General features: G+C 53.2%; 5 protein-coding genes and 2 long non-coding RNA genes across 15 annotated transcripts in view; 4 read left to right on the forward strand and 3 right to left on the reverse strand.

The window, feature by feature from the left end:
* The first annotated feature begins 12,077 nt into the window (after window positions 1-12,077).
* MLN (motilin) lies at window positions 12,078-19,226 on the forward strand. Of its 3 annotated transcripts, XM_082414134.1 has the most exons (5): window positions 12,078-12,736; window positions 12,866-12,989; window positions 14,964-15,080; window positions 18,157-18,265; window positions 19,051-19,226. In XM_082414134.1, exons 2-5 carry the CDS (start codon window positions 12,873-12,875, stop codon window positions 19,059-19,061), a joined length of 354 nt encoding a protein of 117 aa, XP_082270260.1. In that variant the 5' UTR covers window positions 12,078-12,736; window positions 12,866-12,872; the 3' UTR covers window positions 19,062-19,226. The 3 variants fall into 3 exon arrangements, with proteins under 3 accessions (XP_082270260.1, XP_082270259.1, XP_082270261.1); XM_082414133.1 differs by having other exon boundaries at window positions 12,078-12,989; XM_082414135.1 differs by having other exon boundaries at window positions 12,078-12,989; window positions 19,054-19,226.
* A 5,385-nt stretch (window positions 19,227-24,611) lies between these two features.
* On the forward strand, window positions 24,612-43,202 carry LEMD2 (LEM domain nuclear envelope protein 2). 5 transcript variants are annotated; one of them, XM_082414130.1, is made up of 11 exons: window positions 24,612-25,636; window positions 25,673-26,213; window positions 27,923-27,963; window positions 31,186-31,261; window positions 34,376-34,452; window positions 35,349-35,428; window positions 37,116-37,261; window positions 38,244-38,345; window positions 38,423-38,525; window positions 41,683-41,785; window positions 43,006-43,202. In XM_082414130.1, the coding sequence occupies exons 1-11, from the start codon at window positions 25,442-25,444 to the stop codon at window positions 43,060-43,062; spliced, it is 1,521 nt and encodes a 506-aa protein (XP_082270256.1). In that variant the 5' UTR covers window positions 24,612-25,441; the 3' UTR covers window positions 43,063-43,202. The 5 variants fall into 5 exon arrangements, with proteins under 5 accessions (XP_082270256.1, XP_082270257.1, XP_082270254.1 ...); XM_082414128.1 differs by having other exon boundaries at window positions 24,615-26,213; XM_082414131.1 differs by lacking the exon at window positions 41,683-41,785 and having other exon boundaries at window positions 24,614-26,213.
* A 14,424-nt stretch (window positions 43,203-57,626) lies between these two features.
* LOC309638758 lies at window positions 57,627-61,928 on the reverse strand. Its single transcript, XR_014251258.1, has 2 exons — window positions 60,000-61,928; window positions 57,627-58,012 (listed from the first exon to the last, which is right to left on the reverse strand). It is a non-coding gene; the product is annotated as an uncharacterized lncRNA (long non-coding RNA).
* A 2,063-nt stretch (window positions 61,929-63,991) lies between these two features.
* Window positions 63,992-87,297, forward strand: IP6K3 (inositol hexakisphosphate kinase 3). The gene is made up of 6 exons (XM_082415068.1): window positions 63,992-64,202; window positions 73,764-74,129; window positions 80,514-80,724; window positions 81,843-82,018; window positions 83,035-83,210; window positions 85,873-87,297. The coding sequence occupies exons 2-6, from the start codon at window positions 73,943-73,945 to the stop codon at window positions 86,290-86,292; spliced, it is 1,170 nt and encodes a 389-aa protein (XP_082271194.1). The 5' UTR covers window positions 63,992-64,202; window positions 73,764-73,942; the 3' UTR covers window positions 86,293-87,297.
* An 8,660-nt stretch (window positions 87,298-95,957) lies between these two features.
* UQCC2 (ubiquinol-cytochrome c reductase complex assembly factor 2) lies at window positions 95,958-117,063 on the forward strand. The gene is made up of 4 exons (XM_082415090.1): window positions 95,958-96,130; window positions 113,093-113,167; window positions 114,010-114,079; window positions 116,883-117,063. Exons 1-4 carry the CDS (start codon window positions 95,993-95,995, stop codon window positions 117,008-117,010), a joined length of 411 nt encoding a protein of 136 aa, XP_082271216.1. The 5' UTR covers window positions 95,958-95,992; the 3' UTR covers window positions 117,011-117,063.
* On the reverse strand, window positions 106,005-113,086 carry LOC309638760. Its single transcript, XR_014251261.1, has 2 exons — window positions 106,835-113,086; window positions 106,005-106,647 (listed from the first exon to the last, which is right to left on the reverse strand). It is a non-coding gene; the product is annotated as an uncharacterized lncRNA (long non-coding RNA).
* A 1,004-nt stretch (window positions 117,064-118,067) lies between the features above and the next one.
* Window positions 118,068-137,773, reverse strand: part of ITPR3 (inositol 1,4,5-trisphosphate receptor type 3) — a 66,215-nt gene continuing 46,509 nt past the window's right edge. For 2 of the 3 annotated variants that reach the window (XM_082415032.1, XM_082415034.1), the window contains 32 exons: window positions 137,766-137,773; window positions 137,254-137,379; window positions 136,353-136,475; window positions 136,070-136,270; window positions 134,768-135,019; window positions 134,392-134,517; window positions 134,156-134,281; window positions 132,427-132,547; window positions 131,693-131,883; window positions 131,002-131,150; window positions 130,741-130,849; window positions 130,520-130,631; window positions 130,243-130,412; window positions 128,857-129,031; window positions 128,507-128,691; window positions 128,058-128,258; window positions 127,802-127,912; window positions 127,238-127,333; window positions 127,014-127,115; window positions 126,838-126,924; window positions 126,187-126,297; window positions 125,903-126,095; window positions 125,534-125,659; window positions 124,969-125,141; window positions 124,120-124,284; window positions 123,259-123,451; window positions 122,689-122,793; window positions 122,474-122,601; window positions 121,530-121,695; window positions 120,727-120,887; window positions 119,445-119,606; window positions 118,068-118,896 (listed from right to left, as the gene is read on the reverse strand). The exon at window positions 137,766-137,773 is cut by the window's right edge and continues 67 nt beyond it. In XM_082415032.1, the coding sequence (XP_082271158.1) occupies window positions 118,828-118,896; window positions 119,445-119,606; window positions 120,727-120,887; window positions 121,530-121,695; window positions 122,474-122,601; window positions 122,689-122,793; window positions 123,259-123,451; window positions 124,120-124,284; window positions 124,969-125,141; window positions 125,534-125,659; window positions 125,903-126,095; window positions 126,187-126,297; window positions 126,838-126,924; window positions 127,014-127,115; window positions 127,238-127,333; window positions 127,802-127,912; window positions 128,058-128,258; window positions 128,507-128,691; window positions 128,857-129,031; window positions 130,243-130,412; window positions 130,520-130,631; window positions 130,741-130,849; window positions 131,002-131,150; window positions 131,693-131,883; window positions 132,427-132,547; window positions 134,156-134,281; window positions 134,392-134,517; window positions 134,768-135,019; window positions 136,070-136,270; window positions 136,353-136,475; window positions 137,254-137,379; window positions 137,766-137,773 (4,523 nt within the window). In that variant the 3' untranslated portion in view covers window positions 118,068-118,827. The remainder of the gene's footprint in view (window positions 118,897-119,444; window positions 119,607-120,726; window positions 120,888-121,529; window positions 121,696-122,473; window positions 122,602-122,688; window positions 122,794-123,258; window positions 123,452-124,119; window positions 124,285-124,968; window positions 125,142-125,533; window positions 125,660-125,902; window positions 126,096-126,186; window positions 126,298-126,837; window positions 126,925-127,013; window positions 127,116-127,237; window positions 127,334-127,801; window positions 127,913-128,057; window positions 128,259-128,506; window positions 128,692-128,856; window positions 129,032-130,242; window positions 130,413-130,519; window positions 130,632-130,740; window positions 130,850-131,001; window positions 131,151-131,692; window positions 131,884-132,426; window positions 132,548-134,155; window positions 134,282-134,391; window positions 134,518-134,767; window positions 135,020-136,069; window positions 136,271-136,352; window positions 136,476-137,253; window positions 137,380-137,765) is intronic. The other variant, XM_082415033.1, reaches the window with a different exon arrangement.

The raw sequence follows: 137,773 nt of genomic DNA on the forward strand, positions 1-137,773 counted from the left end.
GGTGAGGGAGCTAATCCTGTGTCCGGTAGGTGCCCAGGCCCTGCTGCAGTCAGCTGTGGTGAGTGACCCTAATCCAGCCTCTGGGGCAGCACATTTTCTGAGCCGGGGATGTTGTCAGGGCCGCTTAGGGCCTCCCCCCTGGAAGGGAGCACCCTCAGGTGCCAGCCGCACCCTCCTCCAGGCCCAGCATTTTCTCCCAGAGGCAGGGCCCGTCCTCAGTGGGCACAGAAATCCGGTCCCTCTGAGTCCCTTCTCCCCAAACGTGCCTCCTTCCGCCTCCCCCCACCTCTTCACCACCAACAGCTGCAAAATTTCAGCCGAGAGCATAAAAGACAGGTGCTTGTCTTTGGCTTTATGCTTTTAAGAAGAAAAACAATGAAGAGACAAACCCTCGGAAATCAAGTGGGGGGAAAAAACCCAGCCCTGCGTTCCGGGGAAATGTTAAATCAGCGAATTGAAATGCCGGAGATGAAAGTGGGACTGCGGGGTGGAGCCTGTCACACCCGCGCTGACAGTGACAGCGTGGTGATGGTGGGGGACGCAGGCAGTGCCAGGCTGTGAGGCTTGACGTCAGCGCCCCCATTCTGCAGTCTCCTGAGCTCCCTCCCCTGTGGCTCCCCCTCCTCGTCGCGCCCTCCAGCTCATACAGGATGGGTTGGAGGAGCTCTCTTGTCAGCCCCCACCACCACCACACCGTGTTTAAGCCCCCTACACCCCTCGTCATTTAGGAGCGTGCTCCCTAATGGTGGTGTGATATTGATTTATGATAACACGTACTTGGTTCCCCACCCACCCACCATTTCTGGCGCAGATCTCCAAGAACCCTTGAAATGTCTTAAGTGATAAGAGAAAGGAGAGCATCATTTGTTATAATATTTGGCCTTTTGTCGTCTATTCCTAAACAGCCCCCGCCCGAGCCAGAAAGGTGAAGGGAGAGTCTTTTTTTTTTTTTTTTTTTTTCCTGGAGTACAATTGCTTTACAATGTTGTGTTAGTTTCTGCTGTACAATGAAGTGAATCAGCTATATGTATACTTATATCCCCTCCCTCTTGGACCTCCCTCCCCCCCATCCCACTCATCTAGATCGTCACAGAGCACCAAGCTGAGCTTCCTGTGCTTTATAGCATGTTCCCACTAGCTATGTATTTTACACATGGTAGTGTATATATGTCAATCTTGATGTCCCAGTTCGTCCCAGCCTCCCCTTCCCCCCATGTCCACATGTCCGTTCTCTACGTCTACGTCTCTATTCCTGCCCTGCAAATAGGTTCATCTGTACCATGTTATTCCTAACAAGCCACTTTCGACCAACCTGAGTTTACGTTAATGAAGTGACTTTTGGAAAACCCCTAAGCCTGGGGCGGCAGGGGGGGGCTGGTTGCCAGGGGAACCAACCACGTGATTAGAGGGTTGGAAATTTCAGCCCCTCCCTGCCCCCATTCCAGGGAGGAGAGAAGGGCTGGAGATGGAGATCAATTGCCAGTGGCCAATGATATAACCGATCATACCTATGTAATGAAGCCTCCATAAAAAAATCAAAAGGACAGGGCTCGGAGAGCTACTGGGTTGGTGAATGCATTCACACACTGAGAGGGTGGTGCACCCCAGTTCCCTGGGACAGAAGCTCCTGCACTCAGGACCCTCCCAGACTTCGCCCTGTGCATCTCTTCATCTGGCTGTTCATCTGTATCCTTAGACATGGAATTGTTTGCTGGTGTTGGAAAAAATACAGGTGGTGCCAAGGTGGACTCAGCAAAAAATTGTGGCCTCCTTGGCTTTCTAGAAATCACCCCTTTCAGGACCCCCTGGATGGGAAGTGGTCCTCCTGCCCTCCTCTGTCCCAGAGAGTGTTCAGCCCTCAGGAAGTGGACTGCATTCCTGTTTCCAGAGCACTGGATACATAGCCCCCTGGTCATTGACTATGACCGTGGATCTACAGGACACAGGAGGATTCCAAGTGGATTAAGTTCTCAGAGGAAAGAAAAGTAGAGACAGAGATGTGTGACATCTATGGAGAGGGACCCATCAGATGTAGCTACTCACCGCTAGGCTGTGAGACGGGGTGTGAGGGAGGAAACAGAGAATGCTTGGAGAAGAGAGCAGAAACCCAGAGCAGCAGCCAGTGAGGTGGAGCAGTCCCCTCCCTGGGCACCTCCAGGGTGCCCCTCCCTTGAACCCGAGCTGGGCCCAGGTCAGAAGCTGTCCTGCAGGACCTCTGGGCAGCAGCTTGTGAGTCTGAGGAAAGGCCTGCTGCCCACCCCACGCAGTTACCACCACACCCAGAATGTTTAATCCTCTAATGAGCTGTCTCATCCCCACGCAGCATCTGCCCGTGTGGATCCGTGGGAGCCTGGCCTCACCAAGCAGCTGTGAGTCGTTTAGGACAAAGTGGGAGCCTTCTCTTTGGCACAGTGCCGAGCCTGTTGTGATGAGCATTGAGGGAGAATGATGAGGGGACAGATTGGACCCCCCCATATGGGCCTGACCAGGCCAGAGGCTGAGGGAAGGAGCTGGGCATGGCTGCCAGGCTGGCTCTTATTTTCAGGGCTCCTCTGCCTTGGACCCCACGCACAGCAGGAAGGTTGTAGCAGAGCCTGCCCACACTCCTCTCCCCATCCTTCCAAATCTCTTGTTCTCCCAGCTCCCGGCAGGGCCACTCAACCCCACTTTGCTGCTGAGTACCCTTGAATGAGGGGTAATCATTCCAGAGACGCAGCAGGAAATGTTTTTCTGCCCTTAGGGGAAAAGGGAAGTATGTCCAAGTCCATTCGTTTAAATTATTCGGCCCTCCAAGTTCCAAAGCTGCTTGAAGGTGTGCCTGGGCTGGCCAGAGAGCCTGGTTAACTGGGGGCGGCCTGGGCCGTCAGCACCACGGACAGCGCCTCAGTCCCGGGCCACCACCCGGTGCCTGCAGGTTGGAGGATGGGGGAGGGGGGGTGGCGGTGCTAGGCCTAAGAAAACCCCATTCTCAAGGCCCTGAGAGTTCGTCCTTTTCACTGCAGCTTGAAGGGACATCGGATAAGGAATGTCACCGCCAGGCCCAGATGCCTTGTAATCAACCATTCTCGGTGCCCTGCATGGAAAGGCAATTAAAGCAAGAATTAAAAAGCCATAGCATCATTTAAAATCCAATAACACGGCTGGCCTGAAATGTGTCCTCAGTCTCTGGGGAGGGTGGAGGTGGCGTGTGGGGAGGTGCTGAGGACAGAGGAATGCGGCGACGAGGAAAGAGAAAGCGTCGGAAAGGGAGAAAATGGTGGCATGGGAATGGAGGTTTCTGAGTCTCACACGCCTTCCCACCACATAGCCAAAGTCTGCTCACCCCACTCCCATCCCACCCTGCCTTGGAAGCCCTCCCTGATGACTGGCCTTAAGGAAGTCCTCTCCTCTGGAGTCCTCTAGAGCTTACTCCCCTCTCCTAGTATTCAGCATTGATTCCTGGCTATTCGTCTTCCTTCTCAACCAGAGCATGTGCTTCTGTGGATATGAACTGTGATTACTTTATCAGTCCACACCCAGTGTCTTTGGCTGAAGCTTTTAAAATAGTCCCACCCTTGCACCCTATCACCTCCCCACAACCTTAAATTGAGAATAATAAAAACCATGATCCTCACGAGCCTGTGTGTTAAAACACAAAGCAAGTCTGGCCATTTCCCCCGCTTTTGTTGCCAGTATCTAAAAAGGGCTCATGCACATCCCTTCATGTAAAAGCTCTGAATTTGCTTTTCACCCCTAACGGACCCAGAGAATTTCTAATCTACTAAAATGACGTTAGTTAACCCTTTTCACATCAAATAAAGCCCTCCTGCAGGTAATCTTCCTGTCACAAGCTGACTGCCTTGATGTGACTTGGAAGTGAGTGGGGATACTCGGTTCCCTTTCATTTTCCCTTCTCCTCAGTAGAACCCTAAACCGGGAGGATTCAAGTTTGATAGGAGCTGTTCTTGAAATTTATGCCTCCTGTCCCTTGGGAGCTTACTCGCGTCTATTTTAAATAAATTCCCTCTTTTTTCTCTCCTTTTTACAAAGAACAACTGCAAATCTTCTCTGAGGATAGCTTTTCTTTGGGGTGGAATTCAGTTCTGACAGTCAAATATTCATGCTATAGGCCCTGGGTGAATAATGATTAAACGAATTATCTCTGTGATTGGGTCTTGCCTGAGACTCGGGGTGGGGGGCGGTGTTCCCTCAAAGTCCTGCAGTGTTTTGGGCTGCAGTTTCCCAATAACTTGGTTGCTATTTCAAGAAAAATCATATTCTAAGAAGTGGAAAAGGAAACAGACAGATGAGTGCTCCCAGGGGCGGTGAGGGTGAGCTCTAATGCCCCCATCTTCAGGGCTGCTCTGGGCAGCTCTTTCTTGTTTTAGGTCTAGGGGAGAATAGTCAAGGCTTGCCACTATCTAAACTGCTCTCTCCAAATTCATCTTGCTGATGTCCTGGATCCTATGGTGTGAGCACAAGATCATGCCTCTGTCTTGCCTTGCTATCCCAGCTGAGATTTTAGGACCTGCCCATTTGGCACCTCCTTCACTTAGATGTGGTGCACGATAGACCACAATGGTTCAGGATCTGAGGACCATGCTTACTGTGGTGGGAGACCAGGTCTCTTCTCAGCCAGACATTCATGAAGAGGCCGGAGCTGTGAATGGCCCCTTTAGCAGCAAACAATGCCTCCTGAATTCCTGGGTAAATTCACCCTCCTCCATTGCCCACCACGCTTGCCCAGACCCCACCTGGCCACCCAACCCTAGCGCTGGACCACAGAGGAATCAGAACCCTCCCCCTTTCCCTGCCACTCGCCTCCAGAGTTGGCTGGTGTGAAGGAGCCTGCGTGACTGCCACAGCTGTCAACGGCAGAGGACGCATGTGGCCCGCTGCTCCCGTTAGCAGCCGTTGGCAGCCCCCCAGATCCAAAAAGCGTCAGCCCAGCAAATGTGGGGAGGTCAGTGACTGAGGTTCAGTGATGCAATGGAAGAGAAGAAGTTGGGACAGCTAACGCCTTTTACCTGAATCTACCCTGGATTAGGCTGACATTTGAAATGACTTTGGCTCCCATCCACACAGCATAAAACCTCTACCAAGACTTCTCTCCTTCTTAAACATGAAAGCACGAACTTTTCTCAAGCACCAACTTCCCTGATCATTTATGAAAATGTGTCAGCTGTCTCTGCCTCCTTGTTCTAGCACCTCATGCCCTGGGATCAGGGAGCTGGGAGCTGCCTGCCCCAAAGGGGTTGAAGAGAAAGGAGATGCTTCAGCTTATGAGAGGCCAAACTTTCCTTAAAATTAATTCGTCACTTGCAAAGCCATCTGCTTTCTCTTCACACACATCTATCATCTCCATAAAAATAAATACATATAGCTAAAATTCAATGGAAAGGAGAGCCGGTGTCATCAGTTCAATTCACAGAAGGAACAGATCTCACCGAAGTCCGGACCACAGACCCAGCTCTTAGCACCCGCGTCCTGTCCCTGGAAGAAAAGTTATGTGACCTCTTCTTCTTAAAGTTTTATAGCAGCAGCTTTCGCGATAAACCTCCATAAATAGAAAGGGAACCCAGAAGCAAGTTGGTGACTGGGACATTTCTAGGAGTGTATTAACCACCCAGGGATGTATTGACCGGGAAGTCGGCAGGAATGCTATTGTGAAACTCAGCCGAGTCCCCAAGTTCTGTGCACTCTCTCAACAGTCCAGGCGGCTGAACCGAATAGATCTTATCGGATTGTTTCGGGTCCAGGTTGTGGTCGAGTGTGGGATGGACTCTACAGGAAACCGGAGACACAGGAATGTTCATTGAAGTAGCAGATGTAACACACAAACAACAAGCTCAACAAATTGGAAGTTAATTCTGGGTGGACCGTCTGCATGTTTGTGTTCTCCTCTCCACTGGCACTGCTTCTCTACCAGGGGTTCTTGGGCTACAGTGGTGTCTGCTGTGTATCATTTCTCAATGAATCATTTGTGTGTTCTGAAAAAGGACCCTGAGCCATAGAAGGAAAAGAGTAAAAATACCCCACAGGTCACCAAAGCCTGTGTCCCCTGGGCCAGGGCACAGTCATTGCCTAAAATACATCTCTCGGTGCTTTGCCTGTCCTAGTTTTAAATGCCGTCCCCATCGGCTAGGAGTTTTGCCCGTGAGCCCAGTCGCACACCCCCAGCTCTGTGGGGGGCATCAAGGGCTTGGAACCGAAGGGGAAGCAACAGCTATCCCTCCCCCTCCCCCACAGCTCCCGCACTTGAGAAGCGGGTTCTTTGCCTCTCCTTGGCCTTGGCATAAGGTGAGCAGTGCCCATTTAATTCTTCCCAGAGTTCTGGGCAAGCTGACCTTTGGAAACCTTTCATTTTTCATTTTGATGCCGTAAGCTTTGGCACTCCCAGCAATCCCTGGCTATTTTTGCTCATCTGAAATCCGTCATCCTCTAGACGCCCTCTGCCTCTTTGAGGGGAAACAAGACAGTGTTCGAGCCGCCACTCCTCCCCCCAGGAGCCCCCAGTTGCAGCTTTCCTTCTCTGCCGGCCCCTCCCTGTCACCCACATCCTCCGTGCTGTGTCCTCGGGGCCTCGATGACATATGTCCAGCAACTCACCTGCCTGTTTCCAGCTCATAGTTCTAACCTCCTGACGTCTTCTTGCATTACGTCTCTGTCGATCCTGATGTTGGCTACGTCTCCCAATTTAGTCTCAGCTGCAAATGTAATTAACATGCCGTTGCCTCCCTGTTCCAGGCCATTAATGAAGATGTTACCACGGTACCCCGCAAACGATATTTTCAAGGTCATGAGGAGAGGAGAGCTAAGCTGCTAATACCTCTGCCCAACACTGGGGGAAAAGAAGCAATCAAGTGCCCACATGTGGTCTGAGTCATTTCCTCTGGGTTTTGGGAACTTCCTTTCTCTGACTTGGGTTAGGTTTTTATGCCTCCTCTCAGCTTCAGCTGCTGCACATCCGGGGCAATTCCCATTTGGAGAATGAAGAACATCAGATTATGCCTTCGTCTTATTTTTGTCCAGTTTCTAGCAGGAGAAACAGCCACTAATCGAGCATTTGGAGGGAGAGACGGTGTACCTGATAAAGACAAAGTTGTCGTTATCAGGCTTGTTATCCGGCCACCTCTCCATTCCTGAAGCACTAACCGTGACAGTGGAAAATACACATTGAGGCCAAGGCACCTACCTGACAGCTAGGGGAAAACAGGCCTGTTCTCGCTGAGTCGGTTCCTAAAGGGCCGACCCCCAAGATCTGCCGCCAAGAGGGACATGTCCTTATGGCTGGTGCTGCTAACCCTGTTTGTGACCCCATAGCAGACCTTGAGCCCCCCCGCCCGCCCCCTCCCCCATAGTCTACATCCCTCTCTGTATTACGAGGAGTAGCCCTTTATGAACCCCGATTTGCCTTCCTTCCACACCAAACTGCAGATATCATAGCGTAACACTGCAAATTGCTTGGATCAGAAGTACTGAATCACAGAAGCAATTCAGGATAACGCTATTTACGCCCAGAAAATTGATCCCAGGTTATTTACTGTTTCCAGCACTTCCCTTCTCCCCATCCCTCATTGCAGGCCTGTCTCCGGTTTCCAGGCTCCTAATCATTTCTCAGACAGAGTGTCTTGAAGGTGTCTCTGGACCAGAGCCCAGACTGGCCCAGCAGAGTGTGAAGGGGCGGGGGGCGGGAATAGCTTTGCATCTCCCCCGTGCTTGGCGGACAGGCTTGCCGCGCCCCCCCCACCCCCACCCCCAGCTGCAGTCCTTCTTGGGTCCAGATCTGGTCTCTCCAAACCTAAGAACATACGAGAACCATCTATGCGTGTCCCAGTTGGTCAGCTGGGACTGCGTCACGGTCAGATGCCTTGCCAGGCAGATGGCTTAGGGAGAGAGCCGCAGGTTTGGAGAATTTGTACCTGGCCTCTGTTATGGGCCTTCCCCAGCTGTAAACATTCATGTGCTCACTCATCAGATACTGAGAGGCAAAAAAGCACAGTGCATTCTAAAGCCGGACTCCTGAGTTTGAACCCTGGTCCTGCCATTTTAATAGCTGTGTGACGTTAGGCCAGCTGTTTCAGCTCAGTTTTCCCACCTATAAAATGGGATAGTAGCCACACCAGCCTCATAGGGTTGTTGTGAGATTTTTTAAAAACTGATACATGTGATGTCTGGCTGATATTTATTACGTATCAAACAGCTTTCACACTCCAGACACTGTCGAGGTCAGGGGTCAGCAAACTTTTCCTATAAAGTCCAGATAATAAATATTTTTGGCCTTGTGGGCATTAATGTCTCAACTATTCAACCCTGCTGCTATAGCCCCAAAGCAGCCATAGACAATAAGCAAAGAATGAGCATAGCTGTGTTCCAATAAAACTTTATTTATAGATGCGGAAATGTGAATTTCATATCAATTAACCTGTCACTAAATATTATTCTTCTTTTAATTTTTTTAATAATTAAAAATGTAAAAATTACTCTTAGCTCAAAGTCTATATAAAAATAGTGGGCGAGCTGGATTTGACCCATATTGGCCGACCCCTGGTCGAGGCGCTGGAGATGCAGATGATGACATGTCCTGCCGTAGGAGCCCACGAGCTTCCCTGAGGCTGGGAAGGGCTCCTTCACAGCCCTCAGGCTACTATGCCCCCACCAAGCTCTCTGACCTTGTCTTAAAAGTCTCTCTCGAAACGGAGACAGTGAGACTCTGATCAGGCCAAGGTTAAGAAATGGCAATTCAGTTCCAAGCCCTGGCATTTGGAGCTCTAACTCCTCTAAGATAAATTTCAGACTCCAGAGACCCAATGCACAAGTGTGTCACCAATCCAGCACACTGGAAGAGGTCTAACCTTGCATCTGGAATAGAACACAGAGCCCCAGCTGGTGGGAAGCCCTGCTGAGCAGGGAATTTAGAGGTTATCTGGGTTGGGTTTGAAGCACTGCAAACATTGGTTTCTTTCAGAGGGCAAAAGCCAGAGCTGATGGAAGGATGACAGAATAGGCGTTCCTGGATGAGGAGCAGGGGTGCTGAATGTTTGGGGCAGCCTCTCTGGAAGGCACTAATGGCCAACAAGGTTCACCTGGGGAAAGGCCTCTGCCCACCAGACTCTCGGGACTTCACACCAGTCTGCCCAGCCACCTCCCCACTGGTCTCCCAGCCCCGCCTCTCCCTGCTCCAACGCCTACACCCAGACACTGAGTGATCTTCCACCATGACACGTTTGTTGTATCCCCTTCAAGACACCGTGAGGACCCCCGGCTTCCTCCCCCATCAAATCTAAATCCTTCTGCTTGGTTTCTAAGGGTCCCAGACTGACCCTTTTCCAACCACACAGTGGACCTCCCGGGGCACCACCATCCTCTGCACCTGTGTGTGTCCTGCATCCCAGAAGCCCCCACTCCCACCCTCTGCCACACCTGGTCACATCCAGCCTTGACCTTTATATGAAGAGATCTTGCAGTAGGGTCACAGAAGAGGGATTTAATTGTGCTTCAGTTTCCTTATCTGTAAAATGGGGAAAATAAGAGCACCAACCTCATGGGGTTGCTGAGATTTAATTAGAACACGTGTGTCGAGCGTTCCCTGAGTAGTGCCAGAGTCGCCACTGTATTTGGAAACGGCACCAGCCAGCAGCAGCCAGCCCTGTCTGACTGCAGAATACGTTCACCTCTTCCCTCTTTGAATATTTTTAAAGTTACCATTTGAATGACACAATTACCACAAAAGATGTCCAGGGTAGGTGTCCCTTCTCCCCATTTAGACTACAAACCTTTTGTACTGAAAGCATTACGCCTTCCCTGGGCCTCCACGGAGACTCTGGGCCTCCACGGAGACTCTGGGCCTCCACGGCCCTGGGTCTGGACCGTCATTTGCTTTTCCCTAATCTATTGAAATGCTGCCACACACTCTGGTGTCCTGTCTTTCGTGAGGAGCTTCAGGGGAAAGGCTGAAGACAAGTTATCTTCCTAGTACAGCGCTTTGACAGGCCAACAGAGAATCTGATCAATAGAGTGGCCTGGAGACGGTCAACATTATATATGTAAGTAACAAAAACAAAGCGCTTTTGTTAAAATGACCCTCTGAGCGGCAGTCGAGCTCTAAGTGGACAGAAGAGTGCCATCTGGGCGGGGGCTGGCCTCCACCAAACCCTGAGTGTCACTCGAGAAAAGGGCCTTCCAGGAAAGGCCCTGACGTCCACAGCGTGGCAGGCCCTGCCCATCGTTTCCACGAGCTTCAAGAATCCAGGCTCCCCACCCAGAGCCCCCAAAGGTATGGCCAAAGGTTAATGGGCTCCAAAGGGAGGGCAGGAGGTATATAAGGGCCCGTCAGACCAGTCAGACACCAGCGGACAAGCAGAGAGAGGCTCCGCCTGGCCCACTCAGACCACACTCACACTGTGAGTAGCCAGAGAAGGTGGGCGGGGGAGGTGTCAGCAGGAGCCTGAGGATGGGATGTGAGCCGAGCCAGCCCCGTCCAGAGCTCTCTGGGGTGAGCTGACCCGCTCCTGTGGCCCTCTGCCACCTTCAAATACCTACCTGGGCTTCAGACTGAGTGCCCCGAGCTGGTTTCCAGCGTACAGGTTAAAGCTGCACACAGTGGGCAAGCGCAGGGCTGCCCAGAGGCATGCAGGCTGGAGGGAGGAGCAGGGGGTGCAAATCCTGGCAAAAGTGAAGCTTTCTGGGGTTGGTGGTGCCATTGACTGCAGGCCGGGAACCCAAGCCAGAGCCCAGCATGGATGCAGGGCCATCCCACTTGGAATGGAGTCTTGGCTCTGGGAAGTTAAGGGGAAAGGCTGGGTCCCTAGGGAGATGACATGGCTGGGCAAGACTAGTGGGGCCCAGGGTTCCTAAAGGAGAGAGAGAGAAGAGACAGGTGCCCCCTCAGCCAGAGCCGAGCACCTGAAACCTGGAGCCCCACTCCCGGTAACGGAAAAGGAAAATCAGCGGCTCATCATACAGTGAAAAGCCCTCAGAAAAGCTCCCCAGAACGCAAATGAATGTAGGTGACATGCCGGCTGCCAGTTGGAGCACGAAAATGAGCAGCAATTGGATTTTTGCCTTTTTTTAATTTAAAGTTTTTATTGATTCTTATGGAGTGAATTAAATGTGAACACCAGAATGAAAAGGGATCCATAGCGTCTCCGTGAAGGAAATGGGACACCATTAATGTGACACAGCTGTCTCCTCCGTAAGGGAGCTGGGGCCCCAGAGACTTCCACAGGGAAAGGAAAGGAGGAACAGTGATTCAGAGCACCCCACCCTCACCCGTGCTCTGTTACCTCAACAGAGCCCAGGGCCTCAGTTTCTGAGACGTGGTCTTCAGTGGGTGGGTGGTCCTTCCCACCCTCCTGGGAATTTGTATGCAGCCGGCATGGGAGGCTTTGACTGTCTGAACTGTCGTGTTCTTTCTCATGGAGTTTTAGCGACATGGAGAGACCAAGTAGGACAGGGCAGCGGGAGAGCAAGAAGACAGAGGGGCCTTCAGACAACCAAGGAGACGGGTCCTAGCAGAGAGGTAGGACGCAAGCCCACAGCCTTGGAAGATTCTCTCCAAAGGGAGAGTCGAAGTTGGACCTGCAGGGAAGCTTAGAGGCCAGTCTGGGGCAGAACCCGCTCCTCCCAATGGAATCCAGCCCACCCAAGGGCTGTGGGAGCCCTGAGGTGACCCCCAGAAGCTTTTTATCTGAACCCTGTAATCCCCCCACCCCCGCTGCAGCAGAGGCTGTTCCAGTCTCCCTTCCCTGCTCCAGGGGCCTGCCCCCTGTGGTGCCCTTCTCCCCTTTCTGTGGGCAGAGGCCACATGGAGAGGGTATTAGGACGAGCGCTGGGCCTCAGAAGGCCAGGCCTCCAGACCCCACTGCCTTCAAATGGGTCCCTTCACCTCCCCAGGCCTCCTCCACTCCCTAGATCACACCTGCTCCCAGGTGGGCATGAGGAGTGTGTGGGAGAGGGCTTGGAATGGTAAGGAATCAACCAAGGCCAGCGCCCAGCAGGCCACGCACCCCCTCCACAGGACCATCCTGCCCCAGCCCCTTTTTCAAGTCCCTGCACTCCTGAGGTCCTCACGCCCACCTGCTCGCTGGTGTCTTGGCAGCCCTCCTTCCCGCCAGCCATTCCTGACACACCCACTTCCAGGATGTGGGAGGGCCTCACACATGCGCACTCTGGCACCTCGCCAGCACTGGTGGCATTGGTGCAGGTTGTTACAGGGAGGAAGTTGTTTCTGGATGGCGGCCAGCAGGCAGCTGGACTCGCTGGAGCTGGGAAGGGGTTTGTTCCAGAGCCGGTGCTGGCCCAGAGGGGTGGGAACCCTGTTCTGCTCTTAGATGCTGCTCCAAGCTGAAATATTCCATCTGGCTCTGCCTCCGCATGGGCGGAGGGTCTCCGCCCTTCCTCTCTAGACATGGGGTCTTGGCCCAGTGCTCCCAGGCAGAGCTGGAATCAGCTGGGCCTGGGTCCATCCCTTTTATCATCCTAATAGGCTCAGGGAGCAGGCAGGGCTCTCTGGATCTTGGGGCTTGGTTCTGCTGGCAATCTAAGAGTTGTTTTAATCTGCAACATGGGGTCCCTCCTGCTTCATTAGCCCAGCTGACCCCAGGAGACCTCGTCAGTAACAAAGGGAAGAGCCAAGTGGAATGATTCTTCCTCGGTGTGTGCAGGGGGCAGGGCAGCCTCTCCTGGGTGCTTAGGGCAGAGAGGGGGCTCTGAGTTCCTCTGGTACAGCCCCACACCAGACCCAAGTCCAGACAGGGTAAGTGGCTTGCTCAAGATCACACAGCTCCAGGTGGGCCATGGACCAGAGCTGAGGGCTCCTGCCTCCAACGCAGCAGCCTGTCCCTGTACCCTACATTGGTGACAGGAGCTTCCTGTTTTCGTCCAGCTCCAGAATGCTGTCCCGCAAGGCCGTGGCCTTTCTGTTGGTGGTGCATGCAGCCATCATGCTGGCTTCCCAGACGGAAGCCTACATTCCCATCTTCACCTACGGCGAAGTCCAGAGGATGCAGGTAAGATAGTCCCAGGCTGCCCGCCTCCCCAGTGTGGCCAGGTTGACCCACAGCCCTGCTCAGCACTGAAGTGACATGAGTTTCTCTGAGGCATAAGTGTCCCTTCAGTAAACCCACGTTTAATCAGCTATGCCAGGGACACTGAGGCGAATATGCAGAACCAGGACCCCAGATAACCCCAGACCCCAGCCGTCCCCCCGGCCACCTCCACTCTTTCACTAGTGCCGCAAAGGTATCAGTGGCTCCCACGGGCGACATCTTTTCCCACCCCTGCCCATCCTTCAGGGGAAGTTTTCAATTAACAAGCCAATAAATATTTGTGGAGCATCTCTGCAGCACAAAGGGCCACCCCGGGTGAGAGGCCAGACATGCAAGGAAATCTCAGAACCTCCCGTCTTCAGGGAGCTGGCTCGGGAGCCAAGACACAAACATATGAAAGATTCACTAATAACAAAAAACAAAAGGGAGATGTCACAAGGCAGGACGTGATTAATTGTCCAGTAAGTAATGCTGCTGGTATGCACTGAGTTCAGGGCAGGAGAAAACATGGTGGGCTGGTGTGGAAGAGGGGAACCTGAGCTGAGGGCCTCAAGAGATAAGGATGGGGGACAGGTGGGCATAAGTGTCCAAGCGGGAAAGAAGGTGCCTTTCCAGGGAGTGGTGGCCAAAGCCTCCTTCTCTTTAGAGCCCAGAAGAAAACAGGGCAGGTTTAATGGAACTCAGGCAGCGGAGCATAAGGAAAACTGGGCTGCTGGACCTGCCTCCCTGGGCCTTTTACTTTAGACATCAAGGGGTTCTGAGTGTCTTGCCACCTTTGTTTCTCTCTTTTTTTTTTTGGCCGCACTACACGGCTTGTGGGATTTTAGGTCCCCAACCAGGGATTGAACCCGGGCCCTCGGCAGTGAGAGCGCAGAGTCCTAACCACTGGACCACCAGGGAATTCCCTGTTTCTCTTTAAATGGGATGAAGTAATGGACGTTCATGTCCCACGTGTCTGAGACCAAGGCTCCAATAAGGATCCATGAGTGAGTCAGTTCTCTGGGAGGTCACGTGGCCCTGAGGCTCAGCCTCTGTAGCAACGCGCTCTGTCCCGGGGTAGGTTTCCACGCACCCAGTGAACAGCATCCTTTACAGAGGCCAGGCTGGACCCAGCTCCCCTTCTTCAGGGGTGGACATGCAAAGTGATGGAGGAGATACAGCGGATCCCCTAAACCTACCTTCATCCACCACTCGGCTCCCTCTGCAGGAAAGATGACCAACTGTTCCAGAATCACCATGTCCCAGGGCAGGCCCAGAGCTGAACCCCCAGAGTGTCCTCAGAGAAACCAAAGGAATAGGGGTGTATCTGATCTCAGTGCTCAAGGACCTAGCAAGCAGGACGCCCAGCAAGATGTGAGGCTGGACAGAAAGAGTCAAACTCAGTATTACACGAACTGGCAAAATGGCAACCAAAGGACGCTTGGCATTAATCTGCTCTGTGGTTTTCCTCCTCATAATTGCCAGGCACTGGCATTTTTATGAAGAAGCTGCAAACTCCTTCCTCCATAATTCATCTCCCTGTCTTGCCTCATAAATCACCTCCCAGGGGCTCCAGTTTCGGGGCCACCCCACGGCGCCCTCACCATCTTTTTTTATAGGCTCTTTGCTAAGAAAAACACATTTTCTCACTTAATATGCAGGAAGGGCGGCCATTATTTTCAGCATTTTAACTTAATTAACAGTAACAACCTGGGTGTAATGTTTGAACTGCAAAGGAACGGATTCCTCTTCGAGTTGACTTGTTGGTGGGCAAATCGAGGGCCGTTGTCAAGCTGCTGGGTGTCTGAGACACCCTGTGAGAGGTGCCTGGGAAAAGGGGTTCTTTCGGCCTGAGCAGGAGCTCAGGCCACTTAGCACTCTGGGTAGAGACTCCAAGGGGCCATACGGGTGGTTGAGGGAGGGTGAGTTTTGTACAGTTTTGTGCTCGACCCCTAGGAAAAGGAGTGGTATGAAGGGCAAAAGAAATCCCTGAGTGTACAGCAGAGGTCCGAGAAGGTGGGCCCTCTGGACTCCGCAGAGCCTTTGGAGGAAGAAGAAAAGGAAGTTATCAAGGTGAGCAGACAGGGGGGCAATGCAGAGAAACCCAGTAGGGGGATGGTCCCCGGCCACCACAGAATGTTCTGTGAACCAGACACTGAGGCAACAAGCTCCATCCTAGGAGGGAGAAACAGATACCAAAGATGAGACAATAAACCATTTTAGGCACCAAATAAGGAGGTAGAATAGAGAGTGACGGTGGGGCTGGGGGCACTGCTTTGGCCAGGGGAGCGGAGGGAAGGCCTCTCAGAGGAGGTGACGTTTGATTTGAAACCTGAAGGACCAGGAGGAGCCACCCATGCAAAAAGCTAGAGCAAGAACATCCCAGAAGAAGGAACAGGGAGTGCAAAGGCCCGGCTCAGGAAGCCCCTGGTGGGTCGGAGGCCCTCGAGGCCCAGGGGGTGCTGAGAGAGGGCAAGAGGCCAGCAGGGCCTGGTGGGCCAGGCAAGATGCCTGGGAGGCTGTTGGGGGTTCAAAGCAGGGAGGTCATCTGCTCTGACTCAGAAAGAACCGGGGCGGCAGGAGTGGAGGCAGGAGACCAGTCAGAAGGCAGCTGTGGTCCTCAGGGAGAGACGACGGGGGTGCCGTTTCCTGCCCTAGACTGGAGCCGGGACACAGCTACTGCGTCAGGACCCAGGGTCCAGGGCCATGAGCGCCCAGTGAGGATGCACAGATTGTCAGGGCTGGAGAGAGCCTTGAGTTTGTCTAGTAGGGCTCTTTAATTTCACAGGCTCATTTATTCAGACGGAGAACACTTACTAAGCCTCCGCTATGTGCAAGGCACGCTTCTGGGCACTGGGGATAGGATGACAAACAAAACAGACAAATCCTCTGCCCTCAGGGAGTTCATACTCCGGGAGAGAACAGAAACAAGGTACTGGAAGCATCAGCAACAGACCGCAAACAGGGTAAATAAGCAAACTTTACAGTAGGTCACGTGGTGATAGGTGATGTGGAGGAAAATAAAACAGGGAAAGGAGATGGGGTGGGTGATAATTTTAAATAGGGTGATCAGAGCAGGTGTCATGAGTAGATTGTTGTTCCTGCAAAGACCTGAAGAGAGGGAGGGAGTGAACCATAAAGATATCTGGGGAAAGAGCTTTCCAGGCAGAAGAAACAGCCAGTGCAAAGGCCCTGAGGCAGGAGTGGGCCCAGAGGAGAGGGGGAGAGGGAGGGAGGGAGAGGAGAGGGGGAAGGGGAGAGAGAGAGAGAAAGAGAGAGAGCGCTTCAGCCCAAGGTGGTCATGGGGGAGGCAGAGCAAAGTGGTCAGATTCTGGAAATATTTTGGAGGTACAAGCCCACAGGATTTGCTGAAAGAATGGATATAGGATGTGAAGAAAGAGAAAAATAAAAACTGACTTCAAGGTTTTTGGCTGGAACACCTAGAAGGATGGATTTGCCACTCACTGAGCTGGTGAAGCCTGTGGTTGGCTCAGGTTGGCAGGAAGAAGATCAGGAGGTCAGACTGGGCCTGTGAACTGTGAGTTGCCTGTTGGGCACCCAGGTGGAGATGTTGCACGGGCAGGTCAATATGCAAGTCTGGACTTTAGGAAAGGTTGGGGCTGGAGACATAAATGTGGGAGTCATCAGCGATTATATAGAATTTCAAGCCAGGACAAGGCAAGATCCTTTCAGGGGCGGGGAGTCTGTGGGTGGAGAAAGAAGAAGTCCCAGGACTGAGTGTGGAACACTTTCCTGTAAAGGGGTCTGGAAGGGGGTGGGGCAGACTGGCAGACTGATATCTAGAAAGAGTGGGGGCCTTGCCAAGGTCATGCAGTGGTCAAGGCAGAACAGAGCTGGACTCCACACCTCCTGCCTCCCAGTGAACACTGGCCAGTGATCTTTGCACCCCCTTGGGTCCCCACAGCATGCTGTCCACAGACAGTGAGGTCATACATGTGGCACAGAGAGTGACCTCGGTGCTGTCACTGCAGCGGCAGAAGGAGGGGCACTCCTTTCCTTCCCGCATGCTCCCTGGGCTCTAGAGGAGGGAGCCGGGAGTGAGTCCTCCGCCTGGCAAAGGGGGAGCTCGCTCAGAACTGCCCTTGAAATGCACCTGAGACAGAGTTTATGGCACAGACCCTGAGGTTCCCACGGTACAGGTTATATCTGATGTAACATCTCAGGAGGCTTGGGGTGGGTACCTCTTGTCCCCTCTCCCTATCCTTAGAACCATGACATGCAGGCCAGGAGGTCCTTTCTGGGTCATTCAGTCCAGCCTCTTCATTTTAAAGTAAGGAAACCATTCCCACAGCAAGGGAACAGCACAGGCAGGACTGGAACCGCCAGCCTGCAGAGCCGCCCCTAAGGTTGTCCTTCAGGCCTCCTGAGTCCATTTCCCACCCCCAGTGTGTCAGGTGGGAGGTGCGGGAGCGGGCCTGGGACTCCTCCATCACGGCTCTCTGGAGAGTCAGGGGGTCTTGGCTTGTGCAGCAAGACCATTGAACCGGGAGCTCTGGGGGGAGATCAGTTGGTGCCCCTTGCTCTGCCCCAACAACCCCTCTTGGTGGAGAGCCTCCAGACAGCTCCTCCACGGTCTCACATGTGTCCCCAAGGTGCTAGGGAAAGCGTAGCCTGGGGGTCCCGGGCCTGGACCCTGGAGCATGGCCCTCTGCGTGTACTTCTCCCTCGCTATTTAGTACCTGTGTGGCCTTGAGCAAGTTACTTGACCACTTTGTCCTCAGTTTCCTCATCTGCAAAATGGGGACACTAATCCGCATTAGTGTCTCTACATCATAGGGTCATTGAGAGGCTTAACCTACGGAAAGCATTTAGAATGACACCTGGCACCTGGTACACTCCCACGTGTTAGCTATTATCATTCAGGAGAAGGGGAGGGGACTTTCCTCCTCTGATCCCAGCTTCCCCTATGGGGTGAGGCTGGTTGATCCTCCTCCCTCCCTGCTGGTCTCAGCAACCTTACAGGATCCAGCCCCCAGGTGAGAATTGGGGGGAGGGGCTAGAACTCCCAGAGGACCCCAGAGGATCCGGAAGAGTGGCATGGCTCCCCCGCGGTCCTCCAACCACCTGTAGGGCACCCAGGGGTCAACGGCGCGCTCTCCCTTCCTGTTAACTCTGCCTTATTTCACAGCTGACTGCTCACGTGGAAATTGGAATGAGGATGAACTCCAGGCAGCTGGAAAAGTACCGGGCCACCCTGGAAGGGCTGCTGCATGAGGTGCTGCTGTCCAGCCAGAAAGGTAAGCGGAGGCAGGGCGCCTCCGGGTTCATATTCCTGCAGCGTAGCCAAGTAGGGTTTGGGGGCTGTGATTTGTTTTTCTGCTTTGCTCTTGAGAACCTGAAGCTGCCTTCTGCCGCAAGCTCCCGCACCCCACCCCGCCTCCGAGGGGAGCCTAATCACAGATTTGGTGGGGGTACGGGGAGGGGACGAGGGGGCGGGCCTCGGATGGCTGCTGGTGGTTGGGGAGGCCCAATTCCCCAGCCAGGGGCGTCTTCAGGCCCTGCCTCCAGGGCTCAGACCCTTTTCCCTAACGCCTTTCTGGCAGAGGACCACAAGTGACAGCAACCCCGCCCAAACCCTCCCCCTGCACAGATCTGTTCCTTCCCTCCCCAAACACCAGTGAGGCTGCTTGGTGACTCTAATGGAAACCCTGGCGCAGTCTGGCCACAAAAGCCTGCATTTTTTTCCCCCATCCATTCTGCAAATCGAAGTCCTGAGCCCCATTTGGCCTTCCCCGGGTCAAGGTCGGCCTGAGTTACTTGTGCAAAGCTAGGTCCTATGTGACAAACAGCCACCAATTTCTTCTCCTAGTCCCCAGGAGGAGAGGAGAAAGGCCAGGAGAAAATGTTTGGGGCGGAGGAACTGAGAGGTTAAATTACTAGCCCCAGGCTATGGAGAAAGCTAGAGGGAGAGTCTGGCCAGACCTCCCCTCCTTCCTCAGACCTGCAGGCAGGTTTAGAAGGTGGTTTCACAGATGGACCTGATGACACTTCTGAGCTGCAAATTTCCTTTGCTTTTCTCCAGCAGCCAAGTGACAGGTCACCTGGGGGAGAAGCTGGATGGAACTCGGATCCCCCCACCCGCCAATCCAGAGAGGCCCCGGGAGCCCATCTGCGCAGCCCAGCTGCTGGGCTTGGAAGGAAAACACCCTCTCCCAAGCAAATCCCCCTCCAGCAAATAAATCATGAAATATACAGAAATGACTCTTTTATTTAATATTTTAATTTCCAAAGGTCAGAGTCAGGTCATGCCATAAAGGGGGAAATAATAAAGCTCAGAGAGAGTTTGGCCATAACTGGTGCGTATATTAGCAAAGCATGTGCCTTTTGTAAGTTCTGTGTGCAAACATTAATTGAGACCCACGGAATCGGAAGATTTGCGCCGGCCCTTCCGTTCTAGGTAAGGAAACTGAGGCCCGGAGAGACGGTATCTTTTGCCCATGTGCTGAGTCAGTGGCCGAGCAAGCACAGGAACTCAGGCCTCCTGAATCCTGGTCCATTTTCTGCTTACTGACTCGAGGTCTAATGGACCAGAGCGTTTTAAGGCCTCTGCGCTCAACCCCTTGCTGGGTAACTTCCAGCTAGCCCTTTAACCTCAATGAGCCTTTGCAAAAGCAAGGTGGTAATATCTGCCTTGAGATCTGGGGACGGAGGCACCAGCAAAAAGCAGATTACTATTATTATTATCACCCTGTGACTACATGCTCCAGCATCTATGGCAAAATTACACAGCCAACCCATTTTATTTCTGCCTTCTAAACAAAACTGGATGGGTAATTTCATTCTAATTTAATTTTACGCTAATGAATGTTCATTTATTTATAAACTGGGGCCATATAGGAACCCAAGCTCCAGCCATAGGTTACTAGCAATTAGACAACAGTGCCCATTCCGTATCTCCACCCGCCCCAGCCACTTCAAGGGCTTAGCCGTGGATAACAATCAGAACAAGACGACTCCAGCCCTTAAAAAGGACCCTCGCTTGGGGTGCTCTGAATGCCCCTCGAGGAACCTTACACGGGACCCAGAGCCTGCACACAGCACGTTCACACAGTTTCCAGTGCACATACTGATCAACCCAAGCACAGCTGCCGGATCCCAGGAGATGCTGCCCAGACACCCGCTGATAAATGGGGAGAGACACCCGCTAATAAATGGCTGCAGCAGGGCACGTGAAGGGAGGAAAAGCCACAGGAATCTAGCTATAAAGCGTGCGATTGGAGGAACTGGATCCAGAACTCCTCCTCGCCCTTCCGAGTTCCACCAAGTTCCTCCGTTATCAGTAATGCTCTCCAAGAAGCAAAAAACCAAAATGTTCACTGTCTCTTTCCTTGTGGAAAACACAGATTTCGTGTCTTTTCCTCGCCCTCTGCTGAGATCTGCCCCTACAGTGAGACCACCTTCCCCCACCCCTAGTAGGGGGCGCCCATTTCTGGGGGGGGGGGTGGTCCCAACACCCTCTGGGGAATTTTCCCGAAGCTCCTGAGGGTTGAAATGGGTGCTATGGAGGGAAATGAGACACCTAGGAGATTTCACCCCGGATGGTCTGCGTCTTTTTAAATGGGAATTGCTTCAGCAAGCACAGCACCTAGGAAGCGTGAGGATGCTGTCGGTTCCGCAGAACAGGCCGGTTCAGAGCTCAGCTCAGCTCAGAGCTCAGAGTTCAGAGTTCAGGTCCCCCACCCTCACCCGGTGGCCTCTGAAGTGCTTCCCAGTAATGAGCCACAACGGGGACCCAGCCACCACCTGCTTCTTTATGCACAGCGCCCCGGCCGCCTGTTTAGATATGTCGGCCCCTTTCTTCTCTCGTTTTCCTCCTCCACCTGCCACTGGAAGAAATTAAAACTGGGTCAGCGGTGGGGGGTTGGTTGGGGAGGTTCTGAGCTGAGCCAAGGAGAAAATGACCATGCTTTCACAAAACAGAAGTAAAGAGAGACACACTCTTGATTAAAGCTAGAGGATGTCTAGACCAGGACCCAGCCAGCATCAGAGACAGGGAAAGTGCCCAGAGGAACCAGTAGGGCGAGGATGCGGCTTCTCAACGTCTGGCTGAGATTTATCCAGCAAAATCTACAAGAATCGTTCCAGATACCTGGCAATTACAGAGAGTTACAGATTACCCGTTTTCATCTGGAATGTACTTTTACACTTAGGACCACGGGTAATTATAGGGCGACCTGAGCCTAGTTTCACAAGATGGAGATGATGAGGTATTTTCTTGGTAACCACGTCGGTGTGATTTTATAATTACTGAGCTACGTGGATTTGCCATGAAACTGAACACTTAAAAGCAAAGAGTAATTACCTGATATCTGTACTCTATAATTTAGTGTAATCTAATCATGGACAAAGCCCAAAAGAAAATGTTCTGAAAGCATTACATTTTTCTTCATACACAATTCATTATTGACATTGGGGAATGTATTCCATGCCTCTAAAGGAACTCTTACCCACAGATACCAAGGTGTGAAAGTGGCCAAAAGAGTGAGAGTTTTGTTTAATTTTCAGCTGCTGATGAAAAGCAGGTAACATAACTGCTCATTAAACCCATTCTGACACTTTTTTGTGACTCTATTTGCCCCTTCATTGACCTAGAGAGATAGGTCAGGGTACTTAGATGAGGCAGCAAGATGCTGGGCAGAGCTGGGGCCGTTCCAGTCCAAATCTAAGCCAAAAATTGCACCCACATCGTCCCCCTTTCCAACCATACTCTCCCAGTGCCCCCACCACGGTGTAACGCCACCCATGCTATGGTTCGAAGGAAGCCCAGAATAGACAAGAGGGATGCACGACGAGGCCGGGGACAAGGTGGATCAAGGGCAAGTCCATGGTCCGGAGCATCTTTAAGGACCTGATAAATGTGTGCAGGGCTTTTCGCAGGAAGAGAATGAGAAAGGAACCCACTAAAAGATTTATGGCTGTTATTATTATAAGGCTCTGCCGAGACAGAGAGGTCGGCAGGACAGCAGGCAGCATGGCAGCCCCTTGGGAATCCAGAGCATCCTCCAAGCGGCCCCACATCTCTACTAAATGTGTGGATGTGGTTACGAAGTAGATTTAGACATTGGAGCTTGTTTTCCCTCTTTTGACTTTAAGAAATCAGGAAGACCAACCACAGCCTGAGCTGCTCACCTTAAAAAAAAAAAGCCACAACAGAGTGATGAGAAAGGAGGGCACACAGGACGGCCGTTGACTTTGCAATATTGCCCTGTTCTTGGAAATGTGTGTTCCCATACTCGACAGGCCCAGCGGCAGAACTAGAAGAGACACAGAAAGGCAGATCTGAGAAGGCCCAAAGGGGCCTTGTGGGCAGCTCCCAACACGACACTGGCGGTGGTGGCAAAGAAGCACTAAGATGGAGCCCTTCGGAGGGGAAGACCTGAGGGTCAGTGTCGGAAGTGTGGGGACGGTCACGTGGATAAAACAAACTGATGGGCAACAAACTGACTTCACTGAAGCTGGTAAAAGCGCTTTGAGGGCAGAGAATGTTGATGGAGGACCCTGAAGGGTTATCAATCCAGGGAAGGGGTGGACTGGATCGGGGAGTTCAGGAGGAAAATGTAGAGGCCCGAGACCTGGGAGGAACGATTGACTCATGAGGTTTTATTCTTTTTTCTTTTTTTTTTTAAATGAGGTTTTTTTCTTTTATTTTATTTTTAATTTTCCTTTTTTTAAATTTTTTAATTTTTAATTTTTTGTCTGTGGCGCACGGCATGTGGAATCTTAGTTGCCTGATCAGGGATCAAACCCGTGCCCCCTGCAGTGGAAGCGCGGAATCTTAACCACTGGACTGCCAGGGAAGTCCCTCATGAGTTTTTTTCTGACTGAATTTTCCAAACAGATTGTGAAGCTTCTTCTTGGAGGGATGGGGAAGGGAAGCATGATTGGCAAATATGCTCTAAGTGGTGGCACATTACCCCAAAGGCCTGCTAGACCCAGTGAGGCAGAGGTGGAGCGCTGGGGGATGGGGGGAGGGAGGGCACTGCTGCAAACATGATGGGTTTGAGGCTGAAGGGAAAACAACAGGGTTCGGGTGGGACTAGGGGAGGGCTGGGGGTCATTTGGCCCTGGGTGTATGTAGCAGCAGCCAGGACCCCAAACACAAGGAAAGCCGACAAAGCCCACACTGGGGACCACCCCGGGGGTGGCCCCGTTTTGGTATTTTTTTAAATCGCCCCGAGATCCACTGTGTGGAAATAGACTGTAACTCTGCGAAATGCTGTAACATTAACTTTGTTTAAGCATCAGTTTCAAGCCCTCTTAGAATACATGGGGCCAGTATTGATGCTGAAAGGCTCATTCTTTATATATTGAACTGCACAGCTGCAAGGAGAAGCACAAATGTTACCAACTCATTTGTCATGCAAACAGTGCTTCAGAAAGAAAGAAAATACTATTATGTGGTATGTGTGTTAGGCAATCACTATATCAAATTCATGGTATTCCATGCAAACACAGGCAGAGAAAAGGAAAACAACACTTGGTGAGAGAAATCGCACCACATGGGAGCAGCTAAGTCGGGGGAGATGGCGAGGCTAACTCGGAAGCCTGACCAAGCGGAGGCTGTCATTTCCCCCGCAATGTGGCCAGTGATAAATGCTCCGTGATAGAGCAAGTGGCAGGAATGCAAACGCTGGCAGAGGTGCCTTGTCCAGGGACCCAGGGTGGGGAGACAAGGTGGGGGTGGGCAACGGGACCATAGAGTAGGAGGCGAGATTGGGGGAAGGTGAGAACTGAATTGGAGGGTTAGAAAGAGAATGGAACTTATGAGACCAGCAATAAGTGTTTGGGAAAGGCAGTTGATGATCGATGTGGAAGGAATACAAAGAGGGAGTGGGAGGCAGAAGGAAGACCACAGTGTTACTTCCATTTGTCACCACTCCCCATGCTTCCCTTAGGGGTTCCTCTGTCCGGTGGGAGGTTCTACACAGCACTGACGCTGCACACAAATGGGTTAAGTGCAAACACTATGGAGCATGTGTCCTGAGCACCTTATACAAATTACCTCTTCTAATCCTCACAGCAGTCCTATGAGGTTTACTGGCCAACAGGCTAGAAATGTTAATTGGATATGATCGCACATCTAACAGTGGTGGAGTTTGGATTCAAGAACCCCCTACCTAAATCCACAGGTGACACAAGACTACGTCTTGGGGTCTTCTCCTATCTATCTCTCCTTATGAAAATCCCACCATCCGGCCACACGGCCTCCTCGCAAGGCTCAAACTGCCCCTAAGAGCCCAAGGGCATTTGCCTGTTCTGCCCCCACGATGGGATGCAGTGTCCTCCTCTGGCGGGAGCTCCTTTCCTGCCAGCATCTGGCCAAGGGCAGGGCCTGCAGCCCCTTGGGGCTCAATGTCAGTGAGTGAACAGCCAGGAAAACACAGAGGCCTGCCAACCATGACCTTAGTTCAGACCAGGTGCCAGAACATGCCTGGGGTCTACGCCACAACCCAAACAAAGCCCTTCCCTGAACGCATTGGTCCCCAAGCGCAGAGAGAAGCAAAGGATTCCATCTCCCCACTCTCGGCAGTGCTTGTCTTTCACCATTGTCGACTAAAATGCACAACTTAAAAGTTGAGAGTTATGTTTTATTCAGCAGACATTCTTAGGACTTCAAGCCCGGGAGAGAGCCTCTCATACAACACTGAGAAAACGGTTCCGAAGGGGAAGAGGGGCAGTCAGGATATATAGGAGTTTTTGCAACAACACCAGGTAGTTGGAACAAAAGATAACTGTCAATAAAAGAAAACCAGATGACTCAAGTTAAGGAATTTAGCACTTTTCTATGTATGGGAAGATGCAAGAGTCTGGGCTCACTGAAACCATTCTTTCACATGCACCTCAGCTATCTGGGGCCAGTATCCTGTGTTTTCCAGAGTTTCCTCAAGCTTCACTGTGGGGAGTGGCTGCTAGATGGCAGGCATCCCTTGTTCCTTCTTGAGTTCCCTCAGGGCTCATCATTGGGGGTGACTGTAACGTGGTGGCTAGATCCCTAGTTTACTGATATGGCAGGCAATATTTTATTTCTTACCGTTAAGTAATTCATGCATTAAATCAACATGACTTTATCGAGTGCTTACCACGTGCCAGGGACTGTGCAAGGGGAGGAGGATTCAGAGATAAACAGCACTTGCTCTTACAGACGAGAAGGACTGAGCAAGGTGGGAAAGAAAAAAGGAAAACAAAAACAAAACGCCAAAAACCCTCAGACCTCCCCAACATGGCAGCCTTTTAGGCTGAATCTGACCTCCTCATCATGGCCCGCCATCGGGCTGTTAAGACCTTCTCAACATGGCGATTAAGAAGGACCTTCTCAACATGGCGCAGGCCCCGCCTACTCCGCCGCGGTCGCCGGCGGGAACAGTTCCGGGTGCGGTGTGCGCCGGGGGCAGGTTGGGGGTGGCGTCCTGGCCATGGCCGGTCTCTCGGACGTGGAGCTGCGGCGGGAGCTGCAGGCCCTGGGCTTCCAGCCAGGACCCATCACCGACACTACCCGGGACGTCTACCGCAAGAAGCTGCGCCGCCTGCGGGGCGAGGTCCGGCTGCGCGGCGAGGAGCGGCTGCGGGAGGAGGCTCGGGCAAGGGGCGAGGAGCGGCTGCGGGAGGAGGCCCGGGCAAGGGGCGAGGAGCGGCTGCGGGAGGAGGCCCGGCTGCGCGAGGAGGCTCCGCTTCGCGCCCGGCCAGCCGCGTCCTCCCTGCGGTCGGAGCCCTGGCTCTCCCCGCCGGCCTCGGGCCCGGCCTACGCGACCTTTGGGGCCTACGGAGACATCGGGGCTTCCGCCACTTCCTGGTCCAAGAGCCGCGGCCTCGCCTACCCCGCCCGCCCCGCGCCGCTCAGACGCCGCACCTCGGTCCGGGGCAGCTCCGAGGAGGACGAGGACTGCCGGCCACTCGACAGGGCCGCGCCGGGCCCCGGCCACGGAGTCCGTCGGTGGTGGGCCTCGTCCCCGGCCCCGGCGCGGCTGTCCTCCGCCCTCCTCGGCCCCGACCCGCGCCCGGGCCTGCGGGCGACGAGAGCGGGCCAGGCGGGCGCGGCGCGGGCCCGGCCCGAGGTGGGGCGGCGGCTGGAGCGCTGCCTCTCCCGGCTCCTGCTCTGGGCCAGCCTGGGGCTGCTGCTCGTCTTCCTGGGCATCCTCTGGGTGAAGATGGGCAAGCCCTCGGCGCCGCAGGAGGCGGAGGACAACAGTACGTCCCGGGCCGGCGCAGGGGAGGGCCTTGAGCGCGCGTGTGTCCACCAGGACGATCTCCCCCACTCCCCCCAGTCCTCTCAGCGCCAGGGTGAACACTCCCGGGCCTTGTCAGATGTCTCTGGCCGTCTTCTTCCCTCCAGACTTTGACTTTCCTTCCTCCAGTTATGGGAGGAGAGGCCTGGGATTCCTGCATCTGCAATAATTTCTGTCTTCACTTTCTCCTATTCTCATTTTCTGCCCTAGCCGTCCCTACTAATCTCCCGTTCAACTACGTGCTGGAAGCAATCTTTCTGTGGTCACTTTTATTTTCCCTCTCCAGAGAAAGCCCTCTAACACACCCCTCTAAAGGTCCACCCCCATTGCTTTTGAGTTCTTTCTTCCCTTTTGATTTCTTGTTCTTTCACACATTAGTGCCCGTTTGAAGGCACCCCAGGTGTCACGGCTCACAGATAGGCTCTGGTTGGGGTCCCAACTTTGCAGCACCAAAAAAGCCACATACTCCACTTCTCTGGACCACAGGACCCTCATTTGTCAGAAGATTATACTAGCCCTGCCTCTGAGACAGGTGTGGAAGAGCCTTTTAAAGAGTTTAAACTGATGTAAATGATGGCATTTATCACTGCAGCACCTTCTTGGGGTGTGTTAAAAGAGAGGGTCCCGTGACTCAAGGATGTTCCCAGCCATGCTTCTGTCCACAGGTAGTTCCGTGATAAGACATGCTAACAAGAAGTCTGCAGGATACAGTATGTTAACGAATAGTTAAGGGTTTGTGTTTCCTAAAAGGAAATTTTGCTTCTTCCATAATTCTGGGCTCTAGGCTAATAGCAAACAGCACAGAGACCATTTCTTTATAAATTTAAGTATAAAATGACTCTAGTTCACTGACTTTTAATATTCTTTGCAAAAAATGATCGTGATTAATACTATTCCCAGCCTTTAGCCCAGGCCACATCTTTCCACGCCTAGCAGGAACAGCCAAAATGCAGGGAAAGGCTAAATTATGTGTTAGCTGTTGCAGCAGATGGATATTTGGGTGTATGAACAAGTCTGTGGGCACGGGGATCCCAGGCTCGTGCACACACCCAAATAATTTCTTGACTATGAGAGCAGTTTATCCACCTGCTAGAGAAATTAAGCAGACCCAGGAGTGTCATGGTACTGTACTGGTACTAACTATAACTGTTTACATTGGTGACATTAAAAAATGGTATACTGTCGTACTCACTGTTGAGATGCTTTAAGACAGTAGCTCCTGGATAGATACTGGGATTTACCTGGAATTCCCCTCCCATGATAGTATTAATCCCTGTTTAACATAACGTGTACAATTTATAAAACCATCATATGTGTTGTCTTGTTTGAGACTAAGTCTGATTTAAGCAAGGAAGGCTTTAGTGATCCCATGTTATGATGAAGAAACAGAGGTTCAGAGTGGTTAAGTGAATAGTTGCCTAGTATCCTGTGGCTAATCATTTTCCCCTGGGATTAGAACACAGGTGTACTAATCCCTAATCCAAGACCAAGAACCTCTTACGTTTTTTACTGTCCATTTTTTAAATGCCTCATTTAGATGACACCTTTCTAATCCCCCCGCCTTTATGTTGGTAATGTTTTACTTACCCTGAATTTTGAGAGTGATCCCTTTTTGTACCCTTTCCCACAACCCGCACTTTTAATTTCCTCTGTTTCTTTTCTTGGTCTCAGTGAAATTATTGCCAGTGGACTGTGAGACAAAAACAGATGAGGTGAGTTTGGGTTTCTCTAGCTTTTGCTCTTCCTCCCAAGGATGTTGGCCTCCATCAGGAGGTAAACTTGCCCAAAAAAGATCTAATAGGATCACTTTCAGGAGTGCTTCCTGTAATGTACCAGAATCATATTGTGTTCTGTGATGTATGTGTCAGACTCAATTGTGGCAGTGAAGGAGTACTTGAAACAGAGAGAATTGAGCTTCCAAGATCCAACCCCCGGCTCCTTATGGGAACTCTCCCATCAATCGCAGCATTAAGGACTTTGATCTTCTGCCTAAGTCGATCTGGGGGGATGCAGTAGGTTGTGGTCGAGGGACCTCTCAAGCTCCCCTGGCTTCAGGAGGAAGAGCTGGCAGCTTTTTAAGCATCAGGAGGCCAGGTTCTCAATTCCACATTCTCCGGTTGTACGTCTGTGGCTCTGAAAATGCTGTTCTGATTTGAAATGTCATCGGGAAGTTGTTTTAAACACATCTGAAGTGGAGTTAGCCCTCTTAGTCTATAGATTTGTTTTATGAAGATTTAATGATCCCTACAAATAATATTTGGGGAAGGTGAGCAGCCCCATCCATTTACGAGTCATGAAAACAGCATTACCGAGGAGCTGGGGTGCTCCGGTACAGGTGGTAGTCTGGGGAAGATACAAGGCAGTACGTTTTCAGGTCATAAATCCTGCCAGGAGGAGCCTTGTGCTGCCAGAGGGCATGACTTAGTAGTCTAATTATTAAGTGTGCAACGCCTGGCCTCCCTGAGCCCTGAGTGCACATCTCTGGCAGCCTGGGGGCTGGGAAAGTAACCACCCACGGATATTTCCAGGCCCCTGCGTTGACTCTCTTATCTGCGTTAACAAAGGGACATCCTGATGCAGACAACCGGTTTTATTTCCCTTTGGCTTCTGCTGTGTCATATTTCGGGGTGTTTTTATTACACGTATTTATTGCTTTCATCCACCAGATGTCTTTGCTTCCCTATTGTTCTGTGAAAACAGACTCATAATAAGTATAATCTGCCTTCTATCATAAAAACTGCAGTTGATGATTGAAGGAAGTAGCCCAGAACCATGGCCAGAAGGGGAAACTAGAATTTTGAAGACTGAAAACAAAAACAGGGACCAAAAATACTTTTTCTGTAAGACTTCTCTGGTGATGTTAGTTTCATTCGTCTTTTATTTAGAAACGGGTTCCCTGGTTTCTGTCTCTTGGTCCTTCACACCTCTGAGTGTATCAGGCCCAAGACGGAATGACAGATACACTCCGGGGTGCTCCTCTGCGCCGGACGCGCCCGGCCCCACCTGAGTGAGCCAGTCGGGCACCATCCAGGTCCTCGCTAAAGACTTGCTCAGCGAGCACAGACAGGCAGGGCCTGCGCCATGACATCACAGGCTCCCTTCAGTTGCAGTGTTGGGCTCGGTTGAGCTGAGATTTTATGGGGTACCCTTGGCCTTCAGGGTGGGTGGACACGGGAACAGGTGGGTTGGGAGGTGCTTCTCAGCTTGGGTGAGTTTCTTGCTGAGTCTCATTCCTTGTGTGGCTCAAGCTCACCCAGAACCCAGAGGGGCATTTGGGTTTCAGATACATGTATTCTTTCCCTTCTCAGCTGACTGTGACTGTTTTTCTTTCTGCCTTTGTCCTGCTGAAACCCTGGGGATGGGCTGGGAGTGGGTGTGTTGTCTTAATCAGGCTGTCTCGTTGTCTGGTACCTTCTGTCCTTTAGGTGATATCAGCTCTGCTTTGCCTAAATGTCTGTGAGTTTGGAACAGTATTAATTGCTACTGCTTTTTTTTTTTTTCCTGGTTGCGACAATAATAGATGTTTAGAAAATTTGACAAATGTGACAAAAATCGCTTGTGATTCTGAGACCTAGAGATGATCACCATTAACGTTTTGGGAGCATTTCCTTCTCACCTTATGTCTCTGTGTATGTGTGTCTGTAGAATTGGGATCTCTGTATATTTAGTTACATTTGACACTTAATTATCAACTTTTCCCATATCATTAAATAGCATTTAAAAAGTAGTTGGGGTTTCTAACTCTACTAGGAGGCATGTCAGTTGTTTCTGGACATTTATAGTCGTGTGTGTAAATCTTGGTCGCATCATTTCATACCTTGTAAAGGCATTAGGGTCTTTAGGCCATGTGAAGGGACAAATCTTGGCCTCTGAGACTGTTAGAAACCAAATAAGATCAGGGCAACAAATGAGCCCCGAGAAGGAAAACGACCTTGGTTCCTTCTGTAGCTGCAGAGCCAGGTCCAGAACCCAGACCTTTGACTACCAGTGCAGGGCTCTGCCCAGTGACAACCCAGAAGAGGCCTGGAGTTCGAGGGGTGGGGGCTTGGAGTCGACCAGCCACACTCCAAGTGGCTCCACCATCTACTATGAACTGTGGGTTCTTGGTGGCCCAGTTAAGGTCTCTAAACCTTGGGCCCCTCGCCTGAGAAATTGGGGTACAGTGAGGAGTGCAGCGAGGATGCGTTGCTCCTTCACGTATAGACCACTCAGCATGGCACCGGCCTGTCGTCCATTCTCAAGGAAGAGCGGTCTTTTTTAAATGTTCCAAACCCAGTAAGTCTAGCAAAATGGTGTCCCCACTGTTACAGGTGCTGAGGGAGTAAATGTGCAGATATTCTGATTTTCTCAGACAGGTGACATTTATTTTCTCCCTACAGTTGCAAGATTCCTCGAAATTTTCCATTTCCAGGGAAACCCAGTCTAAGATTAAACATTTGCATCAGATAATCCACAAAGTAGACAATCCACAGGCAGATTGTAGACACTTGTCTCTCCAAAAGCGGACAGGAATGGCCCACGGGGGAGACCAGACTGCATCGTGCAGTGTTTGCTCCTCCCTCCGAGGAGGCTGGGCTCCTGCATTTCCCCACAACCACACCGCCCCTGCTCCACGGCCCCACCGATGGCCTTTATTCCAACGGGGACCACGGGGCAGAGGCCCAGGAGCCTCCAGGATGGTGGACCCTTAGTTACTGTATCTGCTGTCCATCTGCCTCTGCTTTTACGGTGTTCTTTTCAGTCAGTTAACCCAGTACTTATCAGCCCTATCCCTGGGCCCACCCCTTTGCAGAATTTGTTGTCGTTGTTGTTTTGAAGTATGAGGTGTACCTTGCTGTTGAGTCCTTGACGGTGTAGCTGAACAGTTAAAACCAGACAGACAGGCCCCCCTCACCCACCCCTCCTTGCTGACCGCTTGTCCTGTGCCCTTCCAGTTCTGTCAGGCCAAGCAGAAGGCGGCCTTGCTGGAGCTGCTGCACGAGCTGTACAACTTCCTGGCCATCCAAGCGGGTGAGTAGGTCTCCCGAGGCCCAAGACTCCTCATGAGCGGGCTGTGGGCTGAGATGCCATGTCATCTCCCAGAAGACACGCTCAGAAGCCAAGTCTCGCCTTCCCCGCCTCCCCACACAGATGCATCTTGTTTAAGCCTTGCATCTGGGCAAAACGCATATGTTCCTGAAGGATCCCAGGGGTCCTGGCACGTGCACAGGCCTTTCAGCAGATGTGCCCCCTACTCTGGGATGCCCCCCACCTAATGTTCTGGGGGTCCGTGTTGCACTGGAAGGGCCCGGGCCTCAGGTGTTCTCAGAGTCTGGGTCCCCCAACCTGGAGGGCCTCCCTGTACCAGGTGGTCGGCCCAGCCCAGTGCAGAGGCCTCTGCAGGTGGAGCGGTCTGAGCGGTGGGCCAAGCACCTTCAGGCCTGTCCTGCCCTCCAGGGCCCTAGTGTCCCATGTCCCCATCTGGCTGTGGGACACCAGACAAGTCCCTGACATCTCAGAGCCTCAGTCTCCCCATCTGACTGAATGATCTTGGGTCTGTCTTTTCTTAACCAAATGAAAGCCAAGTGCTGTTCTCTAGATGCCCCCCCTGAAATCTCCTCCATCCAGAAGGCTCCCCCACTGTTTTCTTTGGTAAACATGTTCCTTGAGGCCAGAGATGGCACCTGCATCATACTGTGTCCTGCCCGACACCTGGCATCCAGGAGGCTCTCCAAATCACTGATGACATGGGTGACGGCTCCGGGCTTGTGCTTGTGTTAAGTGTACTTGACGCGAGAACCAGACGTCAGTCTGTGGGAGGTTCAAGGGGCGCCTCTCATCTGTAGGGCCAACCCTGTCTAAGGCTGTCGCCAGGAAGTTAAGGTTGGGTGGACTTGTACTGGGCCCTCAGTCCTCAGCGCCAGTCTTGTGGGCCTCAGCTCTGCCACCTCCTCCCTCCTGACTGCTGGGAGACTGGGGTGGTCAGGGAGGCCTCTGTGAGCTCCTCGGAGGAGAGGTGAGAGTTGGGGCTCACAGTATTACAGTCATCTATTGCCCAGGTGCTTGGCGTATAAATTCTGGCCTGAGGGTGTGTTTGAAACCTTTGTGACTCAACTGTGGTCCAAGGTCCAGCAACGTCAGTGCCACCTGGGAGCTTACTGGAAATGCAGAATCTTAGTCCCATCTCAAACCTATTGAATCAAAGTCTGAATTTTACTAAGACCCCCAGGATATAAAGTCGAGAAACTCTGCTCTTAAACTGTGGATCCTAGTAGACAGTTCTCCTCCATCCCACCCTCCTTGTGTGGTCCTGACTCATGCCATCAAGGGACCTGGTACCCACCGTCTTCCCACAAGCCAGGCAGGGGCAGCCCTGAGGGTATGCATCTCAATGAGACAGGCCGCAGGGGCGTGCAGGCTCTGTACTCAGCTATACTCCCTCCCCCCACCTCCTGCTGGAGGTCAGCTATGGACAGGGCACTGGCTGGCCTTTGCAGGATACAAGGTGACTCAGCCCAGAATCCTGCCCACAGCTGCCTGCGGTCTAGTAGAAGAGATAGGCTACCTACCCCCCTGACCACTGGGTGGTATAAAATGCCATTAGATGAGAACCAAGAGGCCAGAACTTCTGGGAGGCACAACGTCTTTTAGCTAGAGTGGTCAGGAAAACGTCACAGGGGAGGTGGCATCTGTGCCAGGCCTTGAAGCCCAGGTGGGATTAGTTACGTATTTGTGGGGGAAAGGTGGGGCCAGAGAGGCAGGAAATTATAGGGTCAGAGATGGAAGCAGCTTCACGAGGAAGGAGAAACAGAGGGAGTGGACTTTGGAAAGGCCAATTGAGTCCCACCCTGGCTGGCCATGGTTGCCAGGCCACCGCGGGTCCCTTCTGAAGGCAGTGAGGGCCGGGAAGGCTTTTGAGCGGGGGAGTGATGGACGGAGAGCCAGGTGCCAGGGAGGCAAATGTGGCAGCAGTTTAAGTGGAGCAGTGTCATTTAAGCAGAATCATTTTAAAGCTTTGTTGACCAAACATGGATGAGAAAGGGGAGAGGAGGAACCCAGGAGACCTTGGCAGTGGTCCTGGCAGGCCTAAGCAGGGCAGGGTGATCTGGGTTGGGGCAGGAGCACAGGAGAAGCCAACTGATTCTCAGGGGACCCAGAAGGACAAGATCAACTTTGAAATAGGAGGATTTGGCTGTGTTAGGGGGTGAGGGGCAGGCTTCAGTTCATTCTCAAGATTTTTTAAATATTATCTTCAGCCACTCCCTCCCCAGCACACAGACACACACAGACTGGCCATCGCAGCCCCCAGGCTGTGCCAGGTCAAGGGCAGTCAGGCTGTGTATGGGGGTTAAGGATCTTGTACGGGCCCAGCCCTGCACTGTCCCTGCTTCCAAGGGGTCTAGTGGTGAAGCAGCACCTGGTGGGTGAGCCACTGTGGGTGATCAAGAGCCAAGGGCTGTGGCAGAGCCCCAGGTCCAGCCGATTTGGCTAAACAAGAGGCCCCTAGGGCTGGGGGCTTTTCAGAGGGGCTGGGTCTTGGACCGGGCCTGGGAGCCTGCGCAGGACTAAGGGGGAGGCTCCCAGCTCCATCCTAGGTGGGAGCCAGCCACCCAGGGTGCTCAGAAGAGAGTTTTGGAGCACCATATCGGGGTCCCAGCACATAGACACCCCTTCTTCCATGGAGCATTTTGGACATCCCTCCCTAGGGCCCCTCAAAACCTGGCATTCTAGGTCACCTGCCTGTGTCATGGGTCAAAATCCCTGCAATGCAACAGCCTCCCTGCCTTTCTTTTTTCCCAGGCTGCGGTTATTTATAGTGCCATCCCAGTGCCTTCCGAAGCTGTCTGTCTGATCCTTTTAGGGATCAGTTGCAAACAGACCTTGGTATTGGGCAGCTTTTTAGTCATTTAATGCAAATCGCTGCACTGCTTTGCCGGTCAGGTTTTAATGATCTGGAATCGATCCAAGCTAAGTGGCTTTTGATCTTGCTGCAGAGTGAAGATGCCCCACAGAAGCTGGAGCCGCTGGGCCACATGTTCCCCATCAGAGCTGATGGCTTGATTTTTGCTGCAGTTTTTAGTCGGTTTCAGGGTAAATACTTTTCACCTCTTCTTTGTATCTGAATGTGTGTTCTTTCCCTCCTAGGTAATTTTGAATGTGGAAATCCAGAGAAGCTAAAAAGCAAATGCATTCCTGTAATGGAAGCCCAGGAATATATAGCAGTAAGTAGGCTGCAGTGTGCGTCCGTTCCCGGGAGGTCCTGGTGCTTTTGTATTGATCTTTCAAGCCCTGCGTGTTTTTTTCCCTTTTTGTTTTGTGTTTGCTTGCCCTTTTTTAAAAAAAATTTTTTTTAACTCAGTTGAGTATTAGGCTACCTTAAGTTAAGGCAGTGATGGGGTGACTGGGCCCAAGGTGAGCTGTGAGCCAGAGCCAGGCCTGCCGCAGCTCATTCCTGACCTGCTGCTTCCTGACCAGCCGGAGTGGGCCGCTGCCCCTTCTTTAAGTGGCCCTGTGACTTGCTCTTCCTTTGGCTCATTTTTCCCCCCTTCTCAGCAGCCTTAAGACATTTAACCTGTCATTCTCTCCCCTCAGGATTACCGTCTGGGTTGCTCTGAGTCCATTTGATTTTTGGTGTGGCCTCAGGATGACAGAATCACAGATTTTTAGAACTGGCAGGAACCTAAGGGGTCACCTCGTCCAATTTTCATTTCACAGACGAGGAACCTGGGGCCTAGAGGGGAGGGACTTGCCCAAGGCCACACAGCCGGGACTGGCCGCAGGGCCCCCACCCCGACACTTTCTTTCATCTCACTGCAGATGAGCTGCCAGCTCTCTGGCCTGGTGCTTCATTCCTTGAGAAAATTACATGCTTCTGCTGTCTCAGACCTGCATTGTTTTCCTGTGTGTTCTTCCGCATCACCTCCTCTGGTTATAGCCTCTTCTCTGGTATCATCAGCTACAGACTTCCTTCCTGCCAGTTTGCTGGGCATTTAGCAGAACAGGGCTTTGGGGCAGGCAGAGGACATGGAGAGGGCTTCCTTAATCTAGCAGCAGAATAATATCGCTCCAACTGCTCCGCCCAGATGGAGGACTAATCTCCTACCGCCCCCTCCCACAGAATGTGACCAGCAGCTCCTCTGCCAAGTTTGAAGCCGCACTGACCTGGATACTGAGCAGTAACAAGGACGTGGGCATCTGGTGAGTGTGGGCGGGGCGTCCGGAAGCACCTGAGGCCCTGTCATCGCCCATCAAGGTGTCTCAGGCCGGGAGGTAGAGGGCAGGTCTCCCAGCCAAGTCATCTTGGGCCAGGCCTGAAGGCTGGGCAGTGGAAGGAGAAGCATTAGGAATGCAGTGTAAGGAGCAGTTTCAAAATGAGGCACAAAAATCCAGGTGTCAGGGTGATCTCCTGGCAGTCCAGCTAAACCTGTTTGAAGTAACTCAGTCTGTACCCCTTTCCTTCACTGGCCCCGCACAGTTTGCTGGAGATGGCATTTTTTTGCACTTCCTTTCCTTGGTGCTAGTTTTCATTTGTAGATGAAATGATTCTGTATGTTGGTTTCACTCAGTATGGAAATTGTAAAAGGAAAGACTAGGTTTTATTCCGACTGGGCAGTTTCGCCTGTTTCTGTCTCTGGCGAGCACGGTTAGCAGAGACAGAGTGCCCTTCACCCTCCTGAAAGGCCCTATCTGGCTGCTCGGCCCAGGGGTGGGCGGGCACCAGCCATTGTCAGATAGCGGAGTCCCCTGCTGGAGAGACACTCGCTTCATCGCCCCCTCCCACCCTTCAGGGTTTGTCGGGGTCTCTGTTCAGGTTACAGCTGCTGATATTAAAGCACACTCTAGGGTTTTGTTCTCTTCCTCTCTGATCTACCCAAATTACTAATTCCATCAGCAGTGCATCCAGCAGAAGCCCCTCGGGCAGCTCAGCCTAAAGCTTGATAACCGGATGCATGGCACGATTAAAATTCGTTGGCTTAAAAAAAAAAATGAAACTTCCCTGAGTGGCTGAGCGATTTTCCTGTGTGTTGGAAAGGCAAAAAACACGGATTTTATCCTCGGCAGCGTGCACTGAAGCTGCTAACGCAGAGGAATGATGACACTGCCTTTTCACATTGAGGAGGGTGGCCTGTGGGGAGCTGAGCCTGGCTCCCACGACCAGTGTTAGAAGTGGGTCGTGAGACTTTGCTATACAGCAGAAATTAACACAAGGTTGTAAATCAACTATACTTCAATTTAAAAAAAAGAAAAAGAAAAAGTGGGTCATGAGAAATCCGGACAGTTTGGGCACCAGCCATTCGGCTGTGCAATCCAGAGCAGGAGCTTGTTGCCTCGCTGGAAGAAGGTGGAGTGTCGGCAGTGTCCCCGCGTGTCCTGACGCCTCCTCGCTGGGGCTGGGGTCTGGCCTCCAGGAACCTGGCGATGTTGTGCTCCTGAGTCTCGCGGCACCCCACGGTCTCTGCACGTAAACAGCTTATGTGGCTCCTCATCACCGAGGAAAGGCCCCCCCTCCCAGACTCTGTTTCCATTCTTGCCGTGCTGCACAAAGCCAGTGATTCCGTAAACATTTCCATTTCTCTGTGCTGAGAGGGGGGAATCCAATTTACAGTTTAATCTTCCACATGCTGAGAGGGGCTGTCAAAGACCCAACAGAGGGAGGCGTCACTTCAGCAGCAGGGGTTCAAGCCTGCTGCCGTCTTTAAAGTTTTATTCTTTCTAAGTAGCCAACGTGGGAAATTTCTGGAAAGAGTGCAACCAGGATAGCGAGTCTATTTTATGAGCAAGTGGAGACCTCAAAGCCCCGCCTTCCTCCTCCTTCCGCTGATAGGCTTATACAGCGGCTCCTCAGAGCTGTTGAACGTGTCTACTGCCCTGTATCCTGTTTCAGGTTGAAAGGGGAAGACCCGTCCGAGCTGGTGACCACGGTGGACAAGGTGGTCTGCCTGGAGTCCGCCCGCCCCCGCATGGGTGTTGGCTGCCGCCTGAGCCGCGCCCTGCTCACGGCAGTCACCAATGTGCTTATCTTCTTCTGGTGTAAGTCCTGCCACCGTGTCACCCTGCCCCTCCCACTGCGCCTCCCGGGAGCCCAGCTCAGCAACACTTCTGGGCATGGGTGATGCGGTCTCTCGGAGTTCGTTTCTGCCTAGTGAACCTGAGGTCTATCTAACGAAACTGAGGAGATGAACCAGTCAGCCTCTGCCCTGGGTCGTCTTTCCCTTTGGAGACTGGGTGGCTGGAGCAGGAAGATAACTAGAAAACATCCTGGATTTGGGGCAGGGGGCCATCAGCATCCCCGAGAGGTTGCTGGCTTAGGCTGGAGGTGGGCATTGTCCTTTCCGGCACCCCAGACCGCAGGCTGCTCCGAGGGGGAGACCCAGCAGGAGCTTAGCCTAATTTTACTCCCTGAACAATGTAAGCACCTCCTCAGGAACTACAGACGCCCAGTGAAAACAGGCAGGGCCCAGGGTGCTGAGCGGCAAAGCAGAGTCTCCCGACATGAGGGGCTGTCTTTGAGCAGAGGCCTTGGGGTGTCTCTGAAGGCCAAAGGCCGCAACACAGAAACCACCAGCTCTGCAGAGAGCTGGGTTACAAATCACAGGCCGTCTGGGCGTGCACACGGCTCCCTCCCCCACGCCGGCAGGCACAGACATCATTATCGGCAGCAGCATCTGGAATACAAAGGACCCGGCATGTATATATGTATGAAACGCCGTGTTCTGGTTCACAAGGGAGGAGATGAAAGCCCAGAATGAGGTTGGGAGGAGCCGAGATCCGGACGGCTGGGGAGGCCTCTGTGGTGACAGCCGTCGGGAGGAAGATGATCACTTAATAGCCTGTCCTCCCTCTGCATTTCCCAGTCCTTCGTTTCCTGCTTGCTAGCCCTGGGTCTGACAGACAGTGGGTACTCGGAACCCCCTCAGCCTCCAGCGCAGTGACCTGCCCTAGTGAGACAGCCAGTGGGCGCCTGGCCGGGGAAGGTGATGTGCACGATTAACAGTGCTTTGTTCCCTCCCAGGCTTGGCCTTTCTGTGGGGGCTCCTGATCCTCCTGAAATATCGTTGGCGGAAGTTGGAAGAGGAAGAGCAGGCCATGTATGAGATGGTGAAGAAGATTATAGGTGCGTGGCCCCCAGTGAAAGGGCTGCTGGCTCCCGCCAGAGGGCCCTCACCCTAAACAGTGCCCTCTGTCGTGCAGATGTGGTCCAAGACCACTACGTGGACTGGGAGCAGGACATGGAGCGCTACCCATACGTGGGCATCCTGCACGTGCGCGACTCCCTGATCCCGCCGCAGAGCCGGTGAGACCCGGGGCGGGCCCCACTGAGTGCCATGGAGGGAGGCCCAGAGCCTCGAGTCAGTCATGCGGGGAGGGGGGCAGGTCAGCCCCAGGATCGTGGGAGGTGGGGCGCCATCCACACCTCTTGCCATCAGCTTATTAAGGCAGAGTGCAGACAAGAGGTACAGAAGCATGGCCCCGCTCCTCTGTAGAGATGGCGCTTTGGGGTGCTTTGGGGAGCAAGCCCTAGGACCCGAACCCTCCCCTCCCCACGGGGCTTTGCAGGGAAGGACCTGATGGGCTTCCATGAATGGAAGTCCAGGCACAGAACAGTCAGGGCTCTGATTCCATTGCTCTGTGACTCTCATGGTCCTGCCCTCTGTGGATGTTGTTGGCTGGCTGGAGTTCCTGGTGGTCACAGGATGGCCAGCAGCTAGCCGGAGCAACACCTGCCTTGCAACAACCAGCAGGGGAGAGATGGGCTTCTTGTTGCTCTCATGAGCAAGGGAAAAGATTCCCAGAAGCCACCGGGGACACACCTCTTTGAGGCTCCACTGGCCAGAATTGGTTACTTGTCTATTCTTGAATCAGTCACTGGCAAGGAGGAAGAGATTGTTTTTCAAACATTTTTAATCATGGTGTACAGTCAGAAACACATCTTACCTAAGATATCATGGTCTAGTTCCCATACACAAAGGCACACTCACGTAGTTGGAAACATGGTTTCACAGCAGTGAATGGGGTCAGCTTCCAGGGTGCACGGCTCATGGGAGGGGGTGGCAGGGCGTTGTCATGCAGGACTCCAGCACCACCTTCCAAATGGGCTGCGGATGCTGGGTAGATCCCTGACAAAACCAGGAGTAGGGTAGAGTTGGGGGACAGAGTCCCAGGAGGCAGCCAGCAGGGCCCACTGCGGTGTCACCTCAGACTTTGCCGCAGTCTCTGGCCAGATGCCGTCCTCTCTCGGATGGTACTAAGCACTCACCCTCGCTGGATGCTCACTGTGAGCTGGGCACTGCTCCGAGCCCTGCACAGGTGCAGCTCACTCACTCCACCCTCAGCATGGCCCTCGGAGGGAGTACATTGAGGATACCACTTTACAGATGAGGACACTGAGGCACAGGGAGGTTAAGAACCTGCTCAGAGACCCAGGGCTGGTGCCACTTCTGTGTTCCCAGTGCCAGGCTCTGTGGTCGAGGTCACCCCGTTCTGTCAACCCAAGAGGAACTGGAAGAGTAGAGCATTTAAGGGCCCCTTTTAAACGTGAAAATGCTTAATAACTCTCATGCCCACCCCACCCCCAGGACAGTGGCAGGCAGGAAGCTTAGAGCAGACCAACCACGGTGTGGGGCTTGTGCTAGCTGTTGGTCCCCAGCATGAGTCTGCCACACAGCCCTCCAGCTCTCAGGGGAGGCCACTGGTGGATCTAGACTCCCTCCTAATTCCTGGATCTGCCAGAATTCATCATCATGTAACCATGGGTAACGCCCTGTCTGAGCTGTAACACAGAGATAATCCCACTACCTTGCAGAGGGCTGTGTTGAAGAGAGGTCATCATTCATTCATTTTCTCAACAAATGTTTATTGAGCACCTGCTGCATGTCACACTCTACTGGGTCATGGGGAGATGGGGAGAGGAAGAAGCAAAAGTCCCTGCCCTGCTGGAGCATTGGTTCTGGGGAGAAAGAAGACAAGATGCGTAAGGAAAATGTGTGCCATTAGGTAGTGGCAGGTCTTAAGGAAAGGGGAACAGGGTGTCAAAGAGGTGGCCTCCCACCTCACCGAGGCAGCACGGAGCACTTGAGCCCTCATCAAAGGGCAGCACGCATGGTCATTTTAATAAGAGCAGGAAGTGGCACTGCAGCTTATCAGGGGCTTGAGCCACCACGCCTCAGCTGCTGTGCATCAGCAGAGACTGCAGGCGGGCAGCTGCCCCTCAGGGTCTGGACCCCTGTCCGTGAACCCAGGAGGCTCAGCCACCTGGTCAGTGTATCCGAGCTCTTGATTCGTAAGGACGCATCAGCTCCTGTCCCTGCGTGGGCACACTGTCCTGTGGATGAGGGCCCGCTTGTGGGAGGTTGGGGGAGGTCTGAAGAGCTTGTCCAGGGAGGCACACAGGGGGCTGGCTTGTACATCACCTGGTAATGGGCGGCCTGGGAAGGGGGCTGGGGGTGAGGCCGCGGCCCCCACACAGTGCCGATGCCCCCCCCTCAGGGACCCAGCGTGAGGAGCTCAGCCCCCAGGGCCTGTGTGGCCAGGGCCAGACCAGCCAAGTGGGGGCTGCTGAACAGCCGTGGGGTTTGGTTGGCAGCAGGACCTCACCCCCCGGGAAGAAAGCCCCGCCACCCCACTCTGCCTCCTGACACATGGGCCACCCTGGGAGTTTCCCTCCATTTGCGCTCCCCCAGCTGAACCCCCTGCTTCCACACACACCCACATTCACTCTGCATGTGTGGGGTGCTGGGGAGTGGTCTAGAGTCAGACAGGAGGCTGGGGCTCACCCAAGTGTAGGTGTCAAAGCAGCCCTCCCCCACTGCCCTGGAATCTTCCTGTCTAGTTTGGAGGGGGAACGAGGAAATAGGGGGCTGTCCGAGGGGGTGCAAGGCCCCGGGGATCCAGCAGAGCAGGAACTCTGGTGTCTGCGAAGGGGCCCTACCTGGTGGCTCAGGTTCCAAAAGCAGCTCCAGCGTCTTGCCCTCCCCGGTTGGATGCCTAGTTCATCCCCATCCCCTGAAGTGCTGTGGAGTCTGGGCTCAACAGTCCAGTGGCCACTCTTTAATTAGCCCACACGAGGCATTAAAATGCAGCCTGCACTGGAGGGGGGGTGCTGCCCGGCCGGGCTGTAGCAGTAATGGGTCCCAGCAAGAGTCTTCCCACTTGGACACCTGGGGGGGCGGGCCTCCAGCCCCTTTCAGCTCCCTTTAATTGAACACTTTTGGAGCAGAGAATGTTGAGGAATCATTTCTCTGGGGCCCAAGAAATTTCTCTCCTCTGCAGGAGTCCAGTTAGTACCTGACCACTCTTCTTCCCGCAGATAAATTCTGTGTGGGATCTTGGAGCTTTGTGCCCCCTTTTGTACAGAGGGCATCCAGAGACCAGCTCGCCTCTCGGCAGCGCTGGGTACAGCGGCCAAGGGCGCCGCTTGCCTGCTGAGCCTGCACCCCCACCCCTCATTGCAGGAGACGCATGAAGCGGGTCTGGGACCGGGCTGTGGAGTTCCTGGCCTCCAACGAATCCCGGATCCAGACGGAGTCCCACCGCGTGGCCGGAGAAGACATGCTGGTGTGGAGATGGACTAAGCCCTCTTCCTTCTCTGACTCAGAGCGATAAACCCTGGGCGGGGGCCTGTTCCCAATCAGCCTGTCCCCGGCCAGTCCCCTCCAGGGGCGTGAGAGGGCCACCATCCTGCTGGTGCTGAGTTCACACTTGCCTTGACTTCACCCTCCTCCTGACTGGTTCCAAAGGTGTCTCTGTGAGACTCTTCGGAGACGAGCTTTCAGAAGGAAAGCGTGGGCTTCCTCGAAGGGCCAGGGGAGAAGGCCAGGTGGGCAGCTGCCCTCTGCGTTGGTCCTATCCTCTCTGCCCCATTTTGCTGGAAGAAAGGGGAGAAGGGTTTTTTATGAAAAGATAAAAGCGCAGCAGCTGTGAGCCCCTGCAGAGCAAGTGTGTGCGGCTCGGTGTGCCCCGCGCCTGTGGGGGGTGGCGGCTGGGACGGCAGGGGTTGGGGAGCAGCTTGGTCATGTGCCTTCGGGGGGTGTTAACATGGGAGCTCGAGGGTGAGGGGAGAAAGCCTGTCCTCTAGCTGGATTGGGCCTCTTATCCCGGAGGGGTAAGGTGCTAGAAATTAGAACAAGTATTGTAGGAGAACTGTATAGACACGCGGCCTGGGCACGCGGGGCCTCAGGTCGGGAGGAATGAGCAGCTAGGGTGGCCTCCGGGGAGGAACCTGGAGTCGGCGAGGACGCGCCCCCAAGAGCGGAGAGGAGGGTCGAGCCGCCGCCAGCCTCCATCTGGGCGGCCCCGCCGGAGGCGGCCTCCCAGTCCAGGCCTGCAGTCGCGGAGCGTCACCCGATCGCGCTCCAGGACCTGGGGATCCTCGCACTTCCTATGGGCAAAGATCGCCTAGTTTACGGCGACCACGCCTCCCCACCCCGGGTACTTTGCCCTTTGCCGGGGACTTCAGCCAGTGGTTTCAGTGCGCGGGGTGTGGCCGCACCTCCTCCCCCTGCTGGCTGCCGGGACCGACCCCGCTGCGCGGAGCTTCGCCCGCCCGCCCGCCCGCCAGCCAGCGCCTCCCCGGCAGGCGGAGCGACCTCCGGAAACCTCCGCGGGGGCCTTATTAGTTAAGGGCCGGGAGCCTCTCCATCAGAGCAGCATCCCCACAAGTTCTCGTCCGCGGCGGGCGGGAGAGGGGACGAGCCGAGGAGACTGAACAGCTGTCTCCAAAGGGCATTAAGCACCCCTCTCTGGTCTTATTGGTATTTTTTGTTTCCTTAATAAAGCGCCAGTCTCTCTCATTTGAGCAATACTCTCTCTCATTTCCTCTGATGTCTGGGTGATCGGCGGGGCTGGAATCCGAGCGCCGGCGCCGTGGCAACGCAACAGTCTCATAATCAGGCTCCAGCCAGAAGAAGAAACTGCAACAGGCTTCACTGTCAGGGCTGAAACTGTTGGATAAATAAACTATTTATTAAAAATGGATGTGTTTCTCGTCCGTGGTTCTTTTCCTCTCCCCTCAAAGCAATGTGTAAGGAGAGGCAACGTGCGGAGTTATTAAGCGCTGGCCCGGGAGAGGTCAGCTGGAAGAGAAGGTGGGAGCGGCCTCCCTGTGACGGGTTCTCGGGCAAACCACATACCTCGGAGCCTTGGTTTCCACGTTTATAACACGGTGTGATGACCTACCCTGCAGGGTGAACTCACAAGATGCACGCCTGGTTCCTGTGGGTGGCAAGGAGTGAGGGCCAATAGAGCCTCTTTCCTCCGGCCCCATTTCTGCCTCCCTCGAGGCCCCAGAGGCTCCCTGAGGTGCTCAGCACCAGCCCTGGGAGGGGGAGGAAGGAAGAGGCGGGTGAGGTTGGACGGGGCCTCTTGGCAGCTGATGGTGTCTCCCAGGAGGCAGGAGGTTGACATCGATGGCAGACTTGTCTCCTCTGGGCCGGTCACTGGGGAGAACAGCACAGCCAGGGGGACACGTGGGGGTCCCCCACCTGCAGTGGAGGCAGGGGTTTGCTGGGAGTGCTTTGGGGGTCCTGCCGCTCTCCACCAGCACTGCCTCTACCCTGGGGGCGCAGCGGGCGAGCTGCTGCCATTGGGGGTCCGCGCCCCATGCGACAGGGCCGTCGTTTCTCAGCCTGGGAGGAAGGCTGCTCCACCACCCTGCCGGCCCGTCCACACAGGTCCGACTGGCACGTGAGCGCCATCCTGCTATCCTCCCATTAGCTGGAAACTCGGTGGGTAACTTGATAGTCAAGGACCCAGAAACACAACTCAGAAAAAAAATGAGCCCATCTTTCATTTTTCTGGTTTTCAGTGCAAGATTTTCGCGCTGCCGTGTTTCATCTTAAGCTGAGAAGGGAGTTAACGCAAGGCTCTATTTCTGTGACCCTGTTTGGACAGCAGGAGGGAGATCAAAATAAAGAAATAACAAAAGGCCCCCAATGTCCAGCCTCTTCCTTTATGGTAGAGAGCGCCCGCACACCCAGAGCGAGGCATCTCAGCTCGGCTCTGCACTGCACCCTTTCTCAGCTTTGAAGGGCCAAGCCCCCTTTTCAGCGACTCTGATTTCAGAAGGAACAGCGTGGGGTGGTGGGATTAGCCCGAGGAAGGGGTCTGAGGGCATCATGGGGGGGGGCCACTGTTGAGAAGTTTCTGCTGCTCGGCCCAGTCCTTTCCAAGGCTCCCCAAGCTGCAGCCCTGTCTTCCTCGGTGACAAACGGCCCTCTCGGACTCGGGGGGCACCAATAAAGAAGCTTGAGGGCTGAGGGAGGGAGATGTATACCCCACAAATCTCGCCCGTGGACGTCCACCCAGGAGCTCCAGGCCACCTTCCAGAGTCTCTGCTTGGGAAAAAGGTAAACACGACCATTTGTCACTGACTTATCATAAGAACTGCGGTAGCAGCTGTTCCCCCTTAATTAATACACCGTTGACTTTGAGCCTCAAAAAAAAAAAGAAATCCTTTCGTTGAGGCAGGTGTGTGGACTCAAATCCATTATCCTGTCAGCCGCCCCCAAAGGGAGGGACCAGGGGAGCAGTTACGCAGGAAGTCAACCCAACTGCTCCAAAACAGCCCTCCTTGGGCAGCCAGGCCAGCTTCTGCACCCCCATCCCCAGAGAAAGCTCAAGAGAGAAGAAGAGAACCTGGACAGAGGGTCCCATGATGCGCCCGGGAAAAGAGAGGCAGAGGGGTGAGTGGGGGGCACGATGCTGCCTGGTGCTGCTGTGTTTCCAGGGGGTGGGGGTGGGGACACGGCATCCTCAGGACCAGCTCTGCCCTTTATTGGCAGGGACCTCAGGCCGATCAACTTATCCCTGTAGCAGGGGAAGTTACTAAGAAGGGCATGATAGGGACTTCCCCGGTAGTCCAGTGGTTGGAACTCTGCGCGTCCAATGCAGGGGGCGCAGGTTCGATCCCTGGTCAGGGAATTAGGATTTCATATGCTGCGTGGCACGGCCAAAAAAAATTTTTTTTTTTAAATTAAAAAAAAAGACATGATAAAATTAGTCAACACAGGATAGCATTATAGCGTGCTCACGGTAGCCCACTGAAGCCTCAGGATGCCCCCATGCCATAGGTGCTGTTGTTACCCCCTCCTGGTGGGGGTGGGGGGCAGAACTGAGGCGTGGCGAGGTCAGGAAGGTAATGGAGCCGGGGTTTGAACCCAGACAGCCCAACTCTCTTCCCTTCTCCAAGGAAAGGAAGAGGAGGCCGCTCTCAGATCTGTTGTGCTGCTGTGGGTTTGCCGGAACAGAATAGAACCACCTCATTCCAGACAAACAGCCAGGGCCTCACAGAGGCTCTGGGAGGCTCCTCTGACCTGCCCTCTCGCTCTCCCCCAACTCGGGCCACACACCTTGCCGCCCTCGCCCTGACCAGGCCCACTCCTGCCTCTGAGCCTCTGTGCTAGCTGTTCCACCCACCCTGGTGATCCCCCCACCCCCAATCTACACGTGGCTCACTCCCTCCTCCAGACCACCATCCCCGTGGGGAGTTGTAGCTGCCCCCCACCCTGCACACCCTCTAGGGCCCAGTCCTCCTGTATTTCTCTCTTAACACTAGACGTGCTACATATTTTACTTCTTCATGCACCTGCCCCCTGCAGGTTACCAGCCTGTTACCTGGCTCCCTGAAGGGTCCATAGCCCCTCTCCAGGGAAACACTGGCCACAGTGGGAATCGGGCTGGACTATCAGAGCCAGGGTGGGGTTCTTGGGCAGAGAAGCAGAGAGGGAACCAGCCTCCCCAGACAGGAGGGGGTCTGTTTGCTGGAGTTCCTCCTGGGGGACACCCAACAGAGCCCCGAGGACCTGCCAGTCCACAGCAACCTAGGACAGAAGGAGCTGTGGTGAAGATGGTCCAGGTCCCCTACCTTTTGCCAGGCACCAAAGCAGACAAGCCCCAGGATTTGTGTAAGATATTGATTGGGGATGCCCTTCGTCCGAAATGTGACTTCTCTGCAGCCCTGGTGAGTGGGGGCTTGGAGCAGATTTCATGTGTTTTCGAAAGAAAGTGATGAGATGTTTCTTCCTGCCAAAAGTGTGGGCCGGTCCCTGGCTGAGGCCCCTGTGACATCTCGGGCGATCCTGTCAACATCGCAGGGGTGAGGTGAGACTCCAGCCAAACTGGGGAGGTGCTACCCAGCACCAGGGCCGGAACCGGCTGCTCAGGCCAGGCAGACGGACAAGAACAGCTCAGAGCAGGGTCTCAGGAGTGGGGAATTACTGAGCAGGCTCTGAGAAGACAGGGTAGGAGAGGTATCACTGGTGATTACAGCCCGATTTCTAAGCTGCTTCTGTTTAGTAAGGAGACAGGGGAAAGTACAGTAATTTTCTTCAATGAAAACAGGCAACAGAATTCCCTTTGCCTCATTCCCCTTGCAATTAAGCCCTTCTCTGCAAATGAAATGATTTGGTTTTCATGGGGACTAATTTAAGCACACTGGAAGGGCCGCTGAACTTTCTGATTGCAAACACCAGCATGTGCAAAGCAGAATCCCAAGCAGCGATGCCAGACTGGTGAAGCGGCCCTGCATGGGGTTGGGGCTTCCCTGGGGTAACGTGGGGTGAGCCCTGGGTTGGGAGTCCAGCTCTGCCCCTAAACCCATGACCCTCTCCGTGTGGCTGACCCCCTTCCCCTCTCCAGCCTCCATCCCCGCATCCCAAGTAAGGAGGTTGGACCAGACCCCAGGGGAAAATCCAGAAGCTTCTGGCACATCAGTGGATCAGGAGTAAATGCCTGGTGTTGTCTTAAGCTACTAAGTCTGTATGATTATTGTAACTTCTTCATTTGAAATATTTTGACTCCAGAAAAGATGCTTTAATAGTACAGAGATTTCTCCTGTACCCTTCACCCAATTCCTCTAATGACCCCACAGAACCGTGGTACATTGTCAAAACCAGGAAACTGACCTTGATACAATACTATTAACTCAGGCACAGACCTTATTTAGGTCTCACCAGTTTGACATGCGCTTCGTGTGTGTTTCTATGAAATTTTATCACACAAAATCACTAAGTTTCGGGTGGTTTGTTGCTTGTGATAGAACAGATACAGGTATGGACAAGAGCTCCAGGAGTGTGTGTTACAGTTAGAAGTGACAGAAACACAGACAAACTTCAGCACAAGGTGCAAGCATTGGCTCAGGTAAGCCAGTCCCCTGAGAGGCAGGGGTGGGCCGGTCTCAGAGCAGCTCCATCCAGGTGCAGGGGAAGCATCAGGGCCTGGGTGCGGCCACATGTTCTCAGAGGTCTCCTCCACCTGGCTACTACCGCTCTGAGGACATCGAAGGGAAGGAGAGACGGGAAGGGCTCAGATGGACATGAGTGGGGGCCCGCCTCCCAGCCAATCACTGGGGATGGAAGCAGAGGCTGCTCAGAACTGAACCTGGGCCTCCCCTGGGCCAGGGCGCATCCTGTACTGAAGGTAGGAGGTGGGAGGAGGGCCTCTCAAAGGAAGGGGTGGAGCACTGAGACCGGAAGAGGAGAGAAAATACACGCACTGTAGAGCAGAAATGTGAGAGACAAGGGCCAAATCCTGGGCACACAGACCATAGGGAGGGAGGTGTACGAGCACTCCACGCTGGACTCAGAGAACCAGCATCCACGTGGTACGGTGGGAACTCCAGTGACTCTGAGGGACAGGAACGGCTAGTATGCAGAGGTGTCACTGAGGCCATTTGCCAAAATTCCTGCCACAAGAAAAGATCACACTTCCCTACTCTCTTGAAAATTGGGCCTGGCCATGTGACTTGCTTTAGCCAATGAAATGGAAGTGGCAATGGCCCTAGGAGGCAGATGCTTCGAGAGCTGGTACCGATCTGCCTCATTTCCTCTGCGGTGGTGCCGCCGCTGGGGCTGCCTCTGCAGCCTGGGTCCTGGAGCAACGACAGCTTGGACCGGAATCCCCAGCGGACCCACAGTGCAGTAGTGTGAGAAATCACCGTATGTTGGCATAAGCCACCCAGAATCTGGGGGTGTTTGTTACTAACATCAGCTGACAGATACAGGCGACTAACTTTTGCCACCTGCCCAGAGGGAAGAACAAACGCCTGGTATTGCAGTAGGGGAGGAGGAGGAACCTGCCTGAGTCCTCTACACCCTGGAGGCTGGGAATGGACTAGAAGATTCTGGAAGATCAGTTTAGGCCCTGGGATTATTTTCGTTCTGCTAAAGCAGTGTCTGGCAGGCTCTGTAGTGAGGATCTGGCTCTTTCTGAGCTGGCTACCCCTGCTATGCAATTACTTCAGAGACAAGGTCTGGGGTCCCCTGAAGAGAAGGATCAGAGAGACGTGCACAACAGGCGCATGGGAGAAGGAGTCCTCACCCCAGGCAGTCGGGCTGGCTCTACACTGAGAGCCACAACCTAGAGGAGGACGTGCTGCCTGATTAGCAGGGGAGGGAGGACCACACAGCCGTCCCGGAGAGCCGAGACCCAGGCTGGCTGGCCAGCCTTGCCCTGAGCTTGGTGGAAGAGGCTGATAGGGCGTGGCCAGGTCAGAGGCTGTTTAAACAGTGGCCAGTGGAGTGAGAAGGTGTGGATGTCCCCAGAGTGTCCCATCCCCCACAGGGACACGTGCACAGTGAGTGGCTGCCCTCTGTGGGGCACAGGTGCCCAGTTCCCCAACAGGATCTTGAAGGTGGCTGGACAGGGCTGACAGGGCCCAGACAGAGGGAAGCGTGTGTGTGTGTGTGTGTGTGTGTGTGTGTGTGTGTGTGTGTGTGTGTACAGGCGTGTACGCACAGCTGTGCTCCAGCCACCCAGTGGGGGGAGGGGGCTTCATCTGGGATAAACACGCTCCATGTATTTTATCAAATTTGCAGATGCCACACAGCTGGGGGGGACGATGGCAAATAGACCAGATGACAGAGCTGGGATCTAAAGGGAAGCTGACAGTCCGGAGCGATGGGGTGGATCTAACGAGATGGAACTTAACAGGGACAAATATGTTTATTTTGTTTTATTTATTTATTTGTGCCCTGCCTCCATGAGCGAAGGAATGGGGGAGGAATAGTGGGTCACAGGAGGAAGGCAATGAGATGCCTGCACTCAGGGCCACAGACCTGACTGTGCAGACCTGGGGAGGGGGAGGGGGCCGGGGCTGAGCTCCAGCAGGGGACTGGGGGCTTAGGGATCATGGTCAGTCCTATGGGACGCAATGGGGAGGTCGGTCTGTGGCTGCATCAATAAAGGTATAGCACCCAGGTTTGAGGAGGTTAGCGGGGACTGTGAGTCAGAGCACCTGAGTGTGAAGCTCCGTGTGGTCAGGACGTCCCGTTGGGCGGGTACCTTTCAGGCAGCTCAGGCCCGACTGCCCTCCATGCTATCCACCTGGTAATCAGGCCCCCATGCCTGTCTCTCCTTTCCTATGGCCAGGGCCCCCCAAGGCAGCCTCTCCCTTTAAATATGTCCCAGCAAGAGATAGGCCTGGGACTTCCCAAAGTGGTCAAAGCAGGGGTGGGGGCAGACTCAGGTCACTTCTTCCAAGAACTCTCTCCACCCTGCACCCCAAAGCTGACAGGGCCAGGCTCAGGGTTTTGGCAGCTCAGCTGAGGATTGGGAGTGAAATGTCTTTCTCCTGTCTGGCCAGCACCTCCCAGTTTCTCTGAGGGGTCTCTTACTGGCCCCCTCTCTTGGCTGTGACTGGGAGAAGATTCAGCAGGAAGATGGTCCCTTGCTCCAAACATCATAAGGGAAAGGTTAGGCTAGTTCTGATGACCCCTGAGGGGCAGGACTGGGCCTTGTGAGCAGAAGCCTCAAGGATACAAACCTCGGCTCTGTAGGAGAAGGAAGGCCCGTGCTATTTTGAGCCTTGGGCTGCCTTGATAGGTAATGAGCCCCCCATCACTGGAGGTATGTAAGCAGAGGCTGCACGGGCATTCAACAGAGATGCTAGCATGGAATAGATGGATGGAACTAGATGAGTTTGAAGGTCTTGCCCTACATGAGATGGCATGACACTAGGGAAGCTCTTGGTTAAAGCTTAACCAAGGTTTTTGATCCATGGGAATCCTCCTGAATGTGACACCTCTCCTCCTCTCACTGTTAGAAGATACCTGGGGAAGAGGGCTCCCTCCATACCCCTTGTCTGTCTTGGGAGGACTTCCTGGAAGAGGAGTTAATCCAGCTGCAGGGTCTGGGGGAGAAGGTGTGAGTTTATGTGGGGTAGCAGCGCCTGGCAGAGAAGTAAGAACAAGCTGGAGAGAGGGGCCAAGCGGACAGTGGGGGCGGGATGGGCACATCCCTAGCTGGCAAGGGCCTGGGCTCTGGATTGGAAGCCCAGGTTCTGTGACTTCCTGGCTGTGTGACATACTTAGGTGACACACATCCTCTGGACCTCAGGTTTCCCACCTATATAATGGGGATGATATAGACACCAACTTCACAGGTGTTGAAAGGATTAACTGACATTTTGCAATGTGCCTGGTGCATAGACAGTATCGATAATGATGAGGATGATGAAAATGTATAAACAGATGGAATTAACCAGTATTCAGACTTCAGCTCATTACAAAGAACTTGTCCAAGAAGCAGAAGCATCTCTGCCTGGAGCAGGCTGCTGCCTGGGGTGATGAGCCCCCCGTCCCGGGAAGTGTTCAAACCCTGCACTTGATGCCTGTGCAGGGAGGGGAGGCCTCCCAGGTGTGTGAGGATGGCCAGCAGGGGTCAGCAGCACAGCAGGAGTAAGGGAGGTCACCACTAACGTCTCCACTAGCTGTGGGGACAGCAGTGATACCCGAGTCAGGCGGCCTTGCTTCTGGCCCAGGCTGAGGCTTGTCCGGCAGGTCAGGCCAGAGTCCTGACACCCAGTGGTCTGGGCAGGGGTGATGGGAAAAGGAGGGCTCTAAGGTTTCCCATAAGGAGCCCTGTGGCTGAACACACAGTGGACCTTAGGGGGCTCTGGGCAGACTGGGGAGACCAGAACAGTGATGCTGGCACCCCAGGAGACGAAGCTCTGGGTACAGCCACCAGAAGGGTCACTCGGGTAGCTGACCCCGCCATCTGTTCTGATCTCCACAGTGGGGGCTGCCAGGATCCATCATGCCCGCCCCCAGCGTCGAGCCCTCCCTCAGCTCCACTGGGGGCCTCCCGGGGCCAGGAGAATGAGGATGAGGAGACCGAGGATGAGGAAACCAGGTCCAGGGAGGAGCAGGGACTCAGCCACGTACCCAAAGATGGCACGTCTCCCCTCCTGACCTCCAGCCCGCGATTGGGCTGCTCTGAGAGTGGGCAGGGAGGGGGAGCCCAATACATCCCCTGCAGCCCGCTCTGGTGCACAGAGCCCCCGGGTGGGCTGTTGGGGGCTGAGGGTGTGTGAGGGATTCATTCCTTCACTGGCTCCGCTGAGGCCTCCCCCTTAGAGAAGGCAGCTGCCGCCCCAGACTGAGGTAAGGGAGCCAGGCCCAGGTGTCACAGCTGTCAACCAGACTCAGAGGTGGCTGCCGTGCCCTCTGCCCAGCCCCCGCCCCTCGGGAGGGCATGCAGGTCACTCCTGGCCCCCAGAGCGCCCCTCACCTCCCTCTGGGGAGGGTGTACCAGGGCAGAGCAGGAGGGAAAGGGGCGGGCTGAAGGTGGAGCAGAGGATCAGAGAGCAGACCCTCCCTGGCTGGGGGCCCATTTGGAGCCAGAGGAAGCTAATGACCCCCACCCCAGGGAATACTCTGGTAACTCGTGGGGAGAATGACCTGTCCAGCAGCATCCAAGAGGGAGCCTGGGGCTTCAGGGTGGCTCCAGGGACACAGGGAAGCTTCCCTGGCAAAACCAAACCAAAGCCAAGACAAATAAAACCTCTCCTAAAAGGAAAAGGCCTAAAATTCCACCATTAAAAATTCATTCCTTTAGCTTAACACTGTGTCCTTTTTAAAAATGCAAACCCATCAGAGCCTCACCTAAGAGTATGTTTGTCAAAGGAAAGAAGAGAGAGAATGCATAGCATCCTGGAGAAGAAAAAACATGAGGAGGCCAAGGGAGAGAGCAGGGGAGTGGGTTTCTCAGGATTTACTTCCTGCCTACACAGCATTGGGCGAGGGCCAGCTCTAAAGACACCTGCAGGGGAGGGAAGCTAAGCCTCCCAGTGCTGCTCCTGGGTTCAGGGAGTGAGAACAGACAGAACAGACTCGCAGCCTTCCAACCAGACACCATTCACATGTGCGCACGTCCGCACATCCGTGGGCTCTTGTGCACACCTGTGCGTGTATGAGAAACGACATGTGCAGACATGCTCCCACCCCCAGCTCTCACCCTCCAGCTCCTGTGTGTGACATGGAATACAGAACAGAGAAGACTCTGGGCCCAGATGACCCTCCAGGGAAGGCAAGGATGGAATGGTCTCTACCTTCCCCTCCCAACACCTCTCCAGGGTAGCTGCCCTGAGCTGCATCCCACAGGAGTTGCTTTCTGATTTAGGGTCACTGGTTACAGCCAGTGAATATTTTTGGAGCGTATGCAGAAAGCTGCTGAAGGCCCTTGTGACATCTGAGAGGCGGAGAGATTAACCCATTAGCTAGGATTAGCTTCTCACGTTGACATCAGCCTGGGACCTCACGTGTCCTTGCTCTCTGCATCCACAGCCCCGCCCAGCTGCCCGGATCCACCTGCGGGCCTCAGCTGAGCAAGGGGGTCCACCTTAGTGCATTAGGTCGTTATGCCGGGGGGCCTCTTCCTTTCCTTTCCTTTTCTTTTTTTTCTTATTGTGGCAAAACACCCTCCCCTCCTTTTTAAGTAAGTTTAACTTTTATCAAAGTAACACATGGACATAATTGTAAAAATCAAATAGTATTTCATGGCTGATGAAGAAAGCTACCCCTGCCCCGCCCCCAGGCCTACTTTCACCTTTGTTGGCCATTTTCTTCTGCTTCTGTCTCATTTCTACACAATATGCAGATACTACAAATTTGTGATTTTTCTTTTTTATTTATTTATTTATTTATTTATTTATTTATTTATTTATTTATTTATTTTATTTTTGGCTGCGTTGGGTCCTCGTTGCTGCACGCGGGCTTTGTCTGGTTGCGGCGAGCGGGGGCTACTCTTCATTGTGGTGTGCGGGCTTCTCATTGCGGTGGCTTCTCTTGTTGCGGAGCACGGGCTCTAGGCACACAGGCTTCAGTATTTGTGACACACAGGCTCAGTAGTTGTGGCTCGCAGGCTCTAGAGCGCAGGCTCAGTAGTTGTGGCACACGGGCTTAGTTGCTCCGTGGCATGTGGGATCTTCCCGGACCAGGGCTCGAATCCGTGTCCCCTGCATTGACAGGCAGATTCTTAACCACTGCGCCACCAGGGAAGTCCGTGATTTTTCTATTTTAGGTTTTATCTATTGATATCTTTTATTTATTTATTTATTTGTTTATTTGTTTACTTTTTTATTTTTGGCTGCGTTGGGTCTTCATTGCGGTGCATGGGCTTCTCATTGTGGTGGCTTCTCTCATTGGGGAGCACAGGCTCTAGGTGCACGGGCTTCAGTAGTTGTGGCAAGCAGGCTCAGTAGTTGTGGCTCACGCGCAGGCTCAGTAGTTGTGGCGCATGGGCTTAGTTGCTCCACAGCATGTGGGATCTTCCCAGACCAGGGCTCGAACCCATGTCCCCTGCATTGGCAGGCGGATTCTTAACCACTGCACCACCAGGGAAGTCCCTCTATTGATTTCTTACTGTAGATTAGAATTTTACTTCCCATTAAGATTTAACTAATCTATTGCCATTTCCCCTCCCCCTCCTGCCTCATACTTCTATTACCATTTTTATTAAATCAGCATCTCCTGTTTACATTCCTGTCACAACATGTAAATATGATTGAATCTGAGTCCTATAGTGCCTCAGGATTACATTTTCTCTCCTCGGAAACTTTTTGTTTCCTGAAGTTAGTAAGTTGCCTTTTGAGGCTTTTTGTTTGTTTGCTCCTTGAGATTTCTGTGTAACTGTCATCAATCTATGCCAGACTCTCTGACCAGACTTTAAACCTCCTCTCAGGGGAATTCCCTGGCGGTCCAGTGGTTAGGACTCTGCACTTTCACTGCCGGGGCCTGGGTTCAATTCCTGGTCAGGGAAGTAAGATCCTGAAAGCCATGCAGCACAGAAAAAAACAAAACAAAACAAAACAAACAAACAAAAGAAACATCTCCTCTCAAGGTGGTCACCTCCCTTTGGTAATCTGACCTGCAAGGCTCTCCAGGCCTGCAGAACCTTGAGGTCCTGGGCCTCCCCTCCACCACCTTCCAACATTAGATTCCCTGCTTGCCAGGTGCTGGGTTGCTCTCTTTCTTGGTTTCTTTCCTCATTTTGGTGGAGGTCATCTTTTAAGAGCTTTCTGACTCAGGCTGCATGGGAATTAGATTTTTTGACCCCTTTGTGGCAGACTGCTGGCAGCCACCAAGATCTGCTTTCCCTCCTTCCACGTGCTAGAGGGGCTACCTGGCTGGGCTGTGTTTCTTGCCTTCCTTCACAGTTGAGTGGCATGGAACAAGAGCTTGTCACTGGAATGCATGTGAAAATGATGATTGCTTCTTCTGGATTTGGCTTTGAGTCATTGGGCCTCCTTGTATTCCCTCTCCCTTGTTCTGTCTGTGGGAGCCTTGACCCTGCAGGCAAGGCCTGGTCCAGACCCCGGATCTAGAAGTAGGACATCGCCAGCCCCTGGAGCCCAGCTGGGGAGGGGATGTGGTCTTGCCACTCCTCAGCTTTCAGCCCATCCTCCTGCATCAGGTGTATAAGCTGCCTCGTTTCAGAGGCCCCCCCCCCCGCCCTGTTCCTTGTTGAATCCCTTGACTGCGGGCCTTCCCCAAAGTGGAGAAAGCTGGACATTAGTTGGTTACCACTCGTTTGTCTCTTTCCATCTCCCAAAACTGATTCTCTCCCCTACAGCCCTCTCCTGGTTCATCCTCTCTGTCCTTGTGGCTCCCTCTTTTGACCCCTTTGCTATCACTTAGTAGGGATTGTGGACCTAGTGTTCACTCCACCATGTGGACCAACTGCAAAGGCATCTTTGATTCGTTTTTGTAAACCCCCTGAGACCCAGCACAATGCCTGGTATGTAGCAGGTGCCACCTGGATAAACGAATGAATGAAAGGCAAAGAGACATGACCCTCTACTCTCAAAAACCTCACAGCCCCATGGGGTGGAGGATGCAGGTTGGAGGGAGGGCAAAGCAGACAGACAAATCCCTGCACCAGAACTCAGAATGGAACGGATTCTGCAGGCGGCCATGCAGCCAACAGGCTATGGGAATTCGGCTGCCACGTCGAGCACGCCACCTGCACCAGCGGGGAGGACAGAGAAGGCGTGAGAGGAGGCTGGACGGGGTGGCCGGTCAAGGCTATCTGGGCAGCCAAGCTCCAGGCACAGGCAGGGCGGCGGGGAGATCCAGTGCAAGGCGGACAATCGGCCCTGCCCCACTGCTCGGCCCTGCCGCAGCCTGGGTGGAGGCGTGAGGACGGCTGTGCCCCAAGAAGGCCGGGTGTACAGAGAGGATGGGGATGCCCTCCACATGAGACATGAGGGCCAGTGCCAGCGTGGGAGTGGAGGGGAATGGAGGGGAAGACTGGGGCCAGAAGCAGGTAGGGTTGTCAGATAAAACGCAGGGACCCACCTGGTCTAGCCCAGCCCCCAGCCCTGCTCTGGCCCCCCAGTCAGCTGGGCTGCCCTTCATGGCATCGCCCAGGGGCCACTGTGGCTGCCCTGCTGCCACCGCCACTGGGGAAGGTGAACTGGCTTCTCACATTTCAGGCCTAATTTTCTCTGCTTCCTCAGAAGGGCTGGAAAGGACACCAGAGGAACAAAGCCCAGAGGGCCAGAGCTTTGGGGATGAGCTGGCCCAGGCTTACAAGGGCCTCCTCCTGCCTCAGAACCTGGGGTCCAGTCTTCCGCCCTGGTCTTGCCCAGAGGGGCAGGCAGGGGGTGGCTAGCCAGGCTGAAATAGGGCAAGAGGTGAGGGAGAGAAAGCTTACAGGGCCCTGTGGGATCCTCGTGGCCAGGCCCCTGCTACATCTCACCTGATCACTGCTGTAGCCCCCCATCGGGCCCCCCAGAATCTCAGAGCTTCTCAATCCAGGGCCAGGAGTCAGGAGCCAGAGCTTCAGTTTCCTTACCTGTGCAATTTGGGCATAACAATAGCACTTCCCTCATAGGGTGATGGGAGGATTAACCGGAGTTGATAAAAATTAGTGGTTTGAACAGTGCCTGGCACTTAACAAGGGCCTTACACGTGTCTGCTGACATTGCTGTGAAACTATCATGATTTGAACCCCTGTTCTTGCCACCAGGCCCCAGGCATTCAACCTGCCCTCCTGGGTCCTCCCAGGCCCCTCACTGTCTGTAGCAGCCTCCAGGGCCTTCCCAGGGCAGAGAAGCGGGCCTGGGGAGCGGCTGCCCAAAGAACAAACTCCCTGACCACCAGCCTCCCTGGGCCCTGCTGGCATGGGGTCAGCTGCCCAGGGACAGATGGGGGCAGGCCAAGGATGGATGGCTGCTCCAGCCCCGCTTGCCCAGCTCAGCAGAAACCAGGGCCAGCGGCAATGGGCTGGCAGCCCCCAGCTGCAACCAACTTCATTTTCTGCCACAATTAAATGATCGCCCACGTTTGCTCATGCTCACTTATTCAATTACCTTTGCGGCCCTGAAGGACTCGCGGAGAAACAGCCGTAAATAATGTGTGTCAGTCGCCCCCCGGCTGTCACCCCTGCCCATCACTCTTACAGGCCCAGCCTGGCCCTTCCTGCAAGCCCCTCACCATCGCCCTGTGCATCCCAGTTCTCCAAGTAAATCTTCCCCAGCTCCCACCACCCACGTCTGCAAGTCAATCCCTGGCCTGAGAGCGGGTGGATCTGGGCCCCCACCTGGCTCTACCCACCCAGCTGCGGGTCCCCAGGAGGCCACCCCCTCGGCGGGCCTCTGGCTCCTTATCTGCGAAATGACAGAAGTTCGTGTGAGCTATGAAGGGTTGCCCTTGCCAGGAACTATGGTCCTGGCTTCACAGTCAAAATGCAACATCCCTCAAAGTGGGGAGAGACGAAGGGTCCTCTCTTCACTGCCCCCACTCCCACTCCAGCCACTCTGAAGGCTTCTGGGAACGCCACGCTCTTCTAGGCCTCCGAGCCTCCGTGGACGCTCTTCCCCTTGTTGTTTCCTTCATTCACTTCTCTGCCTCGGGACTCCTATGCACCCTTCAAGGTCAAGGTCCAGCTTGGATGCCTTGAAGTGCACCCCACCATGGCAAGACGACTAATCTCCCCCTCCTTACACTCCCACAGCACCTCATATGTGCCTCTGTGGTACCCATGGGTCCTGCATTGGGGGGACAGCCTAAGATTCAACTATTCTGGGCCACTGTCCCCATATAACCATGTCAGGGCATGAGTCTGAATTCAGGGTTGGAAAGTGTGACCACTGTGGTTCCCCTCCCCAACTGAGGCTCAGTTCACACGAGGACTTGCTGGCATTTATAATAATAATAATAGTCAACATTTTGGGGGGGCCTTTTGTCAAACACTGTGCTAAACATTTTTTTACTTGTACTATGTCATTGCAATGTCACAATAACCCTAAGAAAATTATCCCCACTTCACAGATGAGAAAACTGAGGCTCGGTGAGGTTAAGATGCTTGTCCAAGATCACATCACCAGGAAATGGCAGAGCTGGAACTCCGAACCGAGGTGTGTCCACATCTCAGTCCACACTCTTCACCAGTCCCCCATCGCGTGCAGCGCGGGCCGAGGGTTCAAGTCTGGCTCCTCCATTGGCTGCTGTGTGACTCTGGGCAAGTCCTTTCATCTCTCTGCAGCCTCGCTTTGTCTCTCCTCTCCTGTAAAATGAAAAGATTGTTGCCGGTGGCCTCTGAGGGTCCCACCAGCTCAGATGTTCTGAGAGTTCATTTCTTTCTGTAAAGCATTGCTCTGACCAGCGGAACCAGCAAAGTTGTGAAAACTAAAGGCACAAATGGTGGGTTCACCTCCCGGGGAGCTGCTCTGGGGCAGGCTGCCCCCCAGTGCCCCTCCCCTCATGCCCAGAAAGGAGGTGGCAGCCTGTGCCCTCCAAGAGGGCAGTCCTCCACCCTAGAAACGGTGGCAAAGTCTCCGGGCTTCAGGGCAGGGCAGGGCAGGGCAGGGTCCTTCCTCTGACGGCCTTTGATGTCAGCCACCGGGGAGACCTCATAAAAGTTAAGGGGCAAAGGAGGCAGATGCTGCGGTCCTGACGTGTAACTGGGTTCTCAGTGCCACCCATTGGCTCTTGCTCGGATTAACAGCCCACAAGAATCCACCCCCTTGAGCACTGTCTGGGGAAGGCGTCCTCACCGAGCCCCAGCCAGATGTGAGCTGGGGACGTAACCAGCCCTGTGCCAGGTCCCCTCCCTGTGTCCCCATGGGGGGACTGGATGACAGCTCCCTCCTTCCACTTCCCCAGCCCAGACCTGGCTCTGGGCTTGGCTGGGGAAGTGGGGGGATCACCCCGGGCATCCCCCCACCGACGGGGGATGAGTTCCTGCACCACCAGTGTGTGATTGTGGGGCTGCCTGGTGAGTAATATAGCGGTTGAGAGCGGGGGACTCCAGCTCTACCACTTACCAGCTGTGTGCCATGAGGCCTCTCTGGGCCTCTGTTTCTCAGCTGTAAACTGCGGTTAATAATGGCCCCAACCTCACATTGGATGTGAGGGTCAAATGAGGTAACGTGTGCGTGTGAAGAGCGGGTGCCCACCGACTGCTCCCTGCCCCTGCTGAGTGGTGGCCGTGCTGGTGGCTCCCTCAACGCTCTCCCCTCCCCCTGACATTACTCCCAGGACTGGCAGGTGACACACCTGCTGTGTGCTGGTCAAGGGAGCCCAGCCGACTGACAGAGGGTTTAACACCTACCCTCCTGTGTGCAGTCTCCTCAGATTCCAGGGTTCCCTGGGTCAAGTGGAGGCTGAGGAAGTGGAGTGGCTGCCATGGCCTGGGGCCCTCCGCCCCCAGGGGTCATAGCTCATCAGCCATCTGGGAGCCCAACAGAAGCCCCGGCAGCCTCTGATGCAGAGCCCGGGATGGGATCCAGGCTACAAGGTCCCAGGTGGGGTCGAGGGGCTCAGTCAGGCCAGCACAGACTCAATCCAGGGGGAGTCACCAGCTGCCCAGCCTCCTCTGACAGCGAGAAGCTGCCAGTGACCGGTGACCTTTCTCAGCGTGTGCTCTATCCTGGGCTTTCTAGGCAGGGAGTGGCAGCTGACAGCTGACGGAGGAGGCGGCCAAATCCCAGAGGGCCCAGCGGGGGGGCTCTGGACGACTCAGGGAGAACTGGGGAGGCAGGTGAGAGAGATCCACACGTCAACCACAAAGGAAGCCGAGGGGCTTCATGCCTGGGACCTTGCTCTACGGTTCCCTTTGGGGCACCCAGGGCCTATGTGATGTCCCTCAGGGCCCAAGTCTCTGGGCAGAATCCCATACCCCTGCCCTCCCCAGAGAAGCCTATCCCAAAGGCCCACTAATTCGGACATACCTGTTCAGCCCAGCATGCTCCCCCCCATCGACGTGCTCACACACCCACATCTGGATGCTCACCTGCACCCGCCGGCATGCACACTCACACACATGCACACACAAATACACACATGCACACTCACACACTCATACATACACACAAGTACACACATGCACACACACATGCACACACTCACACGCATGCACACTCACACTACGCTCACATACGGCCTGAACACAGCAGAATGAGAACAAGAAGTGTCAGCAGAAACAGAAAAGGTAACAAGAGAAGAAAAGAAAAACCAGAGATAGAAAAAGCCAAGACAGCCCAGGTACTAACCAACAGGCAGGAAAAGGAGGGAGACAGAGAGACACTGTGGAGAGGATCACGCAACTGAGGGTGCCTCTGCTCTGAGCCTCGGCATCCTGGCCTGTAAAATGGGGCTCCTTACACAGAGCGGGGGCGGTGGGTGGAGGAGGCGGTCTGCACACTTGTCTTGGAGGCTCCCACACGATCAGGGAGGGGAAAGGGGAAGAAGGGGAGGGCAGCATGCCAAGCCTGGGTGCAGCAAGAGGGAGGAGGGGCTTTTGCCGGAACCTGGGCAGCTCAGCAGCATCTGTGGCAGCCATGATGTTTACCCTGTGGGAAGGGGGTGGTGACATGTCCTGGAACACAGAGGGTTGTTGTTGTCTCTAGAACAAGGAAACTGGGTCATGAGGGGAGCTGCTAAGGAAGGATGTCACAGTGACCAGGCTGAGGACTCCATGCCCGGGGCCAGGAAGAGAAGAGGAAATCCCTGAAGGCTCATGACTCCACGCACCCCCAGCTGTGAAAGCCAGAGACCCAGAATGAGTTCATGCATTCATTCATTCATCAAACACATACTGGGAGGCTGGCACTGTGCTACATGCTGAGGGCATAGTGTGAAACAAAATGAGCCAAGTCACTGTCCTCAAGGAAGGGAAACACACAGGAGCAAATAATCACACAAGAGTGAGACCACATCTGGGATAAGTGCTTCTAAAGAAAGGTACTGGGTGGGTGACGGTGTTGGAGAGGTCAGGGAGGGCTTCCTGGTGGAGGTGATGCTTGAGCTGGCATCTGAAGGAAGAAGAGGAGTTAACCAGGCAGAGAGGTGAAGGAAGGGCATCCTGGGCAGACGGGACAGCAGGTGCAAAGGCCCTGTGCAAGGTGTGGTTGGACCACAGAGGCGAGATGGGGCTGGGGAGCTGGGCCCTGGGAGGCATTTGGACTTTATTCTTAGGACCAGGAGCCACTGAAGAGTATTAAGCAGGTAAATGACATGACCCAAATTGTTCCAAAACATCAGTCTGGAGAGAATGACTTGTGGGAGTTGAGGAGAAGGGAGGACGGCACGAGGAGCTACTGAAGCCATTGTGCCAGAGACAGCAGGGTGGTGGCCACAGAGATGGAGCAAAGGGGACCAGTTTGGGATGTGAAATCCACAAGTTGTGGAGCTGGATGAACTGGTGGGGAAGGCAGCAGTGCAGGGATTGGGGTGGGGGTGTCCTAAAAGGTCAGTCGAGTCTGTGGGGGGGACAGGTCAGGGAGGGACCAGCCCACCCCTTTGCCTTGAGGATGGGCCCCAAATAGTTGGAGTATGCTTATGAGCCCCAGGCATTTTCTGCCTTCAAATGGTGACATCTAAGAGCTAGTCTGGAACGTTCAGTACACGGAAGAGCCTGGCTGCTGGTCAGGGCTGATTTCCTGGAGGAGAGATAAGAGCCAGACCCAGTGTCACAGGGTCCCAGACAGGGTGGCATTGGAAAAAGGCAGAACAGCAGGTATCTTGCAGGGGAAGCCAAGCTTCAGGAAAATGACCATGGAGAGAACTTGGCTGCAGTCAGAAAACAGAAATAGAGCAGCGTATCCAATTGCGTAACAGAAAGGACAAGATCATGGGTGCTTTTGTTTACTGCTGTGTGTTTCGGATCACATACTGGGGGCTCAAAAATGTGAAATAAATGGGTGAATGAGAAGTCAGCGTGGAATCTTGCTCTTTACAACAGCAAAACAAAAACAGAAACCAGGTACTGGAAGGTGAAGCGACCCTCCTGAAGCCCTGGGTCCACCCAGCATCTGCCCCTCACCAGCCATCTTGCGGGGAGGTCCCTTCCCCTCTGCCCCGCTAAGGGCCTCCCGCTCAGCCTGTGGTAGCTCTAAGTTTCCCAGAACAGGGATCTGAGTCCAGCCAGCAGGGAGAGGGGAAGTGGGGGAGGGCTGGGAGGAAGGGAGGTCACGGCCAGGTAACCAGAGCCCGGAGCATAGCTGGGCAGTGGGGGGCCAAGCACGCTGGAGGCTCAAGAGGCAGCCTGACCGTCTGCTTTCCCTAGTGAAATGGGATCCGCCGGCCTGGGCCGGGCAGCAAGTGGGGGTGCATGGGATCCTCGCTCCACTTTAAACCAGGCCTCAGAGCACCCTGGGAATCCCTGTCCTGTCCTGCCCTGTCAGGGAGAGGACCTGTGGTGGGAACGGGAAAGGAGGCTGGCCACAGGAAGGGCAGCTGGGCTGTGGGCGGCCAGCCCCAGGCCCCTTCTTTTGCCGATAATACATCTATTGAGCAGCACGTGCTGTGCCAGGCCCCAGAGTGGGTGCGGTGGGCACTGAGTGGACAGTGACCTAGGGCACCTCTGCGACAGGGACCAGGAGACCACGTTCTAGTCCTGCCTCCTCTCTGTGCTCACCTGCTCCGTGAGCGAGCAGCAAGGGAGAGGCTGCCGCAAGTGCGTGCTCCACGGACGCATGGAAGCTCAGGGAGGGGACGGGGCAAGCCGGGCGGGGGTCCTTGTTAGACCAGGGGGTGGGGGAGGGGACCCTGGGGGATGCGGCCCAGAGTCAGAGAGAGGCCGGACGCCCCCAGGGGGAAGCTGGCAGAGGGCCGGGCAGAGCCTCTAGCCCCAAGGCTGCTGCGGAGCCTCTGAAGGCCAAGCGCCCACGCATGGAGAAGCCCCGAAGGGACAGGCTGGGGTCAGGGCAAGTGGGCTGCGCAGCGCCCAGAGGAACGGCGGCCAGATGGGGAAGCCCCGAAGGGACAGGCTGGGGTCAGGGCAAGTGGGCTGCGCAGCGCCCGGAGGAACGGCGGCCAGAAGTGCAGGGTAGCTGGAGTCACCTGAAGGGCGGACGTCAGACCTTCCTAATACTTGGCCCAGGGTCACTTAGACCTGAAGCCTGTCCCTTGCTGAGTCTCTGCCCTTTGTCCCCACCCCACCCCATCTCTCACTCGTCACCAGACCTTGTCAAGCCTGCCTTCTCAACACCTCAGGGATCTGCCTGCTCCCTTCCACCCCGCTGCCTGCTCTCCGCACCAGGCTGGGACTCACCTGGAGGACAGCACCGGGGGCCTCATCACCTGCCTGCCCACCTGTGATCCACTCCTCCCCAGTCCGCTCTCCTCAAAGCAGAGCGAGCCCTGTAAACACACACCGGGGCCCGGCTCCCCACCCCCACTCCCGGCATCAAGCCCTTGAGGGCCTCCCGAGAAGCTGAGGACAGAGAACTGTGAGGCCCACCTCCCCACCCCCTCCCACCCCCCAGCCTCATGTGTCATCGCTCCCCACTCCCTGCCTGCTCCAGCCACCCTGAGTGCCTCCACCTCCCCGCCCCCCACCTCCACCCCGGCTGCCTCTGGGCCTTTGCATGTGCTCTTCTCACCACCCTCCCCTGAACCAAACCTGGACGACCCTCCTTCTCCTTCAGGTCTGCATAGGTCACTTCTTCCAGGATGCCTTCCCTGCTTCCCCCAGGCTGGTGAGGGGCCCCCCCTAAGCCCCCTGTCCTCCCACCAAACACTTACCCTGGAGCTGCCCTTTGACTTGCTGAAGCCCCTGACTGTAATCTCCCAACAACAGGCACTGTTCTGGCAGGTTCCTGGGTCAGCCTAGCAGAGTATCTAGCACCCACAAGGGCCTCAAAAAATACTCGATTGTCCTCAAGCTGATTGTTGATTGAATGTCTTGCTGCGAGACTTTCCTTGTCTCTGGCAGCCACTTCTTGGGACAAACTGGCAGTGAGGTTGTAGGGAGTGGGGTGGGGGCAGGGAGACAGGGGAAGGGAGAACATGACCCCTACCCCAGCCTTACCCCCTGAACGGGAAATCAAAAACTAACCAGGGGCCTGGGGCAATTGGCTCTTGGTGCACAGGGCCTGACATCCATCCAGACAGCGGGCAGAACCCCCCTCCTCTTCCTCCTCTTCCTCCCCACACCCTCCCACCCTCTGGCCCTGCCCCAGAGCAACCCAACACCAGCTGACAGTTGGCCATGCCAGCCAGCCCCTGCAGGCCCTTCCCGAGGGTCAGGTGACCTCTCCTCCCCAGGCCTCTGCAGCCCAGCCCTCTGGTCAGACCTGAGTCTGAGCAGACCTCTCCACCAGTACTATAGTGGACGGTGACTTCTCCACGCTGGGACCCTGGGAAGGGCCTTTGCCCAACACCACAGACGGCGGGCACTGAAAGAGAAGATTACTTTCCACTGGACCCCCTCTTCCACACATTCCCATAGTCCCGCCACTAGTGAGGCTCTGGTGAGTGCTGTCTTGGGGGATACGGATGGGCAGGGAGGTCCTTGATGGCGCCTGAGCGAGGGGAGAGAGGGTCTCACGGCCACAGGACCTGTTCAAACCATGGGGGACCGAGGGGATGGGCCTCATCTCTGTCCAGGACCCCATGACTAGGGGTCTGCTCTGCGGAGATGCCGGTGTGTCTGTGTGTGTCTGTGCTTTGGGGAGGGGGGAGAGGGATGTTGGCACAGTTCAGCAACATAGAAATTCTGTCATACGCTCTTCCCCCATCTCTCCCCCCCTCTCCCTAGAGTCATTCCTACCCTCTGCTTCCTAGGATGTTCTGGAGTCTGGAACTTTGGCTCCTGCATGAAGGTGGGAGGGCCGAGGCGAGCCGGGACTGTAGGGGAAGCTGTGGGGTCAGGTGCAGAGGTTGCAGCCATCCTTTCCACGCCACTCTGGGCTTAACCCTTCACAGAGGCAGCTGTCCCAGGAGAACTGGGCAGCATGGGCCCTGGGAACAGCAGGTCTTGTCCCAGCAGCCCTACCCTTCCGCCTGAGAGGGGCCACAGGGCTAGATGATGTCAGCACCTACAGGCAGCGGCTGGGGCCTGGGTGTGGGCGCCCCCAGTGGAGGGAGGGTATGGACGAAGGCCATCAGAGATGTGTCACCACCAGGGGCCCCCAGTGCCCTGGGCAGTGGCAGAGTCTTTAGGGTCACCCTCCCCATGGGCTCTTCTGCCCCCGCGCCCCTCCAGTAAAACAGATTTGAACTTGAGCCTGCCACGGTCCTCAGACTCTCTGGGGGCCTTGAAAACATCCATGGTGTGCCCCTCCCCAGGGATTCAGATCCCACAGGGCAAGGCCTGGGCTTCTACAGTTTTTAAAAGCTACTGGTTTATTTTTTAGCTTTTTTACTATGACAGACTTTAAGCCTACAGGAAAAAATAGAGGGAATGACACAATGAAATTTGCATAACCTGAGTGTGGATTTTCACAGTTGTTTGAGTTTTGCCATATTTGCTTCACTGTATTCTCTAAGGCTAAGGTATTTTGAAGTAATCTATGGACATCACCGCACTCCCCTCAGAGACCTCAGTACAGGTCCTTACATAACCCCAGTGCCTTACCCCACTGACAAGATCATTGGCTCTCCAAAGACGGCCACATCCAGGCCACATTCCAATTTCCCCAATTGCCCCCTAAATAGTTTTTAATGCTTTGGACCAGGATCCAATCAGGGGGGATCAGGTCAGTGTGTCTTCTGAGCCTCTTTCAATCTGGTAGCGTCTCTGCCAACCTCCACTCTCCGCTCCCCCATTCTCCCCCCACCACAATGACTTGCTGAATTGAAAGGCCAGCTGTCCCATAGGAGGGTAAGAACAGGGCTGGGTCAGCAGCTCTCAGTACAGAGAGGGAAACTGAGTCCTGGAGAGGAAGGGATGGGGAGTCTAGGCAGAACCGTGTCTCCTGGCCCCACTGTGCAGTTTTCCTGCACCCTTGCTCCATAGTGCTCCCACAAAGCCGGCTCCTTATCAGGGATCTGAGAAACTCCTCTTCTGCAAAGGGGCTGTGGTCCCTGGGGCCGTCCCAGTGCTCTGTCCCAGGGCATCCTGGGGGCGGCAGGCCGGGCTGAGCCCACCCATGGCCGGCAGCCTGCCCGTGCTTTCTCCTGCTCTGAGCAGAGTCCCTAAAGAAATCCTTCCCATACGGTTGCTATCTTGTTTATCAGCGGCCGCAAGGGAACAGCAATCAACTTTGTGAGCATCAAGCATCGGCTTGTTCAGGGACCTGGGGGTGGGGGGAGGCTGGCCTAGATGGCCAACGAAGGGAGTGTGGGGTCCACCCACCCCCAGGGGAGGAGCTGGTGGGTTGTAGATGCTGAAGACCACTTCCGCTCTGCTCAGATGGACCCTCCATCACCCTCGCCCCACCTCCTCGGCAAGCCCCTGTCTCCGGTTTTGGGGTCCCTCCCCTGTGAATCGAACCAGGCACCCCACTCCTCAAAGTGTGCCTCACCCATGTCAGGAAGCTCCCCGGCCCCTGCCAGACAACCTTTAGAAAAAGCAGGTAGGTGACAGGAAGAGAAGGGAACGTGGGGGAACGTCCACCTTGATGGTAACTTCCAAGCTCTTTAAAAACAGCCATCTGGGAAAGGCAGGGGCACTTCAGCCACCGTCCAGGCTCTCTGAAGACAGGCCTGGCAAACCCAGGGCAGCTGGGGAAAGCGGCCCCTGATCGCTGGGCCAAGGTGCTTGCTGGCCCGAGGGCATCCTCTCTGGGAGGTTCTGGCCCGTCTGCTGCTGCCCTCTGCTGGGCAAAGGCTCACCCTTCAGACTTGACCAGCTCAGCCCTGTGGCCTGCGGTGACCACACACTCCCAGACAGACAGACAGACAGACACACACACACACACACACACATTTCTCCACCCCACTATTGTGTTTTGACCTTAAAAACTGTTTCTTCTTAGAGTCCTAAAGATGCCATACTAACCACTGGCAAGACTGTCTCTCTCTGGCTCATAAGGCAGGTGGCTGGTCATGTGACTTAGAGAAAGGTGTGGGGAAGGATATCAGAGGCTGGGAAATGTGCAGGTCTGGATATTTAGGAGTACCCAAGACCCTGGGCACAGCTTCCAGGCGGAGAGGTCCCCAGGAGCCATGCCTGCCTGGGAGGGGCTGTTGGAGTGGTTCCCAGCCACGGCCAGGGGGGCCCAAGGTCCCAAGGTGCTGTCATGAGGTCTGGTTCTGTCGGAGTTGGGAAGGGAGAAGCCCTCCCCCGGAGCAGCCCTTCTGGGGCGCTCGGCTTTTGAGTCATTTTTACACCATGCGTCTCCCGCCCTGACAGCAAGCTCAGAACATCACTGCTGCAGCTAAGGACATTTGTCAGGAGCTGAAGGGCTTCTAAACTAATAATCACTGTATTAAAATCGCATTTGGTCCTCAAGCTGGAGGAACATTGGAAGATTTTAAATGTTAAGAGAAAAGGAGAGGGGGGAAAAAAACCTTCCCTCAAAGGATAACATCGGCTTGGAAATAAGTCAGGAATATGAAGTATTGCTCTGTGATTCTGGAAATCAAGCCTTCCCCAGGAAATAGATGTTCTCCAAAGCCTCATCTTTCAGCCATGGCTGAGAAGGTGATGTGTGAATTCCCCCAGCGTTCAGTATTGATCCTACCGGGCCGGGACTGAGCAGATGGAGGGGCTCACACCCCATAGCCCTTGAGTCATTCATAGGATGGATTTTAAAACTTGATTTTTTCCCCCCAGAAAATAATCTTGTGCCTTCCAGGTCCTGATGGCCCCAGATGATACACAACCCTCTGCCGTGTGAGAAACTCCAAAATTCTCCTGCCCATTACGACCTCAGCAGTTTTAAATGGTTTTCTGATCCTCTCGTCTCTAATAGATTAAAAAATGCTCCCTTGGGCATCACAGATACACCGAACGGTACTTGTACCAAACCTCTGGCTCTGAGCTACCTGCAAAACGTACCTTAGAGCTTCAGAGGCGAGAGGGCAGGCCATAAACCATGCTGCTTCTGAGTCTGCAGCCCAACACATTTTATTTTGCAGTCTTCTTTTGCTGCAAGCGGTTTCTCAATTATCTCCTCCCCAGAACGCACCCCTCCCCCTTGGATGTACCGGGATGCGGTCCCGAAGGCTTCCACACCTTGGCGATCTCAGGCAACCCCCCTCCTGCCTAGACTGATGAGGGGGCCAGACAGGCACCTCCGGTCCACGTGGCCCGACCTCCTCTGCACCCACTCCATGCCCAGACCCCCAGCAGCATTCACCTCGGCCTCCCAACTCAACCCTCCCTCTAGTCCCGTCTCCCTGCCTGTCCTTGCCTTTCCCTGTTGCTCCCTGCACACACACACACCCAAACAGGCCTTCCTCAAGTTCCCCCAGGCTGAGCCTCCATCTCTCCCATATCAGACCCCTTCCTGGACCCCTCACTCCACCCCTGTCTTGGCCGACAGCAGTATCTCTTCTAATCTTTTCAACTAGGACTCATTTTTCAACATAATTTGTTCCCTATGAGTCCCCCTGCAATACTCATTAGACTTTTAGTATCTGTTGATTGAGAAAACAGATGATGATTAAAAAAACTACTAGGAACTCAATAACGCCTTTAAATGAATTTGTATTTTGGTAAACACCAAAGCATTTAGATACATTTGAGAAATGATTGAGCTCTGTGGGTATTACTTTTCTAGTCTGCAGATAATGCTGGTGGTGGTGACGTGGCTTTCGGTCAGGGCTCAAGAGACCCACGGATGGGAGCCCTCCACCCATGGCACGTGAATCCACACTACCCTCCCAAGGTGGCGCTCCCACCGCCCAGTCAAGGACGAGTCTCCCGTTCCTGATGTGCACAGCTGAGACACACAACATAGAGAGGGCCTCAGACAGGACCCTGGCCCCCACTTAGGGCTCAGGGCTCCCAGAGGGAGCCAGAGCGGCTGCCCCTCCCTTACAAGGGAGACCGCATGTTGGGGGCAGAACAGGCATCGGCTTTAGAATGAGACAGACTTACTGTGGCTGAATCCCAGCACCAGTGCTCACTGGCTCTGGACCCCGGGAAAGCTCTTCTACTTGCCTCCATCTGAAAATTATTCTCCTGAGAAACAGAGATGGGCATTGTAAGGCCAGTGGTCCATAGTAGATGCTTCATAGGAGTAACTATGATCGTAGAGGATATATTTGTGCAATGAAATATTTGAGTGCCTGAGGTTGCTCCATACAGGGTATCTGGCTATGAGTTGGTGAAATAGTCAGGAAGGACTAGGTTGAGCTGCATAACAAAATACCCCCAAACCTCAGTGCCTAATATAGCCCAGGTTTCTTTCTCGGTCATGCATAGTCACTCAGGAAGTGACTGTGCTTCCAAAATCACCTTGGCCAGGGAAAGAGAATTTAGGGCACTGCTTTCTCTAAAAGCTCCCACCAGAAGTGGCATATGTCACTCCCTTCCATGCGATGTCGGCCAAAGCAAATCACACTTTGGCCAACGTACCTTCAAAGGGAAGTGAAATCATACCACATTCCTGTAGGAAAAAACAGAATATTTGTGAACAGTCTTGACAATAACCACAGTCACCCAACTAGTTTCCAGATATAAGGAGCTGACAGCCTCTGATAAGATAGAGATCATGACTCATTTAGTCCAAGCTGAACCCTTACAAGTTTGATTTGTGGTTTCACCTGCCACCTTCCCTAAAATGGGAGAGGCGAGTTCTAAAAGAGGTGTATCTTCTGTAATTTTTAATGAACTCTGGTTTAGCCTGTGGGGAGAGGTCGTATATACAGAAAGGATCTCAGGAAGAGGAACTAAAATGTGCCAACTGGTGGTGACGAGCCACAGTGCCTTCATCCACCTCAGCTTGATGGGTGACATCTGTCACTGTGCCTGACGTCACTGTTACTGTCATCCGTCCCCACTCTGGGAGCCAAATACAACTGCAGGCCCTGCTGTCCGTAACCCTCCTTTCAAACCAGGGAATGTCTTGCAACCCAGCGCAGGCTGGCTATCACTCAGGCCCCGCAGGGCTGCACTGACACAGACGGTCCAGGGCCTTATTTAACAACCAGCTCGATTGCTGGGCCCCATCAGAGAAATTAGCCCTTGAGTCTCCTGGGGTGAGGCCCAGAGTCATTTCTTTCAGGACATGACCCAGTGATAGGGCAGGAGGACACAGGGATCTGGGGGCATTTGACCACTGTTCCCGGGGGAGGGGGCACTAGGCTGAGCTCCTCTGGCTGGGAGCAACTCATCCTCCTCCCTCCCTCCTTCATCCTTCCTCCCATTTCTCCCTCCCCAAGGAGCACTAGGGAAGGATGCTGGCCAAGGGGTCTGGGCTGTGGGTCTGCGGGAGGAGGCATGGGCTGGAGAGAGGGACATTTGTCTCCCTTCAAAGCACTAAAGGGAGCCCTTCAGTGTGTCAGAGGGGGTGTGAGATCCTGTCTCTGGTGACCGCCTCACCTGCCTTCCCAGCACCCAAGCTGAGTCACAGGGGTCAGTCCTGAGAACAGCCCACACAGTGACAAAGCTCAAGTGGTAGAGACGCTTGGGAAGAGGACTCCACAAAGGAGGGCTGTGCATTCTGTCATCTGAGCGTCCTGACAAGGCTGTGGCAATGCGCGGTAAATCAAGACTCAGACAGTTACCCACTTCATCCCATGGGCCTCAGCAAGCTGGTGGGGATGCCTGGAACGGACCCGGGCACCTGACTCCTTGCCCAGTGCTTTTGGGAAACAGAACGGGGCCCAGAGGCATTGCTCAAAGGCCAAGGCTTGGGTCAATGAAAGAAGTGCCTGCGTGTGGCAAAAGGAAGGTCTGGGCTAAGAAAGGTCTGTCAACCTGAATTATTCATCTGGGACTTGGCAGGAAGGATGGGACGAATGGAGGCCTTCTCTAGCTCAATCCCACAGCAACAGACAGGAAACCTCAGCTTCCTTGGGAATCCAAGGTCAGCATCAGTGCCAGGGGGAAGCTGCAGAGTGCTTCTCCGAGCAGCAGCAAAACCCATCTACCTGCCTCAGGCAGGTACCCCGGGGGCTGAAGCCACTGCCCATCCGTCCTCCTTCCGCCCCTTCCCACAACCTGCCTCAGAACCTCAGGCCGCACAGCTCAGGAGCTGGAGGACCTTCAGATATCCCCTAAGCTACACCCTAAGATGACCCTTGAGCAGAAGGGCCTCAGTTTCCCCAGATTCAAGTCCAGCTTTTTTAAAAGTACAAACTGGTTACCCAGCAGACACCCCACCACTGCCAACCCACACCAAGTCTGGGGCAGGAGAGTTTACGTTGCTGTGTGTGAGCCGTCTCGGAGGCCTGGGGTCTTCTGGCTGATCCTGGCTCCCTGAGAAGGTTTGGCCAGGGCTCCTGAGAACGTCTGACCCTGGGGATGGCAGGGATGGGAGGCGGAGGCGCTAGGAATGACAGTGCCTCTTGGGTCTGGCTGACACCCCACCCCAGGCAGAAAGCCCCAAGCAGGTCAATACCAAGGCCCAGCTCCAGGGGGGCCTCACCTGATCCCTCACGATGGTTTCTGCAGCAGTACGGATCCCAGCCACCACTAGGACATGCACTCACTGTCATCAGGTAGCGGGAGGGCAGGCCAGGGGGCATCAGGGTAGGAGAAACCACGCCTGGGGACAAGAAAACCTGAGTCCCTGTCCCAGCACAGCCAGTGACTTGCGGGTGACTTTGGCCAAGCCCCAGCCTCCTTGGGGCTCAATTTCCTGACTCTCAAAGTAGAGAAACAGCAGCCCCCAACCCCTCTGCATCATGGCAGGTAAGCATGATCTGAGCTAGTGTGCCTGGGTTCAAATCCCTGTTCTCCCCCTAATAGCTGGGTACACACAGGCAAGTTACTTAACCTTTTTGTGCCTCATTTTCCTCATCTGTAAAATGGGGCCGATAACTAATTACCTCATAGGGCGGTTGTGAGGCTTACATGGGTTCATCTATGTAAAACTCCTGGAACGCTGCCTGGCTGTGTGTTTGTTACCATTTATTGTTATTTTCTCCCCATGCCACCACTGGTAGGTGACATCCATATCCTTAGAGCTCTTCGGGGGCACAGGGGGTGTGGGGAAAGAAGGGTGGTGGGCCGCCCAGCAGAGCAGCATGAGGGCCTGGACGCCGCCAAAGCTGGGCTTGCAAAGGTGAGGCCAGGCCTGGTTAGCGCCAGGCGCTGGGGAGACAGTGTGGTGGACGGGGCCTTGGCTCCTTCCAGGAGTGGCTATAAATGAACTTTACAACCTGGCTGTCCCTCTGCTTACCAGAAGCGCCTCTTCCTCCCTGACCCGGGGACAGGTGAGCTGGCAAAGGCTGACATACAAGTGGGCCCGGCCAGAGGAGAGGTGTCGGGCTGCCTTGGTTTTTCTCTTCCTTCCTCCTTCCTGCTTCGGCCAAGTTTGCAAGGAGGATTGGGTTTGCCACGGAACTGGGATGTCTTGTCTGATAACCAGACTGAAGGTATCAACTCATCCTAGGGCTGATTCCCGATTTTCCTCGCATCTAGATGCCTCCCAACTTCTTTCCTCAGCTCCTGGGGGCAGATCCCAAGCAGGACTCACCTCTGGGTGGTCTCAGAGCAGGGCTGGGGGGAGCCCCTCGCCATCAGGCCCCAGTCCTCCTCGCCCCAGCACCCCCAGCCTCCCCAGTCACGCTTCAGCCACGCATCCGGCAAAGCAAATGCACACACCAGGTAGAAGTCATCCCCTTTCCCTTCCTAAAGGGGAGCTCTATGGCCTGCCAAATAGTAGCCAATTCGGGAACGGCGCCATGGAGGGGAGTGTCGGGCCGGGCTGAGGCTTTCAACTCCTCCTGGTGCTGGAGGTCCAGGTGGGTGGTGGGAGCTTCTCTGAGCTGGAGTCCTGAACCAATTGACAGGTACTGCTGTGTGTGGAGCCAGCCAGCCATGCCCATGGTCTGGACTGAAGGTCAACAGAGGGTTAATCACGCCCAGCGCTGCCTAGCCTAGTTGCATCCTTGGCCGGCCGGGAGTCCAGCAGAGGAGAGAGTATTAATAACTCCGTGGTGACGGGCACCGCTGCGGGAATGTCCTCTCGAACAGGATGAATACGACCACAAGAGCCTCCCCTTGCAGTGTCTCCTTGGCACTCTACTGAGACAAAGTCAGGATGTCTTTAGGGGCCATGTTTCCAGCCCAGAGTTCCAGCATTTGCCTGAGGTCCGGCAGGCCCCCTCTCAGGGAGGGTGAAGGATGCACACGTGGTGGGGGACCAGACGAGGAGCCCCCGCTTAACTTCTGCCTGTGCTCCTGGCCTGAGGTGGGCCCCAGCAAGCCATCGAAGGCCTTGCTTTCCTCATTTGCAAGCAGCAGTGATAAAGCCAGCCCTCCCAGGGCTGGTAGGAAAATATGACCACCATGGCAATAATGCTAGAAATAATCATGATAAATCACATTTATTGAGCACTTAGCTCCGGGCACTGGGCTAACCTTTTCATGGGCTTATATCTCAGTTCTGAAACCTAAGTCCACGAGATGGGTATCATAATTATCCTGTTCTACAGATGGGGAAACTGAGGCCCAGAGAGGTTTAGTAACTTCCCCAGGTCACACAGCAATGATGTTGTGGAGCCATGATGGTGCACAGCAGGTGTATATGCAATATCAAAACGAAGCATTCCTGTACCCCTCCAGCCCCTGCAGGATGGTGAGTCCCCACCAGCAGGGACTCTGCTCTCTTCTCGTTGGGTTGGGATCAAAGTTCCCAAAGGAAGGCAGGCAACGGGACACGAGAAGTTCAGACACACTCACTGCACTCTGAAAACTTACAGTTTTAGGTATTGTTTTTTGTTTTTTGAACGTTTTAATATTAAAATTCAAAAGGCACAGAATGGTATTTAGTGAAAAGTCTCTATCTCAGCCCTGCTCCCCAGAGGCAGTAACTGTTACCAGTTGCTTGTAACAGATTATTCCAGAAGAAATCGATGCCTATTTACAGTCTTGTTTAACTACCTGGGGGTCGTGGCTGGCGACTTCAAGTGCTGCCCCCACCAGCACACCACCTCCCTCACATCCTTTCCCTTCCTCCTCTGCTTTCCAGGGAACGCCGCCAAGAGCCCTCAGCCAGGAAGACACCTGGGCTATGACAGCGATAAAGGCCAAGAAGGAGAAAGTTGAGGACTGCTGACAGCCCTGCCTTCTGTCTGGGAGCTGCTACCTCGACCTCGGGCCCTCCCTCTTCTTGTGGATTTGCGGGTTGCCCCCTTCCCACGCTGAAGCATGGTGGTGCAGGACAGCATGGACGCCCCTGGCGTGCCCCTGGAGCCCTTCCTGCACCAGGTCGGAGGTCACCTGAGCGTACTGAAGTATGATGAGCACACGGTGTGCAAGCCCCTCATCTCCCAGGAGCAGAGGTTCTACGAGTCCCTGCCACTGGCCATGAAGCGCTTCACTCCACAGTACAAAGGTGAGTGTCTGGGGCTAGCATGGGGCGGGCGCACACACCTGCCACCTCCTCAAGCACAGTGGTGTGTTGAAGTGTTGCCATGGAGACCTGCCCCTCTCCACAGCCCAGCTGGCCTTCACAGCCCCAGTTTCTCTGAACTCTTTGAGCCTCCAGGCCTGGAGTGTTATGCCATTTGGCGTCCTACAAATTAGCTCAAGCCACCAGCCTTCGAGGAATTGAGAATGGGATAAAGTGATTCCCCAGCCCCACCCTGCCCTGATGGGGCATCCTGGTCTGTGCTTTGGGAGTGCCATGCCTGGGTCCTATGACTGTGGTTGGTAAACACAGGACAGGTGGAGACCTCCTTCACCTCCCTCAGGTGACCCAGGTGCATGGCAGGAGCCTCGGGTCTGAGACAGGTTATGGAAGGGCTGGTTCACAGTGTGTTTGGGAAACCAGAATTCCCACCGTCATCCAGGGGCAAAGCCAGGGCGTTTCCACGGTGTAGCTGGGGAAATGGTGCACGGAGCAGTGTGTGTTCTGGATCTGAGCACAGAGTGGGTTCTGGGGAGAGAAGGCTGGTGGGGGAGGGCTGCTGTTTGCTGGCCTCCGGACAGGGGCACTCTGTGGGCTGCCAGCATCCGCAGGGCAGGCTGTTTTGTTCACATCCAGCCTTCGGTAAAAGCGGTTCACAGGGCTCAGGGCAGGACTCTGCCAGCCGAGGGCCCACAAAGGGATACATACTCAGAGAAAAGACCTCCTTTAGAGGATTTTAGACCTCTAATAAGTCAGTTAAAAACTTACCTGCATTTCAGTGATGTGGATAACTGGGAAGGATGGGGCCTGTCTTCATCGGTGTTTCTCAAAGTGGGATCCAGGATCAACCAACTTTACCAGAATTGCTGGTGTGTCTGTGTGTGTGTGTGTGTGTGTGTGTGTGTGTGTGTGTGTGTGTGTGTGTGTTTAAATGCAGGCTCCCAGGCCCCATTCAAGACCTCTGAATCAGAATCCCTGGGGTCAGGGCCCAGGTATCCGTATTCAGCATGTTCCAGATTCAGACCCACTGAGAGGGGCCCAAGGCCTTGAGCCCTGGGCATTGCTTCAGTCATGGGCTGCCAGCACCTCTGAGAGTCTGAGATAAGACAAATGAGAGACAGGGGTGGATGGCTGGTGTACAGCCTTTGCAGGCCTCCCCGGGGGCCCTCTGGGGCCGCAGGCCGGTGTTGCCCATCAGCTGTGGATCACTGCCCATCTTGTCTGAGCACCCACTGGAACTAACATCTGGCCCTTCACAACTGAACTCAAGCCAGCAAAGGGGCGGCAGGATCTCGGGTGGGGTGGCCTCCTGCCCGCAGCATTTCACGCTGGTTCGACACAACCCTGGAGCTGAGACAGGCTGCCAGGGCAGCCCCAGGCAGAGCGGGGAAGTGAAAGAGGCCGGTGGGTTTCCAGGACCACATCCCGGTGCCCTCCCCGTTCCCTGTCTGCACGAGCCATCCCCCATTTCGGGGGGGGGGGGGGCGGGCGCGGGTGGGTTAGGACCACACCACTCTGGGGAGTCTTGGGCACTGTCGACTCTCCAGACCCCTCCTCTGCCCTGCTTCCCTCTCAGGTTGGGCCCATCCTGGTACCACCTGCCTTGGGGCCCTGCTAACTTGATAGATTAATCTGAGTCATCACTTCATGCATCAGTCTTTGCCTTGGGGCTTCATTCAGGAGATGACGTTTGCAAACAAGTCGGGAGGGGGCGGGTCAGGGAACCACAGGACATCTCTCAGGTGAGACCACACAGCCTGGCTGAGGGGGAGGGGGAGGCAGAGCCCATGGGCTGGCGTGACACCCAAACAGGAGGTTTCGATGAGGCAGAAACGCTGATTCCCTCACCTGCCCGAACACGATCCACGTGGTGCCAGCATCCAGGCACCACCCAAGGAAACGTATGTCTGAGGAGACACTAGAAAGGGCCCAGAACTGGGATCCTCAAGCCCACAGATGCCAGGGTCAGGGAGCTGAAGTCAGGTTTGGGATGGGAAAGGGTCCCTCGAAGGACCTCAGGCTGTGCGGGCATCTTGTTTCACCAGAAAAGAAAAGTAATATCGGCCAACCCTTAGTGTTCACTCAGTGCCAGACACACTGGAAGCAGTTTCCATGACTGACTCGTTTAATCCTGACAACAGTCCTCTGAAGAAGGTACTTCTATCATCCCCATTTCACAGGTGAGCAAACTGAGGCACAGAGAGGTTACCCAACTTGCCTCAGGCCACACAGCTAGTGAGGCAGAGCCAGAATTCAAGTTTAGCTCCCAAGTGTGGGCTCTCGGCCCCCCAGGCCAGCTCCACCAGTGACTATCACTGAAGAGACAACTCCTCAGATGCCAGTGCTCAGGGGTCACCCAGCCCAACGTGGGAGGGGATGTGACTTGCCCAGGGTCACTCAGCTAGTGACCTCAGGTCAGGGGAACTTGAACACCCACAAAGCTGCCACAGGGGTCTCCTTTTTCTTTCTGGTGGGAAAGAAAGGGCTGTTCCTGACATGGTCGCCACATGCCCCAGAGCCCACCCTCTTCCTTCTCACTCTCTGCACGGTGATGGCAGCGGACTGCTGGGCAGCAGCAAGGGCAGCCTCCCTGTGCCAGGAGCTCAGCCTGGACCCTTTGCTGGGTTCCTTGGGCATGACAGCGTCTTGAGGCTGTGCCCCTCTGCCTCCCAGTCTGCCCATCGGCTTTGGGTGAGTGAGGACATACTCCTAGGTCAAGTTGGTAGTGGATGAGCCAGATTCATATTACAGACAGCGGCAAATAAATGTTCTCATGAGCTTAAAAATAAATACATGACAGAATATTCACGGAAGCTGCTCGGCCAAATCGAAATTGCTGAGATGCTCTGGGCACGTCAGCCAAGGCAGTGAGCACTCATGTCTGCCCAGCTGACATGGTCACAATGGAGGTGCTTGCGGGGCTGGTGAGCAGGCAGACAGGGCCGGGGTCCCCCACTCTCCTGGCCAGGCAGGGGCAGCAGAGTGTTGGGAGCCCGTGGGCGGCCAAGTCCCCATGGACACCCAAGGCAAGCTGGAGGCCAGGCTGGAGCCAACAAGGCTCTTGACTAAAAGAACAATCCAAGCCCCAGGGAGTCTGGATTCAACTGACTTGCTGCTCTTGTCAAGGGCAGGCAACCCGAGATTGTTTGCAAGGCCGCTATGTGCTATGGTCCCGGGTTTCAGAGGGAAGGGCTGGGCTGAGCCAAGAATGTGTGAGAGAGGGAGGAAGACAGACCTACGGAGACACAGAGCCAGGGAGAGGCACGCAGGGAGACAGAGCGGGAAGGCAGAGACATGGAGTCTGGCTGGGTAGCTCTGACAATATGAGAAATAGAAAAGACTTTCGGATCTTATTGGTTTGGGGTTATTTGCACCTCTGCTTGCGTCCATCTATTTAGACACTCAGCACGGATGAGATGAGACAAGAGCTGGAACCTGGAGAAGCAGGTGAAGGTCACATTTCTTGTCCCTCCAGGGAGGCCTCCTGGGCCCAGGGCTCCCCAGGACCGTGGTTTCTGGCAGGCCTGTCACCTTCGCCTCACAAGTGGGAAAGGCCAGGCAGTTGCCGGATGGTAACTTGAACTTAACGAGATCCAAAAGGGCCTTGCCTTTGGCCAGCACCCCTTCCTGCCTCCCCAGGAGCCAGGAGGCTCCAAGCCCCCCAAGGACAAGCACAGAGGCCAGCCAGCTCCCCCTCTTCTCACACCTGGAGGGTAGGCTCTGGGGCCTGGGGGTGGTTCCCAGATCAGTCCTCCTCCCCGGAACAAGCACAGCGACCCTCCCGCCAAGAAGTCAAGGCTGGAAATGTAACACCGTATCCTTGGGCTTCCTGGCGCTTCCGGCCCTCGGCACTGACAGCCCTCTCACGAGGTGGTGGCATCGTAGCCTCTCCGTTCGTTCCTGTGGAACAGAATGACCGGAACAAATGTGACTGGGGACACAGCAGGAGTGTGCCTCATCCACACACGGGTAAACATAGTGTGATGACACAGGAGTCTCCCGATTAAGTCCCAGGCTCAGTGTGACAGCCTGTTCCGTCTCCCATATTCACGGCTGGCGTGGCCTTCATCCCTTACCAACTGTGTGACCTTGGGTGAGTTATCAATCTCTCTGAGCCTCAGTGACCACAGTCAAGTGCCTTGCAGGCTTAGTGATCAACAAAATGCACATAATGCTGGCACACAGTAGATGTGAAAGACCAGGGAGTGGTTATTACTACTGTACTTGTGTCCCTGACCTGCCATCAGCCCCCTGCTCTCATGAGCAGGACAGCCCTGGTGGGCTCGGTCTAGGGATGCAGGCTACTGTCCAGGTGAACTACAGAATGCCAGGTTCAAGTGCGCTGTTATGGTTACTATCATGATTACTTCACAGGACGCTGGGGCCTGGGATGAGCTAAGGAAGAGCAGAGTTTTTTAAGGAACTGGAGGGAACCGAACGTCACGCTCAGGCTGCAGAATTAGGGCACTGGGAACCTGAGATGACAGGCCTGGCCCAGGGAGACCACTGAGCTAGGCACAGATGGGCCTGGAGCGTGACTCGCTGAATTATAGAGCAGCCCTGAAAATGAGTGTCTGCTCTGAGCAGCCCAGGAGGGCCGGGCAGGGCCGCACGAGGGGAAATCAGCTGCCTTGGCTGCTGGTTCAGCAGAATGACCACTTAAACGCTGAGAAGGTGACCAAGTGGCCAGGGGAGGAAAGCAACATTTGGGAGGATGTGACCACAGACAACCCTCCCATCTGTCAGGGTCCCAGCAGAAAACGAGCAGTACATGCCAAGGGAGTTAAATAAAGAGAATTTTTCAAGGGACTATTCACAGAATTGCACACAGGATTAAGGGAACAACTGGGGAGACTTCCCTGGCGGTCCAGGAATTAGGATTCCATGCTTCCACTGCAGGGGGCACGGGTTCGGTCCCTGGTTGGGGAACTAAGATCCCACATGCCATGCAGCGCTGCCAAAAAAAAAAAATGGAAATAACTGGGGATGGTGAGGCAACCAGGGGGCAGCAAGACTGGAAGTCTGTAACCACCCCCAGGCCTGAAGGGCTGAGGTGAGGGCACGGTGGAGCTGAGCAAGAGGGAAGCTGCAGAGAAACACAGGCACGGCAGAGCCACGCCGCAGCAGGGAGGGAACAAGTGGGATAAAGCCCCAACCTTTCTCCTCCCCTCCCCCCATCTCCAGCCAGTGTCCCTCATTGGCCCAACTGTCAGGCAAAGGAGCCATTGGTGCATGCCAGAGTCAGCCCCCAGGCACAAGATGGATGGAGAATGGGTTGGTAGGAGAAGGAGCGAAGAGAGGGTCCTCACGGCATCAGCTGCAGGAAGAACAGGAAACAAAGGACTCTGTAGAGATCCGGTTCTCTCAAAAACATTTGTGTGGCCGTCTCCTGGGCCACGACCATGAGTATCTTCCACCTTCACCAGAATTCTGGCGAGGCTGGGCACCCACAGAGGGAGGGCTGGACCCTGCCACCAGAGCGAGAAGTCCAAAGAACACCACAGAGCCATTAACGTACAGGCCAGAGCCAATGACCTGACCTGGTCGATGTCCTAAAGGAGAAGCTCAGCTAGCACATGGGCTCAGTGGGTGTCCTCACATCCTTCGCTATCACAGCCAGCTACTGGAGTAGGATGTCATGCCTGGATTACAAACACCGGTGGTTAGGAGGTACCATTGGAGAAATCTCACACGCCTTCTCTTTTCTATCAAAGAACCACATTCTGTCCATAATCTTCACGTGCTGTGCGTCTAACCAAAGGCAATGGCGAACGTCAGTGTGAAAGCCAGGGATGGGGGGAGGATGAATGAAGGGGCAACCCAAGCACCAGGAGGCTGTTAGAGGAAGGCTTCCTGGAAGAAGCTGCTCAGATACAGGTTAACAGAGGGGAGAGCCAGGGTGTCGAAGGAGGCAGAGGATAAGGGGCGGTAATGAGAGGAGCCCCCGACTTCCCTCACTGCCACTCAGAGGCAGGGGCCCTCTTTGCAGAGGACCAGCTCAGATGCCCCCAGGTTGGGCCCGGGTGGGGTGCTGCGGGGTGCCTGGGTGGTGTGCTCGCGCACAGAGGAGTGGGGATGTGAGGACAAAATGTACGCAGCTGCTTTGTTTCAAGCATGAAGGGGCAGGGAGAGGTGACGAAGCAGAAGCTGTGCCAACATCCGTACGAGGCCATTTTCTGCAGGCTCCGCAGCTCTGGGCTCATTCTGGAACAGGATCGGGTTCAGGCCAGTCCCCGTAGCTCTTCCTTGCGAGATGAGTTGGGGGAGGGGGGCGGTTGACCACTGCCATTAAACTATAGTTCAAATGGACATCACACTGCATCCACTCCGTAAATGTCATCTGCTTTCTCCACCCCTCCCCTTCTGCAGGCACCATCACCGTGCACCTCCGGAAAGACAGCCGAGGCCATCTTAGCCTGGTTGCCAACCCACTGAAAGAGAGCCGGGGGCCCTTCAAGGTCTCCACGGGGTCGGCGGCCGTGGCCATATGGCAGACCCTCCAGCAGACCACCAGCGGTGGCGGTGCCCTCCCCCTCCCCCAGTGGCAGCACACCCAGCGGGCACACTCACTCAAGGAGAGGTGAGGGCCACTTGGCAGGATGACAGAACCCGGGCAGCACGTCCCTATCAGGGACCAGCACCACTCCCACCTGTGCCCAGGCCGATGGCTCCCCACTAGGGCCAGAGCTGAGAAAAGGAGAAATTCAGATGAAGGCTCTGTCTAGAATAAGCCACGTGACCAAAAAAAAAAAAAAAAAAGGAATGCATTTTCTTTGGTGCCACTTCTAGAGGGAGGATTTCAATGCATTTCATCTCGGAAGTAGATGCACACGCCGAGTCCTATACAGAGCAGACATTCGGTGTATATTTGTTTCATTAAATACCTGTTTCACTGAGACCATGAGGTGTCTCTGGAGGGGGAAAAGGTGCAGAGCAGAAACCCCAGAATAGTTGACATAAAGGAAAAGTGTGGCTAATGCCTCTCTTAAATCATCTTCCTTAGCGGTCGAGACGGGACGAGGAGAGAGGTCAATTGCAGGGCTCCGTGGGACCCTGGAGACTCAGGCAGCTCAGGACGCCCAAGGTCCTTGGAGAGTTCTCAGATTAGCTGACCTTTCTCATATGAAAAGGATCCCTGGGGATTTTTTAAACACTTATGGGAAACAAAAGGGAGCTAATACAATGAAAGTACCTCCCTTCCCCAAGGATCTTATTAAGCCTCCTGGCTTGGCGTCAGGAAGCGGTGCATATTATCTCCATGTTACAGACGGGGAAGCCAAGATGCAGAGGGCAGGAGAGGGTGGACCAAGGACCTATGATTCTTCCCCCCATGGCATCTGAAGCCACAGTAACAGCCTAACCCCCAGCCTTCTGATTCCAGGCAGGGTCGCCACCTTTATACTGTGTTGCCTCCATAGGGAGGTAATGACCCAGGTCATTTACAAGTGAATTTAAACCGCCTCAGCCCCCTGAGGAGGTGACATGCTCCGGTGAGTTATTCCGGACTTTAGAGAGACCCCTGCGAAGCCTGCAGCGTGGCTTGATCTGGTGCCCCAGGGCCTGAGCAGGGCCGGCAGGGCACTCTGAGGTCCTGCAGGCATCCTGAGAGTAGCCAGGGAGAGTCCACATCAGGGTCCAGCCAGGAGAGCCCAGCCAGTCACAGGGGCCCTGACTGTCGTGTGCTCCCCTCGCCCGCAGCCCAGCCACAGCGCTCCTGAGGTCCGAGCTCCACCTCAAGGCCCACGTCCCCTCCCTGGTGGAGGATGTGAAAGGGAACCAGACAGAGAGGAGAAGCTTTAACCCGTGGGGCCTGCACTGCCACCAGGCCCACCTGAGCCGCCTGTGCACTGAGTACCCTGAGAACAAGAGGCACCGTATCCTTGCCCATGACCCGCCCGCCCGCCCAGCCGCCACTGTGCACGGTGCTGTCAGGGGCTCAGGGTGGTGAAGGGGGTGATAGACAGACGTTTGGGGGCAGGGCCAAGGGAGGTGTGGGTAGGGAGAGAGAGCCTGATGTGAGGGAGAGTGGGAGGCACAAGCCCTCCAACCTGGGACCTAGGAGAAAGCAGATCTCTCCAAAAGAAAAACCAGAGGCTGGGGAAGGAGGACTGGGGGAAAAGCTGAACAGAGTGCCCCTGTTTGGGCCACTGGCTGTGTCTCTGCCACCTGGGCAGCGGGGATGGGCAGGGCTGGGGTCTCTGTGGGCAGATAGGAAAGATGACTGCCACGTTGGGTGGGGGTAGGGGTGCGGGTTCAAAGGGTGGGAGGGTCCCTGCACCCAACCTCCCTTTTACACCTCCCACAAACTCAGAGAGCAAATTCAGGCTTGAAATGCCCCCCTTTTGTCACCTCTGGCTCCTTCCTGCAAACGCAAACCGGTGGCTGGTTTCTCTGTATTTACTAAGCCACATCTGCAACCCTCATCCATAAGAAGCTTTTGCAGGATAATTACTCCGCTGAAATTAATATTCCTGCAACTCATCTCCGAAGCTAACATCAACCCACTTCTCCCAAAAGGTATTGGCCCATTCAGTGACTCGAGGTTTTAGCATTATGATTTTTCTGCCATAAAATGTAAATTGGGCATGGCCTGCCAGGGATTTCACTCCTGCATTTAAATTACAACCTCAGAGCAAAAAGGAAAAGAAAAAGAAGCTCACATCCTCATCAACTCCCCCTAAATGAATGGACTTATGAAAGCAGCCTGCAAAGTTAATACCTTGAAATCTTCATAGCAACTGACAGGCTGGTCTGTAATGAAAGAAATGGGAGTGAAGGGATGGGGCTCAGAGGAGGGAATCTCCAGCCAGCTTCAGAGGCCTGCTAACCGCCTCCTGTGGGGCAGTGGCCTTTATGTCCTCAGAAGCCTTCCTTAAAGTAGCATGACCAGGGTTCCTGCTGCTGGAAAACGTCGTGTCACAGTACAAGCATCCCTGCATCTTAGACCTGAAGATGGGGACCCGGCAGCATGGGGACGATGCGTCGGAGGAGAAGAAGGCCCGCCACATGAGGAAGTGTGCACGGAGCACCTCGGCCTGCCTGGGCGCGCGCATCTGCGGCATGCAGGTAGGTGGGGGACATCTGCGGGGCTGGGCATCCTGGCATGTCCGCTAGGGACAAGGATGTCTCCCATCGAGATGCTGCTGCCCCCCGCAGGACCCTTCACTTTGTGGGAGCAACAGAGACGGCAGCCAAGCACCTCTTTCACCAAGAAAACGCGTATCCTGGTCTAGGACACACTGGGTTTTTTAAAGAGCGCCTTTCAGGATAGTGATATCAAAACCCCACCATTTTGGGGGAATGTAAATTGGTGCAGCCACTCTGGAAAACAGTATGGAGGTTCCTCAAAAAACTGAAAATAGAATTGCCATATGAAAAAAAAAAGAGTTGCTATACGATCCAGCAATCCCACTCCTGGGCATATATCCGGACAAAACTGTAATTCAAAAAGATACATGCACCCCTATGTGCATAGCAGCACTATTTACAATAGCCAAGACATGGAAAGAACCTAAGTGTCCATCGACAGATGAGTGGATAAAGAAGATGTGGTATATATATATACAGTGGAATACTACGCAGCCATAATGAGTGAAATAATGCCATTTGCAGCAACACAGATGGACCTAGAGATTATCATACTAAGTGAAATAAGTCAGACAGAGAAAGACAAATACCATATGATATCACTTATATGTGGAATCTAAAATATGACACAAATGAACTTCTATGAAACAGAAACAGACTCACATAGAGAACACACTGTGGTTGCCAAGGGGGAGGGGGTGGGGGGAGGGATATATTGGGAGTTTGGGATGAGCAGATGCAAACTATTATACATAGGATGGATAAACAACAAGGTCCTACTGTATAGCACAGGGAACTATATTCAATATCCTGTGATAAACGATAATGGAAAAGAATATATATAACTGAATCCCTTTGCTGTACAGAAGAAATTAACACAACATTGTAAATCAACTGTATATCAATAAAATTTAAGAAACCACCATTTTTAAACTCATCTCAGGGTCTCTGGCAGTTGGAACTTTCCACGTGACCACGTTGGTCCTGCCCATGTTGAGAGCAGACCTTTGATGACAGTGTGTGAGCAGGTCTGGGAGCAAACTGAGAGAAAGCTTCTCTGTGTGCTCCGTTGGTTTCTCGTTCTCTTGAACCATGAAGCTGAACCCTCTCCTTCTCAGATGCTGGCAGGCAATCTGCTCTTTGAATCCTTATTAGCCATTCCCTGTTCTTTCTCTGCCTTTTCTGCTTCTGCTTGCTACCTCTTCTCATTAACAAAGTGGGAAGGTCGTAACCTGCAAAACCCAGTAAAGGAATGGTTAATTTTTTATTGCCCCGACTCCACACTTCATTTTTGCTGTTCTGATGTGGTTTATAGCCAGGGCTGCAGGAGAACAGGAGGAAATAAACTTTCTCCAGTGGTTCACTCTTAGAGTCTATCTACTCAAAGCAAAACCAGACACGGATCTGACGGTAATCGTTATCACTTTCCTTAATTGAAACTGCCACCCCTTGAAGCTGGAAGTTGAGTCTATAAATGTGTGGCACAGATGTCCCTAGGAAGGCTTGGAATGCAGTCCTCAAGAGAATGGAGTGTGACAATTTGTGGAGTACATGGAATCTCTCTCTGGACCTCAAACCTTATGAAATTGATCTGATTTATTTAGAAAGAGATGCCTGTCGTGGGCTTAGGACGGCTAATTGTAGCAGCTGATCTCCAGCCCTCCAAAGGCAACACCAAGTCTATGGTATCTTTCTGATTTTTTTTTTTCAATTCCTGTTTTCTGTAAACATATCATGTAATCTGAAGGCAGGGAAGACCTGAGAAACTGTCTTGGTCAGGTACGGGCAGCCCTTCCCAGGTGTGCCAGGCAGAGGTGTGCCAACTCACCCTCTGGCCATGCCAGCCACTGACCTCCGTTCAGCCTCTGCCTGCCTCTGCCATCTGAATGAAATGGGAGCGGCTGCCACTGTCTCCCCCATCAGCATCTCTCCTCCATCTGCTCCCTTCCGGTGGCCAAGACATGACAGGGGAGGGGAGAAGAGCTGATGCTAAGGAGAGGAGGCGCCAGCCCCACAGAGCTGCTGTGAACCTTCCCTGCTCCATCCAGGCTCCCCTCAACCTCACTGGCTGCCTGAAAACTCCATCCACACCTGATCTAGCCTGTCTTTTCATCTCCAAACAATTCACCCCACTTTACCCCCAGAGCCATTACGGTTTTCTTAGAATCTGCAGAGAAAGGACTTCATAAACTTTGTTGGGGGAAATTTTAATCTACTTGGCTTTCCAAAGCCATTGGCTGTGATTTCAGATTCCCACTAAAGCTTTCTCGCTTGGGTTTGCTAATATTTAAAGAGGGCCAGAAGCCAGGGTTTAAATCATGGTTTGGAGGTTGACATTGGAAATTCACAAGAAAGGAGATCCAAACCTTTTCCTGGTGGGCGGAGGGTCACCTTCATAGGATGAAGGATCTTTAGACCTTGGATTCCTATTAAACGCTTGCACAGAAAGCATTTTAAAATGTAAAAGTTACACTGGTGCTTGATGAAAGATCATCTTGCCAGTCATTGCAGCCATTCTTGCCCTGCATCTCTAGAAATCTGTTTATATATTAGGTAGCTTGTGATGCTGCCACTGTAGCAGATGTGATTTTTTTTTGTTGTTTGCAATTCTTCACATTTTCTATCTTCTTTTTAATGCAAGGTTTATCAAACTGATAAGAAGCACTTTCTCTTCAAAGACAAGTACTATGGAAGAAAACTCTCAGTGGAGGGCTTCAGACAAGCGCTTTATCAGTTCCTGCACGATGGGACCCGGTTCCGGACGGAGCTGCTAGAGCCCATCCAGCGCCAGCTCCGGGCCCTCCTCTCAGTCATTAGGAGCCAGAGTTCATACCGGTTCTACTCCAGCTCTCTCCTCATCATATATGATGGGCAGGAGACTCTGCAGACGCCCCACGGCAGCAATGTCATCAAAGTTGACATCCGGATGATCGACTTTGCTCACACAACCTACAAAGGCTCCTGGAATGAACACACCACCTACGATGGACCAGATCCAGGCTATATCTTTGGTCTGGAAAACCTCATCCAGATCTTGAAGGATATTCAAGAAGGAGAATGAGACTTGTTGGGCCCATCCAGATTTTTCTGGAGGATAGCTCTCCAAAAGGGCCTGTTGGTAGCTAGGGTAGTCTACACGTCCCTGAGATGTGTCTGTAATAATTATATCTACATTCAAAAGCCATCTCTATACATGGCAGGCTATACTAACAGCTGCTAAGGAAACCAGCTCTGGAGGTGATTCACGTACCCTGGCATCTTGCACTCATGCCAGTCATCGTAAGCTGCACAGCAGGTTGAAATGGTGCCTTTCTGGAGTAAAGGGTGGGGTGCAGAGGAGTTAGAGGCCAGCATTACAGTGAGATTCTGGAGTATTTGCATTTAAAGATGCTTTCTTGTTGTCATGCTGCAGTCTCACAAGCTGTAAGGCAAAAAAACAAAACGAAACAAAAAATCCTTACTTGAGGAAGTCTGGAAGAATGAATTCCCTGGTTATCGTTTTTCTGCTCACATGGGCTGCGGCTCCCAGGGCAGACAGAGCTAACGAATGTCTCTTACCTTCCTCAGAGGCACTGTTGGTGGGGCTGGGTGAACTGGGACAGATCTGCCCATCTCACCAGCTTTGTCCCCAGGTTCTGAATGGACAAGGACAATCCCAGACACAGTACTGGCAAACCAAGACCCCAGCTTCCCCATTTTGGCCCGTGGAGAGGCGGGTCCTATGGGAAGTGATGACTTTGTCAGATTCTGACCATGAAATGCAGCTTCCGGTGGGGGTGAACTGCGCATAAGGAAGATGTGAACTTCTACTCTCCGCTTTCTATTTATTTATTTAGGGGGTGGGGTGGAGGAGTCAGAAGAGAGGAGCCTGGGGGACCCAGGAAACCAGGCAATGTTTACGAGACGGGTGGACAAGTGTAAATACGGAACTGAGAGCAAACGGTTCTAATTAATTCCTTCTTCTGCAGTGTGGAAACCTATTATAATGCCCTCGAGTCAAGCACTGAGATACATTACCCAATTAGGGAAATAAATTTGTTAATAAAATTGCTGAGGTTACCAGTGATTATTTGGTGTGCATTATTACCCTTTCTGTTTGTTGATTCTGATCATCATACTGTATGGTAATTCCAATTTATGGGTGATTAAAGTATACACAGCAAGAACACTTCACTGATCTCCTGCAATCCTTCAGGGAACCTGGGTGAGAAATGGTGGCTAATAAAATATCTGCGTGTATCACAAGGCAAGCACCAGACCTGAGAAGTAAGTGGTCCTTTCACGTGAACCTTATACAGTGCAAAATGAAACCATTTTTATATTCTCATAGCTAATTACCATTAACTTTCAAAAATCTGCACCAAAAAAAAATCCACACCAATAGAAGGAAAGAGTGCCTGACAATAAAAACACTTGGTTTAATTTTAGTTTACATTATATGGATTTCCAAGCAAGGTAACTTGCCTACTCATGTTTGGCCGAGGTAAAGATGTGACTGATTTGCATGCCCTGTGTCCATGGTGGAGAATTGAGTCAAAGCACACTGAGTGGCAAAAGGAAGTCAGCCGAAAACAAAATATTTGCTAATGACGAAAGGGAGCCCGATATACCGCTTTTTCTGGGCCACTTCCTTGCTTGAGAACCTGGTACCACATCAACCAAGTCCAAAGCTCCCTGGCTGAGCTTCTGATTTCTGTCCCCATTCTCTGCCTTTTGTACTGTGGGAGCTGCCTGAGGCTGAGGGGAATGTCAGCTGGAATCTAAGTCTTTTAGGACTGGCCACCCATGTGGCTAACCACGTTGCAACTGCTCTCCGTGACTGGCTCCTTCTTCCTGCCGATGTGATGACCCACTACCCCTTTACCCCACGGTGCCCTTCACGGGCGGCCTTCTTCCTCCTCTGCAAATCTTCTGAGGCTCAGCCCAAATGATTCTCTCCTCCTCCGGAAGATGTCACCAACAATAGTGCAGTTTGTTGCAAGGGACAAAGTTGGCTACCGTTTTAGACTGTTCTTCCTAGACTCCTGGACTCAGAGGGGCAACTGTGGTCTGGAAGCTTGTGCGAGGCTTTGCAGATTCAGCAACTTGGCTGAATGGGTCCACCCAAGTATTGCAGATCTGGGTAGAGGGAGAAGAACAGGAAGATTCAGAGAGAAGAGAAGGTGATGGGTGTGTATGTGTCTGTTCTCCAATCTGAGTTTACTGCGAAATGGCAAAAGGGTGAGGGAGCCCCAGGTATCCAGCAATCGGCAAGCCCATCCCTGTCCTGCTCAGCTGTTCTCTGCTGATCTCTTTGCTAAGTGCTATGGATGATCCAGCTCCTGTAGCTTAGATTCTAGTTGAGGAGGCAAGAAAAACACAAATGAACTGACCACAAACCACACAATACATACCCAGTGATACAGCGGATTAATCCACATGGTACAGATGATCAATCCTGTAATAAAGTTGAACAGGTTTGCGGAGAGCTGAGTCATCACGGAAACTTGGAGGAGGTGAGACTTCATCTGGGCCATGAAAGGTGACAAGAGTGGGAAGGGGCTGGGGCATTGGTGAGGGGTGGGGAGTGGAAGGAGGGAAAAATCCAACAGGCTCGTGAGGCTGTTGACAGACCAGCCCAGTCAGAGTGGGGGTTTTGTAGCTGGGAGTAGAAGTGAGCAGAAAGATGGAGTGAGCCCAGATGGTGGAGACCCTTGGAAATCTGGCCAAGTATCTCATTCATTTGTTCACGATTTCATTCATCTGTCCTTCCTTCCCTCCATTCATCCACCCAACAGATATTTTCCGAGTGCCTGGTACATGCCTCACAGTGCCAGGGCCTTATAGGAAACCAGGAAGTGTGAGGATTGTGATGTTATCCTTAAGAACCTTATGACTTAATGAGAGAGTAAAGACCCTCATGTGAAAATATCACAGGTGCTTCAACAGGGGATGGGGGCCGTTTGCTTAGCAGTGCAGAGTGCTACGCAGGAGAGCAGAGGCAGTGAGGACTCCCTGCCACATGGGGTGATCACAGAGGTGAAGCTGAGCCTTGAAAGGGAGACAGGTCTGAAAGGTGATCAAGAAGGGCGGGTGTTCCAGGAAAAGGATCAACAACCACAGGAACGGGGAATCAAGCATTCTGCTCAGGGCACAGTGAGTGGCCTGTGTTGACCACAGAAGGATGATGTACGGGGCACCGAGGGAGATTAAGATGGAAATGGAGAAACCCCAGAATGTGAGAGTTAGAAAGGGCCTCTGAACCTTCTGCCTCTACTGCTAGCTCTCACACAGGTAGTAGTCAGAGGAGGATAACTATTTGCAGACAATCTCCAAATATCAGTGGCTTCACATTTCAGTCCACTTGGGTTGGCAGAGAGCCTCTGCTCCACACAGTCATCCAGGGATCCAGGATCCTTCCATCCTGTGACACCACCATCTTCAACCACAGTCCTGAAATTTAGACAGCATGGAGAAGGCAGCCCTCACATCCCATCTTGTGGCCCTACCCAGATGGAGTGGGGGGGCTGAGATTACTTTAATTGTGTGCACAGGATGAGGAAATAGGTTTGATGAGAACCTAGTCTGTCTCTACTGTAACCTCTTTCTCCATGAACCTCACGTCAAATTGATACCTGACTTATGGGGGGAGAAACAGAGACATAAAGAGCAAGTGGGGGGCATGGGGGGTTAGCAGGAGACTGGCAGCGCCAGAACTGCGGGTTCTGACCCAGATCCTCCCCCAGGCCGTGTCCTCACACAATGAGTGTGCCCAGAGTGCTGGCAGATTGGCTTAGCCTCTCCCCAAACTCAGTTTCCTCATCTGTCCCACGGGACCTCTGACTCGGTCCTCAAGACAGATGATGGGGAGGAGCAGCTGCTCCTGACCCCCCCCCCCCCACCGGCTGGGGTGCAGGGACAAGGGCAGCCTGGGAGACAGTCAGCCAGCCCCACCTCTGTCCCTCTGGAGTCCCCTGTGTGATTGAAGAGGAAGCTCAAAAGCAGCGTGTTATTACAGCTTTTCCATAATGCAATGTCATCAGGAAGGCCTGGGCCTCTGGGCAGCACCCTGGCAGCCCCATCACTCTTCCCAGCTGCACGGAGCCTTTTAGACCATGCTGGAAAGGGAAGGAAGCAGTCTAATAAAACACATGGCAAGGCAAGACCACTCTCAGCAGCTCTTTAGAATGATCTAAACTTTGGACTTTTGATTTAAATCTGCATCCCCTGTGGCCAAAACATAAAACAGAAGATGAGGGAAAGAACAAAAATGAAAATGTGAGTGCCAAGAATCAGAGGGGAGGGAGGGAGGGAGGAAAGCAGCTCTGAGATGACACCAAGTCAGGCGCCGGCCAGACAAGCTGACTTGCACCCAGGTTGGCTCCTTTCCATTAGGCATTGCTCAGAACCCCTCCCTTTTGTCACTAAGCTGCCCTGAGATGGGACAGGAAGTTTGAGAGCTCATCCTAGAACAAAATCCAGAAATCTACCCGCCCCTGATTTGCCCTTCACCTTTCTCCCTCAGACCTCTAAAGAGGGGGTGGGAATGTTCATTGCAGCTCTATTTACAATGGCTAAGACATGGAAGCAACCTAAGTGTCCATCGACAGATGAATAGATAAAGAAGATGTGGCACATGTATACAATGGAATATTACTCAGCCATAAAAAGAAACGAAATTGAGTTATTTGTAGTGAGGTGGATGGACCTAGAGTCTGTCATACAGAGTGAAGTAAGTCAGAAAGAGAAAAACAAATACCGTATGCTAACGCATATATATGGAATCTAAAAAAAAAAATGGTTCTGAAGAACCTAGTGGCAGGACAGGAATAAAGACACAGACATAGGGACTTCCCTGGTGGCGCAGTGGTTAAGAATCCGCCTGCCAATGCGGGGGACACGGGTTCGAGCCCTGGTCCGGGAAGATCCCACATGCCGCGGAGCAACTAAGCCCGTGTGCCACAACTACTGAGCCTGTGCTCTAGAGCCCGCGAGCCACAACTACTGAAGCCTGCATGCCTAGAGCCCATGCTCCGCAACAAGAGAAGCCACTGCAATGAGAAGCCCTCGCACCACAACGAAGAGTATACCCCGCTCTCTGCAACTAGAGAAAGCCTGTGAGCAGCAACAAAGAACCAACACGGCCATAATTTAATTAATTAATTAATCAATTTTTTAAAAAAGACGCAGACATAGAGAATGGACTTGAGGACACGGGGAGGGGGAAGGGTAAGCTGGGACGAAGTGAAAGAGTGGCATGGACTTATATACACTACCAAATGTAAAATAGATAGCTAGTGGGAAGCAGCCGCATAGCACAGGGAGATCAGCTTAGTGCTTTGTGACCACCTAGAGGGGTGGGATAGGGAGGGTGGGAGGGAGACGCAAGAGGGAGGAGATGTGGGGATGTATGTATATGTATCACTGATTCACTTTGTTATAAAGCAGAAACTAACACACCATTGTAAAGCAGTTATACTCCAATAAAGATTAAAAAAAAAAAAAGAAGGGGTGGGGACAGGTAGGCTGGGAGACCTCGGTTTATTCTAACGTCCTTTCTCTTCAGATTCCTTTGGTGAGAGATGACTGTTTGCCAGGGCCTGTTGTCAGATAGTGACTAGTGCTTGGAGGGAAAAGGGGACCAAAACTGATAGGGCTGCTACTTTGAACGGGGACCAGGGAAAGCCTCTCTGAGGTGGCATTGAGTAGAGAGCAGAGTGAAGGTGGGGAGGCAGGTCCCTGGGGCAGATGACAAGATATCTCAACAGAGCTGAGGGGCCTGGATGTATTAGGCTGAAATTTAAGACCCCAGCATCTCCCAGCACACCTCCAACATGTACATATCTTGAAAAAAAGCTCACCTCCAGAAAAAGGCAGCAATCTGCTTCCAGCGTGACCCTTCCAGGGGCATTAAATGACTAGGTCCTCCAGTGCAAGTCCGGACCCACTTTTAATGGAAACATATCTGGGTACTGCAGCCAATCATTTCCTCCAGTTGAAGAAGCTGAAAGAAGAAAAATCAGGCAATCGTGCCCCACAATACAGCTAAGTATTTAATTCGTTTTTAATGTTTACATTATTAACAGCAGCATTACAAAATGATATTTTTACTTTCAAGCGATTTAAATGTGCAATTCGGTGTTTCAATGACTGGGATCATTATAACTTGAAAAACTGAAGCAGCGCTCCCTCCCTCCTCTCTCCTCCCCCGATGGTGCCTGGTTTCTATAAAGGGCTAGTAGGGCTCCATAAAGCCCAAATACCCATCCTAAATGAATCGGGAGGTACAGCCCCGCTGGGGTTTTTCAAGGAGCCAGGGGAGGCTGCATTCAGTGTGGAATGAGCGACAGTCAGCAGGTGGGTGTTAACATGGTCATCAACTCCCTGAGGGGCTGGCACTGCCAAGCCACATTCCAGGCAACGCCTATTAATGTGCACAGAATGGCGCCCGGTGACTGACAAGCCAGTGAGCCCAGACTCTGGCTCCAATCACCCACAGGCATGGGGGGGGCGTGAGTGACAAGGTAAAACAAGGCCAGAGAGGCCCCCAGTGGCCCTGGGAAAATACAGAAACACACCATGCATGCAGTTCACAACGATAATGCTGCACAGAGGCCTGAAGAGGCATCTGATGGAGGGGTAAGTGCACAGGCTCTGGAGTCAGTCAGCTGGGATCCAGGTCCAGGCTCTGCCACTTACCCACCCGGTGACCTCGGCAAGTCCTTGTCCTTTCTGTGCCTCAGTTTCCAACTCTGTAAAATGGGGATAAAAGTGGTACTTTTCTCTGAGATCCATTGTGAGGACCAAATGAGTCAATAGGGAGGCCTTTAGAACAGTGCCAGGCACACAGCAAACACTCAGTACGTGTCAATTTATCATTATAATTCCCATTTTAAGATGATGAGGTGAGGCTCAGAGTGATTAAATAGCCCACACAAGTTTGGCTGCTCCAAAGGCCTTTGCCTTTGCTGCCCCTCTACCTGGAAGTCGCTTTTGCCCCTCGTGTGACTCAGGTCTCTCTCAAACACAAGCCCCTCCAGGCCACCCAGACCCCACCCCCACCCCAGTCACTGTGGATGTAGCACCCTGACTTGACCCCTCCCTGGCACTTATCACATCTGAAATTACCTTGTTCATTTACTAAAGGACTGAATACGTATAAAGCATTATGATTATTATTGTTATTGTTATGATATGTTTGCTTGGTTGTTGTCTGTTTCCTCCCACTTAAATGTAAAACCCATGGGATCAGGGCCCTCATCTGTTTTGTCCACCACATGGAAGGAGCTCAGGGCTGGCTTCGTGGGTTTGTGATCTGAAGGCACCACCCTCCCACCCCACCCCCGGGTTAATACTCTGCTGTTACTGTCTTGAAATTTTTCATAATTTTTTAATAAGGAGCTTCACATTTTCATTTTTCATTGGACCCCCACAAATTGTATAGATAGTCCTAAATGAATGAATGAATGAATGAGCGAGTCCACATTCCAACCCAGGTCTATCAGCCTCCACAGCCTCACTACTGAACCATCAAGTCATATAAGCCTGCAGTGGGGTGAAGAGAGGTGGGTACTGAACCAGGGCAACCACAGGCTGATCCAGAAGATGCTGTGCTGGGGAAATGAGAGCCTTAGACAGAGGCACTGTTTCGGGTTTCCCCTGCTCCACTTGTTCTTCTCAACCTCTCCTTGTGCTTGTGCTTGTGCCTCAAGTTAGGTGAAAGCCATGTTACTCTTTCTCTTGTTGAAGACAGAGGGATCTCTGTCCCTGCCTCCCAAGACACCTGTTGGCCAGCCAGGTGCTCTTCAAAGCCACAGCTGTGATGGGGCCTCAGGCAGAATGACAAGGCCTCGGGGCACCCAGCACAGCCCTAGGCGCCTGGAGCTTGATACTGATAGTAAATAGATATAACCCTCCTCTTTGGGCCTCGGGACAGCCATCAAACATATGTGGTTATAAATATGTTACCCAGTCCAAGCTCACTGCATGACAGGCCAATAAATCGAGAGACGAGTTGTTGGGGCATGGAACAGTGACTTTATTCGGAAAGCCCTCAGACTGAGAAGATCGATCGTGAAGTGGTGTCCCAAAGAACCACCTTCCCAGAGTTTGAATTCAGGCTTCTTTTATACTAAAATGGGTGTGGTTGGTTGCTGCAAACTTCTTGGTGCCGGAATCCTTTGTTCTTGCAGCTGTCCATATAGGTCCAGTCGTAATGTTCCTGTAAACCTCCAACAAGACAAATGGTATTCTCTGTTCTGCAACTTTTTATCTCTGTATGAATGGAAAGTGTTATACCTTTAAAGGTCAGAACCTTGAGAATGGGCTATCCTGTATATCTCAGGCTATAGGCAACACTCTTGGAGCAAAAGCAATAGATACACAGGTTAAAGTAAAAGAAACAGATCCAATATGGACTCAGATTTGTTCTTCCCTATTACAAATACAGCTGTGGTGAGAGTGGAGCAGGTAGGTACTGTTGGGCTGGGAATGCGTTGGGGGTGCCCTTGAGCGCCTCGTTTTCCACTCCCCCTGAACTCACCTCAAGTGGGCATCACACACCCTGGGTCCCCAAAGGTTCTCATTCATAGGTCTTTACCCTTAAGGACTTCAGACAGTTCAGAGCTGTTCCCGGTTAAAACCACCCACTGATTTTTCCTCCTCCCTCTTCAGCTCTCCCATTCTGCCCCAGGCCTGGCTCTTGCTATGGAAGGAATGTCCCTCCATTCCCGCTTATCCAAACTCTAACCATCCTCAAGGCCCAGCCCAAAGGCTATCTCCTTCGGAAGCAATCCCTGATCTTCCTCCTCCTAATCTCCTGAACAGCTAGAAGTACTAGTTCTTTCTCCAAATTCCTAGTATTCCCTAACACTTCAATTAAAGCCCTTGTCACTTTTAACTTTGTGTTTTGGTTATGTGTTCACTTCCTGACTCAGGGCAGGAGTCTCCTGGACTTATGAATTAGGCAAGGTGAGAAGGAAGAGGTTTGCGGTAAGCCAAGTGTGTGCACAGGATGGTCCTGGCTAAATTCAGGCAGTAAAGATGCAAAAGGGGGCTGAGGCTTTCCTAAGGAAAATCTGGAAGGTGGGGTTATCTTTTGAAAAGAAAAATCAGAACATCCCACACGATATGCAGCTGGAGATGTAGAAGAGAAGGCTTGGTAAGACAAGTTTTTCCAGACTGAATCAACCCAGATGACGTTGCTCAAGCAGGGAAAAGTAGCTGGCTTGGGGAAGGGGCGCTCAAAAGGATACTGATAGAAGCTGAGGAAAGGACAGAGCTGAGGAGCACTAAAGAAGGAATTGTGGCAGATCACCAAATGGTAGCGACAGGTACAGGACTGTGAGAAAGGGGAGGGGGGCTGCGAACCACGTGTGCATGCTACGTGATTAAGTTCAAACACATCTTCATCGAATAACCACTTGTATTTACATGCAAATGTATTCGCTTATGCAATTAGCAGAGGTCTCAGAGGAGGGTTTTTTAGTCTGGAGCTTGTGCAGTCACTGAAAAAGAGAAGGAAGCTATCCCCAGTGTACTCCACGCCTGACTTGCTCCTGGGAACCGGGTTGGTTCCAGGAAGACGAAGACTGAATTAGCTGGCCCGGCAAAGACAGGGGAGCAGCGGCCCCTCCCGGAAAGCGGCAGGGCGCCGGCCAAGTGGCGCATGCTCACTCCTCCCTCCCACCCCACCTCTTCGGGAAGCCGTTGATGCTTAGTGCGCAAGCTCCATCTGTGCCCGCCGACTCCTCCCTCAGGGGCGGAGACAAGCAGGGCCTAAGATGGCGGCTAGCCGCTACAGGCGTTTTCTTAAACTCTGTGAGGAATGGCCAGTGGACGAGACCAAAAGAGGCCGGGACTTGGGCGCTTATCTGCGGCAGCGGGTAGCGCAGGCCTTTCGGGAGGGAGAGAACACCCAGGTGACCAGACTGTGGGGTCCGCCTGCGGCGGGGAGGCGGTTGGGGCGAGGGGAGGAAAGGAGGAGGCAGGGCGGGGCCCACGAGCGGCCTGGCGGCGGGGCCCCGCGCATGCGCGCGCCTTTCCTCCCTGGCCGCGCGTACCTGGGGACCCTCTTAACGCCCAGGGAAAGTGCGGAGAGCGGTGATCCTATCTTCTACTCAGTACTTTCACCTGGCTGCACGTTGGAGGTTCCCGAGGAGCTTTTTAAAAATCTAGATACCTGGGACCATTCGACCTTGTTGAATCAGAATCTCGGGGGGGGTGAGGGCCTCAGTGTTTTTAAAAGCTCTCGATGATTCAGGGTGCAGCCAGGGTTGAGTCCCACAACACCAGTAATAGGTGGTGACAGTCATAGGCTTATTGCTCCCCTGACACGATGCCATTACCTCGAAGTGTTGTGCAGTGTTTGAGCTGATGCCCAAGGACCTACGCAGGGTCCCCACTAAGCCTTGGTGCGCTTCCTGGGCCCTTGTAAGCCCGTGCGGCAGGTTTGCGTCCTCACCCCGTGCCCATGTGTGTGAGTAGTAGACCTGTGTTCTTGCTCTCCTCCAGGTTGGTGCTGCACTTCTGGGATTTGTTCATTCATACAGCACATACTTATGGAAAACCCACCATGTGCCAGGAACTGTTCCAGGTGCTGGGGAGACAGTAGTTAATTAGATGAGGTCCTGCCCACATGAAATTTAAGTTTACGTCCTAGTTCAGGACACAGTAAGCAAGTAGACACACATAGGGCAGTCCAGAGAAGTACTGTGATGGATATGAAATAGAGTAGCATGGTAAAAGGGTAATATTAGTTATGATAGATAAAGCCTTACTGAGGAGGTGACACATAGATGAGACCTAAGGGAAGACGATGAGCCAACAATGAACACTTGGTGTTCTTTCAGGCAGTGCATTGGTCCTGAGGCAGGAAGCAGAAAGAAAGCGCAAGTGGCTGAAGGGTAGTGAGTGAAATGCCGTTTTCTAAGAGTTGAGTCAGGGGAGGACAGGAGTCAGGCACGGTAGGGTTTTATAGGCAGACTCTGTTTAGGGGTTGGATTTTATCATAAGACCAGTGAGAAGCCTCTGGGGAGGTTTAGTCAGGGGGCTGATGTGACCTAGTTTACTCTTTTTTTTAAAGATCACTCTGGTTGTACCAGTGAATGGATTATAGGGAGGCAAGAATAGAAACAGTCACTCTGGTAGCCCAGGCAGGAAATGGTGGTGGCTTGGATGAAGATGGCAACACAGGAGATGGAAGTGGCCAGATTGGGGTTGCAATGTGAAGGTTGCATCAACAGGACTTGCTGATGTATTGGATATAGGGTAAAGGGAAAGAGGAACCAAGGATAACACCTAGATTGTTTTGGCGTGAGCAACTCGGTGCAAGGTGGTGCCGTTTACTGAGATGGGGAAGACGAGATGAGGAACAGGTGAGGCGTGGGAAGAACATCTTTAGTTTGGTGTTCAGACATGTTAAACTTGAGATGCAAAGTGGATTTACTTCCAAGTGGAAATGTCAAAGTAGACAGTGGGATATTTGAGCCTGGGGCTCAGGCAAGAGGTCAGACACATGAGATGTGACACATACACACACAGCCTGAAGAAATGACTTTTGCGAAATTTGGCCACAACCTGTCAAAGCAGGAACATGGCTTTTTGGCAACTTAGCCCAACCCAGACCCAAGCCAGCGCACCTAATGGAGCAAGAACATCATGCCCAGTGGCATCATCGAAACCAAGTGCTGACTGGGTGGTGGGCATGGACGGAGTGTCTGGCTCAGGGCTTTGTTGGGGGGTTTGGGGTGTCACACAACACTGAGGGCCCTCACACTTCTTACAGAGGTCTTCACTGGCCCGTAGTATAAAGATCTTGAAGGCAAGAGTCATAGTCCCAACTCTGCAAATCCCATAGCCCGTAGACTTTCTAGGGCTATGCTCCCTTCATATTTTCAGTGTGAGCTTCCTGAGAATAGAGACGGTGCTATTTTTATCTTTCTCCCCACAGTGTCTAGCATAGTTCCTGGCACATAAAAGACACTCAGTAAATGTCTGAATGAATGGGTAAATAAATGATTGGTTATGGCTCATGAGACAAAAATCATTTGAATATAGTTGCAGATGTAGCAGAACTAGATGGAGAGAAGTATTGAAGAGTGAGAAGGGAATATTTCTGTGCCCTGAGTGGTGAGAATTAATTTGTGAGCTTACTCTGTGTGGGGAAGTGCAGGAACTACAGAAGAGAGACATAACCTGGTCTTTATCACCAAGGAGCTTACAGTTGGACAGACACGTGACTTGCTTTAATGAAATTCGGATGGTGAAACCAGCCAGCAGAGAAGCTGACAGAGGCTAGATCCTTGGGGAGGTGACAGTATGACATTCACCTACTTGACTGTTAGTGTAAGAGGAGCCAGAAAAGGAGGGTAGAGCTTTCTCTTTTGGAGTTGTCATCCTTTGTCGTCACCTAGGGAGATAGTTCTGATGAGTAGAAGGCGCACACGAATTTGAGTCATGGCTGCAGATGCAAGTCATGGCTCGGTTGATGGTTCCAGAGCAGCTGATGAATGCATCCCTGGTAGAGTGAACCAGTGCATCATGATGGCAGCAGGCACATGACTCAGGACCACTGTTGTGGTACCTCATCCTGATGTCACCCAAGAATGCACCTGGGCTTATTAGTAAATCTTGGTGGTAATTTTTAGAAGGAGCAGTCCCTTGCTGGAATTGAGAACAGCGCTGTGAGTCACTCCCACTCACACCCCCGGATCATTTATAAAGAACTTGAGAAAGAAAGGTGGTTCATTAAGCTGGCAGCCAGGGGCAGGCACTCAACCCGGTCAACTGATTGGTGTGGAACTCCCCCTCGGTTATGCCATGTGCTAGAAGGACAGGACTAGAGGGGGAGGCAGCTCTCCGCCGCGTGTTTGTTCCTGTAGAGGAGAGGAGCAGGCAGTCCTGCTCTCAGCCTTGTGGCTTCCTGCATCTGAACAATAACGCTGAACGCATGCATGGCACACTTGCATGCATGGTCTCATTTAGTCTATTCCTTAGTGCAGCTGAGTTGAGGTCACCATCACTGTTCCCATTTTACAGGTGAAGAAACAAAATCTGAAAAGAAAAACAACTTATTCCGGGTTCCCCAGGAGTTAAATGGCAAGACAAGTGAGCATTGTCTTCTTTGTGCCTGAACTATCCTCAGCTCCCATTCCTCCCAAGTTATTTCTTCTTGTTAGAAAGGCCTCTTGTTCCGTGAACTTCAAGCCCTCCCTTCCCCTCACTTCCTGCTCAAGACCTCTTTGGACCATGGACAGTTTTGGCAAAGAGTTAAACATCCCTCTGTTTACCCACCTGCTTTTCTTTGGCCCAGCCCCTACCTCCCCAGTGTGGATGGGGAGAAAGATGGTCCTCAGGTGGGACACCAGCACAGAAAAGCCAGAACCACTAGAAAGCAAATTAATCATTCAGACTTGAAACCAGGGTACAAAAATAACTGCCTCCATTTATTCCACCACAGATTGCCCTTTGGGGAGTCTCACAGTCCACTCCACCCTAAACCCACCAAGAGGGAGGTGGGAAGCAGAAACACACTTAACACCTCTTACACCCTCTATCCTATTGTGCAGTTTTTTAAAGCTAATGTTTATGGATTTTGCCCCCTTTCAATTCAGTTTCCCTAAGAGAACGCGTGTTCCCTGCAGCCCCAAGAGCTTAATAAAAGAATCACAAAATGGGGGAAGGTGGCAAAACAACAGTAATTGTTGACTTAAGTACAGGGGAAGGTGCAAACTCTTCTAATGAGTTCATTAGATGCACAGGCAGCTTCCTAAAAGGTCCCTGGCAGCACCCACTTATCCAGCATGGGGCACAGCTCTGAGGAGCCACCCAGGAAGGGGCTCGCCCACCAGGGAGTTCTTGTATTAAATACCCAGGTTGAAATAATATCGGCCCCGTTTGAAAGGAGTTGAACTTTGTCTTGGATTGGCAGTAATGTAGGTGATACATCCAACTCCTCAGAGGGGAATTCAAAGGTTTTCTGTGATTCTGTTTTCTCAGTCATCCCGTCAGGGCCTGGTCTGTGGCTTAGTGTGGCGGGGTGTAGCCCTGTGTGTGTTGGCAGTGGTGATGCCATCCAGCGTTACCCACCCCCGTGTGTGGGTCCTCTGAAGTCCAGTTTTTGAGGAAGGGCCTGAGAACAGATTATGCGATTTTTAGTTGTAATATTGAGCCCACTGCAAAACAGCCGTTGTGAGGAGAATCATGTCAGAGAGGGAATGCAGGCATCTCCATCTCTTTTTCTCCCCCAGTTCTGGATGGAGCTGGAGGGAGTTAAGGTAGTGGTTAGACCAAGGCATGGCAGTTTTCTAGGCATGTTTAGAGATGTAGGTGCTCCTCCTGGAGGGCTAGATTATCCAACACTTTCAGTGGGTCACCACTTAGAGATCTTTGGGTCTGCCTGTTGCCTCCTGGACTAATGCAGCTTTGTGAGGCCTTCACTGTTGTCTAATCCAGCCTATGTCCCGCCCCCTCACCACACCCCAGCGTGTGCCCCGGCCCCAATGAGGGCTTCTTCTCATTGCCTCCCAAATTGGTCATAATGTAAATGGTTCTTTTTTTTTTTTTTTAATATATTTGATTTACAGTGTTGTGTTAGTTTCAGGTGTACAACAAAGTGATTCAGTTATATTGGCCAAAAAGTTCATTCAGGTTTTTCCGTAAGATGTTACCTGTTACCCCCTATATACTATATATAAACTATATATGTATATACTATACATATGTTCTTTTTCAATTCTTTTCCATTATAAGTTATTACAAAATACTGAATATAGTTCCCTGTGCTATACAGTAGGTCCTTGTTGTTTATCTATTTTATGTATAGTAGTGTGTATCTGTTAATCCCAAATTCCTAATTTATCCCTCCCCTGCCTCCCCTTTGGTAACCATAAGATTGTTTTCTATGTAGGTGAGTCTGTTTCTGTTTTGTAAATAAGTTCATTTGTATCATTTTTTAGATTCCACAAATAAGTGATATGATATTTGTCTTTCTCTGACTTATTCACTTAGTATGATAATCTCCAAGTCTGTCCATGTTGCTGCAAATGGCATTACATCATTCTTTTTTATGGCTGAGTAATATTCCATTGTATCTGTGTACCACATCTTCTTTATCCATTCATCTGTCGACAGGCATTTGGGTTGCTTCCATGTCTTGGCTATTGTAAATAGTGCTGCTATGAACATTGGGGTGCATGTATCTTTTCTAATTAGAGTTCTAGTCTTTTCCAGATATGTGCCCCAGAGTGGGATTGCTTGATCATATGGCAACTCTATTTTTAGTGTTTTAAGGAACCTCCCTGCTGTTCTCCATAGTGGCTGTACCAATTTACATTCCCACCAGCAGTGTAGGAAGGTTCCCTTTTCTTCACACCCTCTCCAGCATTTGTTATTTGTAGACTTTTTGATGATGGCCATTCTGACTGGTGTGAGGTGACACCTCATTGTAGTTTCGATTTGCATTTCTCTAATAATTAGCGATGTTGAGCATCTTTTCATGTGCCTATTGGCCATCTGTATTTCTTCTTTGGAGAAATGTCTGTTTAGGTCTTCTGCCCATTTTTCGATTGGGTTGTTGGTTTTTTTTGTTGTTGAGGTATATGAGCTGTTTGTATATTTTGGAAATTAAACCCTTGTCTGTTGCATTGTTTGCGAATATTTTCTCCCAGTCCTTAGGTTGTCTTTTTGTTTTGTTTATGGTTTCCTTTGCTGTGCAAAAGCTTGTAAGTTTGATTAGGTCCCATTTGTTTATTTTTTCTTTCATTTCTTTTGCCTTGGGAGACTGACCTAAGAAAACATTTGTATGATTTATGTCAGAATGTTTTGCCTGTGTTCTCTCTTCTAGGAGTTTATAGTGTCATGTCTTATACTTAAGTCTTTAAGCCATTTTGAGTTTATTTTTGTGTATGATGTGGGGAGTGTTCTAACTTCATTGATTTACATGAGGCTGTCCAGCTTTCCCAACACCACTTGCTGAAGAGAATGTCTTTTCTCCATTGTATATTCTTCCACCTTTGTCGAAGAGTAATTGACTGTAGGTGTGTGGGTTTATTTCTGGGCTCTCTATTCTGTTTCATTGATCTGTATGTCTGTTTTTGTGCCAGTACCATGCTATTTTGTTTACTGTAGCTTTGTAGTATTGTCTGAAGTCAGGGAGGGTTATGCCTCCAGCTTTGTTCTTTTTCCCCAGGATTGCTTTGGAATTCTGGATCTTTTATGGTTCCATATAAATTTTAGGATTATTTATTCTAGTTCTGTGAAAAGTGTCATGGTTAATTTGATAGGGATCACATTAAATCTGTAGATTGCTTTGGATAATATGGCCAATTTAACAATTTTAATTCTTCCAGTGCAAGAGCATGGGATATTTTTCCATTTCTTTGAATCATCTTCAGTTTCCTATATCAGTGTTTTATAGTTCTCAGCATATAAGTCTTTTACCTCCTTGGTCAAGTTTATTCCTAGGTGGTTTTATTTTATATATATATTTTTTGATGTGATTTTGAAAGGGATTTTTTTAACTTTCTCTTTCTGATATAGAGAAATGCAACTGATTTCTTTATGTTAATCTTGTATCCTGCTACCTTGCTGAATTCATTTATCTGCTCTTAAAGTTTTTGTGTTGAGTGTTTAGGGTTTTCTGTATAGAGTATCATGTCATCTGCATATAATGACTATTTTTACCTCTTCCTTTCTAATTTGGATACCTTTTATTTCTTTTTCTTGTCTGATTGCTGTGACTAGGACTTCCAATATTATGCTGAATAGAAGTGGTAAGAGTAGGCATCCTTGTTTCATTCCAGATTTTAGTGGGAAGGCTTTCAGCTTTTCACTGTTGAGTATTACGTTGGCTGTGGTTTTGTCATAAAGAACTTTGATTATGTTGAGATATGTTTCCTCTGTACCCACTTTGGTGAGAGTTTTTATCACGAATGGATGTTGAATTTTATCAAATGCTTTTTCTGCATCTGTTGAGATGATCATGTGGTTTTTGTCTTTTCCTTTGTTTATGTGGTGTGTCGTCCTGATTGATTTGCATATGTTGAGCCATCCTTGTTAACTTGGGATGAATCCAACCTGATCATGGTGTATGATCCTTTTTATATGTTGTTGGATTTGGTTTGCTAGTATTTTATTGAGAATTTTTACATCTATATCAATCAAAGATATTGGCCTGTGATTTTCTTTTTTGGTGGTGTCTTTGTCTGGTTTTGGTATCAGGGTGATGGTGGCTTCATAGAATGACTTTGGGAGTGTTCCCTCCTCTTCAGTCTTTTGAAGAAGAGTTTGAGAAGGATCAGTTTAAGTTCTTTGTATGTTTGGTAGAATTCCCTAGTGAAGCCATCTGGTCCTAGACTTTTGTTTGCAGGGAGTTTTTTTTTTTTATTACAGATTCTGTTTCACTTCTAGTGATCAGTCTGTTCAAATTATCTATTTCTTCTTGGCAATTCCCTGGCGGTCCAGTGGTTAGGACTCGGCACTTTCACTGCCATGGCCCGGGTTCAATCCCTGATCAGGGAACTAAGATCCCGTGAGCCATGAAGCATGGCCAAAAAACCCCCAAATTATCTATTTCTTCTTGATTCAATTTTGGTGGGCTGTATGTTTCTAGAAACTTGTCCATTTCTTCTGGATTGTCCAGTTTGTTGGCTTATAGTTGTCCATAGTATTCTCTTATGGCTTCTTGTATTTCTGTGGTATCAGTTGTTATTTCTCCTCTTTCATTTCTTATTTTGTTTATTTGGGTCCCCTCTTTTTTCTTCTTGGTGAGCCTAGCCAGAGGTTTGTTGATTTTGTTTATTCTTTCAAAGAGCCAGCTCTTGGTTTTATTGATTTTTTTCTATTTTTTTTTTTAATCTCTATCTTATTTATTTCCTCTCTAATCTTTACTATTTCCTTCCTTCTGCTGACTTTAGGTTTTGTTTGTTCTTCTTTTTCTAATTCTTTTAAGTGGTAGGTTGGGTTGTTTATTTGAGATTTTTCTTGTTTTTTTGAGGAAGGCCTGTATTATTATGAACTTCCCTCTAAGAAATGCTTTTTGCTGCATCCCATAGATTTTATATGGTTGTATTTTCATTGTCATTTGTCCCAAGGTATTTTTTAATTTCCTCTTTGAATTTGTCATTGACCAATTGGTTTTTTAATAACGTGTTGTTTAGTCTCTGTGTAATCGGTTTTTTTTCTCGTTTCTCTTTCTGTGGTTTACTTCTAGTTTCACGCCATTATGGTCAGAAAATATGCTTGAAATAATTTCTATCCTCTTAAATTTATCAAGGCTTGTTTTGTGTCCTAATATGTCGTCTACCCTAGAAAATGTGCTATGTGCACTTGAAAAGAATGTATATTCTGGTTTCTTTGGATGTAGTGTCCTGAAAATATCAAATTAAGTCTAACTGTTCTCTTGTGTCATTTAGGATCTCTGTTGCTATTGATTTTCTGTTTGGAAGATCTGCCCATTGATGTCAGTGGGGTGTTAAAATCTCCTACTTTTATTTTATTCCCATCAATTTCTCCCTTTATGTCTGTTAGTATTTGTCTTATGTATTTAGGTGCTCCTATAACATATATTGGGTTCATATATGTTAATGAGTGTAATATCCTCTTCTTGCATCAATCATTTTGTCATTATGTAGCATCCCTCTTTATTTATGGCCTTTGTTTTGTTTTTTTTTAAAATAAATTTATTTATTTATTTATTTTTGGCTGCGTTGGGTCTTCATTGCTGCACGTGGGCTTTCTCTAGTTGCAGCGAGCGGGAGCTACTCTTCATTGTGGTGTGCAGGCTTCTCATTGCGGTGGCTTTTCTTGTTGCATAGCACGGTTCTGGGCATGCTGGCTTCAGTAGTTGTAGCACACGGGCTCAGTAGTTGTGCTTCTTGGGCTCTAGAGTGCAGGCTCAGTAGTTGCGGCTCATGGGCTTAGTTGCTCTGTAGCATGTGGGATCTTCCCGGACCAGGGTTCAAACCCGTGTCCCCTGCATTGGCAGGCAGATTCTTAACCACTGTGCCACCAGGGAAGTCCCTATGGCCTTTGTTTTAAAGTCTATTTTGTCTGATATGATATTGTGACCCCCCCCCCCACTTCTTGTGATTTGTGTTTGCGTGAAATATCTTTTTCCATCCCCTCATTTTCAATCTGTGGGTGTCCTTCGCCCAAAAGTGGGTCTTTTGTAGGCAGCGTGTTGTAGGCTCTTGTTTTATTATCCAATCTGCCATTCTGTGTCTTTTGGTCAGAGCATTTAGTCCATTGACATTTAAGGTAATTATTGACAAGTATGTATTTATTGCCATTTTAAATCTGGTTTTCCAGTCGATTTTGTATCTCTTCTTTGTTCCTTTCTTTTTGTTTTTCCTTTTGTGGTTTGATGGTTTTCATTTGTATTACACTTGAGTTCTCTTCTTTTTGTTTTTTTGTGAATCTGTTGTATGTTTTTGATTTGTGGTTACCCCATTACTGTATCTGCTTGCTTTAAACTGGTAGTCATATAAGCTTAAACACATTCCAAAAAATCTACATTTTCTTACTCCCCTCTCCCAAGTAAGAACAATACGATTCTGATGTCCTATTTTACATTTTCGTGTTTATCCTTTTGCCATTCATTGTAGTTATAATTGCTTCCACAAATTTTTTTTGATTTTTCTTTTTTAAATGTATGTTCTGGTTTATTTAAGTGATCTACAATCCTTTCATATATTTGCTTTTCCTATTGTGATTTTCCCTTTCCTATAGATTCTTGCTTCTTTTCTATTTAGAGAAGACCTTTCAATATTCTTTTTAGGTTAGATCTAGTATTGCTGTATTCTTTTAGTTTTTGCTTGTGTGAGAAATTCATTATCTCTCCTTCTATTATAAATGATAATCTTGCTGGGTAGAGTATCCTAGGTTGCAGTTTTCTCCCTTTCAGGACTTTGAATATATCTTGCTACTCCCTTCTGGCCTGCAAAGTTTCTATAGAGAAATCAGCTGATAGCCTTATGGGGGTTCCCTTGTAACTTACACTTTGTTTTTCTCTTGCTGCCTTTAAAATCCTCTCTGTATCTTTAACTTTTGCCATTTTAATTATGATATGTCTTGGTGTAGGTCTGTTTGGGTTCATCTTGTTTGGGACCCACTGTGCTTCCTGTACCTCGATATCTGTTTCCTTCTTTAGGTTTGGGAAATTTTCAGCCATAATTTCTTTAAATACATTTTCGATCCCCTTTTCTCTTTCTTCTTCTGGGATCCCTGTTATGCCTAGATTGGCACGCTTTGTGTCCCATAGGTCTTTTATGTTGCTTTCATTTTTTTTTTCATTTGTCTTTTTGTCTGCCATTCTGATTGGGTGATTTCCATTATTTTGTCTTCCAGATCACTTATTCATTCTGCATTATTTAGTTTTCTATATATTGCCTTTAGCTCAGTTTTCATCTCGGCAATTAAGTTGTCTGATTTTGATTGCCTCCTCTTTTTTTTTTTTTACATATTCTTTTTTTTTTTTTTTTTTTTTATTTATTTATTTTTGGCTGTGTTGGGTCTTCGTTTCTGTGGGAGGGCTTTCTCTAGTTGCGGCAAGTGGGGGCCACTCTTCATCGCAGTGCGCAGGCCTCTCACTATCGCGGCCTCTCTTGTTGCGGAGCACAGGTTGCCTCCTCTTTATAGTTCCTAGTTACAGTGATCTGCATTTCTGTCGATAGCTTTTCTTAGCTCCTTCAGCATTTTTGTTACCTTCTTTTTGAACTCAGGGTCTGGTAGACTGGAGGGGTCTGTTTCATTGTTTGTTCTTATAGGGGATTTCTCTTGTTCTTATAATTGGGAGTGGTTCCTCTGCTTTTTCATTTTACTTATATTACTCTGACTCTATGAATTTAGGGGAAACAGTTATCTACTGTGGTCATGAAGGGCTGTTTTTATGTGGAAGCACCCCTGTGTAGCCTGTGTGAGTCTAATATTTTTGGTGCAAAGGCTGTTTTTGGTATGGATGCCTGCCATGTCTTTCCTCAGGGTGTGCTGGCCCTTCTCCCCTTGATAGGGGGTGTGATTGGTGTTGTGGTGACCAGAGCCTGCACTGGATGTTGGGCAGGGCCTCCTCTTTGCTCTGTGGTTGTCACAGCCCTATCAGGGGCAGGGTCTGCTCCCCAGTTGTTGAAGTAGAAGCCCCCAGATCCGATCCTAAACTGTGGTGTGAGGTAGGTGGGACTGGAGCGCTCCCACTGGGAAAGGAGCTGCTGTGTATTCCTCCCCAGGAGTTGTCTACCTGGACGTGCGCTCTGTAACATCTCCTGTCACCTGGTGTGCATGCTCAAAAAGTACACTGTTGTTGACACTGCCCTCGGCCCCACCTCTGCTGTGGGAATACCAGTAATCAGCTCAGATATCAGCCCTGCTTCTGCGTGTGCATGCCCACAAAGTTTGTTGTTGCTGGCACTAGACCTGCCTCAGCTAGGGGAGTGCCAGTAATCAGCTCAGATGTCCTGTAGAAGCTGCCGCTGGCATAAATTTGCTGAAGTCACGCACCCGCCAGGAATCGGTTCAGATTTCAGCCCTGCCTCTGCGTGTTGGCAACCCACTGGCGCTTGCGTGCTCCCAGAGCTCATAATGGTGGAGCCGTGCCCGCCGTGAGCACCCGGAAAATGAGGCCGCTGTGGTGGGGTCACGCCCCCCGCTTCACACGCACGTTGACAGTAGACCCGGGCTCCATCCTGCACACAGCACCCCCAGCCTCGCCCCGGACCACACTCCAGGCCATTCAGGCTGTCTCTGCGCAGCCAGAGTGAGTCCTCAAGCCCGAGTTCCAGCCCCCAGCCGCTCCGCACACCAGCAGGCATGTGTCTTGGGCTGGGAAGTGCAGCAAGGTAGCGTGGACTGTCTGTGCTGGTCTCCCTCTGTCCTGCCTGCCACAGGCCAGCTGCTGTGCTCTCCTCTGAGGCTCCCTGTCTGTCCCAGTGGACCTCCCAGTCGGTGAAGGGGGTTCCCAGGGTAAAGGAACCTTTCCCCTTTGAAAGCTCCCTCCCGGGGCACAGGTCCCGTCCTGATTCCTGCTTTTTTTTTTTTCCTTCATCCTATCCAGTTATGTGGTGATCTTTCTTGCAGCTTTGGTTGTATGAGATCTTCTGCCAGTGTTCAGTGGGTATTCTGTGAGAATTTTTCAACATGTAGATGTGTCTTTCATGTATTTGTGGGAGGATGTGAGCTCCACATCCTTCTATTCTGCCACCTTGATCTCTGCTCCCAGGTTCTTAACCTTTGAGAACCTAGTGCACTGTGGACCAAAGCCCAGACACAGAGCTTGTCAAGAATCTGGTGGCTTCCCAGGCCTTGAAGCACTCCTTGGCGCGGCTTAAGACCCTGCCTGCCTGGACCATCCTTGTCCCCCTGCCTTTTCATGCCTCTTCCTCCCAGTCCCTCCTCTGATCCCCATTCTGCCCAGCTCTGAAGTCTACACTCCTCAAAGTGAGGGACTCTGACTCCCCATCACTCTGTGAACTGTCACTGCAGTGAAACGCAAACCTTCCCTGTAAGGGAACCACACCTGCCATGTGCGCCAGGCCTGGTAGCTAGCTCCTGCTTCTGATCTCCTGTAACTCTTGGCACTCAGTTACACTCTGTCCTGGTCATTTTTTATTTTTAATGTGTGTGTATCTTGTCTCAGCTTGATTGCCAACTTCTCTGGAGCGGAGGTTGGATCTTTATGTCCCCTCACAGCCGCCTAGCAGAGCTCTCTACATAGTAGATGCTCAAGAAATAGATTTTCAGTTGAATTCAAGGGAATAGACTCCCATAATGGAATGAACTCATTTCGGAAGTTCATTACCAAGTCATGAAAACCTTTTCTCATAGATCCTCCTGGACTGAATCCAGCTCTACCTTAATTAGCAAAGCAATTTGCAACACTTTCCCAAAAGTGCTTATGCATCCCTTTGTGTGACTGGAATAGGGGCCACTGTACCAATTGCTGTCACCACCCAATATTCAATTTTGAAAATCAAAATCAGTGCCTGTGGCAGTGATGTAGATTTGTATGTATAAAAGTTTAATATGGTAAAGAGAAATTTACTGACAACTGAGCGGGGGAAATGCAAAAGGAGCAAAAATAGAGCCATAAAGGACACTTTGTCACTTGAACATCTATTTTATTCACATTTAGGGAGCAGAGCTGAATTTTTCATAATACCCCACTGCTGCCTTTTTCAAACCCAGCTTTGCTATTAGTCCTAAAATGTCCGTAATCTCATTAGGTGTGAATGCAAAATCAGGTAGTTTAAAGCTTGTATATAAGAATATTTCTAAAAGTGCACAGTACACTTCATCGGGAAAACTGTGTATTTCAAAATTCAGTGATGCTTGCACTGGAGTCTGTGAATAAAGTGTAGGATGTAGGTATGTGGTGAGGCTTCCAGAATTAGACAAGTATTTCTATTGATGTACTTTTAAGTAGTAAATAAGACTATTTTGTAATTGCTGAGCTTGGATTGGGTGTGACTAGGAACCCAGAATTGGCCTTGGCTCCATCTCTGCTTAGGCAGTGATAACTTGGCTTGAAGTTGCCGTACCTCAAACTCTCATCACCTCCACTGAGCTACTTTTACAGCCTCGTACAGACACCTTCTGACCTCAGATGAGAAATTGGGTGACAAGGTCATTTTTTGGTGATTGGTTATTTATAGGTGCTTCTCAGATTATTCTTTGAGGCTCCAGGCTTTATGGAAAGTATCTGGGAGACTGTCTCTTTAATACTGAAGGACTTCTGCGAGGTTCAGGGAACACAGAGGGTCACTTTGATTTTTGAGCAATGCTCTGTGACCCCATCCTCTCTCTCTCTGTCCCTCCCCTCTGCCCTACTTCTCTGTCAGAGGTGGGAAAAGCTGGGCAGGAAGGAGACACCCTGCTCGCCCCACTGAGGGTACAGACTGAGGTGGCTGAACAGCCCTCCGGCCAACTCTCACTGTTAGATTTGGAGGAAAGGCAGTAGGGGACTCCTTTTGGCAGCATCTCTGAGGGTGAGGATCTGGTGGGAGCGCGGGTCTGGTGAGGACGCGATGTGTTGGTGGTCTGCCAGCAGTGAGGGAGCCCGGGAGAGAGGCGCTGGGCAGAGTCAGTGCTGTGAATGCCTTTCTTAATTAAGAGCTGGGTTGGGAGGGTGGTCGGTGGTGGTGGGAGGGGAAGGTTGGGTTGCACGGCCATCAGGTGGAGGACAGGTGCTGCAGACAGCCACTCGCTCGGCGGAGACCAAGGGTCAGTGCGTGATCCCCGCCAAGCTGATCATGAAACGCTTGGGGACCACTGAGAGCCATCAATCTCAGGGCCGGAGGTCCAGTCAGGGACAGAGTGAAGCTTCGGTGATTTTCCATCCCTTCATCACTTCCACCTCTAGCCATACCCTGCAGTCACACCAGCAGCACCGATCCGCTGGTGTGTCCTAATTGCTGTACCCTGGGCGTTTGCATGAGCTGGTCCTGTGCCTGGAGAGCCCCCACGTCCTACTGGTAACTTCCGCCCACCCTCGCCGTGACCCTCGGCAGGGCTTCCTTGGCTCCGCTGATGGTGTCAGGGGCCCTCCACGCACCCCTCATTCCGCTGTCACCGGGATCGTCCTGAAGTCTTCTTTCGCCTTGTAGTTAGTGCAGTAAAGGCCTGTGTTTACTATAACTGTTTACTACTAATAGTAACCAAGACTAATCCCTCACATTCGTCAGTGTTCCTGGCCCTGAATTCAGAGCAGTCCAGGCGTTACCTTACTTATCCTCACATCGCCCTCAGAAATAGGGACAATTATTATCTTTTCTTTTAAAAGAAAAGTTAAGTTGGCCAGTATGTTTCAAAAATGTCAATGCTAGGAAGACAAAGAAAGGCCGAGGAGGTGTCCCGGCGGCAAGGAGAAAGAAACGTGACAGGTAGTGCAGGAGGCGATCCTGGGCCTAAAGGACTGTTTTTTTCTGTAAAGAGTTTTACTGAGACAATTGACAGAGTTGGAATATGGACGATGGAACAGATAGAAGTGTTGTATCAATGTTAAATGTCCTGAATTTGGTCATGGAACTGTGGTTATATGAGAGAATGTCATTGTTCTTAGGAAACATACTGAAATATTATGTATATATAGATATAGAGAATGATAAAGGAAAAGTGGGAAATTTTTTTTTTAAGTGTCGGGGGCAGAGGGAGATGGAGTGATTTGCCCGATACCCCTTAGCTGGTAAGGGATGAGATCCAAATGCAGGCAGTTGGACTCCACAGCTCCCCACAGCTATGCACACCTGCTCTGACATGGGCCGGGCACACTCTAGGTTCTCTTAAATTTATAAGCAAACACATCTGTACAGGTATGAAGAGGGCAAGCAAATGATGAAATGCACAATTATCTTTTGATAATCTACATAATATTCTTTAAAAGTTTGGCTGGTGTTACCCTCTTCTTCCTTTTGCATCTTGTGCATTCTGTTCGTCTGTCGTCTGGTTAGCTCTTAGTTTTGCATGCCCTGCTGAAGACAGAACATTCAAAACGCTTTCCCCCAAAGTGTATGCTGCAGAATTCTGTTCCAGCTGGACTTTCCCTGGAAGTGCCACCCGATGGGGAGTCAGACTCATGTGTTAATATCCGTTCTTCTTTTTCAGCCTTTAGCCCCAGTGCACTCAAATAATGCCTTTGATCATTAGTCAACAAACACTGGCTGCCTCCTCAGCCCATCACCTTTTCTCTTCTGATGTGGCTACCTGGGCGTTCTCATGATGGGTGGCCTGAACCTGGGGATGGATTGAGTAGAACTCAATGACAGGATTGTCTTTTTTGTTTGCTGTAAAGTGGGGACCTTATTTGACATGCACACAGAGGCAGAAGTGGAGCTGCCTATTAAAATGCTTAACTACTGATTTATTTATGCTCTGCCTTCTTCGAGAAAGGATTTAAGTTGGAAAAATCCATCATTTGAATTCTGGGAAAAAACATTGAAGAGAAAGTTTCATTCTGGGGAGCTTTCAGAATTCTTGGCAGAATAATGTAAGGAACTGTAGCTAAATAATGGCAAAGGCAGAAGGAAGGGAAAACTTTTTAAGAGGTATGAGAGGGAAAAACCCACCTCTCATCTGCATGTTGCCCGCGTTCCCTGGAATTTCCAGCAGGGCCATCCGGAGTATTGCTTTCTTTCCCCCTTTCTATTTGCAAGGCTTCCTAACAGGACCTAACTGGATTCTCCCTCGTGGTTCTCCTCAGTTCACCTGTTTCATCCTAAAATACTTTCTTCATGTTTCTTTCCTTGTAAAATTCAACAGCTCCCCACTTACCACAGATGAAAGCTCAGATTTTTTTTTTTTTGCCTTTCATAAAAGAATCTTTATTTAATACATTTCATATTGAAGGTTTAACTCAAAAAGCTCTTTCTTTTTCTCCCACCCAGGCTCTTTTACCTGCATGTTCAGGCCCTCAGCCAGATGGTCTGGTGTGAGGCATAGGTATAGCATCCCTGCCTCCTCTGCTCTGCTCATGCGACCGCCCCCACCAGGAAGGCCCTCTCCACTCTCCCCAGCTCCTGTGCATCCTTCAGAAACCAGCTTAGTCTCACTTCCATGATCCGCTGACCTCCTCTGACTTCTTGTGGCCCACACTGCCCCTAGCACTCCTGGAGTGTTGTGTTTTTACCGCAGTGCCTCCCACCGCGGTGGCTTGCTGGTTCACAAGTCACAGGTGTTCAGCAAATGTTTGTTTGCCAGTTGAGTTTTCCTGCAGGTTGGGGAGCTGCTGAGGTGGAGCCATTATTCCAAAAAGGTGATTTCTGACAGTGGGACCTGTGGTCAGAGAAGCCAGCTCTGAGCTGCAGGCCTGCTTCCTGTCCTTCCTGGAGGCATACAGTACAAGACCTGTGTGGGGGCAGGGCTCATTTGCTCACTTTCTTGGAGGTTTTGTTTTTCAGGTTTCAGAGTCTGAGGCCTGTGATCAGATGTACGAGAGCTTAGCACGGCTCCATGCAAACTACTACAAACTCAAGGTGAGTGGGCCACAGTCTTTTGTGTCGTCCCCAGCCCTCTGACTGGAGATGACCAATAAGAGTGAGTGAAATCTGATTATACGATGTTCTGTAAAGAATTGTGGTTTTGCTACTTTCAAACGTAACCAGTAATTTCAACCAAGCCAACTAAGGCACCTAGTAGAGGCTTTTAGGTCACCTAAATGAAAGCCGTTTTTAATTTTGAAGAAAAGCCATGTGTTTTATATGCCAGTGGGTGCTTCCGGGTGTGTCTGACAACTCTTGGATCTCACACATATTTTCCCACCCCCTCTGACGGAACTGGTCTTCCCCACACTCTGGTGATAAAGATGGGGTGACTGGGAAAGTCCTGTCAGTCAGACAAAGCTGGACCTCTCCTCGGCCCTGACATGATTGTTGTCAAATTCCGTTTAGTGTTATTTCCCCAGGCTTGAAAAATGTGCTCAGTAACCACAGATTTACATGGCCAAATGCCTAGTCTGTATGAAGAGAGGATTTCTTCTAAATCCTCGCTGCTCACAGTGTGGTCCGTGAGCAGCAGCATGGGCACCACCCGGGGCTGGTTAGAAATGCAGAATCATAGGCCCCACCCAGGCTCCCGAGGCCCAGCCTGCATTTTCCAGAGGGTTCAGGTGCATGTTCAGGTCAGAGCCGCCTCTCCAGACCGGACTGGTTTGGCCTCCAGGTGGCGTTGCGCTTCTCCTTCTGGCCTCCAGACACCCATGGCCTGTGAACTGCAGTTAGAGCGTGGCTTCTCTCCAGGATCATCCAGTCCCGGGTTGTGCTGCAGAACTAATCTTCTCTCCCCTCCCTCTCTCTTCCCCTCTGCCCCGTGTGACCAGTACCCTCGCCCCAGAGACACAAACTTCAGTGGTCTGTCCCTGGAAGAATACAAACTGATCCTGTCCACAGGTATGGAAAGCACAGCTGCTCCCCTTTCTGGTTGGTTTGCAAATGAGTCTTTGTGTTTGAGCGGCCAAGGGGAATTGTCTAATAAGACAGTTTTGCTTGATGGAAAGTCTTGTGGAATAGCCCACAGGAAATTCTGAAGCTACAGGGCTCATGCTTTTTTGGCTACAGAACATGGAGAAGGTCAAAGGCATTATTTAAAAAAAGCAAATCCATCTTTAGAGCTTTTAAATTCAAGGCTGGGCAGCAGGGAACAGGGGAATATGTATTTGCCAAATGGAAGTAGTTGAAATCAGGATGGAAGGAAAATAATTTTATCTTTATGGTCCTAAGGGGGCTTTATAAACACAAGGGTTTTAATTAAAACAAAAAGCCATTCAATAGACTTGTATGGGGATATCCGCCTAAGAGTTATCTGACCCAGGGGATGTGGTCTGTGGGTTAGATATGGGTTTAACTAGGTATGTTTTGGAGTCCTTGATAGACCCTGATTAACAAGAAAGGAAAAACCCTGCCTAGCCCAGCCCCTCCTTACTTCCCCATCTCCATTGTCACTGAAGGGGGACAGGGGGGGTGGTGGCAGGGGGAGCCTGGGTTGAAACAGGCAGGTTCTGGAAAATTAACTATTTTTATTGCCAAGGATACCACATATAAAAATAGGCTAACCTTTTCTGGGAGGGCATGGCCCTGAAACATTGCCTCCTGGTACTCTAGAAATTTCTCTTTCCTATTCCTCTGGCAGCCTTCAGCAACTAAGGTTTGAGGATTTAGGCTTCCAGAAAACTCTTAACCTTCTGAACAGATTAAAACCTGGTGGTGTCATCTGCTATTGTGTGTTGACTCTGATACTATTTTTATATTTACTCTCTGGAAAACTGGGGTAGAGAGATTTTGGCCAGGCAGAATCACTTTATTGGCAATTTTTTAAAAAGTGTGTGTGTGTGTGTACACACCCACATACACATATATATAAACAAATGGTACCCCCATGTCCCTGGGCCCGTGTAATTACCAGCATCGATGCACAGTGTCATTGTGAGGACCCGGAAGAGTTTGAGCAAAGTTTGAACTTGAAATTAGAATGGAAAGAAGTTCCAGAGGCTCAGCCTCTGCCTCTTTGTTAACTCTCGGGATGCCTGAGTTCAGAGAGAACGGGCCATAGCCAAGGAGGGGGAGATGTACGACTCCCCACCACTAGCCTGTGCTGCAGCTTGTCCTGGCTGGGAGTTCAGCCTTAGGAAATTAGCTGATAATTTGCTTTCACAGCAAGCCTCTTATTTTTGTTGTGACTCTGTGGAATAAGCTTACTGAGTGTTTCCTCTGACAGGGCAGGACACCTTGCAGTGTTTGTCATGAGGATTTGAGGGCCTGGCAAGTCTGAAATGTGGCTGCAGTCTAGGTCCCGAGTGTGTCCATCCTGGCTTGGGGTCCCGGGAGTCTCTGAAGGAGGCCTCGGCGTGTCAGTGGACAGGGAGCCCTCGGCGTCCCGTTTTGTGCCCCACGAAGGAACCTGGACTTCTGGAAAAGTCCCAGGGTGGAATCCTGGCCGGAGTACAGTGCGTGTCCTAATTTAGTCAAGAGCCCACTGACAGTAAATGTTAATAGATGATGTAAGTTACCTTTTTGTTCAGAAAAGCTATTCTTTTTCTCCAGAAGTTTTATTAAGAGATGAAAATCCAGGCTGTGAAATTTAAATAATGTGAAAATCTAAACCTAAAATACAAGTAAAATTAGGTATCATAGAACTTTAGCCCTGGAGAGACTTTAGACCAGTGGTTCTCAACCCGGGAGCGATTTTGTCCCCCAGGGACCTGTGGCAATGTCTGGATACCATTTTAGTTGTCACAGCTTGGGGGGGAAAGGGCAGTTTGCTACTGACATCTAGTGGGTAGAGGCCAAGATGCTGCTGCAGTGCCAGGTCAGCCCCACAACAAAGAATTATCTGGCCCCAAATGTCGCTGGGGCTGAGACTGAGAAACCCTGCCTTGGTTCCTTTAGGGGGGAGGGGGAGGGGTGGATGTATGTTTTTAAACAGAGGCCCCACTGGCTCCCACCAGCTCCTGCTGCCTTCACGCCTGTGAAGATGGCTACGTTTTCTTGAGTGTGGGCCAGGTGCCAGGTACGTCACCTCCATTATTTCCTTTAAAATTCACAACTTTTGAGGCAGGTGTTTTGATCTCCACTTTGCAGATGAGGAACCCGAGGCTCAGAGGGTTAACTGATTGCTTGAGGGGACCCAGTGTGGAAATGGTGGGCAGGGATGGGGGCCTATGTCCAGCTCCCTCCAGGGTGCCTGCTCAACTCCATAGCGTGGGGTGGACCCAAGTGTCTGGGGTCAAATCCCAGCTCCACCACTTTCCTAGCCGTGTAGCCTGCTCAAGTTCCTTAACCTCACTCTGCCTCAAGTTTCCACATCTGTAAAATGGAGACAGTAAGGTCTGTGTGGCTCAGGCCAACTTTTGAGATAAGCCTCTGGGCCTGTGGGTTGTGTAGCTGATGCTACAGTGCCTTTTCTTTGCTTACGTGGAGCAGAGCGGAGAGGGCCCTGCTTAGATGCTGAATGATGATTGGATGTGAACAGAGGCCACTGTAAGGACGGTCTCTGGTACACAAGTGCTCATCCACACTTGCATTTATTTGTCTGTTACCCTGCCTGATTTGCTTATCAGAAGTTGGGGCTACACTTCCCTTTCTTAGGAACATACTGTGAAAAGCGAGACATGCCTGTGTGGCGAAAGCCCTGTGGGGCCAACCTGTGTAATCATTTTAGACTTCAGCCTTTTTTTGTTGTCTTCTCCTTTTGCAGATACCTTGGAAGAGTTTAAGGAGATGAATAAAGGCATGTGGAAGAAACTGCAGGAGAAGTTTGCCCCCAGGGATCCCGAGGAGAAGCATAAGGCCTGGGCTCGGGCCTTATCACGCCTACATACCTAAGCGTAAAGTCGTGTACGTTGCCATTATCAATAAAATGCCCTGATTTCCCTGTCCTTGTCGTTCAGGAATCTCATCTGGCCTTCACAAGAAAGGAAGCCCTTGTTGCTCTAAAGAAAGCTCTGGCCTGAGGAGGGACGCCAGTTGAGCATCCGCCTGCCCACCAGTCAGGCTAGGATGTCCTCCAGGAGAGGAAGTGCGGGTCTCCGTCTGGGCCTGAGAAGGGAAGGTGACGGGGCCTCTGGGCAAGGTGCTTCCTGCACGGCCACAGGAGCCCCACCTGCCAACAGAGGTCTGGCTGGCTCCTGGCAAGATTCACAGGCTCCCTTTTGTTGTAGGAGCTCCTGGGAGAGAGCCAAAAATAGCAGTCAGTACTGAAGAAGACGTCCTGTTGCAAACAGAAAGCAGCAGGAGGTGTATGACAGAGGGATGAGAAAAGCCTGCTTGGCCCTCCTCCCCACTGACTCAGAAGGCCAGAGCTCAGTCCTCTACCCCTGACCTTGCAGAAAAGCCATGTTCCAAGTTGGCTTAAGGGGCAGAGTAGAGCTACCAACAGGCCAGGCAGGGCCTCGGCTTGAGTCGGCTTCAGCACTTGGGGCAGGTTCTGTGGGAGGCCACATGGCAGGCCCCCTACCCTGGCCGGGGACACACACAGGGTCACCTTATTACTCCACGGAACCTTAGCTCTTACCAGTAGACGTTTACATTCCCTACTTCAGGTTTCTTGTCAAGAAGAGAGCTGAGAGAAGGGGTAGGGCAGGGCCAACAGCACCCCTTGTTGGGAAGAAGTGGAAGTGGGTTCTTAACCTCATTGTACCTGGACTCCTCGCTGTGTTTTGAAATGCATAAAATAAAATTCATAGGATTATGATAGAAACCAGTTATCCCGTAGTACAGTTCTGTCCCGGAATCGCTGCAAGACAGGATGGCATTCAGCATCTCCCAAGAGCCCAAGGTTAGGCCAGCAGGCAGGGCTCGTATTCTGTCCTCTGCCAGCGCCACGTTACCACCCACCCCAGCCCCTGGGGAGCACGGGAGCCAGCCTCCCTTTCTAACGGACTAGATTTATTAATTTATTTAAGGTAATTAACATATTAGTTCTCGGGCCAAAGGATTTGTAAAACATTACACCGAAAGGAGAAAACACAAGCAGTCAAAACCAGCCCCTGTTAACACGCCCCAGCCCTGTCACCTGGGCGTGTGACTCTTCCCCAGGAGGCCCAGGAGGAGGCAGGTCTCAGGACCAAGCCTATGGTCACCAGTCCAGCCGGGGCCGTGCGGAGGGGGTGGCGTGGACTCGGACACTGAGGTCTACGCACTGTACACGGCAGTTCTGAGGCACAGGGGGGCCGCGCGGCCCTGGCCAGGGCTGAGCCTGGCACCGTGAATAAGTTAAATAACAAAAACAAAGCCCTAAAATCACTAGCGACAGCATCACCGCGCCCCTCCAGAGGTGGCAGTAACCAAAATGTAGTGCTTGGAATAAAAAGGAGACCCCACTCCTAATCACCCACCAGGAGGAATACAAAGGCACATCAGTCATTGCTTTAAGGGACAAAGCAATAGTCCTTTAAGAGGACTTAGGCATTAAGGTAAGCCGAGTCCCACTGAGTTTCTGAGGTTTTTTTTAAGAGCTTGGTCTGGGCAGGACTGTCAGCTCTAGTTTCCCCTCTAGGCTGGTCAGAGTCTACGCTCGCCTGGGGCGGGGTCTGGCAGAGGTGGAGCTGGGGGTTGGGTGGGCACCTGGCCTTGAGGGGCGGTGTTCCCACTCTCAGCTCTCCAGTGTCGCATGTGGCCTGACGGGCCTTCCATGGCTCCACTCAGCGGCTCATGCAGTTCTGGACATCCACGAAGCCCAGGCGTTGCCTGCGTTTCCGCTGCTCTGTCATCTAGATTTAAACAGATGCCGTCAGGTTGGATCAGGCCGCCCAGAGCCCACCCTCCCCCCAGCTGCGGTTCAGCCCTGGCGGCAGACCGAGGCGCCCCCAGGGTGTAGCAGGGATGTCAGCCCCAAACCCTTGTCCTCAGCGCGTCACAAACCACTGATTTGGTGCAGCTGGGAAAGCACCCCACCTAAAAGAGGGGCTGCCGATTTCATTTAGTCACTGCCAGATGGAGCGGAGGATGCTCTGGGCAAGAGGGGCTCTTTCTTGAGAAGCGGAAAGAGGCCTTACCCTCCCCGTCACCAGTCAACGCCGGAGGGGGACTCGCTAGAGCAAGGGAGGCCCCACACCAGCACGAGGTTCCGCTCAGCCCTGCCTTTCTGGGGTACGAGGATAGGGGCCACGACCCCGTCTAGCTTTCCACAGAGGGGAAAAGAACAGGAGCCAGCAGGAAAGGGGGCAGGGGGAGCGTGAAGGCCCCAACACCCTCCCCCACGCCACCAGGCAGGCCCTGAGGCTGCCGGTGTGCTGCCAGGACAGGGCTAGGGGCACACCTGCTCCTTGAGCTCGTTGAGCTGGGCAGTGAGGTGGGACACCAGCTTCATGGTGGAGTTGAGCTTGTCCTGAAGAATCCGGATCTCGTTCTGCTCCCCCTCCCCCTCGTTGCTCACCAGTGACATGGCCCGCATCCGGGGGAACCAGTCCAGGTTCTTGTTCTGAAAAACATCACCAGTGGGGTGAGCGAGCTTGGGTCCAGCCTAGGAAGGCCTTGTTTAGAAAAGCAGTTGTGTGGGGGGAGCCTGCTACCACACCCTTGGCCAGATTACTCCCCAGGGATGTGTCATGGGAAAATCTGAATTGACCTGGGTCCTCCCCAGGGCCAGAGTGAGCTGGCAGTGACCCTGAGCGGGCGAGGAGGCCACAGCACTGAGGCCAATTTCCGTTAGCCCGAGTCTCCCACTGGTACCAACACCACCTGTTTACTTTCCTAACAAACACCCTGCGAGCGGTGGAAGGCAGGCCTCTGCACCCAGACCCTGCCTCTCCTCCCTCCCTTCCTTCCTTCCTTCCTCCCGCCCAGACAGCACGCCCCACACCCCAGGAAGATGCGAGTCAGACACATGGTGCGTTGAGGGAGCAGGGCTCTGCTGAGGGTGGCTGGCATCTGACACATGAGGCAAAGCCACGTTTCCCGGGACAGAGGCAGAGCGGGAGGGGACACCAAGCAGCTTTCTGGTTCCTTGTGGCAAGCTCTGAATTCTCAGATCAACAGATAATACCTGCACTCAAAGACCAATCCAAATACAGACCCAAAAGACGTATAGATCCCCCTCCCCACCTGTCTTTCCTTTTAGGCTGCATTTTCTCTAATGTGCAATAATCTAAAGATGCACTACGTCTGATGGGACTGATGGGCATCCTTTACCCTAAATGCTCCCAGACCTTTATTACTCACTGCCTGCACTCCCTTCGCTCCTGCATTGGAGTGATGGTTGATTTATCCTAAGTTTGACAGTTTAAAGTTCATCCAGGCGCCCTCTTGGCCTGCAACCACCCAGGCTTCAGAAAGCTGCCCTCCCTCTCGCCCAGCTAGAAAAGGCCCCTCAGAAAGGGCCACTGAGCAGCCGCCAGAAGCAGGGCCGCCTCGCATCAGGCACCCACGGGTCCCGGACACCACGCGCATCCTCTGGGGGCTCTTTTCCGGAGGCCCCCCTGCAGCACAGCAGCTGGCGGGGCTCCCGAGTAGCCGAGGTCGGCTCCAGCTGTTCCTTGTCCCCTGCTGCCTCTTAACAAGTGTCCACAGCTGTCCTGAACCCCCCCCTCCAGGGCCCACACCTTGATCATCTGGGCCACGTAGCTCTCGGGCCCTGTGTAGTCCGTCTTGTTCTTCACACGGACCAGCACAATGAAGTACAGGTAGTTCCACATGTTGTGCTCGAACTTGATGTGCTCCTCAAATGACACCGTCTTGTTGTCAAACTTGTCCCTCTCCAGACCTGCGGAGGCAGGAGGTGGGGGTGAGGGTACACCCCCTCCCCCGCCTCCAAGAGACCCGGTGGGCAGGCACAGCCTCCCGATGCAGTGGGGACATTGTTCTTGGGCTGAAAGTTCTGATGAATGCAGGCGACAGCCCACTCTGGGCTCTTTAGGTCACTTCTGTTTAAAGCAGCGGTCACACAGCCATGGAGCCCCCGCCCTGCTGCAGCACAGAGGGGACCATGGGAGCAGACGCCAGGATCCCGGGGGCTGGGGAGCCGGAAAAGCTTGGATGAGGGTCCTGTCCTACAGGGGCCCACCTGCTTCTCTGCCTGCAGTGGCTGTGAGGGGACCTGCACTTCATACCTAGGGGGTGGGGAGAAAGGCCCTGGACTGAGACCAGAGGTTTGAGGCCACTGACCAGGCTCGTTCCTCATCTGAGACCCAGAGAGTTTAAAGGGAGGATTTCTGAGGCCCTTTCCCACTCCCTTCTATGACTCCAAGTTCGGGCAGGGTCCTGTTCTCCCCAGTTCTGGGATGAGCGAACAGCCACCAAGCCGTCGGCCCCAGGGCAGGGCTCCCCAGCGGCCACAGGAATCTGGGAAGGGCCAGACTGAGGCCGACGATGGCCACGGCCTCCTCAGGCAGGAGCCCAGCCTCACCACAGATGAAGCACGTGGTCTTGAGAATTTCTTCCTTCTTCTGCTTCTCACTGCGCAAGTCGGCAAAGGTGTCGATAATCACCCCAAAGATGAGGTTCAGCACGATGATGATGACAATGAAGAAGAACAGGAGGTCATAGACCACGCGGGCCGGGAAGAGAGACTCCTACGGGGGGGCAAGGCAGGGAGGCTGGGGTCAGCAGCCCCCATCTGAAGGGAATAAGGGCCTCTGGCTCCCAGGGCACTGAAGATGGCAGAGAGGACCCAGCCTCACCGCACAGAACGAGAATCACAATCAGAGGCCCTGAGTGTGGATGAGGACTCAGCGGCCGGGACGAGGCCCTCGAGGAGTCTGGCGTGGGGAGCCAGGCCTGCGGGCATGGCCCGCCCCTGACTGCTGGTTAGGGGAAGAGCAGCTCTGAACTCCTCTGCCTGCCCTCAGGACACCTGGTCTCACTCGTTCTAGAAACCCTCTGGCCAAGGAGCAGCTTCTCACCCTCGTGCCACTAGGGACAGACTGACATTCTGAGAACGTGGGGCTGCCCGAGCCAAACCCTGAGGCCTCCTTATGGAGCCAGCCCGGCTTCCCCACCCTGCCTACCCTGGCTGCGGGCCAGGGCTCTGCCTCTCAGATGAAGCCGCTGTGGCCGGGGACCCGCCCACTGTCTGACTCACGGCTTCCCTAGCCTGGGAAAGCCGGGTGCCAAGGTCTTTCCTCAGAGCATCTGCAGTGAGCTGGTGGGGATGCCTGGGTAGACAGGGGCCTGGATAGCTCAGCTACACTGTAACCGCACGGGACTGGGCGGGACAGCGGGGAGAAGGGGACGCAAAGGTGCAGGGACTCGCAACCCTGAAGATGGAGGGAGGCCAAGCTGCTCTGCCGGCCATGACCTGAGGGCTGGGCTGGGCCCCCGTGGACTGGGGAGGGGGCAGGGGGCACTCACGTCCTTGGAGGGCTTGCGGAGAATGTCACCCACACCACCACCATTGCGCAGCCCGTGGTTCATGACGGTGACGATGCACATGAGCAGGGTGTCACAGGCCCGCTCCGTGCTGTCCAGCTCCTCATCCTCTGCAAGCAGAGCATGTGCTCAGTCCCGGGCCAGGCCACCTGCCTCTGCCCCCACCGCACCTGACTCCCAGGACGCACTGCCCTCACCTGCCAGGACCTCGGGCACCACGACCCCTGAGACACAGTCCATGTTGTCCCCACTGCATGTGTCCACAAATGTGGCAGCTCCATGTGGCATCCCCAGGGGGCTGGCTGGAGGGGACAGGATCAAAATCAGGAGGTCCAAGGACTGTCCTCATCATCTCCCCAGCTCTGGCCCCAACATCACATCCTCCAGGAAGCCTGCCCTGATCCTACCAGTTCCCCACTGCCTGGCTACAGTGAAGGGTCTCCATGTACCTGCCCCCGCCAGGCTGTGCTCCAAGGGCCGGGAGGGGGGTCTGCACCCCTAGCCCTGGCGCACCGGCAGCTCCCACAAGTACCGAGTTTAACATGAACCACAGGGTCTTCAAACAAGAGCGACCCAAGGCGCTCCCACTCCCTCAGTCTGTCCAGGGAAGAGGGAGGCAATGAGCTAGACCCCCACCCAGAACCCAAGAGGAGAAACTGAGGCAGGGGGCCTGATGGGATAAGCACTTCCAGGCCCTGGTCCCGACTCCAGCCACTTGTGCAGGCCCCTCATCCCCACACGCCTGCCCAGGAGAGGCACCCCCAGACCTCTGGAGTGGTTGCCGGGCAGCCGGTCAACCTCGAGAATGAAGTCATCCTTGAGGAAGAGGAAGCCAACAATGGAGAAGAGGTAGACCAGGATGAGGGCCAGTAGGGCGGTGAGCAGGATGGAGCGGCCGTTGCGGGTCACACTCTTGATGACATTGAACAGTGTCTCTTCGCGGTAGATGAGGTCAAAGAGCTGCAGGGCAGAGATGGGGCCGCCACTGGACCCACGGGCTACCTGCCTACCAGTGGTTCCCCCCGCCCCCCCCAGCGGCGTCTGCTCTTGGGCAGGAGGAACCAGGCTGGCAGGCCTGTTGGGGCCGTCGTCTCCAAGGAACCTGGAGTTCCAAGGCCCAGGAAACGGAGAGGTCCAGGGGAAGGCTAGAGGGTGGAATGGGCAGCGCATACCACACGCAGCAGAAGGATGGCCAACACTTACAGTGTGCTTGCTACGTGCCAGGACACACTCTACACAACTGTTGTGTGTTAGCTCACTTCATCCTCACAATTATTCTAGAGGGCAGGTGCCTTTAATTATCCTCATTTTACAGATGAGGAAACTGAAGCACGGGCAGTTAAGAAACCTGCCCAAAGTTACACAGCTAGGAGGGGCCACACTGGGAATGCAAACCCAGATGGTCTGGCTCAAGAGTCCAGGCTTGGACCCCCACTGTACAGGGGAGATGGGGCCATGAGTAGATATCAGGGCCTTGAAGGCCAGGCTGGGGTCCAGCGGAGGAGGACACTGGAAATCCACTCCTCCCAGCCCAGCAGCAAGAGGCCTGGGGCTCGGGAACTGTTAGCAACTGGCAGGAAGCCCCAGCTGCCTGCCCCTGCCCCTGCCCAGCCCCACCCAGGCCTCACCAGGATGCTGTAGAAGAGCTCATGGGCAAAGAGGCCCAGGACACTCGTCAGGATGTAGCCGACGTGGTACAGGAACTCCATGTCCATGACCATGGCCTTATAGCCCCGGATGAAGGTGCCACGGTTGCCCACGAAGCTCACCACGAACACGATCTTGTTGGTCAGCTGTGGGCAAGTGCAGGGCATGGGGGTCAGTGCCCTACTACCCACCCTGAATCTCCACCCCTGTTGCCAGGCCCAGCCGGTGCCTAGAGCCGAGGCGAAGGCTGGGTCTTCAGGGGAGTGGATCTGAGCTGGTCCTGCTCAGCCTGGCAAACACAGCCTTAATGAAAAATGCTTCTTGAAATGCATCTGGGCTTCTGGGACTAGAATAGAGGAGAAGCCCCTTGGGTCCCCAGCTACAGGAAGAAAGTGAGATGCAGATAAAGGAGAACGGGTCAGAGAAGACCGTCCTTAGCCTTTACGGTGACTAGGTAAGTTAGGAAAAGGCACCCCCCACGTGCTTGAGACACTTTATTTCTACCTGTCAGGAAACTGTCATAACACATAAATCTTTGATGTCCTCAATGTGCCTTCGGGCAGCGCACAACTCACACTGGGAACCCAGCAGCCCTGACGCTGGTGCTCCAAAGCGGCTCCTGGCTGGCTGGCTCTGAGTGCCTGCTGCCCCGAGTTGTCCAGGGGAAAGAGGAGACACAGAGTGGTCCCAACCTCGGGTCTATAATGAGCTTGGAGTCCCAACACAGGGACCAGGAGGAAAGGGCAGAGCAGCAGGACAGCTTCAGGTCCAGCTGCGTGACAAGCCCAGGAGGGGTTGGGGGTGGGCGGTGGGGGTCCTCTGGCACTCACGTTGAGGGCACCCAGGATGTTGAGCGTGGGCCCAATGCCCAGGTAGTAGATGGAGCGCAGGATGAGCGCCACGATGAGGGGGCGGATGCTATAGCGCTTGGTGAACAGGGCCGCGATGGAGAAGCAGATGAGGATCCAGAAGAGCAGCGAGATGAGGGGGGAGCCCAGCACACCTGGGGGCCAGGGAGCAGGGATAGGGCGGCTTGCTCAAGCCCACCCACCCAACAGACCCCGAGAAGCTACCCCTTTCTGGGAGCCTTCCCTGTAAGTTCCTGCTCACCTGGCTGTAGGGCCCTGCCCATCACACCTGCATCTGGAGACCTAAGGTAGGAGGTCCTCTCCATCTGCTGCTACCGTTAACTGGTCTCTGCCTTGTATGTGTGTGGGCTGTCTCCAGAGGTCAAGGACCCTATCCATCCCCGTGATGAGGTGCAGAACCCAGAGGCCAGTGAAGGGGGTGCTTCTCCCCACTCTGCATCCAGTCCCCTCAGAGCCTGGCCAGCTCACATCAGAGGAGGGAGCATGGAAGGCTCAGGGCCGCCACCTGCCAGCCCTGCGTCCTCACCTGTGGATGCGCCCTCCACGTAGGGGTAGAAGAAGGCGATGATGATGTTGATAAAAACCGCCAGGTTGAAGGAGATGCTGCCCCACAGGGTCATGCGGCGGGAGAACCAGTAGATGAGTGGCATGCCTGGGGGAGGAGGTGGCGGGGCCAGGGTAAGGGGGGGGCCCCTGATTACCACCACCTGCCCACCCCATACCAGGCCGCAGAGCCTGCACAAGCTCCAGGCCCCACTTCAGGAGGAAAACGTGATCAGAGCCCTCCTTGGGGCAGGGGTGGGACCCCCACCAGTAGGCGAGGGAGGCATCAGGGGCATCAGTGAGCAGCTCCAGCCCCCACCCCCGCCCTCCTGCCGGCCCGCGGGGTCCTCACTGCGGAGCTTGCGCTGCCACTCCATCTCGTTGTGCAGGAAGGAGGACTGGTCGAAGAAGTCGCTCACTTTGCTGCCCTGCTCGTCCTGCTCGGTGGTGGTGAAGAGCCGGTGCTTGGTCTCCTCCGTCAGGAACTGGCAGATGCCGGGCACCGGGAACACGATCTGCTCCATGCTGCGGTCCTGCCGCACGATCTGGACGCACACGGGCACCTGGTCACATCTGAGCCGTGGCCCCCGAGGCCCCAGCCCTCACTCGCGGCCCCCAGCTGTTCTTGGGTCCCACCTCTATCTGAGACGTGTGGTTCTCATAGTAGGCCAGGGGGTCCTCCTCCTCCTCCTGTGCCGGTGCTGAGGACTTGAGCATCTGTGACAGCTGCTTGTTGTTGAGGCTGAGCTGGGGGCGGGGGGGATGCCGAGGTCAGGCCCGCCCCCACCTCCATGCTGGGGCCCAGCTCTGAACTACACCCCACTGAGTGACCCCCAGCTAGACCAGCCCCAGCCCCAAAGTGGGAGACAATCCTATAGGACAGTCAGCACCCTCCACAGTCCTGCCCAGGTGCACCCCTAGGTCCTGCTCCAGGCTTCCAGACGCCCCAGACCCACACCGCAGCCTTGCTCCCACTCCTCTGCTCCGGTTACATCCCTGGCCACCAGGCCGGCTCCCACCGGTCCTCAGCCCCGCCCCCCAATTCTGAGCTGGCTCTTTGCTCAGGTTCAAGCCAAGGCCTTGGGCCACAGGTCTGCCCTAAGTTCCTGGCCCCGCCCCCAGCCTCATCCCAGATTCCAGCCAGGATCTGAGGTCTCAGCTCTGCCCTCAGCCCCGCCCCCGAGTCATAGCCATGTCCTCCAACTCCTAGCCGCACCCCCAATACCATCCCATCCAATCTCCCGCCCAGCCCCGCCCCACGCCCAGCCCCATCCTCTGGGCCCCCACCATGGAAGAGATGCCCTCGGCCTCCTCCTCTTGGATGCGCTTCACGGGCTTCAGCAGGTGCTGCAGCTGCTTGTTGTGCCTGGAGAGCTGAGTGAGATGGCAGCGCAGAGTCACTGGGTCGGGGTCGCCGGTGGGGGCATGGCCGCTAGGGCATGGCCGTGGGGTGGGGCCGGTACCTGCAGCGCCAGGATGTAGATGTTGTGGCCCACTTCACGTGGGCTCACGTCCGAGTTCTCACGCTCCTCCTCCTGCAGGTAGGCCTTCTTGATGACGTCCACCTGCCGGGACAGGGGCTGCTGAATGCCCTCTTCCTGGGGCATAGGGCGGGCTGGGCTCTGATCCCCAGCCCCGCACACCCCACCTGGTCCGCCTCCCCACCTGACCGCCAGCCCAGCCTCACCAGCTCCTGGGGCCGCAGGCTGATGAGGATGCGCTCGGCGTTTTCACTGTCGTGCCGGCTCTCCATCAGAGCCAGGAGCAGCTTGGAGGCGTTGTCCTGGGGGAGAGGAGGCAGGGACAGGCCACAGTCTGAGGGCCCCCGCCACCCCCTCCACTGACTCCGTAACAGCCTCTCTTGGCCCGTAAGTCCCGTGGTCTTCTTGTTCCCCACTTACCCCCAGGGCTTGCTGTGAGCAGGGTGCTGCGTATCCAGTCCACCCACAGGCCACCTTCCCCCACCCTGTGCACCCCCCAGACAGCAGACACGGACACAGCAGGCCCTCGGATAAACCCAGAACATGTCTGCTTCTAGAGCAAGTGTACATCCAACACGTTTGCTCACACAAGCACTTGTGTGTACAAACATGCACACATCACACACCTGCACGTCACCCATGATTGCACACGAGATGCCCACACCGCACACACACACACAAGGCTAACATCACACACACCAGCATGTACACTCAACACACGCATCACATGCACACCCACGCATGCTCACGTGGGCTGCCAAGGGCCCCACCTTGAGTTGCAGCACCAGGTCCATACGGTACTTGCACAGGGGACTGATGTCATTGAGAATCAGCGCGGTGATGATGTCTATGCCATTGGACTCGTGCGTCACGATGCAGGTCTGGCGGGAGGCAGGGGTGGGGGGTGACACGGGGCCTGGGCCCCCTCAGAATCGTGGCAGCTCCAGGGGCCTCGGTCTGTCTCCTGCCCGGCCTGCTCCATCCTCCCCCATGTCCACGCTACCATGCGCCGCTCCGACAGCTCACCTGGTTCTCGTGGCAGGGGCCCTGGCAATACTCGGTGAGGGTCTCCAGGGTCTGGATGACGAGGCCCACGTTGTCCTCGTTGATGTAGAGCCCCAGCAGCCCCAGACCGCCCGTGGTGCTGCCGCACATGATGTCCAGGAACTGCAGAGTCTCGCACACCAGGTTGTAGTTGGTCTTGTTGTTCTGGCAGCGCAGGAAGTTCTGAAGAGCACAGGAGGGGGGGGCGTGGCACCGCTGCAGCAGGGAGGGAGGGGCCCGCCTGGGGACCGGGATGCTGCAGGCTGCAGGGGTGGGGGCCTTGCTGGCCTCAGAGCAGTGGTGCCCAGGCCGGATGCAGGGCACGGAGTATGGGCGGGGTCGGGAGGTGGGGCAGGGCCGGGGAGGCGGGGCAGGTGTCGGGAGGCAAGGCCGGGAACGGGGAGGTGGGGTCAGGTGGGGCAGGGCCTCACCTGCAGGTCCCGGTTGTGGTTCTCGCACAGCAGCTGCAGAAAGCGCAGGATGGGCTGCATGATGAGCACGGACGTGCCCATCTCGTTGCTCTGCACGCGCTCGCCCACCTCATGCCCCTGGCGCAGGCTGGGGCCCAGCGAATAGCGGGATGAGGAGCTGGGCATCCAGAAGGAGGCCACGCGGCCTGCAGGGTGAGGCCTGGTTAGGCTGGGGCTGCTGGGAGCAGCCAGACCCTCACCCTCACCCTCCGTTCCCACCCTCAGTCCCCAGCCTGCCCACCTTGCCTTGTGCCCATGTCCTCATCCCTGGGGCCCGTGACCCCACTCATCCTGCACCCTCTGAGCCTGACCTTTGGCAGTGGGGTCTGCTGGCTCCCGGCCCTCGCGCGGCTGGCTGCCCAGGTCGCTCATGTTGACGGCCACCGTGGACTTGGTCTCCTGCTGGGCCCGCTTCATGCGGTCGTGCAGGACCTTGAAGAAGCGCTCTGACTTCTTGTCGCTCGTCATCAGGTTGTAGAAGGATTTCTGCAGGTGGACAGTGAGACAGGGGGCAGCCTCAGCACCAGGTCTGGCTCTAAGCAGCCCTCGGCGAGACCCGGGGGGCTCCATCCTGTGCTGCAGGGACAAGGTGGCGGAGACAGAGACGCCCCTGTGCCCTGCACCTAAGGCTGGGGTGGGGGGCAGTCAGGACCAGCAGAGGTGGAGGAGGAAGGGCCAGTGACGGTGATGCTGGAGGCCTGCAGTAGCTTCCTACCCACCTACATCTGCCCTTGACCTTCCGTCAGTTCCCCACACAGCAGCTAGAGGGGTCTCTCTGAAGTCTAAGTCACGTCCCTCCTCTGCTCAAAACCCTGAATCTTCCCCAGGGGCAGGCCTGGGCCCACAGTGCCCACAAGGCCACGTGATGGCCTGCCACCTCCCTGACCCCAGCTTCTACCACTCACCCCTCCTCCACCCCCTCCAGCCACATCAGCCACTTCCCCTTCACGCCCTTCTGCTGCCGGCTCTGACCCGTGCACCCTGTCCCACCTTTCCACGTGCTCACTTCCGGGTCCTCATTCAAACGGTCCCCTCTCAGGGGCCTTCCCCATCACTCCTTCTAAGATACCCCTGGCCCAGAACTCCTGAAGCCCCCTGCCTGAATTATCACCATCCAGCATGCTCTCCGTATTACGTAGGGATTGCAGTTAGGGACGGTTGTCCCCACTAGGATACGAGTACCAAGAGAACATGGGTTTTGTCTCTTTCCTTCACTGCTGAATCCTTAGCGCCTAGAACACTGACAGGCACATAGAAGGCACTCACTAAATGCAGACTTACGGGAAGAATGAATGAACGAATAAATAAATGAATGGAGATAAAATAATCAGAGAGGGCTTTTGGAAACAGTAGGCCTTTACTTGGACACCAAAGGCTGAGGATGTGGAAGAGGAGGGAAGGAGACCTGAGCAGAGGCTGAGAGGCAAGAATGGTGGACTAATAGGGGGCGGGATGATGGGCGACAGGCCCAGGCCCGGCTGGAGCAGGGCGGGGGTGCGGGATACAAAAGGGCCACGTGACACGGGGGCAGATACAGGAGGCAGAGCCTCCCACGAGTAGCCGGACTCGCACTGGCCGCCGGCACCCAGCCCCGCAGCCCCACCCCCGTGGCCTGGGGACTGGCACACTGTCCCCCTCCTGAGCAGGGGGCACCACCCAAGGAGGTGAGCCCCCCGCAGCCCTGCCCCCCTCCACACCTGGATCTCGGTATTGCCACCATCCAGCAGGCGGATGGCCAGGCCAATGCTCTCCTGGAAGATCTTCTCGTTCTTGGTGCTGGTGATGAGGTCACACACCAGCTTGGTGGCCCCCTCCTTGTCCAGCCGGCACTGGGTGGCTGCGATCGCTGACCAGTCTTGATCCAGGCCTGGAGTGGGCAAACTCGCTTAACGGGGAGCAGGTGGAGGGAGGGGAAGGAAGGGCCCAGAGCGAATGGGCCTCCTGGAGGCAAAGCAGGGGAGACGCGGTACTGACCGGTGCCCATGGGGTCTGGAAGGTCCCCCCGCGAGCTGGACTTCCGGTTCTGGAGGTAGTTTTGCAGCAGCATTTTGCGCAGCTGGTTGCCCTGCAGGGAAGGGAGCAAGGCCTACAGTGGCCCATTTCACCCTCTACCCCCACAGCCCAGCGGTCCTGGTCCTGAGCCCCTGGACCTCGTGGCCAAGCCCGCCCGGCATCCAGCCCACCTGGGCACTCACCCGGTCCCCGTACTTGGTCTTCTTAAGCAGCATTTGCTGCAGCGTCCTCAGCACCTTGACGCACAGCTTCTCCTCCGACTCCATGAGGTCCTTGGTGTGCTGGATCAGCCTGGCCGGCGGGGAAGGAGGGCACACTTGGGGCGGCCCCCTCCCCCCTCCAGCTGCTGTCCCTGACCACGGCCCTCTGACCCCATCGGCTTTCCCTGTCCTGGGCCGCTGTGCCCCTGCCACCCCCATGCCCCGGTCCCGCATCCCACTCACTTGGACAGGAAGCCTCCACTCTCACAGCGCTGGTGGGCCTCACTGCCCTCCAGAAAGAGCGACTCGGGCCAGTGCAGGACGTCCACCAGTACAGACAGCTCGGCCTGCACTAGGGGCTTCAGCCGCTCCTCCAGGGCCGTGATGATGTCCTGGGGTGGGTGGCATGGGGAGGGCAGGGTCACCGCTGGGCGAGGTGCAGGCCACCCAGGCCCAACGGATGACCAGGGCGTGACTGCCGTTCCCCCCACCCCAACGCCAAAGCGCCCCACGGATTGGCCTGTGCCTGCCTGAGGGGCCCTGGGCCCACGGAGCCACCCCGGACAGAGCGTGATGTCTGTCTGCTCAGAGCCCCTGGGCATACCCTGGCTTTCCTCCCAGCCCCTTCTCTAGCTCTGTGTGACCTTGGGCAAACCCTTTGCCCCCTCTGGGCCTCGATTTTCTGCCACATGGGGATAGTAACTCACAACACCCTCCCTAGAGGCCAATGAGACAGTGGACAGAGTGTGTTCTCTAAACACGAAGGTGCTGTTGGGAGCGAGGGGTGTACCGGCCCCCTTCACGAGCACCAACCCTGGAATGGTGCCCCTCAGTCCCCTGCCCCTAGCAGCCCCCAGGAGTGGAAGAGCTGACCAGCCCCTTCCCGGGGAGCGTGGGCAGCACAGGGAGGGACACTCCCCAGCCCCACGCCCACCTGCAGCTTCTCAATGATGTTCTTGTAGTCCCACTGGTTGGGGGTGGGCGTGACGCGGGGGAAGGCCCGCGGGGCCGTCTTGTAGTTGGAGACGTTCCACTGGGCGGCAACTGCACAGCTGGCACCACTGCTGAGCAGCGAGCTGATGTGGGCATCCAGGTCCATGGGCAGCGAGATGGCCCGGCCCTTGGCTGAGGGGAGAGGGGACGGGGCGCTGGTGGGGGATGAGGGCTCAGCCAGAGGGGCCAGGCTCAGGGGCTGTCACACTGGGGGACAGGGCCTGGGGTGCAGGGGCCCCCACCCTGGCCCCCACTTGAACTGAGGTGCCCTCTTCCCTTTTTAGGGTAAAAAGAGGGAATTTTTGCCTCTTCGTTTCCACCCTGGCTCCACTCTGACCCCTCCCCCCTCCACTCTCCCGCCTCCCCTCTCCCCTTCCCTAACTCTCCCTAACAATCTACAGCCTCCCTCCTGCCTGAGACCATTTGTAAGCCCAAGAAACTCTGCTCGGGGCATGCCACTCAGCACTCTCCTCCGGGGAACTGACTCAGAGGAGAAAACAGCCTTTCTCAATTGCCAAGACGCCACTTAGACACCAAGAAGGACTTACTGATTATCACCTAGGAGCAGCTGACGGGCGCGAGCTTCAGGATAAGGTGTTTACTGTGAGGGCGGACATCCCCAGGGAGGAGAGAGAAGGGGAGGGGAGGGGCTGGCCAGCGCCCCAGCACACTCACCCACCATGGCGAGGGTCCGGATACAGGCCTCCACGGAACCCTTGTGCTGCTGCTGTAGCCACGGACACTCAAGCAGCCGTGTGGTGGACTGCAGCAGCTGCACCACGATCGTCTGGTGTGTCTGCAAGAGGCAACGCGACTGCTGCAGACCGGCCCACATTCCACCCTGGGCGGCCCCAGGCCGGTGACCAGAGCCTACTGAGTCTGGGTGTGGGTGGAGGGATAAGGCCTCCAATAGCTACCACGGGCTTTTGTGCCAGTTGGAAAAAGGCACCCCCTTTCCTCTCAGCAATGCACAACCTGCGCAACTATACATGGCAGCCCTGTGAGAACTCCCTGAGGTCCAGGCCTGGGGCTTATAACCCTATTGCTGACCCTTTTCTTCCTTTAAAAAAATTTCAAATAAATTAATATTGTGGAAAGGGGATATATTTACATGGTACAAAAACCAAAAGGTTATAAGAAAGAATACTTCAAGAAGTCTTGGGACTTCCCTGGTGGTCCAGTGGTAAAGAATCTGCCTTACAATGCAGGGGACACGGGTTTGATCCCTGGTCAGGGAACTAAGATCCCACATGCTTCAGGGCAACTAAGCCCGCGCGCCACAACTACTGAGCTCGTGTGCCTCAACCAGAGAGACTGCGTGCCACAAACTACAGAGCCCACGTGCTCTGGAACCTGCGCGCCACAACTAGAGAAGGGAAAACCTGCACGCCACAACTAGAGAGAACCCTACGCGCCACCACGAAAAATCCCACATGCCTCAAAGAAGATCCCGAGTGCCGCAACTAAGACCCGACACAGCCAAAAAATAAATACATAAATAAATAAAATCTTTTAAAAAAAAAGAAGTCTTGACCCCGTCACCCCCATTCTCCCATGCTCTACCCTGTGGCTAATGAGAGGTGGAGAAAGCTGATACACGTCACCAGAGTCCCAAAGGGGTCCCAGGGTCCAAACACATATGTGTCAAAACAAGCCCATCCTGGCTGGGAGGGTGGGACCCAGTGTTTTTTTGCTCAGAAGCACTATCCCAGCTCCACCCTCAGTCCCTCTACCTATAGGCAGCCCTTTGACTGGTTTCTTGTGTGTCCTTCCAGTGTTTCTTTATGAATTAGGTGGTGTAGCAGGGTCCTTCCTCAAGGGAACATGGGTCTCTTCCTTTCAAGGGGCTCTGGGCTGTAACCTTGCTCGAGTCTGGGAATTTGGGGATTGAGGGGCTGTGACTCTCAGGGATTCAAGTCCAACACCTGTTCACAGCCTAGAGCTCTTCTGCCTCTACGGATAAGGAAGGCTTTAAGAAGACTGTCTACCTCTGTCAGTTCTAGGGACACCATGACCAACTAGCCAACACTGACGATTCTGTGCTTCAGATTCTCCTGCTTCGGCTCTGCCATCCTCTGCAGTAATCGTCACACTTTGTCTTCAGTGCATAAGGGCTGCCAGGTGTCCCCGGCCACCCTGGGACCCATCGTACCAAGTGAATTTAGGAATTCCTGTTCTATGGTAATTTCCACTGTAATTCCCGACCCACTGAAACTGTGAGATAATAAACGTTTGTGGTTTTTAACTGCTATATTTGGGGATAATTTGCTACACAGCATTGATAACTAATACACGTTTATATTCTTCTGCTGGATCTTTATAAGCTACAAGCAAATGTGAATATATATATTCTGACTCCCGCCCACCCCCGCCCACACAGAAGCAGCCAGCAGCTGGAGCTCACCTGCAGGGAGGTGCTGTTCTCAGAGAACGGGGAGCTGAAGAAGGCGTTGATGGTGTCCAGCACGACGGTCAGCACATACTTCTCCAGGGTGGGGTCAGACAGGCGCTTCTCACGCTTACTGCAGACCTGGGGTAGGAGAGACTGATGCCTGGGGGCCCCTCCACTCCCACCCCCTGGAAGGCCGCTGCCCCCCCGCCATGGTCTGCCTGCCCGCCCACACCCCGACAGGCACGGACCCGAGCCATGTCCAGGGTGAAGTTCTCAAAGAGTGTCCAGATGTGGTTGCTGGTATAGATCTCCTTCATCTCCACCTCCGTGTCCACGTAGCAGTGGTTCACAAAGTTCACGTAGGCCATTTTCACCTGGGCAGGCGGGGACGGGAGGTCAGGGCATGAGCCGGGTCTCCCTCTCTGTGCTTCCCTGATTCCTCCCGACCCTCCCCTTGCTTCTCTGCCCGAGTCCCCATCACCTCCCCACCTCCCAAGCCCTGTCCACTTCCCCCACTTTCCCTCCCTCCCTCCCCCTGCCCCACCCAGCAGGGCTGAGGGGCTGGCTCCCCACCCCCGCACCCTCCCCCAGCCCCCGGGATCCCCATGTGCACAAAGGCCCCACCTCGGTGATGCAGTCCTCGTGCGTCACCACAGACACCACATCCTCCAGGGGCAGCAGGGACGTGCACTTGATCTCGGTGTACACGTTCTTGCCCTCGGCGCAGGCGGCCAGCAGGTCCACCAGGGAAATGTGGTACATGAGGGGGCTGTGGTCCTCCACGCCGTCCCGGGCAGTCTTCATCATGTCCAGCAGGTGGGCCAGCGAGGCCTTGTCGTTGTAGAACACGACCACATCGTCACCTGCGTTGGTCAGCTGTGGGTGGGAAGGGGGCACATCAGACCCCCTCAGTCCAGCAGGCTCGGGGCCCCAGCCCTCTCCTGTGCTTCCCAGGGGGAGACTGGGACTCTGGGACTCTGACTCCAGCCCTCACCCGACACTCAGGAAAACCCTCCCCTGCTTGAGTTTTTGGGGTTCCCTGGCCCTTGGGGCCCCAGGCTGATGTCTCAGGCCCTCTGCTGTTAGCTAGAACACTGAACCCCAGACTCAGGAAGTCCCCCCTCCTCTAAGGAAAAAAATCCCACTTGGGCTTGTCTCAGAGGCGCCTCCTCCAGGAAGTCCTTTGTAATCCCACCCTCTCTCTCCACTGTGCTCCCATAGCTGTAATTTAAACCCTTGAGGAGCATACACTGCATCCCTCTGGTGTCGGCGATTAGGTTAGTCACGGTAATATAATAATAGCAATTAATAATTAACACTGCACAGCACTTCCAGACACGACGTCTCATTGATAAGTCCCTCATCTCACTTGAGTGTTTGCTCCTTTCTCTCCCTGCTCCTCCCCACCCTGTGAGATGCTCCAGAGCAGAGAACATGTCTGTTCCAGATTTAGATTCAGCCCTTCACCCCTTCACTTGTTTACTGAGTACCTACTATGTGCCAGACCCTGGGGCCCTAGCAATGAGCACAAAAGCTGTTATCCCTGTCCCCCCGGGCACACTGCCCTCGGAGCTTTCATTTGACTGATTTCCCCCAGGGCTACATGGTCCTTGGTACATAGCAGGTGCCTCATGATTTGTAGATAGACGACAATAAATGATAAATGAAGGAATGAGTGTTTGAGTTCTCTCAGGCCCGTTATCTGAGTTCTACAAGGCGCCTAATTCCTCCTGGGCCTTGCTTGAGTCCTGTTAGGCCGCAGCCCAAGTTCTGCTAGACCAGCCTCTGTGTCCTCAGTTCTCCCCCAAGTCCCCTCCACAACCCAGCACCCCAGGGCCCCTCTATGACCCACTGTCTGACTCCTCCAAGTCTGGGTCCTGCCTGCCCGCTGCCCGAGTTCCCCAAGCACCCCTCGGCCGCCCTCACCTCGGTCATGATCATGTCCTGGCACTTCTTGACGTACTTGCCCTCGGCCTTGATGACGGTGTGCAGGAAGTCCAGGTACTGCACATGGCGCCCGTGGGTGGCCAGCAGGTGCACGAAGTGCTGCAACACGGGCTCGCCGATCTCGGAGCACAGCTGATAGTTGTTCAGGAAGATGTGCTGCATGGTCTCCGCCTCCAGCAGCTGCAGGCGGGCAGGGCGTCCATCAGAGAGGGGGATCGCGCAGCCCCGCCCTGCCCCGGAGCCCCGCGCCCCGTGCCCTCACCCCTGGCGTGAGGAAGAGGTGCAGGTGCTTGTGCAGCAGGGCCTGGTTGCCGGTGTTCCCAGCGCAGAACTTCTGCAGGAACTGGTGTGTGTAGCGCAGGATTTCCATCATCTTGGCATCACCCTGGACGCAGACAGGAGGGGAGAGGGTGCCGGGGCCACCACAGGGTGAAGGCCAGGCCGGGTCTGGGGCCAGAGCGCAGACGGGTGTGGGGGTGGGTCAAGGCTCAGGATTGGTACCCCAAGGTGGCCAGGTTCAAGGTGGGTCAGGATATGGAAATGTGTGAGGGACTGAGGGTCAGAGGCTGAGATGAGGCCGGAGTCGGGCAGCAAGGCTAACGGGTCAGGGTCAGGTGAACACTGAGGGGGTGTCAGGGTCAAGAGTGGGTTGAAGCTGGAGAAATATCAAGATCAAGATCAGTCAAGGGGAGGGGCCATGGTTGAGATGAGGCTATGTCTGGAGGTAGGGGCCAGGGTGGGCTTGGGGACAGTCAGGGTGAGGCTAGGGTATAGAATCAAAGTCATGGGCCAAGGAGAGACTGGAGTCAAATTAGGGTTAACATAGGTCAGGGTAAGGAAGTTGAGGGTCAAAGGTTAAAATGATGTTGAGAGTATAAGGATTAGACCAGAGAGGGAAACAGAAGCTGGGGTCAGAGTCAAAAATCAGGGTGAGACTGGAGTCAATTCAAGGTCAAAGTGGATTAGGATGAGGGGTGGAAGGTCAAAGGTCAAGATGACACTAAGATTGGATTCAGGGGTCAAGGTATGTGGGGCAGGCCAAGGTAAAAGGTCAGGGAGAGGCCGGGTTAGGTCAGCATCAGGGGTTAGTGTGTGGCTTGGGTTGGGTCAGGGTTCAGGGTGAAGCTGCCCTGGGGAGTCAGAGGTCAGAAGTCGGGTGTCACCTTGTCATAGGGGATCTGCAGCAGGTCCAGCATGACCTTGTGGGCATCCATGTTCTTGAGCAGCCGCTGCTGTTTCTTCCTCATCTGCTCCCCGACGCCACACATCTTGTTCAGCCGCTCCAGGATCTGCGGGAGGGGAGGGTGAGCCCAGGACCCCTTCCCACTTCCTCAAGCTTCCCTTCTGCCTGACCCACCCCTCAGCCGACCACAGCCAAGCCCCAGCTCACACCAGGGACAGGAAGAGGGAAGGAGGCCACGGCCGCTGAATCAGATCCCTGCAGCAAGGCAGGAAAGAACTAAAAGCCCGATTCCACCCATCAAAGCCAACAGAACAACATGACTGTGAAATGGAATTTCATTAAGTTCCTTCAGCTTTAAAATAATTCCATCTGGACCTTGGCAGAGTCGTTTTCAACACTCAAGGAAAGCTGGAGGATATCTTCCAAGGCGGCGGGGAGTGGAGGCGGCAGAGGCCGGCCCGCAGACCCACGCCAGAGGACCCGGCCACTCACGCCCTTGA

Source organism: Balaenoptera physalus (assembly GCF_965194825.1).
Source record: "Balaenoptera physalus genome assembly, chromosome: 11".
Lineage (NCBI taxonomy): Eukaryota > Metazoa > Chordata > Mammalia > Artiodactyla > Balaenopteridae > Balaenoptera > Balaenoptera physalus.

What these genes read in the sequence shown, in the direction of transcription:
- MLN (XM_082414133.1), top strand. Translation starts at nt 12,873, where the DNA reads ATGCTGTCCCGCAAGGCCGTGGCCTTTCTGTTGGTGGTGCATGCAGCC. An exon ending in GCGAAGTCCAGAGGATGCAG is followed by an intron (nt 12,990 to 14,963) that starts GTAAGATAGTCC and finishes CTCGACCCCTAG; the next exon opens with GAAAAGGAGTGGTATGAAGG. An exon ending in AAGAAAAGGAAGTTATCAAG is followed by an intron (nt 15,081 to 18,156) that starts GTGAGCAGACAG and finishes CTTATTTCACAG; the next exon opens with CTGACTGCTCACGTGGAAAT.
- LEMD2 (XM_082414128.1), top strand. Translation starts at nt 25,442, where the DNA reads ATGGCCGGTCTCTCGGACGTGGAGCTGCGGCGGGAGCTGCAGGCCCTG. An exon ending in CTTCCTGGCCATCCAAGCGG is followed by an intron (nt 31,262 to 34,375) that starts GTGAGTAGGTCT and finishes TTTCCCTCCTAG; the next exon opens with GTAATTTTGAATGTGGAAAT. An exon ending in AAGCCCAGGAATATATAGCA is followed by an intron (nt 34,453 to 35,348) that starts GTAAGTAGGCTG and finishes CCCCTCCCACAG; the next exon opens with AATGTGACCAGCAGCTCCTC.
- IP6K3 (XM_082415068.1), top strand. Translation starts at nt 73,943, where the DNA reads ATGGTGGTGCAGGACAGCATGGACGCCCCTGGCGTGCCCCTGGAGCCC. An exon ending in CTTCACTCCACAGTACAAAG is followed by an intron (nt 74,130 to 80,513) that starts GTGAGTGTCTGG and finishes CCCCTTCTGCAG; the next exon opens with GCACCATCACCGTGCACCTC. An exon ending in GCACACTCACTCAAGGAGAG is followed by an intron (nt 80,725 to 81,842) that starts GTGAGGGCCACT and finishes CCTCGCCCGCAG; the next exon opens with CCCAGCCACAGCGCTCCTGA.
- UQCC2 (XM_082415090.1), top strand. Translation starts at nt 95,993, where the DNA reads ATGGCGGCTAGCCGCTACAGGCGTTTTCTTAAACTCTGTGAGGAATGG. An exon ending in CAAACTACTACAAACTCAAG is followed by an intron (nt 113,168 to 114,009) that starts GTGAGTGGGCCA and finishes CCGTGTGACCAG; the next exon opens with TACCCTCGCCCCAGAGACAC. An exon ending in CAAACTGATCCTGTCCACAG is followed by an intron (nt 114,080 to 116,882) that starts GTATGGAAAGCA and finishes CTCCTTTTGCAG; the next exon opens with ATACCTTGGAAGAGTTTAAG.